The following is a 135,979-nucleotide window of genomic DNA, read 5'->3' as shown; positions in this document are numbered from 1 at the left end:
CTCTCTGTCAGTAAAAAATCAACCGCTGGAAATCATTCAAAACTTTCCTGAGTCTAAAAAGCAAACTAGGAAGGAATGCTGGGACACACTCCGGTCGTCACAGAATGCTGCCTCAGGCCCGGAAGGACCTCAAAAACATCGAACACACACACGAGGAGATCTTATAATTACAAACACAATGATGCCTCGGGTGCGGAACAACATCATCAACTTTGAAATACACACGCACATAAGATAACTTATTTAAAATAATGCTTTCAGATGACTAAAGAAGGAAGTTTAGAAATTGTAAAGTGTCAGCGATATTTTCGTAGTCAGTTCTTAAGCATCTTGTTTTCATGGATTTTGAACAAAGGTTGACATGTGTCATATTCGCAATCTGCGATGTGTCATTTATAAGTTAAGTTTTTACTACCAAGAAAAAATTGCACAAGTGTTACTAGGAATTGAATATTAATTACTCATCATGGACAATTAAATTGACACTTGATAATAAGTAGTACGATAAAGCCAAATCATTTTGGTATGAAAAAAACAATCGTTATACACTTTGCGTTTTGTTTATTGACATCTGTCTGCATACACTAGTGTTTGAAGGATTTCTTAGAAGAAAAAATGTTTTATACCGCTGGTATATGTGTGCTTACTTATAACACATCTGCTTTAGTAATTTCGTGTTTGTTTTCTGAAATAACATCGTAAACGTTAATAGTCAGTACCAACAAAGACTCGAATACAGAATTAGCGGAGCAAACAATATACCTAACCTTAAGAATCACAACGATTAAACGGGCAAATCGAAGATATTTTCCCGTAAATATATAGATGTATTAACGCACATATGAAATTAGTTAGAAGTATATGTTGATGTCAAAAACACATTCCTTCCGATGCACGCCTTTACTAAGATTAAAACTACAAACATAGCCATCTGCAACATTACAGTCCCGATACCGATATTGGAAATGCGTGTAGCGTCACTTGATATACATTTCATTTATAGCGATTTGATATTTCCGGCTAATTTTCCAGTGCCCAAACTTGTTTTGGGGACAATGTTTGAATTAAAAGAATACATATGTTAATAACCGTTTAATAAATGTTTGTAAAACAAGAGACGAATGTGTTAACAATCCTGATTACCGGTAAATAATGTTTGATTGAAATATGTGGTACCGTATTTTGAATCAGTATATTGATTCAAATTATGTCCCTTTAAATCTTAATCGGCTAAGACAACATCTAGTAGAAAAGATTGGTACTTGTAAATACGCCAATGACATTTGAACAAGTGATTTCCGTTTTATGAGCACAATTATTAAATAAAAAGCAAGACAAAGCGCGTAAGGGCAGCAGTCATTTTGGACCGAATGAATACGATTAGGCGTAATTGATTAAAGATAACATGTGTATCATGATTCATATATTGGTGTCGGTATTTCTGCTAGCCTTTGGTGGACAGCGTAAGTTAACATGGGGAAAGGTTTAGGTCCTCTTGTCTGCTAGATTAGACACACTAATATTTGAGCAGAATACAGTCGAAACTGACCTAACGGCCACTCGAGAATAACGGTGAACTGCAGACAACGGTCAGTCTGGATTCCCCCGACGAGAATCACTTTATATTACATTTGGAAATAACTGTCACTCGTCTATAACGTCAAACGGCCACTACATCCCACTCCGAAAGTCATTTTTGAACTGTAAACAACGGTCACGCGACAGTCGTTTTCGAGTCGCGAAAATTAAAAACACAGCACATTATTTTGTCATTCTATTTTGCGGGTAAAGCATTTGATACCGGTAATTGCCTTTGATAGTTATTAGACCGAGAGTTATTTCTGAACTGGAAACAACGGTCGCGTCAGTCGTTCGAGTCGCGAAAATTAATAACAAAAACAAAACAGGTGCACGCAATAATGTGTGTATACGTAGCAATTGTCGGCTGCATTCATAACAACAAAGAATGAGCGCGTGACGAGGTCAATAAATCTGTATAGCTGATAAGGTGTTAAAAACAACACTTCGCTGGCGAGTGTTGTTATAAGAAGGCGATAAAAGGTTTAGTGATGGTCTATTCTGGAAAATGTACACTGAAGTGCAACTTTTGTAGCATACTAAATAGTTAAAATACGAGTTTGGCGTCTTTTTCTTTGAATTAGAACGATACGGTTATACAGTACTGTCGGTATATGACAGCGAATCCGATTTGATAATTGTTCGGACGTGACGTTAATGACACATAACAATCTTTATTAAAAAATATGACAGCGAATCCGCATTTAAGACGTGTTCGGTCGTGACGTCAATGCACGTGGTAAGCTTTTTTTAGTGAATAAACAAGATGCATGAGTAAAAAATTATACTAGTGTTGATAAAGTCATTGATTTAGTTCAACATTATGAAATTAAATCAATTTATAAGATATTATTCTGTATTTTCTAATTATGTTATTATGTTTAGTTATCGGTTTCACACTGTATGGAAACGAGTGGGCGGGGGTAACGACGTAGCTATACTACCAACTGACCAAAAATTGTGATCCGAAAACAACGGTCACCTGTGGACAACGGCCACTTAGGTCATTTCTCTTTACTGACCGCTGTTCTCAGGTTATCCTGCCTAATGAAACAGGAGCAGGTTGTTTTGAGAAGATATATACAGGATCTCATGACATCGATGACCACAACAAATCGGCAGCACAGTGAGGTGGTTTCTTCTAATCAGAGGTTGACATTTGTCCAGGAGAGACTCGATAATATGGATAGTCAAGTAAAAGAAGTCGCAACGGCGGAAGTAGGGCGACGCACGCACCTGCTAAGAAGAAGGCAGCAACCCAGATACGATTGAATTCTGTCCACAAGATTCAGGATGGCACACTGACCGATATTAACATATTAGTTTATATATATATATATATATATATATATATATATATATATATATATATATATATATATATATATATATATGTTGGTTCAAAGTATAGTACATTACATTCATGTGAATATAAAAAAAGAAAAAACACCTTAATGGCTAAGAAGACAAGAATCTACGATGCTTATTTGAGTTCTGTTCAATGCTATAGTTACTAGAGAATAAAATATGGATCAGGTAGTTAAGGATACTATTGATCAACACTCACACTTTCCAGTCACGGGTTCAACGTTTGGAGGGGATCTTATTTAAAAAAAACAACAATGACTATCGAATCACAAGTCAGTTCGACGAGAGGAAATATATCCGGCTCCATCATATCTTAGGTAAGTGTGGGATTTAATAAATATCTTTAGAACACTCGTAACTGATTGTCGGATCTAAATGTATTTTCCACTGCTTATTCCTCATGTTTTCACACTTCAATGTTAGATGACTTGTAAGAGAAAGGAACGCTTTAAATTGTATTTATTAAGATACGTGTCTCAAATTCCAATGCATATCCTGATTGAGTAAAAGTTAATGTTATTGTGTTTAATACAACTTACATTGTGCAAAACATGCATGCAACCTTAAAAAGAATCCTACTCATATAGTAAAACGTCACGTCGGTGTCATGTAAGCTAAGTTTTAGTTATCGTTGTGTTAATGTCATATTATTAAAAAATATAATTAATATATTGACAGTTCAATTAAAACAAGTGATATGTTCACAAAAGCATTATATAAACGGTTCAATAAAAGTAAGTTGAAATTATACATAGAAGAACGCAATGTGTTTAATATCTTTACAATTAAAGTTATGTTCGACCAAACTGTTATCACTAAATACTGTTTCCAATACACACATGCTAATATTAAATCTATACTATTATATTATATATACGTGTTACTACAATTATTTCAATTAATGTAATGCTTATTGGGATCAATATACTGATTGAAAATCGGTTCAATACAAAGAAGTTTCTGTTTATATTTGCTGTTAAATTCGTGTATTATCACTCATCTAAAATAAACATCATACACATTTGCATTTGAAATCCATGATTAGGTATCAACGTATTTAACATAAGTTACAAGGTTTCTTAAGGTTGAATAAATTAATATTAACCAATAGCTTAAATTGAGTAGACGAGTCTCGAAAATAAAAAGTAGAGACCTCTTAATCACTATGTTATTTACAACAAGTGGCTGTAAGAACGATCAGCTGTGAAAATTTAAGCCCATAACAGCAATACTTGACAGTTGGATATATTATTTTGTAATTATGTTTCAGTTAAGGAAGTCACACACTTATGGTAATAATTATACATCCGTTTTATTTAAGCCCCATCATAGTGTTACATATATAAGACAATGTTTTGAAAAACTGAAAAACATACCGTTAAAGGAGAGCACAAGAGACATTTTTATTTTCAAAACACATAGGTAAACAATATGTTCGAACCGACATGATCTTGTCTTAAAAAGGCACACAACTGATAAACATGATTTTGCATTAGTTTTACTGTAGATCAATGTTCATTGTCATGGGAATCTATCATCATAAGAGTTTGCTAATGTGATGTTCATACAAACATTATTACGAAAACACAGTAGAAGGTACATTAGTCTAGTCGCAGGTATGAAACAAATCAGTACAGATGGATATCTGTGTAAAAATATCAAATTTAGCTTTATAATAGACATGTGTAGATAACTTGGTTCACCAAAAACAGTTTGTGTGTCGTGGTTTTTTGTTCAAATTCAAACTGAATTCTAGCGTGTACTGAAATATTATAACAATATACAATACTTTTTAATCCCGAGTCGGAGTTGTTATATCTACCACTGCTTCCTCTGGCCCTGGAACCATTCCCGAGTCCGAGTTGTTATATCTACCACTGCTTCCTCTTGCCCTAGAATCATTCCCGAGTCCGAGTTTGTATATCTACCACTGTTTCCTCTGGCCCTGGAATCATTGCCGAGTCCGAGTTGTTATATCTACCACTGCTTCCTCTGGTCCTGGAACCATTGCCGAGTCCGAGTTGTTATATCTACCACTGCTTCCTCTGGCCCTGGAACCATTCCCGAGTCCGAGCTGTTATATCTACCACTGCTTCCTCTGGACTGCAGACAAATATCCACGGCCGTCACTCGACTACAATTCAACAGCTGGAAGACGTTTAGATGGGAGTATTCATGCACAAGTTATAAAATTTATTGTTTGTACTGTACAATGAGGAACACGTGTATACAATAATTGTTAGACAGTTGGCTTTAAAATTCATATTTAGATTGGGAAATTCAAGAGGATCATTATCATTATAAGTTACGTGACTCATCAAGCCCCATATTACAAGCTATACAATACGGCCTCAATAATAGATCTGGCACAGTACGCACATGGTGGGATTTAACATTTGGTTTAAACTCATCATGTTATGCATTACCTGAACGTAAACATTATAGCCTCTTAAATCAACGGATCTTATACATCCATTGTCAATATCACAAAATAGATGAATGCAACAGAACCTTCACATTTTGGTGGTAGAGTGCATTGAACGTTGTATTGATTCAGTCTTAAAATAACGTAAATGGCAATCAATACGAGCACATAAATATTGTGCGCAAAATGTGAAATCTTTACAAAGCGATTTGGATTAAACATCGATCTTCAGTTTCTTAAATATTAAATCAATTTGACGGTATATTGTGTATTTAAAATTGAAAAGATATGTTTCGACGTCAGAAATGTTCATCGCTTAGAAAAATGTGTGTTAATTGATATGAACATTATCGTATGGATACTTTAAACAGAAACATCGACAACTTAACGTAAAAAAGATGTCCGTCTTTCTCTTCATGAGGCAGGTTTCCCGAAGGATGCCCTACCTCTGCGTACCTTGGAACCGGAAAATTCTTCATACTTACTTTTAAATGAAATTCAGCCAATTATAATCTCAAAAGATGCTTGTCCATCCCTTGTGTATCCAAATAAAGTTAGCTTAACCCATATTATAAAACATTAATATACAATAGCTTTTACTACATGTTCTTAATGTGCTGATCTGTTTTTATAATAAAATTTTGTAGTATTTATGCGGAGATAAAATGGACTGTTGAAATGTTAAAATTGACAACCAGTATTTACTTTATTTTATTTATTCATCTCTGGATTGTCACTCGTTTAGTCATATCGCATCAAATTGATGTTGTAATCATCTCCAGATTGTTACTCACTCGTTTGGTCATATCGCATCAAATTGATGTTTTATTAATCTTTGGAGTGTCTCTAACTGTGGGGTCATATCGCATCAAATTGTTCATCTCGTCAATACACTCACTTACTTGTATCATTCGTCCATCTCGTCTTACCTCGCACTCACTCGTCACACTCAATTGAGAATAACATGTTACTGCCTCATCTGTTTGTAATTTATCAGGCGAGTCTAAAAATAATTTAACGGCTCGGCTGCTGTTCGTACCGAGCCTTATATATTACATAAAGATCAGGTAGTTACATGTTTTTCTGTTTACCATATCTCTACGTCCCACATTTGAAAAACACAAATGAAAAAATCACTAGGACGCTACATGTTAGCGATAATGAATATGATTTTTGACAGTTTGCGTCTTAGTAATCACGTCTTAAGCACCTGTTCTTAATATATGTACAACATCTTAGTGTGTTTTGACTAAATATATATTACATATTGGTATAGTTTGTTTGTTTTGTTACATTTGATTCTATTTTACTACAAATGATGATGGTTTAGTTGATTCAGTGTAATTTGACCTACCTCCTACTATCGACTTATATAAGAACTTCCTGTTCCCCGTGTTTTTTCTCAGTAACGTCGGTTGTTGTTTATCACTTATCACGTCTTACTCACTCATCTGGGATTGTTTAGCGATATAAGAACTAGCATATCAATTCTCTTCAGTCCGAAGCCATTTACATCAGCTGTTGTGTCCTGTGATCAGGGCTTCGAATCTTCTGCGGATCCGCATATTTACATCCACGAGGTTATTTTTTAGACCGATGCAAACATTATACATATATGGGTGTTTGGATACGATCAAAAACACTTTTCTCAGTAGTGTATTCGCTCAGAAAAATTTGAGCAACGTTTACTTAGATATGCTAAGAAAGCTGTGTTTGAACATAGATAGTTAGATATATATATTTATTTATGCAAGGAATGCATACATGGGCATTTACAACATGTACAATATAAAAAAATATAACATACATGAAGATAAATATACCATGACATTCACACCAACACCAAGGATAACACAAAGATGAGTAAACCCATATTTCCAGTGTGGTCCTTTGTGCTGGTGGCATGACAAAGAGTGGCACTTACACTAAAACATTGAGAATGCATAGCATTTATGGAAGATAGGATCAATGTTGACTAGAAACAATTGCTGACTAGAAATGATGCCTTAATTCGAAAAAAAACAAACTATGCACATAAAAAGTTACAGATTTTCTAATAAACGAGTTTTTAAAGACGACTTTAAAACAGACAATCCATCAATCTGTGTTATACTGGAGGGTAAATTGTTCCATAATGAGCATCTCGTGTAACAAAAGGACGTTGACCCGAAACCTTTGACCTTGGAGACAGCAAATGCACCTTAAAAAAACAACATAAAAACATATAACATAAAAAAGCGAACTCGAACTCAAATATATGAACGAAGAAATTCATTGAGATTGTATTCTAATCGAAATGATGGCGAAGTTTTAATGGTGATAAGATTGTCAATAATTGTGAGTCTTAATACAGCTGGTTCTGTGCAGCGTGTGTATTAAGTTAATACAATTATAAATTGAGGATGGGTGGTGAGCACATTACTAGTGGCCTATTATATAATGAAACATTAATATATGACAATTGTTAAATTGGCACTGTGTTATTCGTGGAGTAATTTACTTAAACAGACAAACATGATATATTTTTTTTGCGGAACGAAAACTATGTCACTATGAGCATTTCATGCGCAGGTAAGCTAACAAAAACATCAAATTAAGCTTTAATAAATTGTACATTATTTCAATATCTTTTAAAATATGTTCATTATTTAAGTACATATTATATATCGTTACTATCATTAGTATTAATTTGACGTCGCGATCGAGCCGTTATTCTTATATGGCGGGCAAATACGATTATATATACCCATGGGCCGGTTTTCACTGAAGTGAATCGGATCGCTCCGCTTTAACTTAATGAAACGGCGTCCACATTCAGTTTAAGCTAACGGTGATAAATACGAATAAGCCAGTATTCAACGAAATAATATATACTAATTAATTGCATTAAAATAAAACGTAGCAATCACTAGGGATAGCTTAAACTGGAAGGTTTTGTCATACATCATTAATGGCGTAATCAATTCAAGAAGATTAACATAAGCACATGCCATACATTTATCAACATATGCATAAACATCACAAAACAGTGAGTATCCAAAACGACATCATACAAGGGACACTATGATTCCTGTTCTATGTTAGTTAATTCAAATTAATGAAGAGTAGAATAGCAATGATTATATTAAGGCTCATGCATATAAATTCCGTTTGTTTATATTTCATAACATACAACGCATGAAACATGGCGGAATAAATGCTCACATTTTAACCATTAAATGCGTGTATAGTTAAATGTGTTTTATATCGTGCACAAGAAAATTGGTTTGTAAAGTATGTTCAGCCATTTATAAGACGAAGAACACGCCGGATGTGCCAGTCAGCAGCATTACATCGATCAGGACAACGACAACACAACGATTGTCTGTAGATATATATCGCCCAATAATAGTTTCCTTCCATTTCATAGCAGTGACCCAGCAAGTTCATTGCAGTCTCGTGGTGCTTCAGGTCGCTTTGTTTTTCGTCATCACATATATAAGATGCTAAGACTGATAAATAATGTAGCTGTATATAACGTTCACCGAGTGCTCCATACGTGAGATACTATAGATAGTGTAAAAACGAACGAGCATCCACCTCAGCGTTGTACATCCATTGTCCATTATTGCTATTGCTCTGTGCGACGTCTTGTTCAGTGATGTTGTGATTCATTTTAAACAACAATATAGCAGGATTGCGGTAAGATTCGTGTCAAGGACAGTGCGTCGTCAAAGAAAGCGTGACGTCGTCACAATTTGACTCGTGGCTTTACATTTATATGGGTTATAATCCTGGTCGAAAATAATAAGCTAGTTTTATGTGGGGTTTTTTCCAAGCTAATTTTGCTCTATAAGTAGTGCTAAATTCGGTGCATGTCAGATCTATCAGAGTTAACATTTACGCGAGATAATCTTATTTTTGTCTGGTTATTTATTGATAAATATCAGAAAACTAACATATGAATTCCATAATTGCTTATTATTATTATTGCCTTTTAATGGATTATGCATCGAAAAAATCTCAGAGATTTAAAAATGATAATCTACTTTTTGATGAAAGGGAACACTTTCGCTCTTGTTCACTTTTGTTCTATGAAATGACTTCGTTTTGACGTCATAACGTGATAATTTCAGAAAAATCTCCAGTCAAACCTTTTTTATTAAAACAATCATAATATTTTCATGAGTGAGTGAATGTATTTATTTTCGATGGCATCACAAGTGGATGAAAAGAATTAATTGTTTTGTTATTTAATTCTTTTCAACTGTTTGTAAACATTTTAAAAGGTTTAACCATTAGACTTTCTTGGGAATAATACATCCGTCTTTTTAACTTAAAAAAGTGAAAGAATTTACCTTATTTTCTCATTATTTCTTTCTGTTTGAAATAAGTAATAATCAGTTTTAAATAACCTATGTTACTCTTTAAACCACAATAAAACAAAAAAACAAATATTTTTGATTAAATTGAAAGCCATAAATTCAAAATTTATTACAATTTGAAGATTTCCTATTATGCGTACAAGTAAACCCAATTTAACTAATTGGATGTTTGGCAAATGTTAACGATTCTTTACTTAAAAAACTTGACTACACTCATATAAACATATGTTTAAATAACTGCCCTTAAGATTTTTAAAAATCAGATATCTTCTACTTAGCATTTTGTAAGCTTCATAAGATTTCTAGTAATAAAGTAATTTTAAGATTATATAAAACGAGTTTCGTTTCTGGTGTAGTATACATGATACATACACTTACCGAGCGATTTTTTCTGAATTAATTGACCTCTCCACTCCACAGGTGGTTAGCGTGTGGCTATGCTATTAATTAGTGAAAACATCATTTTGAATGATAAATAATCATATTATAACAAAAAATTAACTTTTCTGAAAAAAAAAATTTCACTATCAAATATATATATAACAAGGTATGCAACTCAAAATCAGCCCAAAACGGGGTGCATCGCTTTGAACAGCCATATCTTCATCAATTTTGCAGCGATTTTCACGATCTCGGTCTTATTCAACGCAGAAATGAATTTCCTTTCTGGAAATGTATATGTCTTGCAATATTTTTACAAATGCTGGGTCAACTTTTAAGAAATAACACGATACACAACACGCATGACCCAGTTGACAGTGATCATGTATTCTTTATGAATGAAATCTCCAGTTGTAAAGACACACCTCCGCATTGGACCAATGAAATCACTCGTATGTTTAAAATGTCAGTTAGTTGAAATGTATGTAAACAAAGGTTTCAAACGGCGCTGGACAGTTAGTCTTGATGCAGAATGTTACGACAAGAACGGTAATAATGTTTTTTCATACGTTTTATTGAATTATGGTATCGAACTACATGAACTTTATAGGGAAGTTGCCCTTTACTCCGTGAAGATTTCAGTCTTAAAGACAGCATGATCACTGTCAACTGGGTCATGCGTGTTGTGTATCGTGTTATTTCTTAAAAGTTGACCCAGCATTTGTAAAAATATTGCAAGACATATACATTTCCAGAAAGGAAATTCATTTCTGCGTTGAATAAGACCGAAATCGTGAAAATCGCTGCACAATTGATAAAGATATGGCTGTTCAAAGCGATGCACCCCGTTTTGGACTGATTTTGAGTTGCATACCTTGTTATATATATATTTGATAGTGAAATATTTTTTTTCGAAAAGTTAATTTTTCGTTATAATATGATTATTTATCATTCAAAATGATGTTTTCACTAATTAATATCATAGCCACACGCTAACCACCTGTGCTCCACTCTAGGTCCCGGTGTTTGCTCCGGGTTCTCTTCAAACCATTCACCCAACCCCGATCAGTGACGTCACGACAACGGCAAGGTCTCTCTATACATTTGATGTCACGGACACGAACCCAATAACGTGCACAGTCGATAACACCAAGTTTTAAATCAAAACGGTTGGATCAGGTTCGTATAATTAACAAATAAAAATAACTTAAAATTACGCCTTCACTGAAGTTTCGTTTCGAAAATGCCTATACACGAAACTTTCCATAAAGGCGTCCCTAATTAGCCTGTGCGGACTTCAGAGGCTGATATGTGATTATTTTTAATGAACAACAATTCCGCTCTATTTTCTCAAAACGAGGCTAATACTTATTATAAACTCGTCCCCTGACCAACAATAAACAAAATCTTTGTATACTTCATATTGATACTTTAAGTGAGTTTTTATTTATTTTATAAATATTAAGCCTTACTATGTTTTCACCTTTTTCACTTTTTTGAACTTATTTGTTCAAAATGTACATTTGCACTTATTTGTATACTTTTAATGAGTTATTTATTTCTATTTTCCTTCTTTTTTTGTTTTAAATGTATTATATCTTTTAATATTTATATATATGTTTCATATAATTTTCGTTTTTATTACATAACTCTGATTTTATTCAATAATTTATATTTTTATTTCTTGTAGTATTATTGTGAACAAGTAAAAGTTTGCGATTTGTTTTTATTGCAGCCTACGAACTTTGGCTGAAGGCGGGATCAGCGAGTACGCTAAATCATGACGTCACCGCTGAAGAATCCATGACGATCACGTGCAGTGACGGGACGGACCAAATCACCAGCAGTTACAAGGTGGACATTTCGGACGCGGTATGAGTACATTTAAGCCGCGCTCTGGGAAAACGGGGCTTAATGCAAGTGCGTAAAGTGTCGTCTCAGACTAGCCTCTGCAGTCTGCTTTTAAGGCATTTTTCTTTTAAAGGAAGTCTCCTGTTATCAACAAAACCTGTTTTAGCGGAAAGGGTCGTCCCTGATTAGCCTCTGCAGACTGGACAGGTAAATCTGGGACGACACTTTACGCACATGCATTAAGCCCCGTTTTACCCCAGCGTGGATCTTTTTAATCGAATTTACGGTGTATTCTCTCCCACATGAGCACCGCACTCGGAAGACCGCGTGGACGGAGTGTTTCGGAGTAGCTCGGTCTGTCGGTCCGTTGAAGTGCCCACAAAGCAGTATCCAGTACATCCCTAAGCTATGGACGGTTGCATTTAGTCATGGCAATGACAGATATATCAAATAATTCAAATTTGGGGATTACCAAAGCGTTGCGGGCGGTGGGGGAGGGCGGGGGGGGGATTGCAAGATACAGGAGACGTTCGATTCCAGGCATAGAAGTTGTGTATTTTACTTCCCGTTGTGAAGAACCCAGTAGACTGAAGAAAATCGTTTGTTTTAAGATAATATGGCCTAATATTGTTTGATATTGTTTGGACAACATTGAAAAAACATGTTCATATATTTGACTATTTTCCAAAGTTGTGTCGGTGATTCCCAAAATAAAAGAATAATGGATATAACTGAGCGAAAACACTATGGACATAGATAAATGCTGCATATCCCGTTTCGTAAGGGCTTAGACTTAGAAATTATATATCTATATCATGGGATACATTACACAAGTTGTGTACACGTTCTGTAAATCAAAACATAATTCTTGAGATATGGCAATTGATTTGCGTTCAAAGTTAAATAAAAGTTAATGTTCATTAAAGGTCCCCGTTCTAACCAATTTTGCCGGTACTTCCGGTCCGCTAGTAGACCTATTGCCAGTGGGCACTTCCGTTCACCAGTTCACCGTCACCTACCAGGATGACGCCTTTTTCTGTTCCATCAACGCGCCGGAGAGCGCAAAGTTTGGCATTACTAAGGTGGACACCGCTACGGGAGCTCAAAGTAAGTTCGGTGACTTTATTACGTGAATGTGTAGACGTCGTTACGTGAGTTTGCTAACGGTAATACGTCAGTTTAGTGACGTAATTAACGTAATCATGATGAATGTAATAGTGGTGTTGTTGATGAAGAGGAGGGATAAAATGATCAGGATACTGCTGTTGCTGCTTATGATGGTGATGTTATGGTGATGATGACGACGATGAGGATGATGATGATGATGATGACGACGATGAGGATGATGATGATGATGATGATGATGATGATGATGATGATGATGATGATGATGATGATGATGATGATGATGATGATGATGATGATGATGATGATGATGATGATGATGATGATGATGATGATGATGATGATGATGATGATGATTGATATGATGATGATGATGATTGATGATATGATGATGATGATGATGATGATGATGATGATGATGATGATGATGATGATGATGATGATGATGATGATGATGATGATGATGATGATGATGATTTTTGATTGATGATGATGATGATGATGATGATGATTGATGATGATTGATGATGATGATGATGATGATGATGATGATGATGATGATGATGATGATGATGATGATGATGATGATTATGATGATGATGATGATGATGATGATGGTGATGATGATGACTGATGATGATGATGATGATGATGGATGATGATGATGATGATGATGATGATGATGATGATGATGATGATGATGATGATGATGATGATGATGATGATGATGATGATGATGATTGATGATGATGATGATGATTGATGATGATGATGATGATGATGATGTGATGATGATGATGATGATGATGATGATGATGATGATGATGATGATGATGATGATGATGATGATGATGATGATGATGATGATGATGATGATGATGATGATGATGGAGATGGTGATGATGATGATGATGATGATGATGATGATGATGATGATGATGATGATGATGATGATGATGATGATGATGATGATGATGATGATGATGATGATGATGATGATGATGATGATGATGATAATAGATGCTAAAATGGTATTTATCGGTGACACCTTTGATTAAGCCATCGTGTTTATGTGCTTTCTGTGTCAGGGTTCGACGTCAAGACGATTGCCACGCTTGATTACGACTCTGCTACGAGTTACACGATCATCGGCACGTGCACTGACGCTATCAACACTGCGACGCCATCAAGGACCATCAATATAGCCGATGACGTAAGCATAATAAAAATGAATAACTAAAAAACGATTTAAGCATTTGTTAAAACATGTTTTCGAATAAGTTAAACGTTTAACGTTTATTATTTAGTAAATACTGTTTACTGAAGTCGAGGTGAACGTTAAGCGTATAAACTATTTACAAAAAAACGTGTGTTTTGCACTGTCATAACTTTTCTCAATATACATTCTAACACTCATTCCGTTGTAATTGGGATTCCTCTTTACGAAAAAGTGGGAATATATTGCTTTGTACCTGTACGTCGGTCGGTCGGTCGTCATACATCGACTATTTCCGGAATCTTCCGTAAGATTGATTTATGCAAAAACTCGGCTCCTGAATCAGATTGTGTTGATCGGTCCTAAGGCAATTTTGTTTCTCTTCGATATCGAGAGACCGTTTTGACTTACGACCATCTGCTGGTTACTTGGGAGGAACAGACGACGCCTGTTACGTTTCTGGACAAATGATTGTATTCTTTTACTCAACGTTTATTATTGTTATTTATTAAACGTTTAAAGGGATCTTTACACGTTTTGGTAAATTGACAAAATTGAAAAAAGTTGTTTCAGATTCGCAAATTTTCGTTTTAGTTATGATATTTGTGAGGAAACAGAAATACTGAACATTTACCATGGTCTAATATAACCATTATATGCATCTTTGGACGATTTAAAAACCTGGAAATTATAAAGCGTTGCAACGCGAAACGATTGAATAATTTGGAGAGTTCTGTTGTTGTCGTTTAATTTTGTGAAACTACGAAGATTGCTTATATAAAGTATAAAATACGTCGCAAATATATAATTTGCAGGATGGCCGAGCGGTCTAATTGGTTTTTATTCCAGGATTCCGGGGGTCACTGGTTCGAGCCCTGCTGCGGGCTACATTTTTTGCTTTTTTAAATTTTATTCTTGTTTTTTACTGGAGCTTTTTAGATCCAATGTTTGCATTCATCAATATAAAGCATTTAATGACAAACTTCAAAACATGCCAAAATCTGTGAAAAGGCCCCTTTAATATAAAATGAATGTACTGTGATTTTGTCTGTTAACGCCGGTTTCTGTTAATATGTATAATTTATTATGAAATGATTATGGAAGGGAAATGAATGTTAGTTTTGTGACTGTTTCCACTGTTTTTTGTTTATGTATAGTTTAAATACTCCATTCAGTGTGTATATAAACACAAAACACACCCACGCATAATTTATTATTATCTTTAGTACTAATTTTTTACGCATTTATGAAAGTTTTATAATTATTGATCACGATGAGCACTAAAATGCTTAAGTTAATAGAATTTTTGTTCTGTTCTGTCAAAAGGTCACATCTCAATGCCATAGGGGCTTGTAAGATGAATTTCGTATCAGCAGCAGAGCTAAAGAATGCTTCGATCTCGAATCATATAAGTTCGAGGTCACGGCACAAGGGCAACGTCTGTAACATGTAAACTCTGTTAATTTCTGCAAGATATATAGAACACTCCTCGACCTACGATATCCCAAATAAGTGTGTTATTCTTAAAGAAATTAAGAGGCCAAAAATGTTGAGGTTAAATGGACAGGCGTGTATTTTTTTTACATACGATATGCTGAGAACGCTTGGCGTCATATCAATAAGTTCGCTGTCAGTATTGAGAGAAGGAATAAGCCTGTTGATTTTATTCTGAAGAAATAAAAGATCACAAGGGCGTTCAATATTGAATAAAATGTCAGAAATTTCACATACTGATGCCTTTGATGTACGTCGGGGTCATGCATTTTCCCGAACATAATTTTTCACATGTATGGTACTCTTCTGTGGTCGTTATGGCTTCAAACAGGTAATGACGTTTCCAGATTCATTAAAGGACCTCATATAACTTGCATGCTGCTTCAGAAACCCGTTTTCTCCGGACTTCCGGCTACGTTGTCGCCGGCACGTAACGACGGATTGCAGACGGCCACGTCACTTTGCACGTTCATCGTCACGGACGCCAACGACCAGAGTATCATCACTTGCTCGATACAGGTTAGTAACTTCGGGCTGTTTCGGGAAATTCCGGTACTTTTCTCAGTCTTTTACCGTTTTGTTTAAAGTTTTAATATGACACCAACGACAAAAATGTGATCATTTGCTAGATACAGGTAAGTAACTTCGGGCTGTTTCGGGAATTCCCGGTACTTCTCCGTCTACTTCCGTTTTGTTTAAAGTTTTATATGACGCTCAAGACCAAAGTGTGATCTTCTGCTCGATAGAGGATAGTTACTAGTAGAACTGCTCAATAAAAAATCTACATTGTTGTTTCGGGAATTCCAGGCACTAATCTTCTATGTCCGTATTGTTTATAATTTTGTTTTAAGGCTTTTTTCGTTTTGTTCAAAGTTTTGTTTTGGAAATTGCCGTTACTTTCCCGTCTATTTCCGTTTTGTTTAAGGTTTTGTTAAAATATTCAGTAATTCCAGGTACTTTCAAATCCATTTCCGCTTTGTTTAAAGTTTGGACTTCCCTGTCCTTCAGGCCGTTTGTTTAAAGTTCTGTTAGCTGTTTTCGATACACACTTAACTTGTATTACAAACAGCTATTTCTATTTATACTTAACATATGTAATACCTGTGCAACAAAATAGAGGGATTAAACTCTTTTAAATGTAAACAAACGTTTGAAAAGCATAACACAAATAATGAACTTGTTAGTTTTCGTATATAATCGATTTTTTATCACCTCATGTTCGCCAAAAATATAAACCAGTATTTCACGAGTGGCGCAGTCCGAAATTCAAATAACAATTGAGTCGCGCTCTGGAAAAACCGGGGTTAACTCATGTGCATAAAGCGTCGTACTACAAAGGCTTATCAGGTACGACACTTTGAACGGAGACCTTATTTTCGGTTAGAAGAGACTTCCCTTAAACGAGCAGATGCCATAAAAGATGAAATTGTTGTTCGACCTGCACATGCAAATCTGGGACGACAATTTACGCACATGCTTTACGCCCAGTTTTCCCAGAACGAGGCTCAATTCATCTTATTACTCGTAAAATAAAATGGAGCGTGCTCTGTGAAAAAGGAGTTTAATGCATGTGCATAAAATTTCGTCCCAGATAAGGATAATCAGGGACGACACTTTCCGCTGTTATGATATTTTTTCGTTTAAAGAAAGTCTCTTCTAAGCAAAAGTCAAGTTTAGGCGGAAAGTGTCGTCCCTGTTTTGCCTGCGCGGACTGCACATGCTAATCTGGAAGGACACTTTCCGCTGTTAGGATATTTTTTCGTTTACAGAAAGTCTCTTTTAAGCAAAAAATCAAGTTTAGGCGGAAAGTGTCTTCCCTGTTTTGCCTGCGCGGACTGCATTAAACGCACTTTTCACATAGCAAGGCTCAAATCTGCCGAAACTAACAAATAACCTCTACTTATCCTGCAGGCGCCGATGGACAGCTTCTTCAACCTGGTTCCCGGCACGGCGCCGACATTTGCGATCTGGGTCAAAGCCGGCGTGACGTTGGACGCAGCGTCATCATCTCTCCTCGTAAACTACCATTGCGTTGATGACAGATCGCCGGCGAATACCATTACCGAAACGTTCACCGTTCTCTTACTTGACAAGGTACTTTTAACTCGTGTATATTCGTTGGCATGAAATTTCGCAATCGTGATACATCGGCTTTCTCCGGACTCCTCCGTAAGATTTAAGCAATAAATCGTCTGCTGATCCTGAGTGGAAATTTCGGGTTTGTTTTTTACTACTAAATACTTACTTTCACAGTTGCTTCACTTGATAAGGTACTATAAAATCGTAATATTCGTAACAATGAAATTTCGTGATTTAAAAAATTGATTTTTTCGTTGACACTTAAATTCGTTGATTTCTGATTTTGGATAAGAGAAAGACAAAAATGCCTCGAGCATTTTCCTATTTTTGTGTTTCTATTTAATTCGCGGATGATCAACGAAAATAACAACAAATGATCTTACAGTATGTTACGCAAGATTATAATGCTCACACAAAATATAGCTTATCCCCATCTGTGACTTCTTCGTGATATTGTGATATTTTCAAAATGTGTGATTTTTCATAGTTTTCATAGCATTAATTATTTTGAGCAAACAAAATGTTGCGCATTTAAATGTGTTATCACATTAAAAACAAACACGAATAAGCCTCTCGGAAAACGTCGCTTAATGCATGTTCGTTCCAGTTAAGCCTTTGCAGTCTGAACGGGATAATCAGGACGATCTTATCCACTTTAAAGGAATTTTTTGTTTACAGTGCGTCTCTTCTAAAATCCATTTAAGCCGGTAATTTATTAATGTCTTATGATATTTTAATATAGATTGTCTTCTTTCTTAAGATAAATGTATAGTAACAATTGTTGGTCGCGACTCGTTTTGTCAAATTGACTGCAAAAAATGGTAAAAAAACCAAATGGATGATGATGATGATGATGATGATGATGATGATGATGATGATGATAAAGATAATGATAATGATAAAAATGATGGTGATGATGATGATGATGATGATGATGATGATGATGACGATGAATATCATGATGATTATGATGATGATGACTATGATGATAATGATGATGATGATAAAGATGATGATGATGATGATGATGATTATGATGATAATGATGATGACTATGATGATGATTATGATGATAATGATGATGATGATGATGATGATGATGATGATGATGATGATGATGATGATGATGATGATGATGATGATGATGATGATGATGATGATGATGATGATGATGATGATGATAATAATAATGATAATAATAATTATTATAATAATTATAATAATAAATGAGTGTATTTACTATTCAGCCTCCGACGTTCGTTTCGGGAATTCCCGGAACATCTCCGTCTATTTCCGACTCGACCGTCATCGCGACGTCACTTGGTGTATTCACCGTTACCGACCCCGACACGACGTGCAGTATTATGTCACCTGTGACGTCAGTGTATGAGATCAGACCCTTGATGTCACCGGCAGATCCTCAAAAGCCGGGTATGTTTCTTCAGAATACAGCTTGGCATAATACAACTTGTCCGGGCGGAAGATGTATATTTCATAATGAATTTTATTATTATAATAACTACACAAATAATCCGTCTTTCCAGGTTTTCGAATCCAATGACCTTAATGAGCCCATTCCTTGAAACTAAAAATACCATACAAGCGGAAAGGATCGTCCCAGATTAGCCTGTACCGACTGCACAGGCTAATCTGGGACGACACTCTACGCACATGCATTAAAAACCCTTTTTAGGAATAGTCACATTTTTTACTTCACGTCCGATTGATATGACGCTTATCAGGAACCAATCTGTTTTCTGATATTATAATTGTTGCAATAATTAAGTAGTGCATCCAAAAAAATCATTCGTAAAACGAGTTACATGTTCCTAGCTTAAAGATCTAGCATCTTATTTTTTTTGTTTTCTAACCACAGGAATTTAAAGCTGGTTCGGTGGCTGTGCGACGCCATTGGGGAAGTTCACAACTACGGACCCGGATACGACATGTTCTGTGACGTCACCTGTGACAACAGTCTATGAGATCAGAAAAATTGTGTCACCGACCGATCCCTAGAAACCGAGTAACAATTTAGTCAAAAATAAATGAGCCGCGCTCTGTGAAAAAGGGGTTAAATGCATGTGCGTAAAGTGTCATCCCATATTAGCCTGTGCAGTATGTATCAGGAACGACTCTTTTCGCTTTTATTATATTTTTCGTTTCAAGAAAGTCTCTTCTTGGCAAATTGTCCTGTTAAGGCGAAAAGTTTCGTCCCTGATGAGCCTGTACAGGACCGCGCAGGATGATCTGGGACGACACTCTACGCACATGCCTAAACCCCCATTTTCACAGAGTGCGGTTCATATAAATATTTGAACTGTTACTGTAAGTATTTAACTTATTTTTATATGTCAGTATTTAACACGTCTTAGTAAACGTAACTCATACGAGCCTCGTTCTCGGAAAACGGGGCTTAATGCATGTACGTACAGAGTCGTCTCAGAATAGCCTGTGCAGTCCGCGTACGCTCATCAGAGACGAGATTTTCCGCTTTGAAATATTAATTCGTGAGGGCTGAAATCTAGTTCCATTGTATTACAGAGTTCGAAGTGTGGATCAGTAACGCCGTTACCCAGGCGTCTATCGACTTCAATGACCAGGCTGTTCCGCTGCCGCTAACAATCAAGTGCACAGACGGAAACGTTGTCAATGACATCACGGGGACGTTTAACGTCAACATCGTCGACTCGGTAAGTTGCGTTCACGTTTTTAACCCATGTATGCCTAGTGGACTCTCCCATCCTTCTAGATGGGATCAAGTTCTTTCCAAAATTAGGGATGTACAGTATATTTATAATTATAGTTAGAATATTTCTTACAGAAATTAATTTAAGCAAACAGCGCAGACCCTGATGAGACGCCGCATCATTCGGCGTCTCATCTCGGTCTACGCTTTTTGCCAAGGTCTTTTTACTAGACGCTAGACATAAATGGGTTAAAGGATATGGAAATCCTAATGAATTGCTTGAGGAGCGTTATACTGTTTGTATATTGTGTATTCTCTTTCAAAAACGACCAATCCTGATTTTTAAAAATACATTCTCAAGAACTGATGCAATTCATATAAACAGTGACACTTCGTTTTGAGTGTTTGTCGCTAGAAACTAAAAACGCAAATTGCGCGTAGCTATGCCGGCAGCAACAACTTATTCCGAGTCTATAATGTTTGACATATATATTTGCTATCGAGAGAAACATTCATTTTTTGGCTTGAGCCAATGTTGTTGGCTTGAGGGTTTAACAACGTTTTGTTGAAAGATACGAGCCTATTTCTGAGAAGACCGGGTTTGATGCGTGGGACTTTTAAAGTGTCGTCCCATATTAGCCGGTGCAGACAGCACTGTTTTGGACGTGTGGTCTTCGATTATTGATAAAAAGTATTGACTTGACTTTGTTCTAGCTAGAAATTCAGTGAATATCCATGCCAAATGGTAACTAGTAACAGAAAATCTTCGATAGTGATGACGTAATATCCCGTGTAATGATTATTTTATTTGACTTCAGCCGCCGGTTTTCACTGCACTGCCTGCTACCGGATCTAACATTTTCGACGGTCTCAAACACGCCACCGAAACCCTTCACACATTCAGCGTCACCGATAGCGATGACACCGTTTCATGCTCTGCAAGAGCGCCGGAAAACGCCCTTTTTGAAGTGGTCGCCGGCGTGGCACCAAGTAATAAACTGGAAAAATCAATACCAATTTAATCCTTGTTCTGGGAAAACTGGGCTTAATGCATGTGCTTTAAAAGTGGTCTCTGAGCGGACACAGGCTAAAAGGTGACGACACTTTTCGCTTTTATATGTTGTTTTCGCTTTTATGAAGTCGATTCTACACGAAAATCCAGCTTAAGCGGATATTGTCGTCCCTGATTGGCCTGTGTAGACTGCACATGATAATCTGGGACAACACTTTACGACCATACATTTAGCCTAGTTTTCACAGAAAAGACTCGATGGAGTCACGGATAAATGCGTTTTAAGGTTACATCAGTTTAAGTTTTATATGACCTCGTATATAATACTCATTTTTAATTGGCTAAGTCAGATAACGCGGAGACGTTATTTTCTACTGTATGCAATCACAGATGTGCCTTTTATCATACCGTTATGGTGATATCAACGTTATACACGATGCAGGATCGACGCGGGGTTCACAGGGCTTTACACATGAGCTGGACAGAATGTAAACACAACGTTAAGAACTTTATTTTGCAAATATTTAAGTTATTGAGATACATTTGCACAAATCTTTTGTGCATACAAGAAAGTATTCTATCCAGCATTTTATTCGGATAGCTTAAGATTAAAAAACACATCATTGAATACGTCTCAAATCGGTGCCTAAATTTCACCTTGCGTGCAGCGTAAGCGTGTACATGAATGCGTTACAAATCAATTTTTGGAAAAGAACACAGGCTTATTAAATCAATTAATTCTGATGTATTTCACATTGCCATAAGCAGCATTAAAATTGTCTTTTATGCACAAGTTGAACATCTCAAGAAAAATTGTTCAAACAAATTATTTGAAGAAGCACCACAAAATTAATTGGATTCCTGCATCAGCGCTAATAACGAACATTTATCGAGCAAGTTGCCAAAAGAGGGCAAAGAATAAGAACATGGATGAAATAAGTGAGTTTAAAGCACGGACATCGGTTAAAAAAACCCACTATTTAGTATAAATACGTGCAAACGTCGAGAAGTCTTCTTGCTTATAATAACAATGTTATGTAATGTTTCATTTGAATGTTGTTAATCGTCGGTGAGGTAGGATCATATAACGCATGTTTTCAGATAAAAACATTTTTAACACTGGGTATGGACGCGCGATCGGAAAACGGGGTTAAATGCATGTTGGAAAAGTGTTGTCCCAGATTTGCCCATGTTAATTAGCACAGGGTAATCAGGAAAGGCACTTTTCCCCTAAACTTTGTTTACCAATAAGAGACTTTCCTCACAAGATAAAACGCAAAAAATAGCGGAACGTATCGTCCCTGATTAGCTTGTTCGGACTTCACAGGCTAATATAGGACGACACTTTATGTCCCGTTATCCCTATCGTACTTGATTAGCTTGTTTTTACTGCACAGGCTTACATAGGACGACACTTTACGCACATGCATTAAGCCGCTTTATCCCAGATTGAAGCTCATATAATTCATTGCTTGAACGTTTTCAGGATTTACAGTTAACGTACAGCGAACGGACCTTACGTCATCAACGTCGACTGCTCAGATGGCGACAATGACGTCACTGCGACGTTCACACAACCAGTGATCGATACGGTAAGTTGTCTCACGTGGGCAAATTTACCTAATTTACCGAAAACCTAACAAATAAACCGGTATGTAAGTTTTCAACAATAGATGTTCAAATAAATGTCGTTACACCGAAACCAAAGGAAACCAAACAGTCATCCCGACCAATGTGCCTTCAAAAATAGATGTTCAAATTAATGTTGTTATACTGGAACAAAATGATAACCAAAAAGATCATCCCTTCAAATGTTCCCTCAACAATAAATGTTCCCGCTCATGTGGTTACACCGAAACCAAATGTAAACCGAAAGTCATCACGGCACCTTAAAAGTGCCCAAATAATAGATGTTCAAATACATAAGGTTATGGTAACCAAAAAAATAAAAATGACGCCTGGCTTTTAAAGGGATTATTTTGATTGTCCTTCTGTTTTGGCAGCCGCCGACCTTTGTATCCAACGTATCTGATGCCACTGTCATGCAGACGTTACTCGGGAAGTTTACAACTACAGACCCAGATACGGCGCGCTCTGTGACGTCACCATCCACCACCGTGTATGAGATCAGAAATGTGACGTCACAGGTGAATGTTTCTCAGCCAGGTGAATAGTCATTAGAAACATTAGTACACAGTTAGTTTAGTTTAAACCTATTTATTTTAGCTCAGTTGCATTGCAAGCCTAAGACTTATCGTAACGCTATCGAGTCCTTTTCTTTTCTTGGGTAGAAATAGAACATAGTGTATTTTGGGGAGATCTCAAGATCGCTATTACAGTGGGGATCGGACCCATGACCTCCTGGTCATGCCGCATCATGCGGCATCTCATCTGGGTCTACGCTGTTTGCCAAGGCCTTTTTTCTAGACGCTAGGCATAAATGGGTTAATTTCCGTCAGAATTATCTTATTATATATATATATATATATATAAGGCGCAGTCAGTCACTATAACACGTTGTCAACCAGTATAAGGCGCTGTCAGTCGCTATAACACGTTTTCAACCAGTATAAGGCGCTGTCAGTCGCTATAACAAGTTGTCAACCAGTATAAGGCGCTGTCAGTCTTTAAAACACGTTGTCAACCAGTATAAGGCGCTGACAGTAGCTATAACACGTTGTCAAGCAGTATAAGGCGCTGTCAGTCGCTATTACACGTTGTCAACCAGTATAATGCGCTGTCAGTCGCTATAACACGTTGTCAACCAGTATAAGGCGCTGTCAGTCGCTATAACACGTTGTCAACCAGTATAATATGCTGTCAGTCACTGTAACACATTGTCAACCAGTATTAGGCGCTGTCAGTCGCTATAACACGTTGTCAACCAGTATAAGGCTTTGTCAGTCGCTATTACACGTTGTCAACCAGTATAAGACGCTGTCAGTCGCTGTAACACGTTGTCAACCAGTATAAGGCGTTGTCAGTCGCTATAACACGTTGTCAACCAGTATAAGGCGATGTCAGACGCTATAACACGTTGTCAACCGGTATAAGGCGCTGTCAGTCGCTATAACAGGTTGTCAACCAGTATAAGGTGATGTCAGTCGCTATAACACGTTGTCAACCAGTATAAGGCGCTGTCCAGTCGCTATAACACGTTGTCAACCAGTATAAGGCGCTTTCAGTCTTTATAACACGTTGTCAACCAGTATAAAGCGCTGTCAGTCTTTATAACACGTTGTCAACCAGTATAAGGCGCTGTCAGTCGCTGTAACACGTTGTCAACCAGTATAAGGCGCTGTCAGTCTTTATAACACGTTGTCAATATAAAAATATTCAGCAATTAAGATGTTATCAATATGGGCACATTGTGATCCAGCATACTGTACCAATAGAGGATGGAAAACAGCTGATGCTCAAGAAAGGGCAGGGCGGCCTTTGGAAAGGGCAGTGTGGCGCTAAATTGCTTTGAAAGGGGGTAGTGTGGCGCTACAAGAAATGGCTTGGCGCCGCGCCACGGTATAACGGCATTGATAAACACTGTACTGATGTCTGCTGCCAAGTGTCATGATTCATGGGCAGTCAGATGAGTTGTTGAGATATTTAGAATTAATCAATTGCAATCTAAAAAAATAAACACAATAAACGTTGTCGGGTAGTAGTGAATTTGGTTTTATTTAAAAAATAAAGAACCGTTATCTCCAAGTTTAAATTAGAATTTGTAGTAAAGTCAAATACATTTTCCTCCCAAACACGCGTTAATACTGGGGACCTTTGGATTGGAAAGGACAACGTTATTGCGTTTAAAACTGGGAAATTGATATTGTTTTTTTTTGTGCATACAAATACCTTAAAATGAAGAATAGTTTTGTTTTCAAATATTGCATTTACTATGTTAAACTGTTATAGCTAAACTAGGAAAATAACTAAATGTTGCAATTTATTATAAAAAAAGATATGAATATGTGTTTATCATTTTTGTTTAAACCTTTAATTTGTGAATTTAGGCAGTCATTTCAGAAAAATATGAACATTAAGGGTTAGAAATGATGACGAATTTCGGCCTCAAATTTCACCAAAAAAAGACCATAGTGTGTTGTGTAATTTCAGGAAATCCTCCAGTTAGGATAAGAAGTTTATTGCGGCTGATGTTGACACATATCTCTATGAGGTTGGGGGAAACATTGGTGAACGCTGCCTGCCGGACAACACGAACATGTTTGCTCTGTACAAGGTCAAGGAACACAGACAACGCATGAAAGCCGATTAACCGCGTCTTAAAATTGTTCGACAGAGACTGAAATTTTGCTGGCAGAGAGAATGGGCAAAACCTCGTAGTTAGCTGTTCTGACAAAAGCCCTCCATCCCATTTCTGCGTATAGCTCTCATTTCAATTTAGAGCTCCAATAACTATTTTGAGCTCCCATTTCTATTTAGAGCTCACTTGTGTTTTTAGAGCCCTAATGTCTGTTTAGAGCTTTAATTTATATGTATTGCTCCCATTACTATTTAAAGCTTTTTTGTTATTGTATGTTTTCTGCAAAGTATTATACATGTATTATAATTACTGATGCTGGCCCTTTTGACCCATATCCGACAGTGTTGTCTCATTACATTTAATGTTATGTGCATCACAAATGTTGCGCTAAGTTATTTCGTGTGTTTGTATACTAGATGACTATTAGAAATATGTACTATAATAGTAAATATGGCTATACACATGTTATTAAATACGTCTGAAGATGAAAGGGTGTGTTTGTATTTTTTGTTGTTGTCAGACTTAATCCTTGTATAAATTTGTATTTGGGACAACAGGGCTTAATGAATGTGCGTAGAGCATCTTTCCAGAATAGCCAGTGCAGTCCGTACGGGCTAATAAGGGTGGACACTTTCCGGCGGATTTTTTAAGCGTAAAGGAAGTAAACAAAAATCCCGTCTATACGGGAAGTGTCGTCCCTGATAAGCCTGTGCGGACAGCATTAAGCCCTGTTTTCTCAGAGTGCGGCTCATTATAATCCATGTTTGCGATTGAATAGGAATACTTAAGGGTATTTACCATGAACTCCCTGGTTTAATGAAAGAAATTTCTGATGTAAACACCATCACCAGCACATATTGGGCATTCCACACTTTATAGCCGCTTAATTTTCCGAGCAATTAAAACATACCAACATAAAATCATGTAAGTTACCTTTGTACCCATTGATCTCCATACTCAAATACTGTAAACTTAACTCAAAAACAAAAAATGACAGAAAAAGATCATGTCCCGAATAATAATGCGTTTTACAGTATAGACTTCAATGACTAGTTTTATTCCAAAATTATATTTTAGCCCCGCTCTGTGAACAGAGGGTTTAATGCATGTGCGTAAAGTGTCGTCCCAGATTAGCCTGTGAATTCCGCACAGGCTAATCAGGGACAACATTTACCACTTTTATGATGTTTTTCGTTTTAAGGAAGTCCGTTCTTAGCAAACATTAATTTAGGCGGAAAGTGTCATTCGGACCGCTTATCTGGGACGACACTTCGCACATGCATTAAACCCCCCTTTCCACAAAGCTAGGCTTATTTAATTAGCGTTAATCTTTCATCTTTACTTTATTTGTAGAAACCATACGATCATCCTACTGGTTCTACCCAGGGTTTTTTGTCTGAAAATATTAAAATTAATACACACATCAGTGTATTAATATTACAGACACTCGCTCGTTGAATCAATATTGCCTTGAGTTAAGCGAAAAGACTTCAAACACAAAAGTGCGAACAAACTTACACTATTATTTAAGGGCTAACTGAATCCGATAATTAAAACCAAAATCTTGATCCGCGAAACTAAATGACTGATTGACTGAGTGAGTGACTTTGTGATTGAGTGACTGACTGAGTGAAGGAGTGAGTGACTGACTAAATGAGTGATTGATATGCATCTATTTAAAATGTATTCTTCACCATTAAGGCATAATAATGCACGTATCGAAACTACTGGAAATGCGTCCCTGGGTTCTCGCTGTGATTTGTGTTGGAAGCTTAAAGTGATATTATGGGCATCTAACAGTATGAAGGCGTCTATCGCAACCGTTGTGTTTATTTCTGGTGTGTTCACTTCATATACACTTATATTTGTTAATGCAGCATCAACCTACTAAAACAATATGCTGGAAAGAGCAAAATAATCCATTTGAATGTCAACCGTACTTTCGTTTTGACAACTGACGACAGAAATGATTCGATGAACGATGTGAGTCTTAATGCATGAGTTTTCATGCAGATTCGTTCATACGACACAAAGACACAATTTTGATTTACGGATCCTTTCGGCTTAGAGGACTGGGTGAGTCATGTAAAATATAGAAAATAATACATATTTTTTGTAAGCAACTGGTAGCAAGATGAGTTGTAGATAATGGGTCAGTTACCACATTTTAACTAATTCTTTTGACCTGTTAATTCTTTTCAGCTCAATTCAACATTGAAAAAATGCCCATACTATCACTTTAACAATTGTTTATTTTCACACTGTCTTGTTTATCTATTCATCCATTCATTTTTTAACATGATCGTCCGTGTAAGTGAGATAAACAACTCTCAAATCTTGAATGCAGCGATTAGGTGTAATGAAATGTTTTATTTTCCGTAGTTCAAAATACAACAAATGCTTAAATATAATGGTTAGACTTAACCACCAATCACTCAAACATCAATAATTCTTTAAGGGGTCCATATATCGGAAAAGTAGCACCGGAATCGGATTCAGGAAGACAAAATCACATAGATTGGACTATCTTATTGTTTTATTTCACTGAAATGTAAGGTGTACTGGGTTTTGCGCTTCTATTAAAAGGGTGCTGCATTCTTATCGAAATGCACAATTTAAACTCAATAATTCTTTAACGAGTTGAGACATCGAAAAATTAACACCGGATTCAGATTCAGCGACACAAATTCATAGAGATTTCACTATCTTATTGTTTGATTTCGATGGAGCGAACGAGCTAGCGAGCGAGCGTATTTCATTTGTGAAGGTAAATAGGACTGCGTGAGAAAAGGGTGCTTAATGCAAAACATTTTTTGATTATAACTTTTTTATTTTTATGTTTTTTTCAATTTTTTTTTCAAACTTTTAAGCAACACTATAAACTGTTTATGTTTTATTGAAAACAAAAAAAAAATATTTTTTTTTTCATTATATGATACATATGTATTTTTTTATTTATTTTTTAAAAATTGATAACTTTTGAACGGCTGTAGATATCTTAAAAATTCCAACGAATTCGTGATCAGCGTGGTCATGGGCATATAGAGATAAACATCTGTTTATTTTATTTCAACGTTTTTTTTTAATAAATAAATTATTTATTTATGTTTTAAATGTTACGAACATAACATTCCGCATCTATCGCTTCAATATCATGTTCTTAATTCTATCCAACAATTCTGCATTATAAAACAAACGTTTACAATATAGTTAGGAAACTAAATCACTCGCATCATGCCAACAACTGAGTCTGGGATTGAAGCCGGATCGCCTTGGTGAAAAGCGTGTATACCGTAAAACAAAAGAGTGTCTTTGTGTCGTATGAACGAATCTGCACTAAAACTTAATTGAGATTCACAAAGTACGGATGATATTCAAATGCATTAGTTTTCTTTTTCCGGGATGTTGTTTTAGTATGTTGATACTGCATTAACAAATATACATGTGTATGAAGTGAAAACACCAAAAATAAACAACGGTTGCGATAGACACCTATACGCTGTTAGATGCCCATAATATCACGTTAAAAGAGCAACCGACATTGATTGCTATTAAAATCGTTGATTATACACTGATTGATACCCAGGACAAAATGTTCAGTACATAACCCAGAGGGGTAAATGAGAAAACCCAATAGTGACCAGCCTGGCAGCCTCAAACTGTATGCGGCTTCGGTCAGTATACGATTTGGGGTTGTCTGACTGGTCAAGAGTATATTTAAGCAGTTATTACTTAGTTGACACTGCATCGGATGAACGGCCGACGTTTATGATCCTGCCTCTTCTTTGCATCAGAGTGGGCAAGGCTAGTATCAGTTTTAAAGATCAATCGATCTTATTCCGAAAGATGCAATCAAAAACGTATATCACGCAGCTTCTAAGAAAATCCCATTCGCCCAAATGCAAGCGAGCGATAAACCTTCACTTCAATAAATGTACCACAAACTCTCGTCTGTCAACGTCGCTGCCAATGAAATACACGTTGCATGTTGCAGACACACTTAGGAAACAGTTGATAACCACTAAAGGAATGGGCGCGATCGCGAAATGGCTTTTCATCCAGAAGAGAAAGAGAACTCGCTACAAATAGGCACTACTTTCGACAATCACCACGTGAAGCAAATATCTTAGTGTGTTTTCACCATAAATCAGCCAATCGTGATGCAGCGACTATTTCCGGAATCCCCGGCAAAATGGGAAAATTACCATAACTATTTCCGGAATCCCTCCCAAAATGTGAAAATTACCATAATTAACCAGACAGTAGCGCATGCCCACAACATAGTCCGCATACACAGCAACTCTGAGTCTCTTCGCAAGTGCTTTTAATGCTACAGTACAGTGCACACAACATACATTCATTTATCTCTTGCGCTAATCATCACCGCTCAATAACAAATCACTCAAAACACAATACGAAATCCGCTTCGAACTACTTTTCACGTCCACTTCTACTTTCCTTTTGCTGCTTTCACGAGCCTGATGCTTTCACTTTCACTTTTCTGGCGCTATCCGCAATTACATGACTTTGCTCACATACGCACGCAAATTAACAAAGCAACATATCACATACATAGAATAAATACACAAATAACAACGTACTAAATCACTTGGCTTATATCTTTGCTCTTCTCAAAAATCACTGCCATCAAATGCCCCTCATACGCGCTATTCGCTATGTCGACAACAGCCCTTTCAACATAGTAGTACATAGCCCTACAGCAACAACAACAAGCGCGCGACAAATATGGCCGATTGAGGAAAGACACGATGAATTTCTCGCAAGTTAGCAGTCAGAATAGCTTTGTATCAATGTATAATGCACACCAACTTGTTAAATGACCATTTACCACGTGAATACAACTGCACGGAGTGTTTGGTACGTAGACACAAACGTGTGAAACTTTCATAAAGTCGAGCCCACGATGTTCCAACGACTTTTTTTCACAAATTCAGAACTTACGAAAGCCCAGTAAATTCTCTCGTCCGATCGAGTGTGATTTGATTTGATTTTATTCGAGTTTAAACTTCGTTTAATCATCTTAATTGCGTACAATACCTAAGGATTATTGAGAGTCCTTCCCTTGGCTTGAACCAGTACATGCCAGGTGTCCTGTCTACTTTGAACAGTTGAGTTGATCTCAGTGGATTAAGCTAGGCAAGCTTGCGTAGCTACTCAAACAGCGTAATCCAGTTCTGTGAACACTTCAATCCTTACCTTGATGGCTCTTTTACACCAGGACGTGATAAGACTGGAAGTACCTAGTTTTGGCTTCCTTAACTTTAAATGTCGCTTTTTATGATTTTTGACAGGCGCGACTTTATAGTTATGGACCAACCCCATTAGGAAAGTCAACCAGAAATTCCCGAAAAGTTGACAGTTAACAAAGACCGGTCCAAAACAGCTTTTAAATGCAGTTGTTGGCCCAAATCAACCACTTGATTGAAAAGATTGACATTTTTCGCATTTAACTGATATATTTTTTCACAAAATACTATCTTAAACATTTAAAATGTATCTATTCTGCTCTTACATATCGAGAAAAACATCGAGGTGACAGACTTTCTTGAAATGCGAATCTCCCGAGATTTCACAGTCATATGACGTTATTTCTATTTTTAGTAACAAACCATGTGCTCAAGTGTTTTCAAATTCAGAATGACATTTCCCGGTATTTTAATTATTCTGGCTTATTTTGTAAACAAATTGTAGTGTCAATACAAAGTCAAAGTAAATATTATTTAAAACTACCTGATTCACAATGAAATCAGTCTCATAATCCATGTTAATCACAAATAATAGATTTCAGAAAACGAAAGTAATGTTTACAATTTCAGCATAATATGTCAAGGTTTATCCGAAAGTATCCAAATGAAAACTCGTCACGTGACAAAGCGACAATGGCGTCAAAATTGTTAATTTCAGACTGATGAGAGTTATTTTCATCTATTGTAAGATGCATTTGAAACATTTGAACCTTAAAATATTCCTCGATGCAGTAATTTATATTCATTCACCAATATATGTAGAAATGTATCCAAGAAAGTGAGCTTTCTTTGATTTATAGCGTGACATAAATATGTTACGACTCTGGTTGACTTTCGATACGGGGTTAGCTTCAGCATACAGGTCTGTCAATACTATATAAACTGTACGCTGAAGTTTCTTTAGCTAGGAAGTACCTTGCTAGCGCCGCGTACGACGAAAGGGCTTCAGAACTCCTGCATGTCCATGGGAAGGTCACCATCCCGTCCTTGCTGTCTCATGAAGTCGGATTGCCAGTGAGCTTTGTTTGGAGTATAAAACTCAAATTAAAAAAATGCTTGTAAATAAAAGCTTAGGCCTTTGCAAACAGTTTGGATTCTGTGGCGTCCCATCAGGATCCAAATTGTTTGCTATTCTGATAGTATTCTTTGGAAAAAAATCGAACAAAATGCTAATTTTAGAAATTTAGCAGACGACATTTTAGCAGACGACTAATTTCCCAGCATGCAAATGCTTATATGAGCCTTGCTCTTGGTAAATGGGACTAAATTTATGTGCCTAAAGTGTTGTCTGAGACAGATCAGCCTGTGCAATCAGCACAGGCTAATCACGAACAACACTTCACTTTAATGGAGATTTTTTTATGTAAAGAAAGTCTCTTTTAACCCTTTAACACACAGATATGTTATTTGACGCATTTGTAGTCCCTTACAAAGTTAAATTTAATTAAAGACCTTTTTGACTAGATTCAACTGGATTTAAGTTTTTAAGGCTTCTTTTCCAACCCTTAGATACTGATGAGCAGCAAACAGCATAAAACCTGAACAGACTGCGAGTAACTCGCAGTCTGTTCAGGTTTTATGCTGTTTGCACGTAGCCATTTTCACTTTGCTTGTGAGTGGGAAAGGGTTAAACAAAAATACAGCTACAGGATGATGTTTTATGCACATGTATTAAGCCTCCTCATCCCAGAGTGCATCTCATATATTTGTTACCTCTTCTAACAGATAGTGCATGGAAAGCCGGTTGTAAAGGCTACAAAAGCTCCAATTTGCAAAGACCTGCCAATGCAAGATCAACCAATCAAAATTCAGCAGCCAACTAACAGTGAACCATTCAAAGTTCAGCATTCAGTGGAAGTGCAGACCAGTTTCATTGAGCTCAATCCACCAACTTTACAACAGACAAAGGAGAACTTACCTCATCCTGGTCCTGTCACACATGGTAATTTAACCCTTTGCATGCTGGGAAATTTGTCGTCTGCTAAAATGTCGTCTGCTGGATTTCTAAAATTAGCATTTCTTCGATTTTTTCAAAGAATACTATCAGAGTAGCAAACAGTTTGGATCCTGATGAGACGCCACGTTATGTGGTGTCTCATCTGGATCCAAACTGTTTACAAAGGCCTTCAAAATTCGGTTCCAGCTCTGAAAGAGTTAACCCATGAAAGGCGAGTGTTCTGTTAGAAGTTACATGCAATAAATTTTGAAATCATCTCAGCGGAAGCATACATGTATAGAGAGAAAATTATTATATATTTCATTTTTTTGCAATAGTGCTCATGTCCAGTGATTACAATTTATAAACTCTTTTTCTCACCAATAATAAGCAAGCTCGTAGGATACTTCAGTCTCCGCCAAACATGGTCGGACCGACGGACATGTCCTGTTAAAAATTTTAAGGTCCGGCCTGTCGGTGTAATTTACAGGACCGATTGTCCGGAAAAAAAAAAGAACGAAATTGTTGATTATTTATGTTTTTACGGCTCTGAAAGTTTTCCGCGGTATAAAAATAGCGATCGTGTCTTTCCGTTCCAACGCTCTACTCTACGGAATTTTGCGATGCACCCGATTGGTCCATTTTTTTGCGTCGTTACCATATGACGAATGCTCGTCAGGACGGTCTAAATCTATGACGGCCTAGTCGCTGATTAAGATAATTATAAATCTGATTATTAAATGATACAAATATCAATTTGTATTGACGAAATCGAGATAGTTATTTATAATTGTGATCATCTTCATTCGCAATGTCATGATCTTGACTGTCAATGTCCCTGCGTGAAAAAGGCTGGTGATCAATTATCTAGGCCGTCGTCGGTTTAGGCCGTATTGACCAGATTCCTCTCTGACATGCGCACTGAGACTTAGCAACAAGAATCAACAAACGCTATCGCCGAGTTTGAAAACTGTTTGAAAAATGTTTCTACGATATTACGAGGGAGCGACTCCGGCACCACCTGATTTATGTAGTCGGTAGGTCCTGTAAAAAAAGAGGAGGTCCTGTATTTTTTCCCAGTTTACAGGACCTACTGTCCTGTAAAAATTTGACTAGTTTGGCGGAGACTGATACTTATTATGAATTGTGTATTTTTTATTGATTTTTTAGTATTTAAGCTTTAAAACATTTTGTCTGGAGTCCCTTTATGAATGACGTCATGAAAACGCGGAGGGACTTAAATCAATGAAACAGACACAGCATTTTTTGTACGTTTGTATTTGTACATATTTATTCAAAATGAACATTGGTACTTCTTTGCATCTTTTTTATTACTTTTATTTTAATGCTCGATATACATGTTTTTTTATTAGTGTACTCTTAGTGTACTACAGTTTTAGTGGGCTATGTATATTTACTTTGGTTGAAGGCTGGGTCAGCGAGTACGCTGAGTCATGACGTCACCGCTGCGGTGGCTATGACAATCACGTGCAGTGACGGGACGGACCAAATCACCAGCAGTTACAATGTGGACATTTTTGACGCGGTACGTGTAGAATTGAGCTGCGTTCTGGAAAAAAGGGCTTAATGTATGTGCGTAACGTGTCGTTCCAGATTAGTGTTCGCAGTTCTCTCTCTAATGAGCTTTCCGCTTTTAAATGAAACCTCTTCTTAGTGAAAATCCTGTGAAGCGGAAAGTGCCGTCACTGATTAGCCTGTGTATTCCGCATTTCGCACAGTGAGACGACAATTTACGCACATGCATTACACCCGGTTTTCCCAGAGCGAGGCTTATTTTTTTATTTTCTCCCACATGAGCTTGCATCCGGGCCATGGACGAAGTTTAGGAGAAGCTCGGTCGGTCGGTCCGTTTATTTGTCCCCCAAAAAGCACCTAAGAATCTATAAATTTCTGAGTTATGTACCATTACAATCATGGGCATGGCTGTTATATTAAATATAACAGGATCGAACGTATCCTTAATTTCTCATTTGACTGAATTAAAAATTGAAATACATGTACGTGTGTGTTATCTCCATGGCGTGCAAGAAATCGCCCGTGGTCCACACATTCCTGAGTTATTTGAACTTGACAAAGCGGTGCAGGGTGTGGGGGCGGTGCGGGGTGTAGGGTCCACACATTCCTGAGTTATTTGAGCTTGACAAAGCGGTGCGGGGTGTGGGGTCCACACATTCCTGAGTTATTTGAGCTTGACAAAGCGGTTCGGGGTGTGGGGTCCACACATTCCTGAGTTATTTGACCTTGACAAAGCGGTGCGGGGTGTGGGGTCCACACATTCCTGAGTTATTTGAGCTTGACAAAGCGGTGCGGGTGTGGGGTTGGTGCGGGGTGCGGGGTCCACACATTCCTGAGTTATTTGAGCTTGACAAAGCAGTGCGGGGTGTGGGGTCCACACATTCCTGAGTTATTTGAGCTTGACAAAGCGGTGCGGGGTGTGGGGTCCACGCATTCCTGAGTTATTTGAGCTTGACAAAGCGGTGCGGGGTGTGGGGTCCACACATTCCTGAGTAATTTGAGCTTGACAAAGCGGTGCGGGTGTGTGGTCCACACATTCCTGAGTTATTTGAGCTTGACAAAGCGGTGCGGGTGTGTGGTCCACACATTCCTGAGTTATTTGAGCTTGACAAAGCGGTGCGGGTGTGGGGTCCACACATTCCTGAGTTATTTGACCTTGACAAAGCGGTGCGGGGTGTGGGGTCCACACATTCCTGAGTTATTTGAGCTTGACAAAGCAGTGCGGGTGTGGGGTTGGGAGTAGCGGGGTGTGGGTTTGGGAGTATGGCACGATTCAGGAGATGCCTGAATACAGGCATAAATGCTGTAACCGTTATGAAGCACCTAGTAACCTGCAGAAAAACGTCTACCTCATAAACACGTTTTTAAGATAACATGTCATGTTCACAGATTGGTTATTTTCCAAAGTTGTATCAGTCATTCCCAAGATAAAAGAAATATGAATATAAAGGAGCGAAACACTATGGACATACACTATGCATTCAGTTTTAATACTGGGTAGACTAAGAAATTATATTCTATTTAATTTGACATATTACCATACGTTATTAACTTCTCTTAATCAAAACAACATATTTAAAGGTTAATGCTCATTGAAGGTTCCCGTTCTGACCAATTTTGCCGGTACTTCCGGTCCGCTTGGAGACCTATCGCCAGTGGGCACTTCTGTTCAACAGTTCACCATAACCGACCAGGATGACGCCATTTCCTGTTCCATCAACGCTCAGGAGGTCGCAAAGTTTGGCATAACCAAGGTGGACACCGCTACCGGAGCTCAGCGTATGTTTGGTGACGTCAATACGTGAATGTGTAGACGTCGTTACGTGAGTTTGTTGATGGCAATATGTACGATTAGTGACAATGTAACAAGTTAGTTGTTACAAAACTTTATATAGCCATAACTCTGAACATCTAATAATTTCTAATATTTATCTCATATTGTATTTTCACTTAGTAGTTGTCAAATTAATGATGCTATGATATTTATTCTTATTGTATGTTACTTAGCATTTGCTTAGGTAAAAATCATCAATGAATATATTCAATATATTTATATAACTGTTATGTCACTAACCAATATTGTAACACTGTGATTCATTACTGTGGCAAATGTATTTATGAATATGTTGTTAATGAAATTTGGCATATATGAGCTATATAAGCAAACGTCGAAAAAGGCCACCCTTTTATTTATTTAATATGTCATTGTTTTAACCTGATGGCTAAATGGAGTTGTATTTGTTAAATGCATTTAATGCAGTTTTCTCATGTTATCAAAATCAACTTACTTGTCAATTGTATTTCTCATCCGCCATCTTGTTTGGAAGCTGTCAATGTCTATTTTGGAAACCGGCGTTTGATATCACATTTTTGTCTATTGAAACCATATGTGGTGCCATTTTATTCATAAAATTTTGTTCTTTCTAAATATCAAGTAAACGCCACATCATAAATTGTAAATAATTGTAGTTTTGCATCAGAAGCCAAATTTTCTCGGAATCATTCATTTTAGAACGCCAATGTCATTTTGTAACGATTGTTTTCATTGGTCTGGGATTTCATAACGTGCTGCCTGATTGGCTGATACTGTCTATAAAAGAAGGAGTTTCAGAAGGCAGATTCATTCAAATTTCCAACTCTGAATCGACAACATCTAGTAAAAATAAGAACCTCAAACTTAACATATGAAACAAAAAGTTACCATAACACAACTAAAAGAAAGAGCGAACCTTATATATATTTGTACGTTATAGATGTTTTGTCTGGTGATCGAACAAGAAGAAATATAGAAACATTATCGTGAACCGTCTTACGTTTATTATTATAATCCCTACACGGAACAAACACAACTCGCCGTCCTGAAAAGTTTTACAGTACGATTAGTGACGTTATTTAAATGATGATTATTGTGATAGTGATTAAGTCATTAAAATGATCATGATGATTGTAATAGTGGTGTTGTTGATGAAGAGTAGGAATATAATGATCAGGATACTGCTGCTGCTTATGGCGATGCTGTTATGGTGGTGGTGATTGTGATGATGATGATGATGCTAATGATGATGATGATGCTAAAGATGATGGTGATGATGATGAGGAGGAGGAGGAGGAGGAATATTTGTTAATGTGAGTGTTCAAAGATGGTAAAATAGTTTAAATATCGGTGACACCTTTGACTAAGCAATCATGTTAAGGTGCTTTTTTTGACAGGGTTCGACGTCATGACGATTGCCACGCTTGATTACGACTCTGCTACGAGTTACACGATCACCGTCACGTGTACTGACGCTATCAACCCTGTGACGTCATCAAGGACCATCAACTTAGCAGATGACGTAAGCATAGTAAAAATCAATATCTTAAAACGATTTAGGTATTTGTTAAAACGTGTTTTTCGAATAAGTCAAAACGTTTAATGTCAAGCAAATACTGTTAACTGAAGTCGAGGTAAGCGTTCAGCGTATAAAACTATTGACAACATACATATGTCTGCATTGGCGTAACTTTTTCCAATATACATTATAGCACTCATTCCTTTGTATTTGTTATTCCACCGCCCGAAAAGTGGGAATATATTTCTTCTAACATATAGGTCGGTCGGTCGCAATCGTGATGCATCAATTATCTTTGCAATTTGTAAGATAGATAACAACAATCATGATACATCGACTATTTCCGGAATTCTCCGTAAGATTGATTATGCAACAATTCGTCTCCTGAACCAGACTGTGTAGATCGGCAATTTCGTTTCCCTTTGTTATCAAGAGACCGTTTTGACTTACGACCATCTGAATTGGTATGCTGGCTACTTGGAAAGAGCAGACGACGCCTTTTACGTTTCTGGTCAAAAGGTCACATGTCAAAGTCATAGTGCTTGTAAGATGAATTTCGTAATAGCAGCAGGGCTAAAGAATGCTTCGATCTTGGATAATCAAGTTCAAGGTCCCGGCACACGGGCAACATCTGTAACATGTAAACTCAGTTAATTTCTGCAAGATATATAGATAACGCATCGACTAACGATATCCCAAACAAGTGTGTTGGTTATTCTTAAAGAAAGGAAGTGGCCAAAAATGTTGAGGTTAATTAACTGGACAGGCGTGTTTTTTTTACATACGATATGTCGTATATATTAGTTCGCTGTCAATATGGAGATCGGATACGCCTGTCGATTTGAACATGAAGAAATCAAAGATCACTAAGGCTTTTGCTATTGAAAAACACAATTTACATACTGATGCATTGGCTGTATGTCGGGGATATGAATATTTTTCGAAAATCATTTTTCACTTGTATAGTACTCTTCTGTGGTCGTTATGGCTTCAAGCAGGTAATGATGTTTCCAGATTGAAGAAAAAACATCATTTAATTTACACACTGCTTCAGAAACCCGTTTTCTCCGGACTTCCGGCTACGTTGTCGCCGGCACGTAACGACGGCTTTCAGACGGCGATGTTACTTTGCACGTTCAGCGTCACGGACGCCAACGACCAGATTATTATCACGTGCTTGATACAGGTTAGTAACTTCGAGCTGTTTCGGGAATTCCCGGTACTTCTTGGTCTATTACCGTTTTGTTTAAAGTTTTAATATGACACCAATGACCAAAGTGTGATCATTTGCTAGATACAGGTAAGTAACTTCGGGCTGTTTCGGGAATTCCCGGTACTTCTCAGTCTATTTCCGTTTTGTTTAAAGTTTTATATGACGCTAACGACCAAAGTGTTATTTTTCGCTCGATATAGGATAGTAACTAGTAGAACTGATCAATAAAAAATCTACATTGTTGTTTCGGGAATTCCAGGTACTAATCTTCTATGTCCATGTTGTTTACAATTTTGTTTTAAGGCTTGTTTTGTTTTGGAAATTGCTGTTACTTTTCCGTCTATTTCCGTTTTGTTTAACGTTTTGTTAAAATATTCAGTAATACCCGGTACTTCCAAACCTTTTCCGTTTTGTTAAAAGTTTGGACATCCCTGTCTTTCCATGTCCATAGCCGTTTGTTTAAATTTCAGTTACCCCGGGTAGCTGTTTTCGATACACACTTAACTTGTATTACAAACAGCTATTTCTATTTATACTTGACATATGTACTACCTGTGAAACAAAATAGAGGGATTAAACTCTTTTAAGTGTAAACAAGCGTTTGAAAAGCATAACACAAATAATAAACTTGTTAGTTTTCGAATATAATCGATTTTTTATCACCTCATGCTGGCAAAAATATAAACCAGTAATTCACGAGTGGCGCAGTCCTAAATGCAAATTACAATTGAGTGGCCCAGAAAACCGGGCTTAACTCATGTAAGTAAAGCGTGGTACTAGATTAGCGGATGCAGTTCGCACAGGCTTATCAGGTACGACACTTTGAACCGAGACCGTATTTTTGTTTAGAAGAGACTTCACTTAAACGAGCAAATTCCATAAAAGATGAAACTGTTGTTCGACCTGCACATGCAAATCTGGGACGACAATTTACGCAAATGCTTTACGTCTAGTTTTCCCAGAACAAGTCTCAATTCATCTTATCACTCGTAAAATAAAATAGACTAATCAGGGACGACACTTTCCGCTGTTATAATATTTTTTCGTTGAAAGAAAGTCTCTTCTAAGCAAAAGTCAAGTTTAGGCGGAAAGTGTCGTCCCTGTTTTGCCTGTGCGGACTGCACACAAATAACCTCTACTTATCCTGCAGGCGCCGATGGACAGCTTCTTCAACCTGGTTCCCGTCAAGGCGCCGACATTTGCGATCTGGGTCAAAGCCAGCGTGACGTTGGACTCAGCGTCATCACTCTCCTCGTTAACGTCCAGTGCGTTGACGACAGATCGCCCGCGAATACCATTACCGAAACGTTCACTGTTCCCTTACTTGACGAGGTATTGTGAAATTGTGTTAATTCGTCGGCAAGATATTTCGCAATCGAGATACATCGGCTTTCTCCGGGCTCCTCCGTAAGATAGGCAGATTTAAGCAATAAATCGTCTGCTGATCCAGAGTGGAAATTTCGTGTTTGTTTTTTACTACTTAATACTTACTTTCACAGTTGCTTCACTTGATAAGGTACTATAAAATCGTTATATTCGTAACAATGAAATATCGTGGTTTAAAAAAATGAATTGCTCGTTGACATTTAAATTCGTTGATTTCTGATTTTGGATAAGAGAAAGACAAAAATGCCTCGATCATTTTTCTATTGTTGTGTTTCTATTTGATTCGCGGATGATCAACGAAAATAACAACAAATGATCTTACAGTATGTTACGCAAGATTATAATGCTCACACAAAATATAGCTTATCCACATCTGTGACTTCTTCTTGATATTGTGATATTTTCAAAATGTGTGATTTTTCATAGTTTTCATAGCATTAATTATTTTGAGCAAACAAAATGTTGCGCATTTAAATGTGTTATCACATTAAAAACAAACACGAATTAGCCTCTTGGAAAACGTCGCTTAATGCATGTTCGTTCCAGTTAAGCCTTTGCAGTCTGAACGGGATAATCAGGATGATCTTATCCACTTAAAAGGAATTTTTTGTTTACAGTGCGTCTCTTCTAAAATCCATTTAAGCCGGTAATTAATTAATGTCTTATGATATTTTAATATAGATTTTCTTCTTTCTTAAGATAAATGTATAGTAACAATTGTTGGTCGTGACTCGTTTTGTCAAATTGACTGCAAAAAATGGTAAAAAAACCAAATGGATGATGATGATGATGATAAAGATAATGATAAAGATAATGATAATGATAAAAATAATGGCGATGATGATGATGATGATGACGATGAATATGATGATGATTATGATGATGATGACTATGATGATAATGATGATGATGATAAAGATGATAATGATGATGATGATTATGATGATGACTATGATGATGACTATGATGATGATGATGATGATGATGATGATGATGATGATAATAATAATTATTATAATAATAATAATAATAAATGAGTGTATTTACTATTCAGCCTCCGACGTTCGTTTCGGGAATTCCCGGAACATCTCCGTCTATTTCCGACTCGACCGTCATCGCGACGTCACTTGGTGTATTCACCGTTACCGACCCCGACACGACGTTCAGTATTATGTTACCGGTGACGTCAGTGTATGAGATCAGACCCTTGATGTCACCGGCAGATCCTCAAAAGCCGGGTATGTTTCTTCAGAATACAGCTTGGCATAATACAACTTGTCCGGGCGGAAGATGTATATTTCATAATGAATTTTATTATTATAATAACTACACAAATAATCCGTCTTTCCAGGTTTTCGAATTCAATGACCTTAATGATCCCATTCCTTGAAACTAAAAATACCATACAAGCGGAAAGGATCGTCCCAGATTAGCCTGTGCCGACTGCACAGGCTAATCTGGGACGACACTCTACGCACATGCTTTAAAAACCCTTTTTAGGAATAGTCCTTATGATATTATACAATGACGTCACATTTTTTACTTTACGTCCGATTGATATGACGCTTATCAGGAACCAATCTGTTTTCTGATATTATAATTGTTGCAATAATTAAGTAGTGCATCCAAAAAAATCAATCGTAAAACGAGTTACATGTTCCTAGCTTAAAGATCTAGCATCTTATTTTTTTTGTTTTCTAACCACAGGAATTTAAAGCTGGTTCGGTGGCTGTGCGACGCCATTGGGGAAGTTCACAACTACGGACCCGGATACGACATGTTCTGTGACGTCACCTGTGACAACAGTCTATGAGATCAGAAAAATTGCGTCACCGACCGATCCCTAGAAACCGGGTAACAATTTAGTAAAAAATAAATGAGCCGCGCTCTGTGAAAAAGGGGTTAAATGCATGTGCGTAAAGTGTCATCCCATATTAGCCTGTGCAGTATGTATCAGGAACGACTCTTATCGCTTTTATGATATTTTTCGTTTCAAGAAAGTCTCTTCTTGGCAAATTGTCCTCTTAAGGCCAAAAGTTTCGTCCCTGATGAGCCTGTACAGGACCGCGCAGGATGATCTGGGACGACACTCTACGCACATGCCTAAACCCCCATTTTCACAGAGTGCGGTTCATATAAATATTTGAACTGTTACTGTAAGTATTTAACTTATTTTTATATGTAAGTATTTAACACGTCTTAGTAAACGTAACTCATACGAGCCTCGTTCTTGGAAAACGGGGCTTAATGCATGTACATACAGAGTCGTCTCAGAATAGCCTGTGCAGTCCGCGTACGCTCATCAGAGACGAGATTTTCCACTTTGAAATATTAATTCGTGAGGGCTGAAATCTAGTTCCATTGTATTACAGAGTTCGAAGTGTGGATCAGTAACGCCGTTACCCAGGCGTCTATCGACTTCAATGACCAGGCTGTTCCGCTGCCGCTAACAATCAAGTGCACAGACGGAAACGTTGTCAATGACATCACGGGGACGTTCAACGTCAACATCGTCGTCTCGGTAAGTTGCGTTCACGTTTTTAACCCATGTATGCCTAGTGGACTCTCCCATCCTTCTAGATGGGATCAAGTTCTTTCCAAAATTAGGGATGTACAGTATATTTATAACTATAGTTAGAATATTTCTTACAGAAATTAATTTAAGCAAACAGCGCAGACCCTGATGAGACGCCGCATCATTCGGCGTCTCATCTCGGTCTACGCTTTTTACCAAGGTCTTTTTACTAGACGCTAGACATAAATGGGTTAAAGGATATGGAAATCCTAATGAATTGCTTGAGGAGCGTTATACTGTTTGTATATTGTGTATGCTCTTTCAAAAACGACCAATCCTGATTTTTAAAAATACATTCTCAAGAACTGATGCAATTCATATAAACAGTGACACTTCGTTTTGAGTGTTTGTCGCTTGAAACTAAAAACGCAAATTGCGCGTAGCTATGCCGGCAGCAACAACTTATTCCGAGTCTATAATGTTTGACATATATATTTGCTATCGAGAGAAACATTCGTCCCATATTAGCCAGTACAGACAGCACTGTTTTGGACGTGTGGTCTTTGATTATTGATAAAAAGTATTGACTTGACTACTAGCTAGAAATTCAGTGAATATCCATGCCAAATGGTAACTAGTAACAGAAAATCTTCGATAGTGATGACGTAATATCCCGTGTAATGATTATTTTATTTGACTTCAGCTGCCGGTTTTCACTGCACTGCCTGCTACCGGATCTAACATTTTCGACGGTCTCAAACACGCCACCGAAACCCATCACACATTCAGCGTCACCGATAGCGATGACACCGTTTCGTGCTCTGCAATAGCGCCGGAAAACGCCCTTTTTGAAGTGGTCGCCGGCGTGGCACCAAGTAATAAACTGGAAAAATCAATACCCATTAATCCTCGTTCTGGGAAAACTGGGCTTAATGCATGTGCTTTAAAAGTGGTCTCTGAGCGGACCCAGGCTAAAAGGTGACGACACTTTTCGCTTTTATATGTTGTTTTTGTCTTTATGAAGTCGATTCTACACGAAAATCCAGCTTAAGCGGAAATTGTCGTCCCTGATTAGCCTGTGTAGACTGCACATGATAATCTGGGACGACACTTTTCGACCATACATTTAGCCTAGTTTTAAATGAAAAGACTCAATGGAGTCACGGATAAATGCGTTTTAAGGTCACATCAGTTTCAGTTTTATATGACCTCTTATATAATACTCATTTTTAATTGGCTAAGCCAGATAACGCGGAGACATTATTTTCTACTGTATGCAATCACAGATGTGCCTTTTATCATACCGTTATGGTGATATCAACGTTATACACGATGCAGGATCGACGCGGGGTTCACAGGGCTTTACACACGAGCTGGACAGAATGTAAACACAACGTTAAGAACTTTATTTTGCAAATATCTTAAGTTTTGAGATACATTTGCACAAATCTTTTGTGCGTACAAGAAAGTTTTTTATCCAGCATTTTATTCCGATAGCTTAAGATTAAAAAACACATCATTGAATACGTCTGAAATTGGTGCCTAAATTTAACGTTGCGTGCAGCATAGGCGTGTACATGAATGCGTTACAAATCAATTTTTGGAAAAGAACACAGGCTTATTAAATCAATTAATTCTGATGTATTTCACATTGCCATAAGCAGCATTAAAACTGTCTTTTATGCACAAGTTGAACATCTCAAGAAAAATTGTTTAAACAAATTATTTGAAGAAGCACCACAAAATTAATTGGATTCCTGCATCAGCGCTAATAACAAACATTTATCGAGCAAGTTGCCAAAAGAGGGCATTGAATAAGAACATGGATGAAATAAGTGAGTTTAAAGCACGGACATCGGTTAAAAATCCCCACTATTTGGTATAAACACGTGCGAACGTCGAGAAGTCTTCTTGCTTATAATAACAATGTTATGTAATGTTTCATTTGAATGTTGTTAATCGTCGGTGAAGTAGGATTATATAACGCATTTTTTCAGATAAAAACATTTTTAACACTGGGTATGGACGCGCGATCGGAAAACGGGGTTAAATGCATGTTGGAAAAGTGTCGTCCCAGATTAGCCCATGTTAATTAGCACAGGCTAATTAGGAAAGGCACTTTTCGCCTAAACTTTGTTTACCAATAAGAGACTTTCCTCACAAGATAAATGCAAAAAAGAGCGGAACGTATCGTCCCTGATTAGCTTGTTCGGACTTCACAGGCTAAGATAGGACGACACTTTATGTCCCGTTATCCCTATCGTCCTTGATTAGCTTGTTTTTACTGCACAGGCTTACATAGGACGACACTTTACGCACATGCATTAAGCCCCTTTATCCCAGATTGAAGCTCATATAATTCATCGCTTGAACGTTTTCAGGATTTACAGTTAACGTATGGATGGGGGTAACGCTAAGAGCAGAGAACGGACCTTACGTCATCAACGTCGACTGCTCAGATGGCGACAATGACGTCACTGCGACGTTCACACAACCAGTGATGGATACGGTAAGTTGTCTTACGTGGGCAAATATACCGGATTTACCGAAAACCTAACAAATAAACCGGTATGTAAGTTTTCAACAATAGATGTTCAAGTAAATGTCGTTACACCGAAACCAAAGGAAACCAAACAGTCATCCCGACCAATGTGCCTTCAAAAATAGATGTTCAAATTAATGTTGTTATACTGGAACAAAATGATAACCAAAAAGATCATCCCTTCAAATGTTCCCTCAACAATAAATGTTCCCGCTCATGTGGTTACACCGAAACCAAATGTAAACCGAAAGTCATCACGGCACCTTAAAAAGTGCCCAAATAATAGATGTTCAGATACATAAGGTTATGGTAACCAAAAAAATAAAAATGACGCCTGGCTGTTAAAGGGATTATTTTGATTGTCCTTCTGTTTTGGCAGCCGCCGACCGTTGTATCCGGGATCCCCTGAAGTTCCCCAACGTATCTGACGCCACTGTCACGCAGACGTTACTCGGGAAGTTTACAACTACAGACCCAGATACGGCGCGCTCTGTGACGTCACCATCCACCACCGTGTATGAGATCAGAAATGTGACGTCACCGGTGAATGTTTCTCAGCCAGGTGAAAAGTCATTAGAAACATTAGTACACAGTCAGTTTAGTTTAAACCTATTTATTTTAGCTCAGTTGAATTGCAAGCCTAAGACTTATCGTAACGCTATCGAGTCCTTTTCTTTTCTTGGGTAGAAATAGATCATGGTGTATTTTGGGGAGATCTCAAGATCGCTATCACAGTGGGGATCGGACCCATGACCTCCTGGTCATGCGGCGTCTCATCTGGGTCTACGCTGTTTGCCAAGGCCTTTTTTCTAGACGCTAGGCATAAATGGGTTAATTTCCGTCAGAATTATTTTATTATATATATATATATATAAGGCGCAGTCAGTCACTATAACACATTGTCAACCAGTATAAGGCGCTGTCAGTTGCTATAACACGTTTTCAACCAGTATAAGGCGCTGTCAGTCGCTATAACACAATGTCAACCAGTATAAGGCGCTGTCAGTCTTTAAAACACGTTGTCAACCAGTATAAGGCGCTGTCAGTCGCTATAACACGTTGTCAACCAGTATAAGGCGCTGTCAGTCGCTATAACACGTTGTCAACCAGTATAAGGCGCTGTCAGTCGCTATTACACGTTGTCAACCAGTATAAGACGCTGTCAGTCGCTGTAACAGGTTGTCAACCAGTATAAGGCGTTGTCAGTCGCTATAACACGTTATCAACCAGTATAAGGCGATGTCAGTCGCTATAACACGTTGTCAACCAGTATAAGGCGCTGTCAGTCGCTATAACACGTTGTCAACCAGTATAAGGCGCTTTCAGTCTTTATAACACGTTGTCAACCAGTATAAGGCGCTGTCAGTCTTTATAACATGTTGTCAACCAGTATAAGGCGCTGTCAGTCGCTGTAACTCGTTGTCAACCAGTATACGGCGCTGTCAGTCTTTATATCAAGTTGTCAAAAAAAGACCATAGTTTGTTGTGTAATTTCAGGAAATCCTCCAGTAAGGATAAGAAGTTTATTGCGGCTGATGTTGACACATATCTCTATGAGGTTGGGGGAAACATTGGTGAACGCTGCCTGCCGGACAACACGAACATGTTTGCTCTGTACAAGGTCAAGGAACACAGACAACGCATGAAAGCCGATTAACCGCGTCTTAAAAGTGTTCGACAGAGACTGAAATTTTGCTGGCAGAGAGAATGGGCAAAACCTCGTAGTTAGCTGTTCTGACAAAAGCCCTCCATCCCATTTCTGCGTATAGCTCTCATTTCAATTTAGAGCTCCAATAACTATTTTGAGCTCCCATTTCTATTTAGAGCTCACTTGTGTTTTTAGAGCCCTAATGTCTGTTTAGAGCTCCAATTTATATGTATTGCTCCCATTACTATTTAAAGCTTCTTTGTTATTGTATGTTTTCTGCAAAGTATTATACATGTATTATAATTACTGATGCTGGACCTTTTTGACCCATATCCGACAGTGTTGTCTCATTACATTTAATGTTATGTGCATCACAAATGTTGCGCTAAGTTATTTCGTGTGTTTGTATACTAGATGACTATTAGGAATATGTACTATAATAGTAAATATGGCTATACACATGTTATTAAATACGTCTGAAGATGAAAGGGTGTGTTTGTATTTTTTGTTGTTGTCAGACTTAATCCTTGTATAAATTTGTATTTGGGACAACAGGGCTGAATGAATGTGCGTAGAGCATCTTTCCAGAATAGCCAGTGCAGTCCGTACGGGCTAATAAGGGTGGACACTTTCTGGCGGATTGTTTAAGCGTAAAGGAAGTAAACAAAAATCCCGTCTATACGGGAAGTGTCGTCCCTGATAAGCCTGTGCGGACAGCATTAAGCCCTGTTTTCTCAGAGTGCGGCTCATTATAATCCATGTTTGCGATTGAATAGGAATACTTAAGGGTATATACCATAAACTCCCTGGTTTAATGAAAGAAATTTCTGATGTAAACACCATCACCAGCACATATTGGGCATTCCACACTTTATAGCCGCTTAATTTTCCGAGCAATTAAAACATACCAACATAAAATCATGTAAGTTACCTTTGTACCCATTGATCTCCATACTCAAATACTGTAAACTTAACTCAAAAACAAAAAATGACAGAAAAAGATCATGTCCCGAATAATAATGCGTTTTACAGTATAGACTTCAATGACTAGTTTTATTACAAAATTATATTTTAGCCCCGCTCTGTGAACAGAGGGTTTAATGCATGTGCGTAAAGTGTCGTCCCAGATTAGCCTGTGAATTCCGCACAGGCTAATCAGGGACAATATTTACCACCTTTATGATATTTTTCGTTTTAAGGAAGTCCGTTCTTAGCAAATATTAATTTAGGCGGAAAGTGTCATTCGGACCGCTTATCTGGGACGACACTTTTCGCACATGCATTAAACCCCCTTTCCACAAAGCTAGGCTCATTTAATTAGCGTTAATCTTTCATCTTTACTTTATTTGTAGAAACCATACGATCATCCTACTGGTTCTACCCAGGGTTTTTTTTCTGAAAATATTAAAATTAATACACACATCAGTGTATTAATATTACAGACACTCGCTCGTTGAATCAATATTGCCTTGAGTTAAGCGAAAAGACTTCAAACACAAAAGTGCGAACAAACTTACGCTATTATTTAAGGGCTAACTGTATCCGATAATTAAAACCAAAATCTTGATCCGCGAAACTAAATGACTGATTGACTGAGTGAGTGACTTTGTGATTGAGTGACTGACTGAGTGAAGGAGTGAGTGACTGACTAAATGAGTGATTGATATGCATCTATTTAAAATGTATTCTTCACCATTAAGGCATAATAATGAACGTATCGAAACTACTGGAAATGCGTCCCTGGGTTCTCGCTGTGATTTGTGTTGGAAGCTTAAAGTGATATTATGGGCATCTAACAGTATGAAGGCGTCTATCGCAACCGTTGTGTTTATTTCTGGTGTGTTCACTTCATATACACTTATATTTGTTAATGCAGCATCAACCGACTAAAACAATATGCTGGAAAGAGCAAAATAATCCATTTGAATGTCAACCGTACTTTCGTTTTGACAACTGACGACAGAAATGATTCGATGAACGATGTGAGTCTAAATGCAGTTTTCATGCAGATTCGTTCATACGACACAAAGACACAATTTTGTTTTACGGATCGTTTCGGCTTAGAGGACTGGGTGAGTCATGTAAACTATAGAAAATAATACATATTTTTTGTAAACAACTGGTAGCAAGATGAGTTGTAGATAATGGGTCAGTTACCACATTTTAACTAATTCTTTTGACCTGTTAATTCTTTTCAGCTCAATTCAACAGTGAAAAAATGCCCATACTATCACTTTAACAATTGTTTATTTTCACACTGTCTTGTTTATCTATTCATCCATTCATTTTTTAACATGATCGTCCGTGTTAGTGAGATAAACAACTCTCAAATCTTGAATGCAGCGATTAGGTGTAATGAAATGTTTTATTTTCCGTAGTTCAAAATACAACAAATGCTTAAATATAATGGTTAGACTTAACCACCAATCACTCAAACATCAATAATTCTTTAAGGGGTCCATATATCGGAAAAGTAGCACCGGAATCGGATTCAGGAAGACAAAATCACATAGATTGGACTATCTTATTGTTTTATTTCACTGGAATGTAAGGTGTACTGGGTTTTGCGCTTCTATTAAAAGGGTGCTGCATTCTTATCGAAATGCACAATTTAAACTCAATAATTCTTTAACGAGTTGAGACATCGAAAAATTAACACCGGATTCAGATTCAGCGACACAAATTCATAGAGATTTCACTATCTTATTGTTTGATTTCGATGGAGCGAACGAGCTAGCGAGCGAGCGTATTTCATTTGTGAAGGTAAATAGGACTGCGTGAGAAAAGGGTGCTTAATGCAAAACATTTTTTGATTATAACTTTTTTATTTTTATGTTTTTTTCAATTTTTTTTTTCAAACTTTTAAACAACACTATAAACTGTTTATGTTTTATTGAAAAAAAAAAAATATTTTTTTTTTCATTATATGATACATATGTATTTTTTTTATTTATTTTTTAAAAATTGATAACTTTTGAACGGCTGTAGATATCTTAAAAATTCCAAGAATTCGTGATCAGCGTGGTCATAGGCATATAGAGATAAACATCTGTTTATTTTATTTCAACGTTTTTTTTTTAAATAAATAAATTATTTATTTATGTTTTAAATGTTACGGACATAACATTCCGCATCTATCGCTTCAATATCATGTTCTTAATTCTATCCAACAATTCTGCATTATAAAACAAACGTTTACAATATAGTTAGGAAACTAAATCACTCGCATCATGCCAACAACTGAGTCTGGGATTGAAGCCGGATCGCCTTGGTGAGAAGCGTGTATACCGTAAAACAAAAGAGTGTCTTTGTGTCGTATGAACGAATCTGCACTAAAACTTAATTGAGATTCACAAAGTACGGATGATATTCAAATGCATTAGTTTTCTTTTTCCGGGATGTTGTTTTAGTATGTTGATACTGCATTAACAAATATACATGTGTATGAAGTGAAAACACCAAAAATAAACAACGGTTGCGATAGACACCTATACGCTGTTAGATGCCCATAATATCACGTTAAAAGAGCAACCGACATTGATTGCTATTAAAATCGTTGATTATACACTGATTGATACCCAGGACAAAATGTTCAGTACATAACCCAGAGGGGTAAATGAGAAAACCCAATAGTGACCAGCCTCAAACTGTATGCGGCTTCGGTCAGTATACGCTTTGGGGTTGCCTGACTGGTCAAGAGTATATTTACGCAGTTATTACTTAGTTGACACTGCATCTGATGAACGGCCGACGTTTATGGTCCTGCCTTTTCTTTGCATCAGAGTGTGCAAGGTTAGTATCAGTTTTAAAGATCAATCGATCTTATTCCGAAAGATGCAATCAAACACGTATATCACGCAGCTTCTAAGAAAATCCCATTCGCCCAAATGCAAGCGAGTGATAAACCTTCACCTCAATAAATGCACCACAAACTCTCGTCTGTCAACGTCGCTGCCAATGAAATACATGTTGCAGTCACACTTAGGAAACAGTTGATAACCACTAAAGGAATGGGCGCGATCGCGAAATGGCTTTTCATCGAGAAGAGAAAGAGAACTCGCTACAAATAGGCACTACTTTCGACAATCACCACGTGAAGCAAATATCTTAGTGTGTTTTCACCATAAATCAGCCAATCGTGATGCAGCGACTATTTCCGGAATCCCCGGCAAAATGTGAAAAATACCATAACTATTTCCGGAATCCCTCCCAAAATGTGAAAATTACCATAATTAACCAGACATACGCGCATGCCCACAACATAGTCCGCATACACAGCAACTCTGAGTCTCTTCGCAAGTGCATTTACGCTACAGTACAGTGCACACAACATACATTCATTTATCTCTTGCGCTAATCATCACCGCTCAAAAACAAATCACTCAAAACACAATATGAAATCCGCTTCGAACTACTTTCCACATCCACTTCTACTTTCCTTTTGCTTTCACGAGGATGCCCCTTTCAGTTTCACTTTACTGGCGAAATCCGCAATTACATGACTTTGCTCACATACGCACGCAAATTAACAAAGCAACATATCACATACATAGAATAAATACACAAATAACGACGTACTAAATCACTTGGCTTATATCTTTGCTCTTCTCAAAAATCACTGCCATCAAATGCCCCTCATACGCGCTATTCGCTATGTCGACAACAGCCCTTTCAACATAGTAGTACATAGCCCTACAGCAACAACAACAAGCGCGCGCCAAATATGGCCGATTGAGGAAAGACACGATGGATTTCTCGCAAGTTAGCAGTCAGAATAGCTTTGTATCAATGTATAATGCACACCAACTCGTTAGATGACCATTTACCACGTGAATACAACTGCACGGAGTATTTGGTACGTAGACACAAACATGTGATGTGAAACTTTCAAAAAGTCGAGCCCACGATGTTCCAACGACTTTTTTTCAAAAATTCAAAACTTAACGAAAGCCCAGTAAATTCTCTCGTCCGATCGAGTGTGATTTGATTTGATTTTATTCGAGTTTTAACTCCGTTTAATCATCTTCATTGCGTACAATACCTAAGGATTATTGAGAGTCCTTCCCTTGGCTTGAACCAGTTCATGCCAGGTGTCTAGTCTCATTTATAAGACGCGCAAAGAATTTAGAGATACTTTTTATATGGGCTAAATTCTTTGGAACGTCTCATCGTTGAAGGACCTTTTTTGTGGTGGAAACCAGAAAGTTTAAATTTTCATCAGTTTGCGTAAAATTGCAAAATAACATTACCAACTCATTCAGTTTTAATTCAGAAGTTCATTTTTACATAAAAATATCGTCGATTCGAAGTTAGAAAGGCATAAATTCTTCAGTTAAACTTCTTCTTAAATCGCAAAACAATCACTGACCTGTAGCCATGTCATGAAACTGATTTAAATATAAACCAATCAGAAGAAGGCATTACGGTGTAACGTGTACGCGTAATTTTATTTAACATGAGCTTTTAACACCGACTTTAACGTACAGTACACTCCACGCGTTTTCCCCCAATTTCCCTCCATACTCTGCGGGTTTCGACCTGGAGGGAGATTAAGAAAATCCCGCTATACGCTGCGTTTGCATGATTTTGGACGCGGCGGATAACGATCGGCAAAACTGATAAGCCGACGCGGCGGCCCTCGGCGTTGGCAACGTGGGGGAAACTCCGCGTTTTACGAGATAACGATCAATTTAATTTTGTTTGACTTCCTGATTTTCAAATAAAATTACATTTATTACAAGTACATACATGTACATGTAGTATAATATTTACAATTAAAAAAAAAACCAAGATAGATCAATCCCGACGTGGTTGTAGAAGTAGTTGTTGTTGTATAGAAAACTCGTTGATTTACAACACACAAAACGTCGTATTTTAATTAATACTTACCAATTAATATAAACACAGTTTGCAACATTGTTTTTATTTTGATAATTTAATTTAAAGTTTTCATGTTAGCGGGTGATTTTCTATACTGAACATGTATACAAATGACCAAATCCCTAAAAATCTGTGTGAATTGACAGTTTGACGTAATCAAAGAAAAGCCGCTTCCTGTCTAAAGGCATAACTTACTCAAGTAAACACGTTCAACGAATGCATAAGGAATGGTTTTAATTGTCGGAACAAAGTCAATTCTCTGCTCGCTAATGCATTGATTTTCTCTTTGTTTGTAGGTTATTCCATTGATTGCTAAAAGGTGGTAACTATTGAGTTGATAATTGAATTTAATATTCACAGTTGTATTCTTGTTGTGTCGACATTCTAAACAATGTTTACCAGTAATTATGGACCAAATCGGCAGAGTGACATTCACACATGTTAATCCCTTTTGTCAAAACACCGCAGACAGCAGTCTACACAATAGGTCAGTAGACAAGCTTTACGTGTTATCATAACGTCAAACACTTAAAATCCAGTTCCGCCCAGATGTCTTTTTTAATCAGTTTACAATACAATTAGTGTTAAAATAATTACTCTACTAAAATACCGTAACGATAAAGATTCGGCGTGTTCGATTTGAAATTATTTTAGAGGAAATATCAACTTATTCGCAATATAATTTCGTTAATAAATACCAAAGGAACTTTTAACCGAAATCAACAAAATTCAATGTTCTCTGTGCTACAAAGTTTGTATCAAAAAAATCAATACACGCACACTTTGCAGGAGTATACATTGTCCATTGACCTTGTACATTGCAGCATAATTTTCGCGCGCTTTTGTCGGGAATGACTGTATATTGGAAGCATTTGTAAACGTCGTGTTAACAATTAAAAATCGTAGTGTGTTTCGGATTACTAATTATTATTCTCATTTTGAAATTTTACGGAACATTTATTCTTGTGTCATATGTGTTATGATTTAAATATTAATTTGTCAAATGTATTATATTAGACTTAATTCATATTGTAGACGTACCTGTGAATTAAAAAAAACATAATTTTTATACGTATTAATTTTCTATACAATTATCTTTTTTATACATGTACTACAGTATTTAAACAATTTATTATAACAATGTTTTTAATTTTTTGCATGCCCAGTAGCACACTGCTAACGCGGCGTTGCGTGGCGATCACTGATAAAGTAGCCTAAAGTAATACACGCCGCGGGAATTAGCGAACGCCACGTGAACACTCGCTAGCAGAAAAAACCCCGCGGAGGGAGCGCGTTTTTTGGGGAAAACGCGTGGAGTGTACTGTAACTAGATCTAGTATGCTAATCTTTGTCGATTTAATAAGCATATGTTCAAAACAGATATGGTGCAGTTTCTATTCACTGTTCTAAGTTTCAGGAAGTGTTTATGCATGTCTTTTTTGCACCTCTGTCTGTGTTGTTTTATGGGCTTACATTCTACGTTTCAAAGGACGGTATACTGTACGATCTGTATCAATATTATTTATGTACAGTATAAAAATAAAAGATGTACAGGGGTTTTTTTTACTAAGAAAGTGACGCCGATATTCGGCGTCTTCCCCTACCAGAATTTTTCCCCTTAAAATACAATTTCCCCACCAAAAATATCATTTTTCACCAAAATATAATATTTTCTCTCAAAGAAATGTTTATTTTTCCTTGGGGCATTCGACAATTATCCAATTTGCACCATGTACAACGAATTCGCGCTCTCTCTCTCCAGACGAACACACAACATCTGGGAATCCCAGTTATTCTAAATATAGCTCTTAAATAACGTCATGTAAACTGGGCAACTAATGGTAATAATCATGTGACTATTTTACTGGATACCGGTCTTGCGCGAGAAGGGTGTTTCGTCAATTAATTACCGGAAACCAGTCGAATTTTCATCCGGGCTATGTGCAAGCCGAGGTATAAACGTGAAAACAGAAAAAAATGTCGCACAATTAGCGTTCTTACACAAACAAAATAAAACATTCGAACTCGGAAGATACTGAACGCATCGAGGCATTTTTTAAGAAAGAATCATCGAAAAACGTTATAACCCAGCAGGATTCCGAGGTAATCAACATCGAACATTGTGAAAGTGAAAGTAGACAATCGGCAGCTGCCGCTCCTTTCCCTTCCAATACTGTAGCAAATCAAGATCGTCAACCCATTCATCATGAAATTGAAATCACAAAATTGACATCGTCCCCCGGCCCCAGTACAAAAATATAGTTGAAAACATTTCCCATTATTAGATCTACACCTGCAACTTTATTAAGGACTTTGACTTTAATACCTGTTAAATGTGTTTAAGAACAAAAAGGACAGAGACAAGTCTCTTTTGATGAGTTATAGACATTGAAATGAACAGTTTTTATTTTTTCCCCTAATATCTCTCATTCGCACTCTTTTTTTCCCCTTTCACCCAGCGTCCAGCGTCTTCCCCTTTCTCTAAAAAAAACCCCTGATGTAATTTATTTCAGAACTTTTTAATTGTCAATTTAGAAAAAAAAACAATGCTAAATTAATCCAGAAAAGTATAACGTCGGTTTACTATGTAACGCGCTGCACCACAACAGACGAACGCAAACTGTATTTTACGCTGTTTATTCTTCCACTTTAAACCAGATGCTTTACATCGAGGTCGTGTTATCGATTTATATCTACACAGCGAGCGAATCGAGAGATATTGAAAAATTGAATAGTGGTTGGATTTAAATTGCTCAGACGTGCAAAATTCGAAGTGTCATTACATAATTTTTACGGAACATTATCGAGAAATGAATTATCTACACAGGTATGTAAATATTATTGCAATCCGTTGTTATTAAGTGTCCAGTGCTCCAGCTAGGCCTAAATCGAAGGGCGCCGCGCCCTGCCCTCCCGAACCTCCGCCCTGCCCCCCCGAACCTCCGCCCTGCCCCCCCCCCTCAAAAAAAAAAAAAAAAAAAATTTTTTATTTTTTTTTTTTTTTTACATATGATAATTCATAAATCTCTTATTACATTGTAATTAGTTTAATCCTCATTGTAGACATTATATTTGAATGGTTTAATAATAATGGGAATAATACAATTATTTATAACATATAAATTAACATGCAATAGAAAGCATTCCAGAAACACCCGCGCGCTCGAACGTGCCCTTTTCACAAAATACTGCGCGTCGAAAGTGCCCTTTTCACAAAATACTGCACGTCGAAAGTGCCCTTTTGACAAAAAAGCCACCCTGCCCTTTTCAAATTCTAGCTGGAGCACTGAGTGTCTTATATCGGGGCTTGAATGTTGCGCACAAAATCCTTGCGCAACAATATAGACAAAGAACAAATAATTCCCACCACATAATTGGTCTTTCACCCTTTGTACGCTCCAAATATTACCCATATAAAAAGTAGCTTAATATTTAAGAGCGTCAAAAATTTGGACTAGCCAGGTGTCCTGTCTACTTTGAACAGTTGATCTCAGTGGATTAAGCTAGGCAAGCTTGCGTAGCTACTCAAACAGCGTAATCCAGTTCTGTGAACAAATCAATCCTTACCTTGATGGCTCTTTTACACCAAGACATGATAAGACTGGAAGTACCTTGCTAGCGCCGCGTGCGACGAAAGGGCTCCAGAACTCCTGTATGTCCATGGGAAGGTCACCATCCCGTCCTTGCTGTCTCATGAAGTTGGATTGCCAGTGAGCTTTGTTTGGAGTACAAAACTCAAATTAAAAAAATGCTTGTAAATAAAAGCTTAGGCCTTTGCAAACAGTTTGGATCCAGATGAGACGCCACAGAATGTGGCGTCTCATCAGGATCCGAATTGTTTTCTATTCTGATAGTATTCTTTGGAAAAAAATCGAACAAAATGCTAATTTTAGAAATTTAGCAGACGACATTTTAGCAGACAACAAATTTCCCAGCATGCAAATGCTTATATGAGCCTTGCTCTTGGTAAATGGGACTAAATTTATGTGCCTAAAGTGTTGTCTGAGACAGATCAGCCTGTGCAATCAGCACAGGCTAATCACGAACAACACTTCACTTTAATGGAGATTTTTTTATGTAAAGAAAGTCTCTTTTAACCCTTTAACACACAGGTACGTAATTTGACACATTTGTAGTCCCTTACAAAGTTACATTTAATTAAAGACCTTTTTGACTAGATTCAACTGGATTCAAGTTTTTAAGGCTTCTTTTCCAACACTTAGATACTGATGAGCAGCAAACAGCATAAAACCCGAACAGTAACTCGCAGTCTGTTCAGGTTTTATGCTGTTTGCACATAGCCATTTTCACTTTGCTTGTGAGTGGGAAAGGGTTAAACAAAAATACAGCTACAGGATGATGTTTTATGCACATGTATTAAGCCTCCTCATCCCAGAGTGCATCTCATATATTTGTTACCTCTTCTAACAGATAGTGCATGGAAAGCCGGTTGTAAAGGCTACAAAAGCTCCAACTTGCAAAGACCTGCCAATGCAAGATCAACCAATCAAAATTCAGCAGCCAACTAACAGTGAACCAATCAAAGTTCAGCATTCAGTGGAAGTGCAGACCAGTTTCATTGAGCTCAATCCACCAACTTTACAACAGACAAAGGAGAACTTACTTCATCCTGGTCCTGTCTCACATGGTAATTTAACCCTTTGCATGCTGGGAAATTTGTCGTCTGCTAAAATGTTGTCTGCTGAATTTCTAAAATTAGCATTTTCTTCGATTTTTTCAAAGAATACTATCAGAGTAGCAAACAGTTTGGATCCTGATGAGACGCCACGTTCTGTGGCGTCTCATCTGGATCCAAACTGTTTGCAAAGGCCTTCAAAATTCGGTTCCAGCTCTGAAAGAGTTAACCCATGAAAGGCGAGTGTTCTGTAAAAAGTTACATGCAATAAATTTTGAAATCATCTCAGCGGAAGCATACATGTATAGAGAGAAAATTATTATATATTTTATTTTTTTGCAATAGTGCTCATGTCCAGTGATTACAATTTATAAACTCTTTTTCTCACCAATAATAAGCAAACTCGTAGGATACTTATTATGAATTGTGTATTTTTTATTTATTTTTTAGTATTTAAGCTTTAAAACATTTTGTCTGGAGTTCCTTTATGAATGACGTCATGAAAACGCGGAGGGACTTAAATCAATGAAACAGACACAGCATTTTTTGTACGTTTGTATTTGTACCTATTTATTCAAAATGAACATTGGTACTTCTTTGCATCTTTTTTATTACTTTTATTTTAATGCTCGATATACATGTTTTTTTATTAGTGTACTCTTAGTGTACTACAGTTTTAGTGGGCTATGTATATTTAATGCAGCCTACGAACTTTGGCTGAAGGCTGGGTCAGCGAGTACGCTGAGTCATGACGTCACCGCTGCGGTGGCTATGACAATCACGTGCAGTGACGGGACGGACCAAATCACCAGCAGTTACAATGTGGACATTTTTGACGCGGTACGTGTAGAATTGAGCTGCGTTCTGGAAAAAAGGGCTTAATGCATGTGCGTAAAGTGTCGTTCCAGATTAGTGTTCGCAGTTCTCTCTTTAATGAGCTTTGCGCTTTTAAATGAAACCTCTTCTTAGTGAAAATCCTGAGAAGCGGAAAGTGCCGTCACCGATTAGCCTGTGTATTCCGCATTTCGCACAGTGAGACGACAATTTACGCACATGCATTACACCCGGTTTTCCCAGAGCGAGGCTTTTTTTTTATTTTCTCCCACATGAGCTTGCATCCGGGCCATGGACGAAGTTTAGGAGAAGCTCGGTCGGTCGGTCTGTTTATTTGTCCCCCAAAAAGCGCCTAAGAATCTATAAATTTCTGAGTTATGTACCATTACAGTCATGGGCATGGCTGTTATATTAAATATAACAGGATCGAACGTATCCTAAATTTCTCATTTGACTGAATTAAAAATTGAAATACATGTACGTGTGTGTTATCTCCATGGCGTGCAAGAAATCGCCCGTGGTCCACACATTCCTGAGTTATTTGAACTTGACAAAGCGGTGCAGGGTGTGGGGGCGGTGCGGGGTGTGGGGTCCACACATTCCTGAGTTATTTGAGCTTGACAAAGCGGTGCAGGGTGTGGGGTCCACACATTCCTGAGTTATTTGAGCTTGACAAAGCAGTGCGGGGTGTGGGGTCCACACATTCCTGAGTAATTTGAGCTTGACAAAGCGGTGCGGGGTGTGGGGTCCACGCATTCCTGAGTTATTTGAGCTTGACAAAGCGGTGCGGGGTGTGGGGTCCACACATTCCTGAGTTATTTGAGCTTGACAAAGCGGTGCGGGTGTGTGGTCCACACATTCCTGAGTTATTTGAGCTTGACAAAGTGGTGCGGGTGTGTGGTCCACACATTCCTGAGTTATTTGAGCTTGACAAAGCGGTGCGAGGTGTAGGGTCCACACATTCCTGAGTTATTTGACCTTGACAAAGCGGTGCGGGGTGTGGGGTCCACACATTCCTGAGTTATTTGAGCTTGACAAAGCGGTGCGGGTGTGGGGTTGGGAGTAGCGGGGTGTGGGGTTGGGAGTATGGCACGATTCAGGAGATGCCTGAATACAGGCATAAATGCTGTAACCGTTATGAAGCACCTAGTAACCTGCAGAAAAACGTCTACCTCATAAACACGTTTTTAAGATAACATTTCATGTTCACAGATTGGTTATTTTCCAAAGTTGTATCAGTCATTCCCAAGATAAAAGAAATATGAATATTAAGGAGCGAAACACTATGGACATACACTATGCATTCAGTTTCAATACTGGGTAGACTAAGAAATTATATTCTATTTAATTTGACATATTACCATACGTTATTAACTTCTCTTAATCAAAACAACATATTTAAAGGTTAATGCTCATTGAAGGTTCCCGTTCTGACCAATTTTGCCGGTACTTCCGGTCCGCTTGGAGACCTATCGCCAGTGGGCACTTCTGTTCAACAGTTCACCATAACCGACCAGGATGACGCCATTTCCTGTTCCATCAACGCTCAGGAGGTCGCAAAGTTTGGCATAACCAAGGAGGACACCGCTACCGGAGCTCAGCGTATGTTTGCAGGGCTTTTCATCCTTATATAACAGAGGCCGATATTCGGCTCCTTCCCAATTCTAAAAAGCCTTATTTTTTCCCAACTCTGGCTGAAAGACTTCCCAAAAAAAACGATTGAAATTCCCCTGAAAATCAAAAAAATAAACACAGCGGATAGTGTTTTGTAGCCAAGTTACTATTCGGTATAGTTTTACTGGTCTTGTAGATGATTGTAATTTCATTGAAAGCTTCCACGAGCGATAAAAAAGATGAAGGTTTATTTTGCGTAATTGTTGTCTGGTATCGATTTTTTCGCTACCAGTTCAGTTCAGGTATTTCCCCACTACCGCTAAGCCGAATTTTAATTGTATTTGTGTACCAGTCTAGAACAGAATATTGCGTAGTACGGGTTTAATTGTCGGTTTTTGCACGAGGGCCGCAAGGGAGGTCACCAGTGTCATCGCTGAATTTTCAGTTTGAAAATGTCACATAATGGTAAATATTACCTAAAATCAGTTAAGAAACGAAAGCTCCTGGACTCTAAAGAAGATCAAAAAACTTTATTCGACTGCGGATTAAAAAAAAACAAGCATGACGCCAGCAATAATTCTTCCGACAAGGCCGATCTTTCCGTCCTTGTCGTCGATGAATCGTGTCGATCTGAAACAGCTGCAAGTTCTAATGAAGCTGTAAGTTTATCTGTTTGAAAATATAGCTGGCCAATCTTTGAAAAGAACATTTCCAGGTCATTAATTCATAACAAAAATAAAGTTCAAACCATTATTGTGACTGTTTAAAATTGATTAAATGATTTACCTGTGATGAAATGCTTTAAAAGTTTTTTTCCCAAAATGGCCATTTATCGCGCTTAAATTTCCCAATTTGCAAGGCTAGGGCTTCTTCCCAATTTCCAGATGAAAAGCCCTGGTTTGGTGACGTCATTACGTGAATGTGTAGACGTCGTTACGTGAGTTTGTTGATGGCAATACCTACGTTTAGTGACGTTATTTAAATGATGATTATTGTGATAGTGATTAAGTCATTAAAATGATCATGATGATTGTAATAGTGGTGTTGTTGATGAAGAGTAGGAATATAATGATCAGGATACTGCTGCTGCTTATGGCGATGCTGTTATGGTGGTGGTGATGGTGATGATGATGATGATGATGCTAATGATGATGATGATGCTAATGATGATGGTGATGATGATGAGGAGGAGGAGGAATATTTGTTAATGTGAGTGTTCAAAGATGGTAAAATAGTTTAAATATCGGTGACACCTTTGACTAAGCAATCATGTTAAGGTGCTTTTTTTGACAGGGTTCGACGTCATGACGATTGCCACGCTTGATTAAGACTCTGCTACGAGTTACACGATCACCGTCACGTGTACTGATGCTATCAACCCTGTGACGTCATCAAGGACCATCAACTTAGCAGATGACGTAAGCATAGTAAAAATCAATATCTTAAAACGATTTAGGTATTTGTTAAAACGTGTTTTTCGAATAAGTCAAAACGTTTATTGTCAAGCAAATACTGTTAACTGAAGTCGAGGTAAGCGTTCAGCGTATAAAACAATTGACAACATACATATGTCTGCATTGGCGTAACTTTTTCCAATATACATTATAGCACTCATTCCTTTGTATTTGTTATTCCACCGCCCGAAAAGTGGGAATATATTTCTTCTAACATATAGGTCGGTCGGTCGCAATCGTGATGCATCAATTATCTTTGCAATTTGTAAGATAGATCACAACAATCATGATACATCGACTATTTCCGGAATTCTCCGTAAGATTGATTATGCAACAATTCGTCTCCTGAACCAGACTGTGTAGATCGGCAATTTCGTTTCCCTTTGTTATCAAGAGACCGTTTTGACTTACGACCATCTGAATTGGTATGCTGGCTACTTGGAAAGAGCAGACGACGCCTTTTACGTTTCTGGTCAAAAGGTCACATGTCAAAGTCATAGTGCTTGTAAGATGAATTTCGTAATAGCAGCAGGGCTAAAGAATGCTTCGATCTTGGATAATCAAGTTCAAGGTCCCGGCACACGGGCAACATCTGTAACATGTAAACTCAGTTAATTTCTGCAAGATATATAGATAACGCATCGACTAACGATATCCCAAACAAGTGTGTTGGTTATTCTTAAAGAAAGGAAGTGGCCAAAAATGTTGAGGTTAATTAACTGGACAGGCGTGTTTTTTTTACATACGATATGTCGTATATATTAGTTCGCTGTCAATATGGAGATGGGATACGCCTGTCGATTTGAACATGAAGAAATCAAAGATCACTAAGGCTTTTGCTATTGAAAAACACAATTTACATACTGATGCATTGGCTGTATGTCGGGGATATGAATATTTTTCGAAAATCATTTTTCACTTGTATAGTACTCTTCTGTGGTCGTTATGGCTTCAAGCAGGTAATGATGTTTCCAGATTTAAGAAAAAACATCATTTAATTTACACACTGCTTCAGAAACCCGTTTTCTCCGGACTTCCGGCTACGTTGTCGCCGGCACGTAACGACGGCTTTCAGACGGCGATGTTACTTTGCACGTTCAGCGTCACGGACGCCAACGACCAGATTATTATCACGTGCTTGATACAGGTTAGTAACTTCGAGCTGTTTCGGGAATTCCCGGTACTTCTTCGTCTATTACCGTTTTGTTTGAAGTTTTAATATGACACCAATGACCAAAGTGTGATCATTTGCTAGATACAGGTAAGTAACTTCGGGCTGTTTCGGGAATTCCCGGTACTTCTCAGTCTATTTCCGTTTTGTTTAAAGTTTTATATGACGCTAACGACCAAAGTGTTATCTTTCGCTCGATATAGGATAGTAACTAGTAGAACTGATCAATAAAAAATCTACATTGTTGTTTCGGGAATTCCAGGTACTAATCTTCTATGTCCATGTTGTTTACAATTTTGTTTTAAGGCTTGTTTTGTTTTGGAAATTGCCGTTACTTTTCCGTCTATTTCCGTTTTGTTTAACGTTTTGTTAAAATATTCAGTAATACCCGGTACTTCCAAACCTTTTCCGTTTTGTTAAAAGTTTGGACATCCCTGTCTTTCCATGTCCATAGCTGTTTGTTTAAATTTCAGTTACCCCGGGTAGCTGTTTTCGATACACACTTAACTTGTATTACAAACAGCTATTTCTATTTATACTTGACATATGTACTACCTGTGAAACAAAATAGAGGGATTAAACTCTTTTAAGTGTAAACAAGCGTTTGAAAAGCATAACACAAATAATAAACTTGTTAGTTTTCGAATATAATCGATTTTTTATCACCTCATGCTCGCAAAAATATAAACCAGTAATTCACGAGTGGCGCAGTCCTAAATGCAAATTACAATTGAGTGGCCCAGAAAACCGGGCTTAACTCATGTAAGTAAAGCGTGGTACTAGATTAGCGGATGCAGTTCGCACAGGCTTATCAGGTGCGACACTTTGAACCGAGACCGTATTTTTGTTTAGAAGAGACTTCACTTAAACGAGCAAATTCCATAAAAGATGAAACTGATGTTCGACCTGCACATGCAAATCTGGGACGACAATTTACGCAAATGCTTTACGTCTAGTTTTCCCAGAACGAGTCTCAATTCATCTTATCACTCGTAAAATAAAATGGACTAATCAGGGACGACACTTTCCGCTGTTATAATATTTTTTCGTTGAAAGAAAGTCTCTTCTAAGCAAAAGTCAAGTTTAGGCGGAAAGTGTCGTCCCTGTTTTGCCTGTGCGGACTGCACACAAATAACCTCTACTTATCCTGCAGGCGCCGATGGACAGCTTCTTCAACCTGGTTCCCGTCAAGGCGCCGACATTTGCGATCTGGGTCAAAGCCAGCGTGACGTTGGACTCAGCGTCATCACTCTCCTCGTTAACGTCCAGTGCGTTGACGACAGATGGCCCGCGAATACCATTACCGAAACGTTCACTGTTCCCTTATTTGACGAGGTATTGTGAAATTGTGTTAATTCGTCGGCAAGATATTTCGCAATCGAGATACATCGGCTTTCTCCGGGCTCCTCCGTAAGATAGGCAGATTTAAGCAATAAATCGTCTGCTGATCCAGAGTGGAAATTTCGTGTTTGTTTTTTACTACTTAATACTTACTTTCACTTTCAAGGTACTATAAAATCGTTATATTCGTAACAATGAAATTTCGTGGTTTAAAAAAATGAATTGCTCGTTGACATTTAAATTCGTTGATTTCTGATTTTGGATAAGAGAAAGACAAAAATGCCTCGATCATTTTTCTATTTTTGTGTTTCTATTTGATTCGCGGATGATCAACGAAAATAACAACAAATGATCTTACAGTATGTTACGCAAGATTATAATGCTCACACAAAATATAGCTCATCCACATCTGTGACTTCTTCTTGATATTGTGATATTTTCAAAATGTGTGATTTTTCATAGTTTTCATAGCATTAATTATTTTGAGCAAACAAAATGTTGCGCATTTAAATGTGTTATCACATTAAAAACAAACACGAATAAGCCTCTTGGAAAACGTCGCTTAATGCATGTTCGTTCCATTTAAGCCTTTGTAGTCTGAACGGGATAATCAGGATGATCTTATCCACTTTAAAGGAATTTTTTGTTTACAGTGCGTCTCTTCTAAAATCCATTTAAGCCGGTAATTAATTAATGTCTTATGATATTTTAATATAGATTTTCTTCTTTCTTAAGATAAATGTATAGTAACAATTGTTGGTCGCGACTCGTTTTGTCAAATTGACTGCAAAAAATGGTAAAAAAACCAAATGGATGATGATGATGATGATGATGATGATGATGATGATGATGATAAAGATAATGATAATGATAAAAATGATGGTGATGATGATGATGATGATGATGATGACGATGAATATGATGATGATTATGATGATGATGACTATGATGATAATGATGATGATGATAAAGATGATGATGATGATTATGATGATAATGACGATGACTATGATGATGATTATGATGATAATGATGATGATGATGATAATGATGATGATGATGATGATGATGATGATGATGATAATAATAATTATAATAATAATTATTATAATAATAATAATAATAATAAATGAGTGTTTTTACTATTCAGCATCCGACGTTCGTTTCGGGAATTCCCGGAACATCTCCGTCTATTTCCGACTCGACTGTCATCGCGACGTCACTTGGTGTATTCACCGACCCCGACACGACGTGCAGTATTATGTCACCGGTGACGTCAGTGTATGAGATCAGACCCTTGATGTCACCGGCAGATCCTCAAAAGCCGGGTATGTTTCTTCAGAATACAGCTTGGCATAATACAACTTGTCCGGGCGGAAGATGTTTATTTCATAATGAATTTTATTATTATAATGACTACACAAATAATCCGTCTTTCCAGGTTTTCGAATCCAATGACCTTAATGAGCCCATTCCTTGAAACTAAAAATACCATACAAGCGGAAAGGATCGTCCCAGATTAGCCTGTGCCGACTGCACAGGCTAATCTGGGACGACACTCTACGCACATGCATTAAAAACCCTTTTTAGGAATAGTCCTTATGATATTATACAATGACGTCACATTTTTTACTTCACGTCCGATTGATATGACGCTTATCAGGAACCAATCTGTTTTCTGATATTATAATTGTTGCAATAATTAAGTAGTGCATCCAAATAAATCAATCGTAAAACGAGTTACATGTTTCTAGCTTAAAGATCTAGCATCTTATTTTTTTTGTTTTCTAACCACAGGAATTTAAAGCTGGTTCGGTGGCTGTGCGACGCCATTGGGGAAGTTCACAACTACAGACCTGGATACGACATGTTCTGTGACGTCACCTGTGACAACAGTCTATGAGATCAGAAAAATTGCGTCACCGACCGATCCCTAAAAACCGGGTAACAATTTAGTCAAAAATAAATGAGCCGCGCTCTGTGAAAAAGGGGTTAAATGCATGTGCGTAAAGTGTCATCCCATATTAGCCTGTGCAGTATGTATCAGGAACGACACTTATCGCTTTTATGATATTTTTCGTTTCAAGAAAGTCTCTTCTTGGCAAATTGTCCTGTTAAGGCGAAAAGTTTTGTCCCTGATGAGCCTGTACAGGACCGCGCAGGATGATCTGGGACGACACTCTACCCACATGCCTAAACCCCCATTTTCACAGAGTGCGGTTCATATAAATATTTGAACTGTTGCTATAAGTATTTAACTTATTTTTATATGTCGGTATTTAACACGTCTTAGTAAACGTAACTCATACGAGCCTCGTTCTTGGAAAACGGGGCTTAATGCATGTACGTACAGAGTCGTCTCAGAATAGCCTGTGCAGTCCGCGTACGCTCATCAGAGACGAGATTTTCCGCTTTGAAATATTAATTGTGAGGGCTGAAATCTAGTTCCATTGTATTACAGAGTTCGAAGTGTGGATCAGAAACGCCGTTACCCAGGCGTCTATCGACTTCAATGACTAGGCTGTTCCGCTGCCGCTAACAATCAAGTGCACAGACGGAAACGTTGTCAATGACATCACGGGGACGTTTAACGTCATCATCGTGGACTCGGTAAGTTGCGTTCACGTTTTTAACCCATGTATGCCTAGTGGACTCTCCCATCCTTCTAGATGGGATCAAGTTCTTTCCAAAATTAGGGATGTACAGTATATTTATAACTATAGTTAGAATATTTCTTACAGAAATTCATTTAAGCAAACAGCGCAGACCCTGATGAGACGCCGCATCATTCGGCGTCTCATCTGGGTCTACGCTTTTTACCAAGGTCTTTTTACTAGACGCTAGACATAAATGGATTAAAGGATATGGAAATTCTAATGAATTGCTTAAGGAGCATTATACTGTTTGTATATTGTGTATGCTCTTTCAAAAACGACCAATCTTGATTTTTTAAAATACATTCTCAAGAACTGATGCAATTCATATAAACAGTGACACTTCGTTTCGAGTGTTTGTCGCTTGAACCCAAAAACGCAAATTGCGCGTAGCTATGCCGGCAGCAACAACTTATTCCGAGTCTATAATGTTTGACATATATATTTGCTATCGAGAGAAACATTCATTTTTTGGCTTGAGCCGATGTTGTTGGCTTGAGGATTTAACAACTTTTTGTTGAAAGATACGAGCCTATTTCTGAGAAGACCGGGTTTGATGCGTGGGACTTTTAAAGTGTCGTCCCATATTAGCCGGTGCAGACAGCACTGTTTTGGACGTGTGGTCTTCGATTATTGATAAAAGTATTGACTTGACTTTGTTCTAGCTAGAAATTCAGTGAATATCCATGCCAAATGGTAACTAGTAACAGAAAATCTTTGATAGTGATGACGTAATATCCTGTGTAATGATTTTATTATTTGACTTCAGCCACCGGTTTTCACTGCACTGCCTGCTACCGGATCTAACATTTTCGACGGTCTCAAACACGCCACCGAAACCCTTCACACATTCAGCGTCACCGATAGCGACAACACCGTTACGTGCTCTGCAAGAGCGCCGGAAAACGCCCTTTTTGAAGTGGTCGCCGGCGTGGCACCAAGTAATAAACTGGAAAAATCAATACCAATTTAATCCTCGTTCTGGGAAAACTGGGCTTAATGCATGTGCTTTAAAAGTGGTCTCTGAGCGGACCCAGGCTAAAAGGTGATGACACTTTTCGCTTTTATATGTTGTTTTCGTTTTTATGAAGTCGATTCTACACGAAAATCCAGCTTAAGCGGAAATTGTCGTCCCTGATTAGCCTGTGTAGACTGCACATGATAATCTGGGACGACACTTTACGACCATACATTTAGCCTAGTTTTAAATGAAAAGACTCAATGGAGTCACGGATAAATGCGTTTTAAGGTCACATCAGTTTAAGTTTTATATGACCTCGTATATAATACTCATTTTTAATTGGCTAAGTCAGATAACGCGGAGACATTATTTTCTACTGTATGCAATCACAGATGTGCCTTTTATCATACCGTTATGGTGATATCAACGTTATACACGATGCAGGATCAACGGGGGGTTCACAGGGCTTTACACACGAGCTGGACAGAATGTAAACACAACGTTAAGAACTTTATTTTGCAAATATCTTAAGTTTTTGAGATACATTTGCACAAATCTTTTGTGCGTACAAGAAAGTTTTTTATCCAGCATTTTATTCGGATAGCTTAAGATTAAAAAACACATCATTGAATACGTCTGAAATCGGTGCCTAAATTTCACGTTGCGTGCAGCATAGGCGTGTACATGAATGCGTTACAAATCAATTTTTGGAAAAGAACACAGGCTTATTAAATCAATTAATTCTGATGTATTTCACATTGCCATAAGCAGCATTAAAACTGTCTTTTATGCACAAGTTGAACATCTCAAGAAAAATTGTTTAAACAAATTATTTGAAGAAGCACCACAAAATTAATTGGATTCCTGCATCAGCGCTAATAACAAACATTTATCGAGCAAGTTGCCAAAAGAGGGCATTGAATAAGAACATGGATGAAATAAGTGAGTTTAAAGCACGGACATCGGTTAAAAATCCCCACTATTTGGTATAAACACGTGCGAATGTCGAGAAGTCTTCTTGCTTATAATAACAATGTTATGTAATGTTTCATTTGAATGTTGTTAATCGTCGGTGAAGTAGGATTATATAACGCATTTTTTCAGATAAAAACATTTTTAACACTGGGTATGGACGCGCGATCGGAAAACGGGGTTAAATGCATGTTGGAAAAGTGTCGTCCCAGATTAGCCCATGCTAATTAGCACAGGCTAATCAGGAAAGGCACTTTTTGCCTAAACTTTGTTTACCAATAAGAGACTTTCCTCACAAGATAAATGCAAAAAAGAGCGGAACGTATCGTCCCTGATTAGCTTGTTCGGACTTCACAGGCTTATATAGGACGACACTTTATGTCCCGTTATCCCTATCGTCCTTGATTAGCTTGTTTTTACTGCACAGGCTTACATAGGACGACACTTTACGCACATGCATTAAGCCCCTTTATCCCAGATTGAAGCTCATATAATTCATCGCTTGAACGTTTTCAGGATTTACAGTTAACATAAGGATGGGGGTTACGCTAAGAGCAGAGAACGGACCTTACGTCATCAACGTCGACTGCTCAGATGGCGACAATGACGTCACTGCGACGTTCACACAACCAGTGATGGATACGGTAAGTTGTCTGACGTGGGCAAATTTACCGGATTTACCGAAAACCTAACAAATAAACCGGTATGTAAGTTTTCAACAATAGATGTTCAAGTAAATGTCGTTACACCGAAACCAAAGGAAACCAAACAGTCATCCCTACCAATGTGCCTTGAAAAATAGATGTTCAAATTAATGTTGTTATACTGGAACAAAATGATAACCAAAAAGATCATCCCTTCAAATGTTCCCTCAACAATAAATGTTCCCGCTCATGTGGTTACACCGAAACCAAATGTAAACCGAAAGTCATCACGGCACCTTAAAAAGTGCCCAAATAATAGATGTTCAGATACATAAGGTTATGGTAACCAAAAAAAATAAAAATGACGCCTGGCTGTTAAAGGGATTATTTTGATTGTCCTTCTGTTTTGGCAGCCGCCGACCGTTGTATCCGGGATCCCCTGAAGTTCCCCAACGTATCTGACGCCACTGTCACGCAGACGTTACTCGGGAAGTTTACAACTACAGACCCAGATACGGCGCGCTCTGTGACGTCACCATCCACCACCGTGTATGAGATCAGAAATGTGACGTCACCGGTGAATGTTTCTCAGCCAGGTGAAAAGTCTTTAGAAACATTAGTACACAGTTAGTTTAGTTTAAACCTATTTATTTTAGCTCAGTTGCATTGCAAGCCTAAGACTTATCGTAACGCTATCGAGTCCTTTTCTTTTCTTGGGTAGAAATAGAACATAGTGTATTTTGGGGAGATCTCAAGATCGCTATCACAGTGGGGATCGGACCCACGACCTCCTGGTCATGCCGCATCATGCGGCGTCTCATCTGGGTCTACGCTGTTTGCCAAGGCCTTTTTTCTAGACGCTAGGCATAAATGGGTTAATTTCCGTCAGAATTATTTTATTATATATATATATAAGGCGCAGTCAGTCACTATAACACGTTGTCAACCAGTATAAGGCGCTGTCAGTCGCTATAACACGTTTTCAACTAGTATAAGGCGCTGTCAGTCGCTATAACACGTTGTCAACCAGTATAAGGCGCTGTCAGTCTTTAAAACACGTTGTCAACCAGTATAAGGCGCTGTCAGTCGCTATAACACGTTGTCAACCAGTATAAGGCGATGTCAGTCGCTATAACACGTTGTCAACCAGTATAAGGCGCTTTCAGTCTTTATAACACGTTGTCAACCAGTATAAGGCGCTGTCAGTCTTTATAACACGTTGTCAACCAGTATAAGGCGCTGTCAGTTGCTGTAACACGTTGTCAACCAGTATAAGGCGCTGTCAGTCTTTATAACAAGTTGTCAAAAAAAGACCATAGTTTGTTGTGTTATTTCAGGAAATCCTCCAGTAAGGATAAGAAGTTTATTGCGGCTGATGTTGACACATATCTCTATGAGGTTAGGGGAAACATTGGTGAACGCTGCCTGCCCGACAACACGAAAATGTTGGCTCTGTACAAGGTCAACCCCAACGCTGAGTGGGTCTTGAAACACAAACAACGCATGAAAGCCGATTAACCGCGTCTTAAAATTGTTCGACAGAGACTGAAATTTTGCTAGCAGAGAGAATGGGCAAAACCTCGTATTTAGCGGTTCTGACAAAAGCCCTCCATCCCATTTCTGTGTATAGCTCTCATTTCCATTTAGAGCTCCAATAACTATTTTGAGCTCCCATTTCTATTTAGAGCTCACTTGTGTTTTTAGAGCCCTAATGTCTGTTTAGAGCTCCAATTTATATGTATTGCTCCCATTACTATTTAAAGCTTCTTTGTTATTGTATGTTTTCTGCAAAGTATTATACATGTATTATAATTACTGATGCTGGCCCTTTTTGACCCATATCCGACAGTGTTGTCTCATTACATTTAATGTTATGTGCATCACAAATGTTGCGCTAAGTTATTTCTTGTGTTTGTATACTAGATGACTATTAGGAATATGTACTATAATAGTAAATATGGCTATACACATGTTATTAAATACGTCTGAAGATGAAAGGGTGTGTTTGTATTTTTTGTAGTTGTAAGACTTAATCCTTGTATAAATTTGTATTTGGGACAACAGGGCTTCATGAATGTGCGTAGAGCATCTTTCCAGAATAGCCAGTGCAGTCCGTACGGGCTAATAAGGGTGGACACTTTCCGGCGGATTTTTTAAGCGTAAAGGAAGTAAACAAAAATCCCGTCTATACGGGAAGTGTCGTCCCTGATAAGCCTGTGCGGACAGCATTAAGCCCTGTTTTCTCAGAGTGCGGCTCATTATAATCCATGTTTGCGATTGAATAGGAATACTTAAGGGTATTTACCATAAACTCCCTGGTTTAATGAAAGAAATTTCTGATGTAAACACCATCACCAGCACATATTGGGCATTCCACACTTTATAGCCGCTTAATTTTCCGAGCAATTAAAACATACCAACATAAAATCATGTAAGTTACCTTTGTACCCATTGATCTCCATACTCAAATACTGTAAACTTAACTCAAAAACAAAAAATGACAGAAAAAGATCATGTCCCGAATAATAATGCGTTTTACAGTATAGACTTCAATGACTAGTTTTATTCCAAAATTATATTTTAGCCCCGCTCTGTGAACAGAGGGTTTAATGCATGTGCGTAAAGTGTCGTCCCAGATTAGCCTGTGAATTCCGCACAGGCTAATCAGGGACAACATTTACCACTTTTATGATGTTTTTCGTTTTAAGGAAGTCCGTTCTTAGCAAACATTAATTTAGGCGGAAAGTGTCATTCGGACCGCTTATCTGGGACGACACTTCGCACATGCATTAAACCCCCCTTTCCACAAAGCTAGGCTTATTTAATTAGCGTTAATCTTTCATCTTTACTTTATTTGTAGAAACCATACGATCATCCTACTGGTTCTACCCAGGGTTTTTTGTCTGAAAATACTAAAATTAATACACACATCAGTGTATTAATATTACAGACACTCGCTCGCTGAATCAATATTGCCTTGAGTTAAGCGAAAAGACTTCAAACACAAAATTGCGAACAAACTTACACTATTATTTAAGGGCTAACTGTATCCGATAATTAAAACCAAAATCTTGATCCGCGAAACTAAATGACTGATTGACTGAGTGAGTGACTTTGTGATTGAGTGACTGACTGAGTGAAGGAGTGAGTGACTGACTAAATGAGTGATTGATATGCATCTATTTAAAATGTATTCTTCACCATTAAGGCATAATAATGAACGTATCGAAACTACTGGAAATGCGTCCCTGGGTTCTCGCTGTGATTTGTGTTGGAAGCTTAAAGTGATATTATGGGCATCTAACAGTATGAAGGCGTCTATCGCAACCGTTGTGTTTATTTCTGGTGTGTTCACTTCATATACACTTATATTTGTTAATGCAGCATCAACCTACTAAAACAATATGCTGGAAAGAGCAAAATAATCCATTTGAATGTCAACCGTACTTTCGTTTTGACAACTGACGACAGAAATGATTCGATGAACGATGTGAGTCTAAATGCAGTTTTCATGCAGATTCGTTCATACGACACAAAGACACAATTTTGTTTTACGGATCGTTTCGGCTTAGAGGACTGGGTGAGTCATGTAAAATATAGAAAATAATACATATTTTTTGTAAACAACTGGTAGCAAGATGAGTTGTAGATAATGGGTCAGTTACCACATTTTAACTAATTCTTTTGACCTGTTAATTCTTTTCAGCTCAATTCAACAGTGAAAAAATGCCCATACTATCACTTTAACAATTGTTTATTTTCACGCTGTCTTGTTTATCTATTCATCCATTCATTTTTTAACATGATCGTCCGTGTTAGTGAGATAAACAACTCTCAAATCTTGAATGCAGCGATTAGGTGTAATGAAATGTTTTATTTTCCGTAGTTCAAAATACAACAAATGCTTATATATAATGGTTAGACTTAACCACCAATCACTCAAACATCAATAATTCTTTAAGGGGTCCATATATCGGAAAAGTAGCACCGGAATCGGATTCAGGAAGACAAAATCACATAGATTGGTCTATCTTATTGTTTTATTTCACTGGAATGTAAGGTGTACTGGGTTTTGCGCTTCTATTAAAAGGGTGCTGCATTCTTATCGAAATGCACAATTTAAACTCAATAATTCTTTAACGAGTTGAGACATCGAAAAATTAACACCGGATTCAGATTCAGCGACACAAATTCATAGAGATTTCACTATCTTATTGTTTGATTTCGATGGAGCGAACGAGCTAGCGAGCGAGCGTATTTCATTTGTGAAGGTAAATAGGACTGCGTGAGAAAAGGGTGCTTAATGCAAAACATTTTTTGATTATAACTTTTTTATTTTTATGTTTTTTTTCATTTTTTTTTCAAACTTTTAAACAAGACTATAAACTGTTTATGTTTTATTGAAAACAAAAAAATATGTTTTTTTTTCATTATATGATACATATGTATTTTTTTATTTATTTTTTAAAAATTGATAACTTTTGAACGGCTGTAGATATCTTAAAAATTCCAACGAATTCGTGATCAGCGTGGTCATAGGCATATAGAGATAAACATCTTTTTATTTTATTTCAACGTTTTTTTTAATAAATAAATTATTTATTTATGTTTTAAATGTTACGGACATAACATTCCGCATCTATCGCTTCAATATCATGTTCTTAATTCTATCCTACAGTTCTGCATTATAAAACAAACGTTTACAATATAGTTAGGAAACTAAATCACTCGCATCATGCCAACAACTGAGTCTGGGATTGAAGCCGGATCGCCGTGGTGAGAAGCGTGTATACCGTAAAACAAAAGAGTGTCTTTGTGTCGTATGAACGAATCTGCACTAAAACTTAATTGAGATTCACAAAGTACGGATGATATTCAAATGCATTAGTTTTCTTTTTCCGGGATGTTGTTTTAGTATGTTGATACTGCATTAACAAATATACATGTGTATGAAGTGAAAACACCACAAATAAACAACGGTTGCGATAGACACCTATACGCTGTTAGATGCCCATAATATCACTTTAAAAGAGCAACCGACATTGATTGCTATTAAAATCGTTGATTATACACTGATTGATACCCAGGACAAAATGTTCAGTACATAACCCAGAGGGGTAAATGAGAAAACCCAATAGTGACCAGCCAGGCAGCCTCAAACTGTATGCGGCTTCGGTCAGTATACGATTTGGGGTTGCCAGACTGGTCAAGAGTATATTTACGCAGTTATTACTTAGTTGACACTGCATCTGATGAACGGCCGACGTTTATGGTCATGCCTTTTCTTTGCATCAGAGTGTGCAAGGCTAGTATCAGTTTTAAAGATCAATTAATCTTATTCCGAAAGATGCAATCAAAAACGTATATCACGCAGCTTCTAAGAAAATCCCATTCGCCCAAATGCAAGCGAGCAATAAACATTCACCTCAATAAATGCACCACAAACTCTCGTCTGTCACGTCGCTGCCAATGGCATACATGTTGCAGACACACTTAGGAAACAGTTGTTAACCACTAAAGGAATGGGCGCGATCGCGAAATGGCTTTTCATCCAGAAGAGAAAGAGAACTCATTACAAATAGGCACTACTTTCGACAATCACCACGTGAAACAAATATCTTAGTGTGTTTTCACCATAAATCAGCCAATCGTGATGCAGCGACTATTTCCGGAATCCCCGGCAAAATGTGAAAATTACCATGACTATTTCCGGAATCCCTCGCAAAATGTGAAAATTATCATAATTAACCAGGCAGTAGCGCATGCCCACAGCATAGTCCGCATACAAAGCAACTCTGAGTCTCTTCGCAAGTGCAGCAACGCTACATTACAGTGCACACAACATACATTCATTTATCTCTTGCGCTAATCATCACCGCTCAATAACAAATCACTCAAAACACAATACGAAATCCGCTTCCAACTAATTTCCACATCCACTTCTACTTTCCTTTTGCTGCTTTCACGAGCCTGATGCTTTCACTTTCACTTTACTGGCGCAATCCGCAATTACATGACTTTGCTCACATACGCACGCAAATTAACAAAGCAACATATCACATACATAGAGTAAATACACAAATAACAACGTACTAAATCACTTGGCTTATATCTTTGCTCTTCTCAAAAATCACTGCCATCAAATGCCCCTCATACGCGCTATTCGCTATGTCGACAACAGCCCTTTCAACATAGTAGTACATAGCCCTACAGCAACAACAACAAGCGATTGAGGAAAGACACAATGAATTTCTCGCAAGTTAGCAGTCAGAATAGCTTTGTATCAATGTATAACACCGACTTGTTAAATCACCATTTACCAGGTGAATACAACTGCACGATGTTCCAACGACTTTTTTTTTCAAAATTCAAAACTTAACGAAAGCCCAGTAAACTCTCTCATCTGATCGAGTGTGATTTGATTTGATTTTATTCGAGTTTAAACGTCGTGATGATAATGGCGATGATGATGACGATGATGATGATAATGATGATGATAAAAATGATGATAATGTTGATGATGATGATGATGATTATAGTGATGATGATGGTGATGATGATGATGCTGATGATTATGATGCTGCTGCTGCTGCTGCTGATGATGATGATAATAATAATAATAATGATCAAAATAATTATAATAATAATAATAATAATAATAAATGAGTATATTTACTATTCAGCCTCCGACGTTCGTTTCGGGAATTCCCGGAACATCTGCGTCTATTTCCGACTCAACCGTCATCGCGACGTCACTTGGTGTATTCACCGTTACTGACCTTGACATGACGTGCAGTATTACGTCAACGGTGACATCAGTGTATGAGATCAGACCCTTGACGTCACCGGCAGATCCTCAAAAGCCTGGTATGTTTCTTCCAAATACAGCTTGGCATAATACAACTTGTCCGGGCGGAAGATGTATATTTCATGATGAATTTTATTATTATAATAACTACACAAATAATCCGTCTTTCCAGAATTTCGAATCCAATGACCTTAATGAGCCCATTCTAACGCGTTTCCGCTGAAATCCACGGGCTTATAACAACAACAGCGTTGTGTCTAATCGCTGTATTAGTACTAGGCGCTTGTCCCAAGTTTGTGATGATGGGAGTTACAAACGCAATATTATTTTATTGATTTTGATAGATAATTATCCAAAAACAAATATATATTTTAAAGATTCTTCCAGATCACGAGTGCTCTTTTGCTCTTGTGAGTAAAATGCATTCATTCTGTCGTTGAATCAATGATATATTTTTTGAAAAAAGCTTTTTGCCAAACTGTGAACAAGACCATATAAGATCTCGAAATTATGGATAAATTATGAACAATCTTTATCAGAAACCCATATCAACTCTAAAGCAATCTTTGTTTGACATCAACAAATGTTTTATTCAAGAGTTCCAAGTGTGGATCATTGCCGCCTTTATTCAAGCGTCTATAGACTTCAATGACCAGGCGGTTCCGGTGCCGTTGACGACCACGTGTACGGACGGAAACACCGCCATCACGGGCACGTTCAGCGTCAACATTGTCGACAAGGTTTGTATTTTATCATATGAGTCGCGTTATCAGGCTTAATGCAACTGCGTAAAGTGTCGTTCCAGATTAGCCTGAGCAGTCCGCACAGGCTAATCAGGGACGACACTTTCCGCCTAAACTTGATTTACGGTAAGGAGGGACTTCCTTGAAAGTAAAAATACCATAAAAGCGGAAAGGGTCGTCCCTGATTAGCCTGTGCGGACTGCTCAGGCTTATCTGGGACGACACTTTACGCACATGAATTAAGCCCAGTTTTTTAAGAACACGACTCATTTATTATCAGATGAAAATCGATGGTATAACAACGATAGTATAAACTTGAGCTCTTTACTATCGCTATTTTTGGATCAAACACGGATTTTTCTAAAAATTGGAGAATCTGTTTTTGTCAACTACGGAAGAAAAAAAAATGTCCAAAAAAGTGCTCTATTTGATTATTGTTTATGTAGGAAAAATAGGATAATTAGAGCCTTGTACTACCACGGTTCTTAGCCCCGAATGAATCTCTATCCAAAACTCACATTATATTCTCTATTTAAGTCCGCGCTCTGAAAAAACAAGGCTAAATGCATCTGTGTAAACTGTCGTCCCATAATGATATTTGCCAGTGCAGTCTGCACATGCTACACAGCGACGACACTTTCCGTTTTTTTTTGTGTGGAGTTTTACGTTGAAAGGAAGTCTCTTCCTCGCGAAAATCTAAATATTGCGAAAACATTTGACCCTGAAAAGCCTGTGCGGAATGCACTTTAGGCACATTCATTAACAGGGTACACAGTCAACGGGGTTTGCCGCGTTAAACACACGTTTTTTTTTCTCTTCGCGATTTAAGCCGCCGGTGATATCAGCACTTCCGGCGAGCGGACGGCTATCAACGACGGTCTTCAGACGACCGCCGCAATTCTCCACACGTTCAGCGTGACAGACAGCGATTACGCCATAACGTGCTCCGTGAGGCCGCCGACTTTTGTCTCCGGCATGCCCGGAAGTTCCGCGAGCATCTATGACGCCACTGTCACACAGACGTTGCTCGGGAAATTCACAACTTCAGACCCTGATACAACGAGAAAAGTGACGTCACCGGCGAATCCTCAACAACCTGGTAAGGTAATCATTGATCATAGTGTGAATGCCTACAATTTTAAGGCTCATGAACCACCACAAGGGTACATTTAGTAATGTTCAATTTGTCATTGTCGGTTCATCGGTTCAGGTACTGTATGTATACTACAAAGTACCCGTGGTACGGAAAATACATACTAAGTAAGAAAGTACCTAGGGGTAACACCGGATACCTTTAAGCGTATTATTTGTACACGGGGTACAGTTAAGTGAACTTAAGAGTACTTAAGAGTACACGGGGTACTTCTAAATTGTAACTGAGCCGACAAAGCAATTGAACCAATAGAAGTCTCATCGTCGACCCGTCTGTTCATTCATCTTTAAATCGCAGTTATTTTGCATTAGTATGTGCGATTATAAAACATATCTCCTTCAATATTAATGTAACAGGGTTCGGTATAAGAAGAACTTATACTGCCTTGCTATATGAGCTAGCTTTTATAGCGACGCGGTACCGGGTTCGATCCCCGACCACCTTGGGGATCGAACCCGGGACCTCCCGGTTCCAAATCAGGCAGACACTCTACCGCGTCGCTATAAAAGCTAGCTCATAAAGCAAGGCAGTATAAGTTCTCCTTATACCGAACCCTGCTACATTAAGAGAGTTATTTCGCTTTGTCATGTTATGGGGCGGCCTATAACTGCGTTAATATTGAAGGAATGATAAGTTATATATAAATAGAGGCATTTTAGTAAAAGAGCAGAGCTTTGATTCTGGCAATTCTTTCAAATAAAACATCGACATTCGTGACATTTCACAGATAACGTTTTATATAATATGTAATTGTTTCCTCACGAATATCCCAAGCTTGGTTAAATCGCGGCCGCAACTGAGTCTTTTCAAATTTCCTTGTAAACGGCCATCTGATCTGACAGTTTCTTCTTTTTCTATGTCTAACAATACAGTATGACGTCATTAATGTGTACAATATGACATCATGTATGTGTTCAGTATGAGTCATGTTAACGTCATATATGTGAATAGTGTGGATCATCTTGACGTTATTTTTTGGTACATTATGAGTCATGTCATATATGTGTATAGTATGACGTCATATATTTGTTTAACAGAGATTGAAGTGTGGATCAAAAGCACCGTAACTCAAGCGTCTATCGACTTCAACGACCAGACCGTTCCGTTGCCGTTAACGATAAAATGTACTGTCGGATACGTCGCGAATGATATCACGGGAACGTTTTACGTCAATATTGTCGACGAGGTTTGTATGGAACTGTTTTAATAAGCATTTTATTCATATGTATAATACCAACTCTATAAAAACAACAACAACACTTTCATGGGCGCTACGTAATTTAACATAAATGGATTTCAAACTAACATAACAGACGTGACGTGTCATGGTCAAAGGTTAAGGACACAATTCATGTTTTTGAAAATATAATTAAGCTGGACCAATGTAGGTTTGTAAAAGGAGCAATTTCGGAATCGTTTTGGAGCACAGTATCAGCGACATGCATTAAGAAATTAAAAGTTAATGGCATGAATTAATAGGTATGACATTTCTGTTCAGATTTTTAATGGATTTCTTGACAGATTTTCGTATTAACGTAAAATATCATTAAATTGAATAAGTAACACAACTATAAGATCTGGAACTGTTTAAAAACGTAAACACAAGGAAAAGATAAAATAAGATCGTGCTGTGAGGATCGAACATAAAGGAAAAACTGACTCTGTACTTCTGAACCACGAATGCTTGTGAAACTATTACGTAGTTTAAACCAAATGTCGGTGACACATTGTTTTGCTTCGACTAACAGCGATTTAAACGCTTTGTAATTTTTGTACCAATTTTCAAGCATATACTTTAACTATTTTTTATCAAGATGGGAGATATATCTTGCCTGTTTGAATATTATGAAAACTAACTTTTTGAATCAATAATTTTTTTGATTTTTTGATTTTTTTCATTTTTTATTTAAATCTTCATTTCTTCAAAAATCATAAAATAAATCTATATTAACAATAACCATATTATCTTTCAAAATCATCAAACAAAAGTCATGACTATCAAGCAATCGTCATTTTGTCAGAAGATATATTTTAACTTAAAAAAAAGGAATTTCACAAGGATGTCCACTTTTCCTTCTATTTATTATATGCATCGTTCTGGAAAACTGGACTTGTGCGTGAAGTGTTCACCCAGATTAGACTATGCCTAAACATAATTCTCGTTATGAAGAGAATTAATGTAATCGTCTCTGATATGTCAGTGCGGACAGCACAGGCTAATATGTGACGACAATTGACGCGGATGCTTTAAACCCTGTTTTCCCAGAGCAAGGCTCATATACGTATTGCCCATTTAAATTACAGTTAATTGTTTAACCTAAGCCCCCAGTGATTACCTTACTACCCTCTACCGGAAGTTCCATCAACGATGGTATGCAGGCAGCCGCGGCGACTACCCATACGTTCAGCGGCGACCATCCATACGTTTAACGTCACCGACAGCGACGACGTTGTCACGTGCTCCATACGAGCGCCGGAATCCACCTTTTTTTGAAGTGGTAGCCGCAACTAGCCCAGGTACATGGTTTCGCAATTATCCTCCACCTTTTAATTGCTTTTTATTAACAATGATAACTAATTTTAATTTGTCGGCATTAAATTTCTTTTGGTATAAAAAACGACATGAAAATGAGCGGATATTTAATTTCCAAACAGAAACATAAGTCGGACTCTGGAATCATATATTCGTAACCAAACCACGAAATCAACGATAATTCATGAGTTTCCTTGGCATGCGCGTTGTGTAAAAATGACGTCTCTATCAAAAAAGTTGGCAAAAATACCCGAGCGGTTTACGAAAAACAAGATTTTCGTTTTTTTAGTAGCATAATAGTTTTTGCCATTGCTCTTGGTGATTCCAATCGGTTTAGAATATCGATATTTATTAAAGGTTTCGTTATAAAATCGGAATTTGACCTTTAATAATGATTTTACAGTAATTGCTTATTAACCGAAACGTCGATCAGAGCCGCCGTTGTGTTTTCTATAGTCATTTGTCTAGTGATGTAAAGTTGCTTGGATTGCCTTGTCAGTATGCAATAATATGCTCTCTTTTCCTACTGAAATATAAGCCAAACGTTTTCAACACAGATTCAAACAGGTCGTTAAATTCGTGATAACTATATATGATGCGTATAATATTCACAAACAATGTCTGTAATGAAAATGGAATAAAAACGACTTTTTTTTCAGCGTTCAATATCCGCGTGAAAGCAGGAGTGACGTTGGCTGCAGCTGTCAGTCCGTACGTCATGCACGTTGATTGCACAGATGCCGTTACCGCCGTCAGTTCAACGTTTACCCAGCCAGTCCTTGATAAGGTACGTAATGTTGTTGTGGTATCGAAAACAAAATTGAGTATCCATTGATGTTTGTATAAAATTTAAGAGAATTACATAAGAATTACAAAACTGAAAAATATTTGAAAATTGGTAAAACTTTAGTGAAGTTATGCCAATTTGAACATTTAAAAAAAATGTTTTTTTCTCCTTGAAATCTTCAAAAATACAATACACATATCTTACATTGCTGAGCATGTTTTTCCAGCTGAAAATATGATAGTCCTAAAACATGTTATGACGATTTACAAACATTTCATGCGCAACACTGTCAGGAGGGTAGCTATATTTTAAATTAACAGGACCTAGTTGTTCTCAGGCCTCAATAAAATGAAACTATGATTTATGTTTAGCCACCATATACAGAGCAGGTAATCACGTGATAGTCAAGATGACTACGTCCATGCCAAGACAGTTATTTTTCGGCGTCTTATACCCTTTACTACATTAATTATCTTTTAAATGACGCTCACTATCCAGCCATATTAGTAAAATGTTTTTCGTTTCATATTAAAATTCGCTTTAAATCTTGACTTTACTACCCGCCGATTTTCTTAGTGGAGCTGTAATTAGGTCATCCCGCTAAGTTTTATGTTTGAGCCGAGATCTAGGAAAATGTGATTAAATGCATGTGCGTAAAGTTTCGTCACATATAAGTCTTTGCCGTCCGCACAGGCTAATCGGGCACTACATTTTCGCCCATAACTTAAATTTTGCTCAGAAGAGACGGCATTTTTAAAGAAGATTACAATAAAGGCGGAAAGTGTCTTCCTTGATTAGCCTTGTACGACACTCTACGCACATTAAGTCCGATTTTCCCAGAGCGTGATTCATGTGTTGCATTCAAGGTTTTATGCTTTCCAGTGGTTTATAGAGAAATATCAGTCAATTAAAAATGACAATGCACTGTTTAATACAGTGAAAGTAACAGTGAAATAACGTTATTGTTTATATGTCGTGATGCCATTATTTTAAAGTAATTCTCCAAGTTAAATACCAAAAAAGTCATATGTAAGCATAAAATATAATTTAATTGCTTCGCTGGAAAATCGATTTAAATTCACTCGTGATCATAGATTTCTTTATGTGATCAAGCCTGAATTAAAATCCATATTCTTCCAAATCCACCAAATATCCTCTATTTCTTTTATTCCGAGTAGCCGCCGACATTTTTATCTGGGATTCCCGGGAATTCCACTGACGTCTCAGACGACACCGTGATTGCGACGTCACTGGGAAAGTTCACAACTACGGACCCTGATACCACGTGTTCTGTGACGTTACCTGTGACAACCGTCTATGAGATCAAAAAAGCAGCGTCACCGACCGATCCCCAGAAACCGGGAAACAATTTAGTAAAAATAAATGGGCCGCGCTCTGTGAGAAAGGGGTTTGATGCATGTGCGTTAAGTGTCATCCCAAATTATCCTGTGCAGTATGTATCAGGAACGACACTTATCGCTATTATGATATTTTTCGTTTCAAGAAAGTCTCTTCTTAGCAAAAATTCCAGTTTAGGCGGAAAGTGTTTACCTGATTAGCCTATGCGGACTGCACAGGCTAATCTGGGACGAAACTTTGCGCACATTAAACCCCATTTTCACAGAGCGGTTCGCTTAATGTTTTTTTAAGGGAGGCGCCGTAATAAACATAACACATACGTAAACATAACACATAAGTAAACATACCACATAAGTAGACATAACACATATGTAAACATAAAACATAAGAAAACATAACACATAACTAAACATAACACATAAGTAAACATGACACATAAGTAAACATAGCACAAACGAGTTTCGTTCTTGGAAAACGGGGCTTAATGCATGTACGTACAGAGTCGTCTCAGAATAGCCTGTGCAGTCCGCGTACGCTCATCAGAGACGAGATTTTCCGCTTTGAAATATTAATTCGTGAGGGCTGAAATCTAGTTCCATTGCATTACAGAGTTCGAAGTGTGGATCAGTAACGCCGTTACCCAGGCGTCTATCGACTTCAATGACCCGCCTGTTCCCCTTCCGTTAACAATCAAGTGCACTGATGGGAACGTTCTTAATGACATCACGGGGACGTTTAACGTCAACATTGTCGACTTGGTAAGTTGCGTTCACGTTATTATAGGGTATGGGAATCCTGATGAATTGCTTGGAAAGCACTAAACTATTTGTATAATTTTAAAAACTCTTTGAAAAACGACCAGCTCTGATGGTTTAAAATGCACTTTCAAAAACTGCTGTACATCGTTATATATGTTCATTAAACAGTGACACTTCAACTCGATTGTTTTTCGCTTGAACCCATGCACGCAATTCCGCGTAAGCCTGCCGGCACACCTTTTATGCTGTTTGCTTTGGAGTTTAATTACGTTTTGTTTGAAGAAATGAGCCTCGCTCTGAGAAGACCGGGTAAAATGCATGGAATTTTCAAAGTGTCATTCCATATTGGCGGAAAATGTCGTTCCCGATTGCTTGGATGACACTTCACACATTTGCATAAAGCTCCGGTTTTCCCAGATGTTTGTTTCATATATTGGGCATGTGGTCTTTGAATATTAATAAAAAAAATTGACTTGACGTGTAATTTTTTTTGTAAAATTAAGCGAATTCCCTGTGCCGAATGGCAACTAGTAACAGAAAATAGTCCAAAGTGATGACGTAATATCCTGTGAAATGATTATAATATTTGACTTCAGCCGCCGGTTTTCACCGCACTGTCTGCGACCGGAACTAACATTTTCGACGGTCTTAAGCACGCCATTGACACCCTTCACACGTTCAGCGTCACCGATAGCGACGACGCCGTTAACTGCTCTGCAAGAGTGCCGGAAAACGCCCTTTTGAAGTGATCGCCGGTGTCGCATCAAGTAATAAACTGGAAAAAATAATAAAAATTTAAGTCTTGTTCTGGGGAAACTGTGTTTAATGCATATGCGCTGAATGTCGTCCCTGAGCGGACCCAGGCCAACAAGGAACGACACGTTTTGCTTTTATAGGTTGTTTTTGTTTCTATGAAGTCGATTCTACACGACAATCCAGCTTAAGCGGAAAATGTCGTCCCCATATTAGCCTGTGTCGACTGCACATGATAATCTGGACGACACTACGCAGATGCATTAAGCCTAGTTTTCAACGAACAAGGCTCATGAAGTTTAAGTTTTATATGACCTCGTACATAATACTAATGTTTCATTGGCTAAGTCAGTTCACATCGAGGCGCTATTTTCTACTGTATGATATCACAGTAGCGTTTTTAATCATATCGTTATGTTGATATTAAAGGTGCCTGATATGATTTTTATATCAGGTTAGTTACTTGTAGGCGTTTTTTATGATCAATAATATAATACTAGGGATCAACTTTTTAGTCATCTGTTTCGATAAAAAGGTAAAAAACGATTCCAATTTAACAAAAAACAAAAACAATTTGACACTAAGATGTAATATATTTTAAGCACAAATGCCACGAAACGTACCATACAAATGTAAAGCGCAAGTGATCATGACGTTATGAATACATATATATTCTACCTAAATATCAACGTTGTGGCGATTATATTTAAATATCTGTTTAAAATGTGTTCACGGATGTATGATAAACAGAAAAACAGGTTATTGTCCTATTGTTTTATAAAATATTATACTTGGCTCGAATATCCAAAGATAATATTATTATTTAAGCCTGATCTGATATATATTGCAATGCAAAAGGGCAGTAATAAATTATTATCTATACTTCTAGTCAACATTAGGTATTTAGGTAAACATTAAATGACGTCATAAATGTTAACAAGATGATGTCATCAAATGCATTATACAGTACAGCTAATTGTCCGCTTAGTGCTTTAGGGGTCATTACTTGGATTTCTGCATCAGCGCTAATAACTAACATTCATAGAGATAATTGCCAAAAAAATGTGTGCCAAATAATCAGAACATTGATGGATTAAGTGAGTTTAAATCAAGAACATCGGTTAAAAAACCCACAAATATGTTTGTTGTTAAAAACGTGCAAACGTCCATAAGTCTTCTAAAAACCGAAGAACAAAATAAAATAAAAGCAATCATATGCTTTCTTATAATAAAACTGTTATTTAATGATTAATTTAAATAGAAGATATTTGTTGGATTCGGTGGATTATCGATTTTTATTCACGAGAGATAATAGAAAATAATATTTTCACGAGTGGCGCAGCAACGAGTGTGCGCCACTCGTGAAAAAATATATTTTCTATGATCACAAGTGAAGTAAAATCGATATTCTTCCGAATCCAACAAATTTTCTTTTTATTTTATGCTTTTTTAAAAAGTTTATATATATTTTAAAAGAGTTTAACTATGAATTTCGCTGGGATAATGACATCATTTTGTAAAACAAATGACTTCCTTCGCAGTAAACAGTGAAAATTATCGATAATTTTCACTGTTTATTTTCACTGTTTGAAACAGTGAAATTAAAGGTTTAATGCACTGATATTTCTCTATAAACCACCGAAAAGCATAAAATAAATGTTGTTTCTTGTCGGTGCAGTGGGATTATTTTACACAATTATCATAGATTAAAACATTTTTAACACTGCGTGTGGACGCCGCTTGGAAAACGGGGTTAAATGCCTATTGAAAAAGTGTCTTCCCAGATTAGCAGCCATTTTGCCTAAACTTTTGTAACTAAGGTGTCGACCCTGATTAGCTTGTTTGGACTGCACATGCTAATCTAGGACGACACTTTACGCACATGCATTAAGCCCCGTTATCCCAGAGCGAGGTTCATGTCGATATAACACATCGCTTGCACGTTTTCAGGGTTTACAATTAACGTAATGGCGGGGGTAACGCTAAGAGCAGCGAACGGACCTTACGTCATCAAAGTCGACTGCTCAGATAGCGACAATGACGTCACTGCGACGTTCACACAACCAGTGATTGATACGGTAGGTTGTCTAACATGCGCAAATTAACCGGATTAGCCGTAAACCGATCAAACATCCCGGCATATACGCCTTTAAAAATAGATGATTAAGTAAATGTGGTTACACCGAAACCAAACGAAACCAAACAGTCATCCCAGCTAATGTGCCATCAATAATAGATGTTCAAATTCATGTAGTTATACTAGACCCAAATGATAACAAAACAAAAAATCATATATATTAACTATAAATTTGTCACTGAAAACACATTTAAGGATTAGTAAATAGAAATGGTTTTGTTTCTTTGTCCAGGTTTTTGTCTGCGTGCAACTTCCTTTTTTTCTTGCATTTCTCTCCATTTTTTTCAAGAAATGAATATGAGGATTACACGAATATATTACTCCCAATTGTACTTTTGTTCATTACATGCTATATACTATTGTAGTATGCATTGGTACTGTTATGATATATTTATAAATAGTATGAATCCGTGTTTGTTTATATGAATTTCTCATGATAGGTTTTAAAAAATCATCCCGGCAAATGTTGCCTCAACAATAAATGTTCCCGCCCTTGTGGTTATTCCGAAACAAAATGTGAACCGGAAGTCATCGCGGTACAATAGCCCCAATAATAGATATTCACATCAATGCGGTTATATTAACCAAACGAAAACCCAAAAAGGACGCCTGGCCGTTAAACTGATTATTTTCATTGTCCTTCTATTTTCCCAGCCGCCGACGTTTGTATCCGGTATCCCCGGAAGTTCCCCTAACGTCTCTGACTCCACTGTCACAGAGACGTTACTCGGGAAGTTTACAACTACCGACCCGGATACGGCGTGTTCTGTGTGATCGCCATCCACCACCGTGTATGAGATCAGAAATGTGACGTCACCAGTGAATGTTTCTCAACCAGGTGAATAATCATGAGAAACATTAGTGCTCCGTGTTTTGCATGTGAGCTTTTTTCTCTTTTTTTGCACAACTAAAATGATAAGAATTAAGTTTCCTCTGTGCGGAGTATAAATAATGTCGCTCAGCTCAGGGGGTAATCACTTGATAGTAAAAGTGGCGACGATCATGTCGAGACACTTATTTTTTGCCGCTATGGACTTCGCCATCTTGACTATCACGTGATTGCCCCCGCTGATAAGAATACGCACATAGTTCTCTGCAAACTCAGGATTGAGTCAATTAATTTATTAAGAATAACACTATAAGTTGAATCAGATCATTGGATCAAGTATGTTCAAGTATATTCCTGATACTAAGCTATTATAAATTTACAAAACACTTGCTTATTGTGAGCCATTTACTATTTACGAAAGTATCGCTGTTGAAAGTTGATAAATTCCAGTAGTGTTGTAAAACGGTCACTTCAATGCGCGTTTTTGGGACGTGAGTACGTTACCAAATAAGGGCGCCAAAAAGTTTTTGATAAGGAGAATAAGTGAACTTTTTTCTGACGAAACAATTAGGCATGTGCTTAAAGTATCGTCCTATCTTGTAGATTTATTAATCGCCCCTGATTAGCCTCTCTAGACTATACAGGCTAATCAGGGACGACGATTTCCGCTTTAATGGAAGTCAGAATAGTTATATCACTTTTAGGTTGCTTACACGCTGTGCATGAATTGAACATAATACCAGTACTATTTGTTTTTAATATGATACTGAAATTGAAACAAATAAACGCTTCAAAGCTATTGAAAGTATGTGTGACATGTGTGATTATTTATTGTTTATTTTTACGTCTGTTTTTTCGATGAAATACTCCCGTTATGCGCACAAGCAAATGATTTTTTGTTTTGTTTAATTCCTAGAATTTGAAGTCAGGATCTCTAGCACCGTGACTGAAGCTGCCATCGACTTCAACGAACAGGCCGTGCCGTTGACGTTAACGATACGGTGTACTGACGGCAACCCCGTCAACGTAATCACCGGGACTTTCAACGTCAATATCGTTGATGAGGTACGTCTGTAGGATACCGGCGTCCCTGAACTATGACGTCACGCCCGTTCATAACGTCACGATTAATTGCGACGACGGTAACGTCTTTAGCGCGAGAAATTACTACGCAGTGGAGCTGGAAAACAGCGTAAGTAATCCAAGACGAAGAACAGTCTGGCATGTAGGTCTGTCATTGATTGTATAGAGGATATGTGTTGGATCGTTAGAATATCGATTTTAATTAACGAGTGATCATAGAAAAAGATTTTAATGAGTGGTGCAGCATTTTTGTTTATGCTTACAAATGATTATTAGTGTGTTATGCCATTCCGGAGAATATAATTCCCCATTGGGCGCCGCCATGTTTTTTTAAAATGAAGCTCATCCGTATGTTTTATAAACATCAATGCAGAATAGTCGCCCTTAGTAAAATTGCCTTTAAGTGGGGGAAACCAAAGATATCTAAAAATAGTTCCGGTTAAACAATGAAAATTATCAATATCTTTCACTGTTATTTTCACTGTTTGAAACAGTGTAATATCAGTTTTAATTCACTATTATTTTTCTATGGACCATCGGAAAGCAAAGAATAAACTTGGTATACTAATAAAGAGGAAATTACGCCCCGCCCCTTTTCCATCATTGGTCAAGGGTAATTTCACTGTAACTTAAAATGAGACAAAGCTTAATATTGTTATTATAACTAAAATAAGTACACCAAGAATTATCAAGAAATGTGGTTTGAACATTTGGCTTTATGTATGTATGTCGATCCATATTCATATAGTCATTCTGTCTGTCCACACATACTGAAATAACACGTCAAGTACCTAAGATGGTATTTCAAGGAAACACATTGTTTTTATTTTGAATTCTTGCAGGTTTAACATAGTTTAGAAAAAAGGTTACACAAACGGAAATAACTCTGAGATGGTACTACAAACCTATAACAAACATTGTTATACATATTAAACGGGTTTTATTTTGAGTCCTTATACGTTTATCATAGTTTAGAAAATTGAGCATTTATATGGTAATTTTTTGCAAGCGGTTCCTGTAGTTCTTCAAAAACGGTCTTTTTTTAGTGATGATCAAAAGGTTTCAAACCAAATGAGCCGTTCTCTGAGAAAACGGGTCTTAATTCATTGGCGTACAGTATCGCCCCGGGTAGGCCTGTGAAGTTCGCACAGGCCAGTCGGGAACGACACTTTTCATTGGAATGCTATTTTGTGTTTTAAGGTGGTCTCTCCATAGTGAAAAACAATGTTTTAGCGGACATTCTTCATGCAACTTCCTTTAAGGGGCCTTCCCACAGATTTGTGCATGAATTGAAGTTGGCATTAAATTCTCTTTATTGATAAATGTAAATATTGGATCTAAAAAGCTCCAGTAAACACACGAATACAATTAAAGAAAGAAAAAAGTAACCCTCAACTCGGCTCAAACCACTGACCCCTAGAGTAAAACTTACGCTAAGACCACTCGGCCATCCGTGCTCATACAATTAGTGATGTATTTTATACTTTATATAAGCAATCATCGTATAACAAAATATAACGACAACAACAGAACTCTCAAAATTATTCAATCATTTCGCGTTGCAACGCTTTATACTTTCCAGGTTTTTAAATCGTCAAAATATGCATATAGTAATGAAAATTTTAGTGCATGGTAAAATTTAAGTATTACAGTTTCCTGGCGAATATCATAACAACAACGAAAATTTGCGAATCTGAAACATTTTTGTTTAATGTTCTAAGTTTACCATAAAGTAAAAAGGTGCCTTTTAAACCCCGTTTTTTAATCAAACAGGCTCATTTCATTAAATAATTAGTGTTTGTTTCTCTTTCAGCCTTCGGTGTTTGTTAACCTTCCTGCGGTTATTTTACCGTCAATGGCCGAGTCAGTGACGTCTAAAACATTACTATATACTCTCACAGTATCGGACCTAGGCGGTATGTGTAACTTTGTAGGATTTTAACCCATTTATGCCTAGCGTCTAGATAAAAGGCCTTGGCAAACAGCGTAGATCAGATAAGACGCCGCATGATACGGCGTATCATCGGGGTCTGCGCTGTTTGCTTAAAGGAATTTATGTAAGAAATATTCTAAAAATAGAAATAAATATACTAGACATCCCTAATTATGGAAATAAATTGATCAAATTTAGAAGGATGGGAGAGTCTAATAGGCGTAAATGGGTTAATTATACAAACCATTTGCCTTGTGTGGAAATATAGATCCATTCATCGTCGAAATATGCCTTATGTTATTAACTCGGATTTAAGAATTTTAAAGTGACATTATGGGCATATTTCACTGTTGAATTGAGCTGAAACGAATTAACAGGTCAAAAGAGTAAGTTAAAAAATGTGGTTACTGACCAATTATCTGCAACTCATCTTGCTACCGGTTTTTTATAAAAATATATTTTATATTATATATTTTACGTGACCCACCCAGTCCTGTAAGCCGAAATGATCCGTGAACAAAATGGTGTCTTTGTGTCGTATAAACAAATCTGCACTAAAACTAAATTTAGGTTCACATAGTACATGAGTGATCAGTTGTCAAACGAAAGTACGGTTGATATTCAAATGCATTATTTTTCTCTTTCCGGGATATTGTTTTAGTATGTTGATGCTGCATTAACTAATATAAGTGTATATGAAGTGGAAACACCAACAAATAAAGAACGGTTGCGATAGACACCTATAAACTGTTAGATGCCCATAATATCACTTTAAGAATTGATTGGATAAAACTATTGATATTTATATAATAATGTCATTGTTTAAACGACGTCGAGCTTGTGGTTTAGGATTTCTAACTTTATTTGAGTCGCGCTCTGCAAAAATGGGCTTTAATGCATGTGCGTAAAGTGTCGTCCAAGATTAGCATTAGCAGTCCGAACAGGCTAATAATAGACGACGCTATCCCCCTAAACTTGATTTTTGCTAAATAGAGACTTTCTTGAAACGAAAAATATCATAAAAGCGAAAAGTTTCGTCCCATATTAGCCGTGTGTGAACTGCACAGGGTAATCAGGGACGACACTTTACGCACATGCATTTAACCCTATTTTCACAGAGCACGGCACATATACTTTTAATTTATTCAATTGTAAGGCCAAACAAATTTGATCAAATTGAACATCGTATTAAAAATAATAATTATTGCGCCTTCATGGTCCATTTAGCCCCGCATCCATTTTTTTAAAGCAGAGTTGATTTCTATTATTTTCAATTTGGTAAAGCCTACACATTTTACCACACATACTGTTTAGTTTTCTTAAAACGGATTATAATACAAAATGACAACATCTAATAAGATGAATGCGTTTATTAGATGATCAGCAAATACACAATGACTTTTATTATTTTGCACGTTGCGCTCACCTCTGATGATATATCAAATTAAAAACTATTTTATTCTGTATGTGTATGGCGCTCGATCGCTCACATGTTTCGGAAGATTATTCCGTCATACAGTTGCTCAATGCATTGTTACCAAACCAAATACGTTCTCTGTTACCAGCCAAAGTGTGCTATTTTAATTTGCTATAACATTTTCTTCGGATTGTTTTCTTCAAATTAAGTTTTAACAAAATGTTGTTTTTGTGTAAAAAGATAATTGCGTCAATAGAACATCACGCTTTGTCAACAAAACAAAACGCCTCAAGTGAGGATTTGTTTATTTTGGTATTCAAGGGTATAACTATGTTCAAGGAGCTTTTTTCTGTTTATTTTCAGTTCCACCATAAAACTTGAGCGATACTGCTCTTGCCGTGGGCATTCTACCTTTGGAGCAAAGTACTGTGACACCGCCGAATACCCTTACGTGACGTCATCATTTACGTCATTGTTTACATTAAGGGTATTTGTTCAATTTGGTGGATTATCGATTTTAATTCACGAGTGATCATTACAAATATTTTTTTATGATAACGAGTCAATTAAAATCAATTTCCACCGAATGCAACCAATTTTCTTTTCACTTTATGCTTTTTACAAATGATAATATTTGTATAAAACAAACACGCTTTTTTGTAAAAAGTAGTTCCGGTAAAACAATGTAAAAGATTTGATTGTCAGCGTGTGTTGATCTTATAATGTTAATCAAACGCGATTTAAACGATACATTAAATAATGGGGTGTGTATGTTTATTTAGTATAGTTGTGTGCATATTTTATAACTTACGAGAGTACTTTAGAGTACCTGAGATACTTTTAAATAAGACTTGAGCCAACAACGACCAATTTAGCAATATTTACATCTTCATGCAGAGTACCTGGTGTACGCCCACAATCCAGGCGGATTCGATTTCGAAAAAATTTCCATAGCCGTGAACGTCGAGATCACGTGCGGCGACTCCTTGTCCACCGTCAAAAAGACGCTGATTGTGAACATAATCAATACGGTACGTCAAGGGCCTCTTTTCCATCGCTGCAGACAAAAAGGAGTGTACATGTTAATGGGGCCTTTTCACGTTTTGGCAATTTGGCAAAGTTGTTTCAGATTCGCATATTTTCGTTTTAATTATGATATGTGTCAGGAAACAGTAAAACTGAACATTTACCATGCTCTAAAATATCCATTATATGCATCTTTTGACGATTTAAAAACCTGAAAATTATCAAACTTGAATAATTGGGGGAGTTTTGTTGTCGTTTAATTATGTTAAACTACTAAGTTTGCTTATATTAAGTATAAAATACATCCTTCATGCATACTTGGCAGGATGGCCGAGCGATGTAATTGTTTTTTACTCCAGGACTACAGGTGTCACTTGTTCAAGCCCTGCTTAGGGTCACTTTTTTCTTTTTATGCCCCCCTTCGAAGAAGAGGGGGTATATTGCTTTGCTCATGTCGGTATGTCGGTCTGTCTGTCGGTCGGTCCGTCCACAAGGTGGTTGTCATATGATTACTCAAGAACGCTTGGGCCTAGGATCATGAAACTTCATAGGTACATTGATCATGACTCGCAGATGACCCCTATTGATTTTTAGGTCACTAGGTCAAAGGTCAAGGTCACGGTGACCCGAAATAGTAAAATGTTTTTTGAATTATAACTCAAGAATGCATACGCGGCGAACAGGGCAAACTCTGAACAATATTACTGAAGCAACTGGTCTGTAATCCTAAATCTATAATTATCAGTCCAATGAAACATCATCCTTTTAGTAAAATACAGTGGATCAGTAAAAATATTATCAGAATATGAGATTTTTGTATATTGTGTATATTAAATATTGTGTTAATGTTTAATTTTGTTGATTAATATAAATATAAGCTGGACACGGGAGGTAATACACTATTATATCTTTCTTATATACAGGGGAAATTAATGTACTAAATTTAAATTTCATGTTTTATAAATAGAGGAAATTTGTTCATGTCAGTGTGAGATCATTTGTTATTTTTTTTAAACATCATGTTATAAATTACCACACCCCACATTAAACCCCCCTCTCATCCCCACCCTCCACCCCCACTCCCCCTACCTCCCCACCCCCCTACCCCCCCTATCACCCCCATGTTTGTTTTAAACATCTAATAAATAATCCCACCCCACATTATACCCGCCTGTCACTCCCCCTTACCCCCCCCCCCTACCCCCTATCCACCATTTTTTTTAAACATCCAATAAATTACCACACCCCACATTATACCCCCCTCTCACTCACCCCTACCAGCCCCCTACCTTCCCCCCACCCCCAATTTTTTTAAACATCTTATAAATTACCCCACCTTACATTATTGCCCCTCTCACACCCAACCCCCCACTCCCCCTACCCCCCAACCCCCCACCCCCCACCCCCACCCTCCCCTCAATTTTTTAAACATCTTATAAATTACCCCACCCCACATTATTACCCCCTCTCAACCCCCACCCCCCTACCCCCACCCCCAATTGTTTTTAAACATCTAATAAATTACCACACCCCACATTATACCCCCCTCTCACTCCCCCTATCCCCCTACCCCCCATCCCCCCACCCCCCAATTTGTGTAAACATCTAATAAATTACCACACCCCACATTATTACCCCTCTCAATCCCCACCCCCCCTACCATCCCCATCCGCCCAATTTTTTTTAAACATCTTATAAATTACCACACCCCACATTATACCCCCCCTTTCATCCCCCTACCCCCACCCCCCAACTACCCCCACCCTCCCAGATTTTTTTAAAACATCTAATAAATTGCCACACCCCATATTATACCTCCATCTTACTCCCCCTACCCCCAACCCCCCTCAATTTATTTTTTTATATCTAATAATTAACCCCACCTCACATTATTACCCCCTCTCATCCCCCCACCCCCACCCTCCCCCCACCCCCCCCACAATTTTTTTTAAACATCTTATTAATTACCACACACCACATTATACCCCCCTCTCACTCCCCCTTGATCATGACTGGCAGATGGCCCCTATTGATTTTCAGGTCACTAGGCAGGGTTTTTTTTGGCCCGATTTTATAGCCGAAATTCGGCTATGTTCCCAATGTCTTATGCGTATTTTATCTCAATTTTAATTCATTTACATTTAACAAAGTATTTTATGATTTTTGTTCTTTTAATTTATTTTTAATTATTATAAAGTGTTATATCAAATTTAGTATTTCCCTAATTAGTGGCATTTTCGTGTGGAAAAAAAGGCTAATGAATAAATTTTTCCAATTTCATGAAAATGCAGATAAAATTCCCAATTCCAAAGCCATGGGCTATCTTCCCAAAAAGTGGGAAAAAAACCTGCTAGGTCAAAGGTCAAGGTCACAGTGACTCGAAATAGAACCATGGTTCCCGGATAATAACTTACATTAGGTCAAAGGTCAAGGTCACAGTGACAAAAAACGTATTCACACAATGGCTGCCACTACAACTGATAGCCCATATGGGGGGCATGCATGTTTTACAAACAGCCCTTGTTTCTTTGTAAGTTTCATTCTTTATTTTTTTACTGGAGCTTTAGAGATCCAATGATTACATTTATCAATATAAATCATTTAATCACAAACTTTAAAATTTGCCAAAGTCTGTGAAAATGTCCCTTTAAAGCCTTTCAAAATGTGTCAAATGCTAGGCTGAAGTTGTAGGTCAGGTAAGATATTAAACGCATTTCCATTGGTGAATATTTTAACTGAGGTGTGACTATATTGCAAGGAAGTGTTAATGTTTGTCAATAAATGCTTTTTTTTTCAATGAGTTGAACGCGGTTGCACTATTCGTAAATAATTATTATTTAAATAAAAATAATCTACCTGAACCAACACATCTTCTTTGTGAACCTCGATCTAGGTAAACGGGTTTGATGCATGTGCACTAAGTGTCGTCCCAGATTAGCCTGTGCAATAAGTGTCGTCCCAGATTAGCCTGTGCACTCGCACAATAAGTGTCGTCCCAGATTAGCCTGTGCAATAAGTGTCGTCCCAGATTAGCCTGTGCAATAAGTGTCGTCCAAGATTAACCTGTGCACTCGCACATGTGCAATAAGTGTCGTCCCAGATTAGCCTGTGCAATAAGTGTCGTCCCAGATTAGCCTGTGCAATAAGTGTCGTCCCAGATTAGCCTGTGCAATAAGTGTCGTCCCAGATTAGCCTGTGCAATAAGTGTCGTCCCAGATTAGCCTGTGCAATAAGTGTCGTCCCAGATTAGCCTGTGCACTCGCACAGGCTTATTCAGGACAACACTTTCCGCTTTAACAGAGTTTTGTGTTTAAATGAGGTCTACTATGAAAAAAATCCAACTTATGAAACAAGTTGTCACCGATGAGCCTGTGCGGACTGCACAGGCTTATCGGGGACGAAGCTTTACAGGACTTTCATTTAGGAGAGAAACCTTCAAACGAAAGCTTCCATAAATGTTAAAGCGGAAAGTGTCGTACCTTATAAGCCTGTGCGCGTATGCATTTAGCCCCGTGTTGATATATTTTCGTAGGCACCGGTGATCACTTACCCAGGAGGCTCCAGTGACGTCGCTGAGGACGTTAGCGGAACGTTGACGTTAAAGACGTTGGATTTCGTAACTTTCGATAAGTCTGACGCCACCTGTTCAATGACGAGCGCTGACAGGGGACCATTCGCCGTCACTGGTTAGTACATAATCTCTCGTATTAGTGTAAAGTCATTTTTATTTGTGGGGTATTAATTTTCCTTGATTTCATGGGTCGACCCATTTACGAATTTAACACAAACAAATCGGAAAATGACCGACGCAATTTCCTCGTTTGTTTCCCCAAAAATCATTATTCCACGAATTGCGCTTTTATGGTATTTTTTTGTTTTGTTAAAAGGAAGCCTCTTTAGCAAAAATCCAGTTTAGGTGGACAGTCAGTGTCGTCCCTGATTAGCCTGTGGGAACTGCATAGGCTGATCTGAGATGACGCTTTAGCACGTGCATTAAGTCCAGTTTTCGCAGAATGAGACATATATAAGCTCACGCACAGACGTATTTTAGGCAACCAAATCGTGAAGATGGCTGGAGCTCTGGACTTTGAGACAAAGGCGACGTATAATCTTGACGTCACGTGCACTGACGGCCTTCTTCAAACCACGGATACTTACGTTGTCAAAGTCCAAAACGTCGTGAGTAACGTTGATATTAACGTCTTGAGTAACGTTGATATTTACGTCGTGAGTAACGTTGATATGTACGTCGTGAGTAACGTTGATATTTACGTCGCGATTAATGTTGAAAAAGCGTAAAGTTGATATTTAAGTCGTGAGTAACGGTTATATTTACGTCGTGAGAAGCGTTGATATGTACGTTGTCAGTTACGTTGATATTTACGTCGTGAGTTACGTTGATATTTACGTCGTGGGTAACGTTGATATTTACGTTGTGGGAAACGTTGATATTTACGTCGTGAGTAACGTTGATATTTACGTCGTGAGTAACGTTGATATTTACGTCGTGAGTAACATTGATATTTATGTCTTGAGTAGCGTTGATATTTACGTCGCGAGTAACGTTGATATTTGCGTCCTTACGAGTGCGCCTTTGTGAGAAAAGTAGTTTAAACGCATGCGCGTAAAATGTTGTCCCGGATTAGCATGAGCCTGTGCACGAACGACACTTCAAGCAAATACATTAAGTCCAGTTTCAAAACGAAACCCAATTTATACTGTATCATTTAAGGGTCCAGATATAACGAGTTTGCCGACGGCGTCAACTGTGGACGAGTGGCAGACTGCGGAAAAGCAACTCACGACGTTGACGTTAACGGAGGACGCGGCTGACTGCGTTCAGACGTCACCGACGTATTACGAGTTTAACGTCAAATACGAGCCCACCACATAAGCTATCTAAACAGTATATACCTATTGATTTTGGCTCTACTGCATTAAACACCTCAGGCTAATTTAAACGCTATAGAGTTTGTCTTCTGCGTAACTTGGTGTCTCTGGGACTGGGGATCAAAAGAAAGATTCCACAGTGGTATTCGAACCCATGACCTCCTAGTCGCTAGGCGGACACGATATACATTACGCCACGTCAATCTATACATACAGGATAGGCCTACATTTTTCTTCTATCTTTAGAAATATTGATGAACATCATTTAAGCATAAACAGTATATTTATGTCGTCAGTTTACGTTATAAGTACTACCTTTCAGTAATTATCATATTCTTGCATCTAGTGACGTCATTCAAGTTCTACTTATTTAAACACCTTCTTTATGAAGCCATATCCACTATTTTCAGTATTTATAATATTAAAATCGCCAAAAGACAAAGTTGAAGTATTTTTATAGAACAGAATAGGACAGTTTATTTGATGTAAGCATCAGTAACTTGCATGTACAAAAACAAACATGCGTTTGCAGATAATATAAAACATACATCAGTTTGAAGACATGCCAGTAAAAATATACAATAAATAAACATGTTTTCTTGAGAATGTCCCATATTTATGACGTCATTACGACTGCACGATTTCTTTCAGTATGGGTGATCTACTTCGTCAGCGAGGCGGTGGCGGGGCGGTCGCTTAGCTACGACACGAACCCCTCCTATAACCTGCACATTCAGTGCAGCGACGCCGCGGGGGTCAAAGGGGCGGAGAAGATTTTCACCGTCCATATTAACGATAACAAAGCGCCGACGATCGACAACCTTAGCAGTAAGCCGAACAACATATGCTTGATTAAGGACGCCTTGCGATAATTCTTTAGCGTTATTTTGATACTTTTAAAATAAATTATAGTATTGCTTACATAGTATTATATCAACTTTGATCCATCTTTGTATTGCGCAATATGTCTTTTTGTTTGCCAAACGACGTTACTTTACTGTATAACGTTGACGTCACTTTTTGTGTTTATGCTTCGAATCATACTACTGATGAAAGCTATGGCCGAAACATGATTTATGTGAAAGATATCCAAAAAAACGTGTTTGTTTAAATAAAAACGTATTTATGAAATTTATTGATTTAATAAAATTCCTTAAGTCTCCCGCATAACGTCTTACGCTTTGTTTTAATTAAAATCTTTTAAACAGCTTTGTGTGCCCTATAAGATATGGTAGTCACGTGACAAAAAAGATGGTGACGTCCATGCCGAGACAGGTATTTTTAACCGTTTTATACCCTTTAATACTTGTATTAATTGTTTAAATGCCGCTCACTTTCCTACCATATGAGCAAGAGAGCTGGAGCTGTAATTGTGTGACCCGCTAAGACATTTCGCAGCGTAAAGTCGATGTATAGCGCGAATATTAATACGTTATACACGCTTATCCATTTCTTGCCGATATGGCTGGAAAGTGAGGGACATTTAAACAATTAACAAAAGTAATTAATGGTATACTACGGAATCCGGATAGTGCCATCTATAATCTTTCATCAAAGGCGACACTAGACACACGAAGTGATACACGATATTTTGCGCGACAGTCTCGGTGACGCACGATATATTTAACACGATATATCGCGTTTGTGTAGGTAGTCCAGAAGTCAATATATCGTGTTAAATATATCGTGCGTCGCTGCGACTGTCGCGCGAACTATCGTACGTCGCCGCGACTGTCGCGAAAAATATATTGCGTCGCCGCGACTGTCGCGAAAAATATGTTACGTTGCCGAGGAAGTCGCGAAAAATATCGTGCGTCGCCGCGACTGTCGCGAAAAATATCGTGCATCGCTTCGTGTATCGTGTTCAAAGGGTGACACTAGACACACGAAGCGTTACACGATATTTTGCGCGTCAGTCGCGGCGACGCACAATATTTGTACTGTTCAACGGATTCCGTAGTATACGACATCGTAAACTACATGTCTCGGCATGAACGTCGCCATCATGTTTGTCACGTGATTATCCCATCTGCCTATATGATTAACATTTTATATTTGTGCAAGCAAACGATGTTAGAATTTCTTATAACACATTCTTTCTGAAATTTTCCATATCAAACATTTAAGATTTCCACAATGACCTTGTTTTATATTTCCCATGAGATTTCCTGTTTTACAGACATTTTATTTAATGATCCTCGCTCTAGGAGAACGTGTCTCAATGCATGTGCGTTAAGTGTTTTTCCGGAAAAGCCTGTGCAGTCCGCACAACTTTATAAGGGACGACACTTTGCGCTGGCACCGGATTTGACGTTCTTTAAACGAAAAACACAATAACAGCGGAAAGAGTCGTCCTTGAATAGCCTGTGTGGAGAACTAGTTTTATAGAATCAACCTTATTTTGGATCACGATGTCATTGAGTTGCTTTAAGAACCTTCAATTTTTTTTATTAAGTGCTGTCTTCAAACGATTTACCTGTCGGCATAGGGTCGCCTATTACAAAACTTAGCCTCGTCGCAAAAGACTTCAGCGCTACCGACACCGTGTTTACCGCTACCGGAAGTGACGTGGAAAACGATAACGTCATCTACAGTATGCTGTCCCTTACCCCGAATGCCACGTGTCCATTCATCATGTCTCCGAATAGGTTGTTCAGTAGACATTTCACGCGGAGTAAATACTTTACGCGGTCATGAAGTGTATAAGGTTTCCGCCCTGTTATGGAAACGTCCCATGTTTGATCTAAGAGAGTGCTTATGATTTAATAACCATAATAAGTGGTTCGATTTAAAAATAAGCTTTTGGAGAATACGAGTTAACATAACTGCACTGAATAATGTATCACAAAAAGCCATTCACTGTTAAAGTGTTTTAATTTTTTTATTATTTTTTTAATGAGTTCGTGGGTTGACCAATTTATTTTCGTCAGCACACGATTTCGTCATAAAAAATGAATTTTTCGTTAGCACAGAAATTCTGTAATTTTTGAATTTGAAAAATGCATTCAACACAGCGACGCAATTTAATCTCTTTTTTTCCCAAATCCAAAATCTACGGAAAGTGTTCATAAAAAGGTAATTTATTGAAGTATACACGAATTTTCAATTACAACGGCGGTACTCTATAGTCTCCGCCTCCTGAAGTTTGCTTAAATTGTTTTCTTTACTTTGTTGTGGCTTGGTAAAATTTGAAAATGCATTGTAGTAATATTCATTATATTTCGTACAACTATCTTCATTTGCATATCTTAAAAACAGATGATATTCGCCTTATCAATCTTCAATTAATTAATGATAGCTCGTGTACAGGCATAATCTATTGCGCAATTCTAGATGGAGGCATAGTAACGAATGCGGATCTTCATTCGTACCTTAACAACTCGTTCCAACTCTCGGTTGTGGCAACAGACAAGTTTAACAAGAATCCGACTCCGTACACCGTCATTGTGGAAATAACTGATCAGTACATTGAGACAACTGGGTAAGTGTTGGATAAATTAATTTAGCGAGGATAACAAAACCGAAATCACAAACATTGGCGATGTAAATATTAACGTATCCGTTTTAGACACAGTTAAGGGATATATTCTAGTTTTGTCAATGTTTCTCCGCCTTTGAAAAAAAGCAGATGGAAAAATTAAACCAAAACGCGAACACCCACAACTGACGAAAGCAAACAAATCAAATCGACGACAATATTCGTAATTGTTTTCGCTGTTTATGGCATGGTATTTAATTTTGTCAATGCATGTGAAATGTACCATTTAATGTCGAGATTCGTCTTATAGCTACGAATCGCTCCGACCAGTTTCGCAATAAAATATTCCTTTCTGTCATTGTTTGCCTTTCCACCTTGATTATTTGAGGGGAGGTAATTGTGATTAAGTAACATGATAACACGCAATTGTATTTGTCTCCCCTGCTTAAATGTTTCTGTTCACTCGGTCACTTGTTGATTTGATGTTAAAGAGAGTTAGATAGTCCCCATTGTGTAGTGGATATGGTGTCCTCCTAACGACTAGGTGGTCATGAGTTCGAGTTGTTGGAGCGTTCTTTCGATCTTCCCAAAGACACCAAGTACTGGTTTTGAGTCCTAGGATACGGACTCGGACTCTAGAGCCTTTCAATAAGCCTTAAGCTTTCGATGCAATCGAGCTAAAATAAATAGGTTTAAACTACAAAGAATTATAATGCTGACATGGCACTGTAAGATGCTTAATCTGTATCATTACATTTGTTTCAAAACAACCATTTTGGCACTGTTCTTAGAATCCACAAAGTATGAATCAATCAATTCTTTCTAGCAATACTTAAAAGTTATTTACCAAAGCGAAAACTTTTTTTGAAGGAAAAAAATATGAAAGCAGTACCGGCTTCGTTTATTTTCATTTTAAACTCTTTATGAATTTTCCCTGGGAATATTTCCGTAGATGTTAATCGGTTTTTCGTGAGTGCGTTTTCATATTTAAACAGTTTTAAATCCAAACATAAACACTGTGCCAAAGCTGACGAACGTTCCAAAAATCGACGTTTTAGCCGTCTACGAAAACAACGCCGCCGGTGACGTTATATATGACGTTAATCACGAGGACCCGGATGTTGGTGACGTCATAAAGTACTTTTGCAACTTCATCGACGGTGGCGCAGATTATTTGCATGCGATTCTGCAAGTACGGCGTTTACATGTTTTCCCGTGTGTTTTTTTTTGGGGTAAATTGGAAAAAAATCAAAATCATTTAATTAAAATAGGATATGCGCTTTGTTAAAACTGACACTGCACTTTATGACAACAATATGTACTTCTTTTAGCGCAGTTGATAAACACCTTTAACAACACGTTAACTTTTTGGATCAAGTTATGTATGTAAATGAGATGTTACGCAAGTAATCTATGTTTAAGAAAGCGTACTATTCATTGTAAAATAATAGATATATTCAAATAGTATTCAAATATTATAAATCGTTTGAGTTTTGACAAGGGCGGGTATTTTTCATTATTTCACAGTTCTCCCCGACTGGTTCCAGCGATAGCAACTTAAAGTTAAAGCATTGAATATCAAGAAATGTTGTTCCTCGAGATTTTAATATACGATCGTTAGATCGTAAGCAGTATAAGCTTATTTTTGTTCTGTAAAATAATATAATTCATTTGACATATTTTCACAAACTTATCGGAAAATGAGCGACGCTAATTCTTGTTTGTCTCCAAAATGAAAAATACACGAATTAACGTGCCCACGAAACAGGCATTTTTGAAAACCACTGAATGTCATGCCGGCAAATATAAACGATTGTGAAGTATTCTACACTGAATGTCATGACGGCAAATATAAACGATTGTGCTGTATTCTACACTAAATGTCAAGCCGGCAAATATTAACGATTGTAAAGTATTCTACAGTTTATGTGCGAACTATATTTTACCTCACAAAAAGACCCTAGTTTGGAGTCATATACAAATAAAACCGCTCATAAATCGCGTTGATATTAATAACGTTTATCGGCTCGCATACAGTCTTTAAGGCTCTTAGCGCTTTGATTTCTTGTCAGCGGGCGAAATTCGCGCCAAGTCCGTGATTAATTTCGAAAAGGTCAACAAACTCTCGTACGAGGTCGTGATTCACGCCTACGACGGCTACGACAATTCCACGACCGAGACTTTGACGCTGCTCATCAGTGACGTCAACGAGAAACCGGAATTCACAACAACGACTTGGACGATCACGAAAAACGACGAAGGCTGGGTAAGGAGCTACTCGCAGCGTGCGAATGCGTCGGGTGTAGAAATGTCACGATTGTTTTATGTATTGGGTTGTCACGTGATGTATGTGCGTCCGTTTGCGTTTTGATTGTGTCACAACTAAGAGTGTCAATTACACGTGCGTCCCTTGTGTGGGTTATTAATTGACCACTCAGAGGCGTCGGAGCTGGGGTGTCAGGGGCGGCGGCCGCCGCCCCGATATTTTCTGCAAAAATGAAATTTCGGCAAAGACCTTTTTACACGTACAAGATGTCGTGCCCCCGGGGCCTTGGCGTCTTCGTCATGGATCCCCTCACCGGATGCGTTACCATAACCAAGGAGTGGGACCTGGACGCGGCCAACAAGCGTCTGGGGGAGGAGACTATTGTGTGCACCGTGACGGCCACCGACCGCCGTGGACTGACGACCACCGCCACGGTAGGTCTGTGCACCGTCACGGCCACCGACCGCCGGGGTCTGGAGACCACCTCAACGGTAAGTCTCTGCACCGTGACGGCCACCGACCGCCGGGGTCTGGTGACAACCGCCACGATAAGTCTGTGCACCGTCACGGCCACCGACCGCCGGGGACTGGAGACCACCGCCACGGTAAGTCTGTGCACCGTCACGGCCACCGACCGCCGGAGACTGGAGACCACCGCCACGGTAAGTCTGTGCACCGTCACGGCCACCGACCGCCGGGGCCTGGAGACCACCGCAACGATGAGTCTGACGTAGACGATGACGGTCATCGTAATATTGGTTCCTTTCTCTGAATTACAATACACATGGATGTGAGCGAAATATAATAATCTTAGTGTCTTTCTTATTTCTTTAATGGATTTAGATAAATTTAATGTTAATAATTACGTATATGTTGCCGTAAGCGATTACCTTTTAAATGACGTTTTCGATGACTCACATGATGACGTAGGCAATGACGTATATTATGAACTTATATGATAATATAGGCGATGAAAGGCTTATGAAAAAGGCAAAACGAAGGGGATGCCCTTGTCTATAATTCGAAATGGCAAATAATAATGAAGAAGGCCCCGGTGTTTATACTCGATGTCATGTACTGATTCGTAAGACCACCGACGCGATGAGTTCGAGTAACACCAATGTGTAGACTATAAATATGACTGAAATACGTCACACATTATTTCAAAAACAAAATGTGATGGCGTCAATTCAGCAGGCTGGGGACGAACGATTAGGCAAGTGTGCATAAGTTATGACGTCATAAAGGAAACTATTTGTAAAATGCGTCAACATTGCATATAAGTGACTATGGGACTGACGTACGTTACGTCGTCATCCACAAATAAAAAAGTGGAATGTTGACGTGGTTGATAAAGTAAAATTTTAGAATTAAGTGAAATGGAAAGCGATTTTTGTGACAAACATCTAGTTTATCAAACTCCGCGCAGAGATTTGACTGGAACCAGCATAGCCGGATCAAATCACTGACTTCATAACCAACACGTGACGATAGCCTAACCACGTGGTACAATAATTTTACCATTGTAATTGTTTTCATTTCGGTATTTTTTTTAAATTATTAACCTTAACTTATATACTATTTAAAAACATATTTAAATTATTTTACTTTTCATAATATAATACTTAAACAAACAAATATAATCCTACACATTTTGGTAGGATTTTCATGTGATGGACGATATTGTATGTAAGGAACGACAACTCTGCGTGGAGATTGCTAGTTTATTTCATGAGGCCATAATTAGATTACTTTCAAACAATTATACTTTATGGTTAAGCTTTTTTCTAAATTTTAGTTCAACATAAAGATCAAGGAAGAGGACGACAACAAACCCTTCCTGTCGCAGACCTCCTACGTGTACTGCGCGACCGTGGGTTCCAATTCCGGTACGCTGGGTCAGGTGACCTCAACCGACAATGACGTACTCGACGCGCATAAGACCTAGTTAGTTATTTAGATTGCTATTATTTGTGTTCTGAGAAAACTAGGCATAATGCATGTGCGTAAAGTGTCGTCCCAGATTAGCCTGTGCAGTCCGCACAGGCTAATCAAGGACGACACTTTCCGCTTTTATGACATTTTTCGTTTAAATGAAGTCTCTTCTTAACAAAAATCCAATTTAGGCGGAAAGTGCCGTCCCTGATTAGCCTTTGCGGACTGCACAGGCTAATCTGGGACGACACTTTACGCACATACATTAAGCCCAGTTTTCTCAGAACAAGACACATTTAGTTATTTAGATTGCTATTATTAAAAAGTCATATTTTTCACATCTGAGATTTATGAGCTTTTTAATTTTTATTAAATTCTGTAGATTGACAATATAAAAAATATTTTTCACACATATTTGAATTGTGAGCTACTAAACTTTTAAGATTAATATTTTTCATAAATAATATTTTTCGCATATTGTTTAAGAAACCAAGAAATACTAGTTTGTAGTTTGTATTGACGAGCCATTAAGCGTCGTAAAATCAAAATATTCACAAATGAAACATTATATTGTTCACACGTATTTGGTATACATTGTAATTCTTATTAGTATACATGTATTCTGACCCGTATTAGTAGTTTATAGATTTCTGTTTGTAGCCTTGTTTGTTCACAGGAAGTGGACCTTTCTACGCATCCGGGACCGGAAGTCTGACGTACGGAGATTGGAGCTCTTACGCAAAAGGCACTAAATTTGAAACCACCCTCACGGTAACAGGTGTGTGTGCCGTAATTAGGCACGTTTTTCAGAAACAATCATAACGCCACATGTTTATGTGAGCCGTGCTCTGTGAAAAAGGGGTTTAATGCATTTGCGTAAAGTGTCGTCCCAGATTTGCCTGTGCAGTCCGCACAGGCTAATCAGGGACGGCATTTTCCCTCTAAACTAGATTTTTGCTAAGAAGAGACTTTCTTTAAACATAAAGTATCATAAAAGCGGAAAGTGTCGTCCCTGATAAGCCTGCGCGGACTGCACAGGCTAATCTGGGATGACAATTTACGCTAATGCATTAAATCATCTTTTCATAGAGCACGGCCCATGTATTACATAAACCTCGCTCTGGGGAAACGGGACTTATTTCATGTCAATCCTGTGTAGACTGCAGGGGGTTTTCTTCTATGTAAAAAAGGCCGTAAAACGGACCCGATCGCAAATCAAACGGACCCGATCCCAAACCGAAATAATACAACAAATCCAATTCCCCCAATGTTTCTAAGAAAGAAGTCTCTAATGACTTATGATTATAAGACGCTATATCTCAACTTTATTTTAAAACATCCTACAAAATAAAATATATAACTTCAATTAATTACTTTTTGTCGATATAGAATTCCCAAATTTGCCACTTCAATCGATTACAAAAATCCCAATTTGACAAGACTCATTTTCCCCAAACGGCTAGATAAACTCCTGCAGACTGAAATTGTCGTTCCTGACAAGCCCGGCGAACTGCACAGGTTAATTTTGGACCACATTTTAAGAACATGCATTAAGCTCCCTTTTCCCACAGTGCCGGACATTCATTATATTCATGTATGCACATAAATTATCATTGTGTGAGTGTTTTCTGAACATGTAACGACCCGCTAAATATACAAATAATTAAATTACTCTATGAGGAGTAATATCCAAACAAATCATCGAAGTTAAGAGTTTTTTGCCTACAACGTAGGCGTCAAAAGTCGTTGTTTCCACTGACCCGAACGCTCCTATTTGTTCGCGCCGATATCTATTTGTTTTATTATGCGAATGACCTTGTATACAGCCTCGTTCTGGAAAAAAATGGGTTGAACGCATCTACGTTAAGTGTGGTCCCAGATTAGTCTGTGGAAAATCTAATTAGGGACGACACTTTTTGGACTGCACAGGCGAATCTAGGACGACACTACGCACGTGTATTAAGCCCTGTTTTCCAAGAACGAGGCTCAGTTTCTTTACTACCTCTGTGCCAGATTCCGCCGGTCACTACGACGAATCCCCTGTCACCATTTTCATCTGCGACCCACCGCCACCAGCGACATCAAATCCCAACATCGCTAGTGGCGCATCGTCGGCGTCGGCAACTTCCGGCGGCATAGATAACTTCCTGTATTGGCTGATTCCGGCGCTGCTCCTCCTGGCGCTTATGGCGGGACTGGCGCATCGTCGGCGTCGGCAACTTCCGGCGGCATAGATAACTTCATGTATTGGCTGATTCCGGCGCTGCTCCTCCTGGCGCTCATGGCGGGACTGGCCGTGTATCTCATACTGCGATGCATCCAAGGCGGCCGATGGTGACATCATTTGAGTCGCATTCTGAGAAAACTGGGCAAAATGCATGTGCGTAAAGTGTCGTCCCAGATTAGCCTGTGCAGCCTGTACAGGCTAATCAAGGACGACACTTTCCGCTTTTATGAATATTTTCAGATTAAAAAAATTCTCTTCTTAGCAAAAATCCTGTTAAGGAAAGTGTCGTCCCTGATTATCCTGTGCGGACTGCACAGACTAATCTGGGACGACACTTAACGCACATGCATTATGCCCCGTTTTCTCAGAATGCGACTCATTTTAAAAGCCTTGATATTGCTATCCCTGTTAAATCCCAACTCGGAGACAGACAGATCGACATGTCTACATTTTATTCAGACTAATAGAACAGTACATCTTCTTCATACTTAAATATATTTATTTTTTTCTGGTGCGTAACTAGGTATAACAACATATAATTATGTAACCTGCAATAGTCATTTTAGAATATAAATCCAAATAAACAGATTCGATGACATGAACACTTAATTTGTAACAAGACAGAATATACAGTTATTCAACAATACTATTAAGGATCGTATTGCTTATAACAAAAGGTTCTTTGGCATATTTGCATACAAGTATGCGTTCTCCACATCTCTAGTAATGGCTCTACCCAGGAACGGGACTCTATAGTGTCTTAGTAAGCGTTCAATGCAATAGAGCTTATCTAAAGGTTTAAATTAAATTGTCTCGAGTCGGCAACGTAGGCATGCTTTCACTAAACGTATTAAATAACATTATCATTTACCATTACCATTACATGTACCCAGTAAAATTGTATTACCGAATATACTGAAAATATGAAAACTTAACAACTTTTTTCAAGTAATGTAATATACCAGTCGTGATATTTTAATCATTATGAACTAATAATTGTAAAAAATACGGTATTTTATAATTTTTCTGTTTTCGTCATTCGTGGTTGACGGTCCCTTTAAAGCGTAGACTGGGTTTTCATTTAGAAGTGACTTTCTCCTAACACAAACATAAATAAAAGCGGAAAACGTCGTCCCTGATTCGGCTATGCGGACTGTACAGGCTAATCTGGGGCGACACTTCACCGAAATGAATGAAGTCCCTTTAAAATAAAATAACTTATTTAAATTCTTATTATTTTGAAAAGTATAACTCGGCGTTTGTTTTTTTCCGCTCATCGGTTCCTGTTACCAGTCGCGCACCGTGAAGACGATCCGACCGCTTTAAAACCCAGCAAGGCGCCAGACCCGCGTGATCACCGCCAGGAAGGTCGACGAGCGTCAGGCGGTCTACCGCAAGCCCCCCAACCCTTCAACATCGGCGCCTCCGCCACCTCCACCACTGCCACCGACAGAAAAAGGGACAATCGCTCCGTGCGAGCTTCCAATCGTCCAGTATGTTTTGTTCTTACTTAATAATAATTAAGCATCGGGCATACATTTTCCTTTATGTTCATGGCTGGACCGATTTACGATTTTAACACAAACACATCGGAAAATGGAAGGCGCAAAGTCCTCTATTTTTTCATAATGAGAAATTAACGAATGTATGTGTCCACAAAAATATACTTATTTTGAAGAAGAACAACAACAACATTTTATGCAGCGATCTCCGTGACTATTCGTGAAACTTCGGAATGTTATCTCCAAACTATTTAAGAGACAATTCCATGACTTTTCGAAAATCTTCGGAATATTTAAAAAAAAAATTCAAGCCAATCAAACCGGATCGTTATGCGTTTAATTTCCAATGTTTAAAAATATATTTTGGGTTTATTGAACGCTTATGTCGAATAAAAGTATACACAATACTTGCTTAATATTTGTAAATGACATCGTTACAAAATATAATTTACTTGATGAGTTTCTTCTTGCTTTAGATCCGTACTCTTAAGAATGATGTATATTGATTTGATGTCGTTTTACATGAGTGAGTTGTTAAAGTATGTGCATCATAATGCTGTTTAAACATTAAAAAACTGTAATTTTGCAATTTGTTTTACGCGCAAAAAAGCGCAAAGAGCTCATCGTAGTCTTGGTGAATTATTACATATCGCTAAAACATCACCTTTAATACAGCAAACCGCTGTGAAATACTTATTTTTACTCTTTTATTTGTAGATTATCGAATTTTTGAAGAAAAGTCATCAAATTTGCCAACAAATAATGTTTTGAATTGTCTTAACTAACCATACGTGCAAGAACAAACTGGACAACAAAATACTGCATTACATGGTTTTCGAGCCCGGGACCTCTGGCAGCAAAATATAATGCGCTAAAATCGTGCCACGCAGGCGTTCGTTTTTATGACCGAACATTAACGCAGTAATGCCTAGCGTCTAGAAAAAAAGGCCTTTGCAAACAGCGTAAACCCAAATGAGACACCGCATGATGCGGCGTCTCATCATTTCTGCGCTGTTTGCTTAAAGGAATTTATGTAAGAAATAGTATAAATATAGAAATAAATATACTAGACATCCCTAATTTTGGAAATAAATTGATCCAATTCAGAAGGATGGGAGAGTCCACTAGGCATAAATGGCTTAACGAACATTAAAGCTATACTAGTACGCAATGCATTTATAAAAGAACAATTAGAAAAGCGTTACAGACGCTTTATTATTTTACCGTTTTCGATTGAGGAATAACCGTTAATGAACCAAAATTATAAACGTTTTCCCAGTCAGGATTGTTATTTCGCTTCAAAATAAACATTATGCATTCAATACTTTAAAAAAATATGATATTGATTTTGAAAATCGTCATTTTACTAAACTGTGCTCAAGTTCTTATAAGAGTTTGCCAATCAAGATAGAACCCGCTACCGGAGTTAATGAAGGAATGGCTTTTAATCCTTGCGGTTACTTAATCTTCAATGGTACTGCTAGGTTATGGTACGGAAGTAAGCACAGATTATGGACGTGGACGATTTGAAAGATTGATTACGCAGTTGAATTAAAAGGACAAACAAGAAAACAATAATGAGTACTGCCAACATTTGACGTATTACCTCGCGATGTTCTTCTTTTGAACTTAAAAGAATGGCTGCGACAATCTGTGGATATAATGCATTTTAGATTTATTAAAATTATGAAATTAATCTTGTCGGACTGAACATTTCATGTTTGACTTAAGTAGAATCAATGGCGTTATGAACGACAGTCGAAGTTAAAGTTGCTCACTTGATTTTAAGAGCAGCTTCGCCTAATATACTACCTGTAAATTTCATATCTTAGTAATGAGTACTGCTTTCCTCTCGTCAACAGATTTATTAAACTTGTATATTGGGGCTTTAAATGGATATTTTCACGTTTTGGTAAATAGACAACATTTATAACAAACAATTGTTTCAGATTCGCAAATTTTCGTTGTAGTTATGATATTTTTAGGAAACAGTAATACTGAACATTTACCATACTATAAAATATCCATTATATGCATCTTTTGACGAGTTAAAACCTGCAAATTATAAAGCGTTGCAACGCGAAACGATTGAATTCTTTGGAGTGTTGTGTTGTTGTCGTTATATTATAAAATAATATATAATTATGCCTTTAGGGTGTCAAAATTATAAATATTTTGTTCATGAAATATTTGTTGAGTTTGATGTATAATATTTGTGATTATTGTAAAGAAAAGGTAGTTGTTCGATATTATGTTTTCATTTCATATAGTAAAACTTCGTAATTCATTAATTGTTTACATACCGGATTTCTTTTAGTTATAAATTGTATTAGCTTTTGTGAATAAAGGGCGTAATGCATGCATGTGCACACAGGCTATTAGGGACGACATTTGCCGCTTTTATAGTATTTTTATTTAAATTATATTTATTTGTATATTATCTTTATATACTAAACGTCCTAAGATTTACATGTGCGGATTAACGCACATGCATTAAGGGGTGTTGCGGCAGTTTATTTAACCGAGGATCTATTTATGGCAACACCGATGCAATTATCACAAGTCAACCCAATAGTTTTGTTATCAGGATCATCACACATTTATGACCGAGTAGGTTCATAATAGGTACTCAGTGGTTCGATCCCAGGTGCGGTTAACTTTTTTTAATTCTTTTTTTCTTTCTTTTATTTCAGTATTGTTTTTTTTCTGGAGCTCTTGTTGTTCACATTAATCAATTTAATCACAAACTCCAAAAACATGCCGAAATCTGTCAACAAGTCCCTGTTATGGATGATTAATGTCGAGTTTGATGGTCTTATGTTTGTGATTAAATATTGTATTAGTGTTGTGTTTTAGTAAGCCGTTGTGATACCAATTAAGATTGTAAACAATCTATAATGTTTATGCATAACAGTCTATGTACCGGTACTTGGGTTTCGCCTAATTGCTGTATTTTAGGAAATTTGACATAGACAGTAGGGATAGTTAAACAAAAAAATCTCTGTTAAAAGTGCGGTGACCCCCCTTTTTATTTTTGTTTTATGATAACAATACGTAGATGAACATATTTTAGCAGTTTCGCAAAAAGTTATAAGATAGAACTTTTCCAACTTCCATTTTTGTGTTAAAAAAGTTCAACTTCCATTTTTGTGCTAAAATAGTATAAAAATGACGTTATTTTGGGTGACAAAAAAAATATAAAAATTAAAATTTCTTAAAATTTAACTTGTGTTCTCCATTTTTTGGTAGTTTGTGGTTTAAATAAATGGTATATGATATATATTAGCTTATATAATATCAATATGTTGCCAATTTCATAGGTTATTCATCATTTTATGCAATAAGAGATTTTTCAGTTTTAATGAAAAAGTACATGTTATAAAATGGTGAATAAAATCAAAACAAGGCCGGTGACCCAATGTTTTTATTTCATTTTTCATATAGTATGTGTATGTAGTACTTGAATATAAATTTTGAGCAAAAGTTATCAGATGGAAAAAAATCAGCAAAACTGCAGCAACACCCCTTAAATCCCGTTTTCCAAGATCGTGACTATTTTATTTACGAGTTATAACTAAAATAATAATATAATTTGTATACAATCGTTTTCTTTCCAGCTGGGAGCTACGAATATCACTTTGAAAATCACATGCGACCAAAGCAGCCACGTAAGTTAGTATCGGTTAGTTAAACGAGCATCGTTTTATAACGTGAAACTTCTTATGTTTATTATTTTAACGGAAGGCAACGTGCATGTTTGTTTGTTGTTTGTATATGCTCACGACCGATGCAATCAATGATAAAAAACAAAATGCGAGCCAAATTATTAACGCTGGCAAACAAGGGAGCGTAATGTTGTATGTTTATAACAATTTGCAGGCGCGATTGTCTCACTTAGAAAATCAAGGGAGTGTATGATTATGTGCAAGCGCAGCTGTTTCACTTTGTCGCTTAACATTAGTTAACACTTAATTGTAATTTATAACAACAGGTGTTTGAACCTTAAAACGTGTTTCAGGGTGCATTTTTAATATTTAAACTGCTCTTAATACGTACTTGTAATTAAAAAAACTTAACTTATTTCTGAAATACGCCCGTGAATTCAGTCATTTTATAAACACAACGCCTTATCAGGTTATGTAACCACGACGAGCATACATATTTTACTTTACATGCTTAATTTCGCAAACGTTTGTAACGCGTACATTTAGAAATATTATGACTCATATTATCACCACGTTTTTCAAGACTTGAATACAACTGAGCCTGTGCAGTCCGCACATGCTGAGCACGGTATACACGTTCCGCTGGTATTTTTCGTTTAAATAAAGTCTCTTCTTAGCGAAATTCTATTTCGGCCGAAAGTTTTATCCATGATTAGTCTGTGCGGACTGCACAGGCTTATATTGGACAACAAATCACTCGCAAATATTTAGCCTAGCGTTCCCAAAACCTTGCTTTAATTATCTAATTCAACGTATATATAAATATTGCCTTGTCTTCGTTTTCAGATGCTACATTTATCAGTTGTACCTATCAACGAGTTTCCGCCGTACTTCTTCGCTCGTCCATATAACACAACCATCCCTGAGGTAAAATGTCGCATTTAGCTTAAACCTATTTATTTAAGTTCGATTTTATCGAGATTGCAAGATCACGTGACTGTGGGATTCCCAATTAAACGTTAAAGGATGTGTAAACACCGGTCAGTGGTGCTCGATTTGTCATTGTCGTCTCGGGTACTACTTACATGTACCCCGGGTACTCTTAAGTATACTAACATGTACCCCGTTACGGTAAATATACTATAACGTACCCGGGAATTTTAACGCTAAATCGGTCGTTGTCGGTTTTTTTTTAAATTAATTATGGTCACATTTTATGTCAATTTTCTGTTAAATTGCCTCTATAATATCAAAACTCCTACTGAAAAAGCATGTTAATGCAGTTGTGTTTTTTTTAAAGAGAAGTTTGTTTAAGATAAACAATATCGTTTTAAGGTAATCAGTAGCGCGATTTACGACATCGGATTTTGGCGGGAATACAACTCGGGTACAGTCTTTTATCGACCGGGTCCGTTTAAGTGTATTTAACGTACCCGGGGTACATGTAAGTAGTACCCGAGCCGACAATGACCATTCGAGCGTCAGTGGTGGTTTTTCTTCAAAAAATATTTGAAAACAATTTTCTTTAGAAATTCATCTAGTGCATAAAAGACCAGATTTTTATACTTCTTATGGCAATGTAAAATGCATCAGAATTACTTTATTTAATAAGCATGTGTTCTTGTTAAAACATTATGTGTATTGCATTCACGTATGCGGTTATGCTTCACGCAACGTGCAATTTTATCCCCGATTTCAGAGGTATTCAAGGATTTATTCTGATACCTCAAGATATTGGCACTAACTGCAAGAAAAACTGCCTTTTATGCACTAAAAGTTTTTGCAAATGTATTTCAATAACTTGAGATATTTGCAAAAATAAAGTTCTTAACGGTGTGATTACATTCTGTCCAGCCCGTGTGAAAACCCCTGACAACCCCGTTGATTCTGCACCCTGGTATCGAAAACTTGTTTATTGAATCGCTCACTAGTCCGTTTCTTGTGCGACGACAAGTACTTGGTGTCTTTTGGGGAGGCCTAAAGATGAGGACGCTATTCCCACTTAGCCACGGCGACATCTATAAACTAATTAAAACAGACCCTTCTCGGGTAATTATATCAGAGATACAAGCGCTTGATTGAACTGGATAATATTCGGTTATAGGGATAACTGAATAAACTGAGAGACATTAACTTATTATGTATTTATCATCGTGGACATTAGTTTAATTTTACATAAGTTTCTTGTATGATCATATTGCAAATTTTAAGTAAATGTATAATTTGTCTGTAAAATCATTTGAACCTCGCTCTGTGAAAGGGGATTTAATGCATGTGCGTAAACTGTCGTCCCAGATAAAGGGGATTTAATGCATGTGCGCAAACTGTCGTCCCAGATAAAGGGGATTTTATGCATGTGCGTAAACTGTCGTCCCAGATAAAGGGGATTTAATGAATGTGCGTAAACTATCGTCCCAGATAAAGGGGATTTAATGCATGTGCGTAAACTGCCGTCCCAGATAAGCACAAGGGGATTTAATGCATGTGCGTAAACTGTCGTCCCAGATAAGCACAAGGGGATTTAATGCATGTGCGTAAAGTGTCGTCCCAGATAAGCACAAGGGGATTTAATGCATGTGCGTAAGGTGTCGTCCCAGATAAGCACAAGGGGATTTAATGCATGTGCATAAAATGTCGTCCCAGATAAGCACAAGGGAATTTAATGCATGTGCGTAAACTTCGTCGCAGATAAGCACAGGCTAATCATCTTCCGCTTTCATGATATTTTGATATTATGAAAGTCTCTTCTTAGCAAAAGTCTACTTTAAGCGAAAAGAGTCGTCCCTGATTAGCCTGTGCGGACTGCACATGCTAATCTGGAACGACACTTTACGCACATGCATTAAACCCCTTCTTCACAGAGCGCGGAAAAATAATGCCCTACGAACAAAAATGCCTTACGAAAAATAATGCCTTACAAAAAAAATGTAATACGATTATTAATGTAATACGAATAATACGGATTTGACAGTAATTAATGTGATCTTTATCCCACATTTTCTACGCTAGAATAACCAAATCGGCGCCGCTGTGTTTGAAGTGAAGTCCAAGATGAGAGATTTGGATATTCCCGCGGATGCCATAAAAGAATTCCGACTGGACCAGTATCTTATTTCGCAGGTGTGGTACAAATGTACGCGATTGTGTCTTGTGCGTGAGTGATTGCGTATATGCGTTTGGATGTTAGATTTTGGGATATGGGTGTGTACTTTTTAATCATCACTTACTGATCAAAAACAATTAATGGCATCGTTTTATTTGCACATGTAAAAGCGTCTCTGAATTTGGTTGCGCTTCCGTGTTTACGTTCTCGTGTTAGTGTTTATGGTTTAGTGTTTAGTGCATTTATAAATGGTCGCGAGTTTGTTTGTATGTGATTGGGTGTATGTGAAAATGATTGCATATCCGTGTATATGAACGTGTGTCCGTGTATATGAACGTGTGTCATGGTTTATGTTTGCTTATTTAGCGTTAAAGACGGTTTTGTGTGATAGCGTGTATGTTTATATGATTGCGCGTTAGTGTCTTTGATTGCTTGTTAATTGCGAAGGTTGACGACGGAATTTATATCAAAACAATATGCTGAATTTGCAGTACGATGGGCGGCGATATTTTGAGATCAACAGCTCGACGGGCGTGATTGAGAGCCGTAATACGATTGACTACGACACAATGGGTAGAACCAAGTTCTTGATACTGAAGATCGTCGCCGTGGTATGTATGTCATCGTAAGTAAACGTATACACAGTCACACTTGCATGCATTGTTCTTTATTTTTATGAAGTTGTTCATGCTGAATTTAGTTCTAAGTGTATTCTGATTATGAGAGATAAAGCAAGATATAGGATACATATAGATCTAGAAGATAATGGAAACATCTCGTCCTGATAAATCTCAATACCTCTAGAATATATATCTTCACTAGTGTATTCAGTCCTGCCAGTTTTTTAAAATCCGTTTGATGTTGTTAAATAAGCCTTTGTTGGACGCAGCGAACATTTTTCGGTCATAAAAGCGACATCAGAAAAGTGGCACACAATGTGGACATTTTTAAGCTGAATGGGTCAAGTTCCCCCACCCCCGGGTTCTACTTCCCCGTACCCTGGGTACTTTGAAGTATACTTCACCGTACAACAATTTTCAAATGATACTTTGGGTACCCCGGTATACTTACAGGTACCCAATCTTTCATAACCTAATAAAACAATGATAAGATACAACATTTACTGTAGATTTATATTAGGTGAGGAGATTTCATTCGGGTAGATTTTGACACTAATATATTTAGAGCTATATATAAAATGATTAATCTACTTACGTTATTTATAGTGTGTATATCGTTATGCCACCTATTTTCGGGATGTACTTTTGATTTCACATCGTAAAATTGTATTACTGAATATTCTAAAAATATGAAAACTTTTTTTCAAGTAATTAAGTATACCAGTTGTGATATTTTAATCAATTTAAACTAATAATTGTAAACAAAATCTATATTTTAGAACGATTTTCGTCAATCTCTGGCGCGCGGCCGACTCGGGTAGGTTGAAGTATATCGGGGTACTCGAAAGCACTATTTGAGTATTGGGTAACGCTGAAGTATACTTCAAAGTACCCAGGGTACGGGAAAGCAGTACCCGTGGGGAACTTGACCCATTCCGCCATTTTTAATATTGAGTAAATGAAAACAACAATTCGTTTTAAAAACTAAAAGTAAATGAAGCTCAGGATATGCAAATATATTATTTCAGTCGAACGATTGTCTGTATTTTGAAGGACATTTAAAGATTGTCTGTATTTTACAGGACGTTGATGGTCAAGAAGAATCCACAACGTTGAATATCACCATTATGGATGTGGACGACCTCCCACCGCGTTTCTTGCGAAAACCGTGTGATGACGTCACCACAACATGTGACGTCACCATTTACACAGCAGAGATTGATCGTAATTTTCAGGTACCCGGTTGAGTAGACTGAAAAAAACATGTATACTATTTAAATACTTAACAGTGTTTTTTCACGTGCGTTAGACGAAATGACTTGAGCAAGAACGATTTACTTATAATATTAACTACAAGTTTAATGTATAAACAATAGGTTTGTGTGATGGTTGTCAGTGTAACTTGTTGGAAGTAAATGTTATGTGCCCATGATGTTGTCCATATATTCGGATATTTCTGTTAAATGCTTATCTATTTGCAGTTATCTATATAAAACCAAATCTTTATAAATAAACTTAACTATTGCATAGATCTTTGATTGCAATATTCTCCATCCAGGATTTAGACCTCGTCATTGGTCGTTAATTAACATCGATTATCTATTAAAAAAATAGCAAGATTATCAGTTATAATTATGTTAAATGTTCGGAAAGTGTATTTCTGCTGAATATTGTAGGGCTCGTTGGATGTCCGACCCGTTCACGTGTCTGCACGAGACGGTGACGTAGGTCTTCATAATGACATCACATATACAATAGAACCAGGTCACGCGACATTTCCTTGTTTTATTTCTTTACTTAAAACAACGCGCGTCTTCTTCTTAACAATATTTTTTTTTATTATTTGATACAACAGACGCGAGTATAATTGGTGGAAAGTCACAATAATGTCAAAAATATTAGGTTTGAAAAATGAAATAAAAAAACCCTATTCGTTGATTCTCAATAAATATAATCTTACTATGCAAATTTTACTTAAATGTCCTGACTAGATTTACGTACTGTAAAATCATAATTAGTCGTGTGACAATAATTTTCATTGGTTTCGTTGAATGACCGATCCACGAATTCAACACAAACACATCGGGAAAATGACCGCAGAAAATTTATCATCTTTTTCAAAAATGAGAAATCAAAAAATATAATTGTCCGAAAAAAAATTGGGTGAAAAACCACGAAATGTCATTCGGACGCATAAATGATATTACAGTATTTGTTACTAATACATCTTCTGTTTCCCATGTGTTTTTATGCTTTACAAATAACTTTTGTTTAGTTTTTAAATCATCAGTGTTTTTATTTATATCTAACTTTTTTTTTCTTCAAATGATGGAGTTGTCGATATCAACAACTTCACAGGAGAGTTGACAGTCACGTCAGCGTTTCAGAACGTCAAGAATATGACGTCAGGCGAGATCCTTACGTTGACGTTCAATATTATGGTAACTGTTACTTAACGTCAGCTATCTTCACATTTAAACGTTTATTGTGTGTATTCAGTCTGCGATTTTTCTTACAGGGACTTGTTGAGAGTTTGATAAAATGACGATTTTCAAAATAATTTTGAAAGATTTAAAAAGAATGTTTACGTTATGTTTAAACAAGCAAATTTACACTCCCGACTAAAAAATATCTTTATATTAGATATTTATCTAGATATATCCATATCTTATTTAAAAAAGAATAATCATCATTCAAAAATGGTAAAACAATTATAGGTTATTAGACCTGTCCAACTTATTATATATATTCATATGGAAGGGTATTTAGGTAAAAATTACATCCTTCTTTGTGACTGTGTCATGATTCTTGATGGTACTTTCAATTTGTATGTAGACACCTTTTCATGCTTGATGACACTTACATCTTGCCTGATGTCCAATGTCTATTTACATTCTGCTTAATGGTATCATCCATGTGTACAGATGCAACATTCTTGTTCGTTAATTACAGGCTGCATATGTGTATGTTGGTTTGTGCAGAGAGACTTGTGCAATAGGCGCAGTGCATAATGAAATCAAATATTGATGCGTTGAATAAATTAAAGCGATGGCAAGATGTGAGTTTCACTCAAGCACAAAGCAACATACAATCATGCATGATACAATGATGTCAATTGATAGTCGTTCCGAAATGCTACGGACGACAACGGAAATTTACGGCGTATAACGGAAATTTTATGTTATAGGAGAAGTTGCACCCCTTTGTAAGTTATTTGCTACTGAACGGAAATTAACCGCGTGTTTGTAGACGTAACTTTTTTTTGGTTAATGACTAACCATAATATTTGTTCAGTAATTTACCTTCAATAACCAAAGAAATTCTATGGATATATTTCAATATATGCTAGTAATGCATGTATGCAGAGCTCCAGATAAGACGCTTTAAGTCGAAAAAAAATTAATTAAAATTAGTAAAAAAGTAGACTTCAATTCTGTGCGTACGGTTACACATTGGAAAATAAAATAAGAATTCAAAATTTGTGATCATGCGTAAAACTCAATATCAATGCATATAATGTAAACATTTTATCAATGAGTTCCCACTCGTCTTGTGGCAAACTGATCATTTGGATAGACGCAACCGTTTAATTAGACTGAATTATTTACCTTATTGCCACATCGAATATTTTAATTTTAAATCCCAAGAGAAACACAACACTTTCTATGTTGACGATTTCCTTTTATTAATACACAAAAAGTAATTATTTCCATTTAATTTGGTGATGTTATATTGCCTAAATACATAAATATAAATTCTTACAATTCCAAAAAACTATCAAATCCTATCTAAACTTGAACAACATATATCCTCGTATTTATACATCGAAAACTCAAGAAAAACATGCTAATCACATGAATATCATTCTAGGCGGGAAAAATCTCCGGTAATATAACAAATATACTCCGGAAACAGAACCTTAACTCCGGAAAGATTATAAAACAATAACAACGGAGTAGTCTTAAAACAACAAACTCGTGATCTTCACGACACGTCTAGGCCCTCATTGCAAGTATGAAATCAACAGCACTTTAACGTTATTGTGAATAACAGACCATCTTTAAAACAGCCGAAAAGCCGAACGTTTTCCATTATCTGGTCCTTTTATCGCAAAAAGTCTGCTGTAACCCGGCACTTGTCATGAGCTCTTCTTAGACTATAAACCTAAATGCGGAGATGCCAAAATTTATACTTACCTGAAAAAAGGAATTAATAAAATACTTTAAGGCTGGATTTTTTTATAGAGTGTAGACCAAGATTTTGCTGAAAAAGTTATCTGGAACTCTGCATGTGTGTTGAGAGGAAATCAATGACATAATTTCAAATTTACTCGAGTACTTTTATATTTCACCACATAAAATGCTATGAAACTATAATATTGCTTTAAGTACATATAGATGCATGACACAATTTAGATTAAGCAAAATAAAACAATAGGCATTTGCCAAGATTCATAAGAGTCAAATATATACGAACAGTAAGAGCGTAATCGTGCGCTTCGAGACTTACTAATGTAGAATTAAAACTTATTGCTTTCTTTCGAAATAATTTCATGTGTCCGATCTAATATGCAATATGCCCGGTGTTTTTTTTAATTCGGATTAATACTCCGTTGTAGATCCATAATTAATGAATGACTCAATATTTTTAAAAATTAACACCGGATTAATGTTCACCGACAAGTTTTCATACAGATTGGATATAAATATTATAGAGCTTAACAAAAAAATACATTAAGCCCTGTTCTCCCGGCACACGCGCTAGACACACAGATGGTTAGCGTGTGGCTATGATCATAATTAGTGAAAACATATTTTTGAATGAGAAATAATCATATTATAACGAAAAATCAACTTTTCTATAAACAAATCACTATCGTTTTATATATAACAAGGTATCCAACTCGAAATCATCCGAAAACGGGATGCATCGTTTTGAACAGCCATCAATTACTCAATCAATTTTGCAGCGATTTTCATGAACCCGGTCTTATTCAACGCAAAAGTGAATTTCCTTTCAGGAGATTTATATATCTTGTTATATTTCGTCACATGCTGGGTCAAATTCTAAGAATTAACGCTATACACAATTCGCTTGACCCACTTGTGATCGATCAGACCGTATTTATGAATGAAATCTCCAGTTGTAAAGAGACACACCTCCGCATTGGACCAATGAAATCACTCGTGTGTTTAAAATGTAAGTTAGTTGAAATGTATGTAACAAAGGTTTCAAAATGCGCTGGACAGTTAGTTTTGATGCATAATGCAACGGCAAGCACGGTAAGAATGTTTTTTTCATACGTTTTATTGAATTATGGTATCGAGGTTCGTGAACTTTGTAGGAAAAATGCCCTTTACTCCGTGAAGATTTCAGTCATGAATACGGTCTGATCAATCACAACTGGGTCACGCGAGTTGTGTTTCGTGTTATTTCTTAAAAGTTGACCCAGTATTTGTAAAAATATTGCAAGACATGTAGAAAGGAAATTTATTTCTGCGTTAAATAAGACCAAGATCGTGAAAATCGCTGCAAAATTGATGAAGTAATGGCTGTTTAAAACGATGCACCCCGTTTTCGGATGATTTCGATTTGGATACATTGTTACATATATATATTTGATAGTGAAATTATTGTTTTTAGAAAAGTTGATTTTTCGTTATAATATTATTATTTATCATTCCAAAATTGTTTTCACTAATTATTATCATAGCCACATGCTAACCACCTATGGCTGGACATGCACCTTTAAAAAACGCTATACAAATTCAAGTACTTATGCACTTAATTGATTGTAAACAATGACGGTTGAAATTCTTGCGTGGGAATTTTTCTGGTAACCAAGAGCGACGTCAACGTTCATGACAGATCTGTTTATATGACATTTTTTATTTATTTTTTCCAACTTGATTCAAAATTATGTGTTATGATATTTTAATACATGTAGGTAGAAGTAGTTGTTTTCTCAACGAGGAGTACAATAGTTGTACTCAATGCCCCAGATAATTATTTGGGAAATAGGGTTTTCACCCATCACTTTTGAAAAATAGGGTGATTTCATTCTTGAAATAGGGTGAAATGATTTATAAAAATGCATACCTTAAAATCATTGCTGCTTTACTTTTGTTGAAGCTTCACACTTGTATTGATTTAATTAAACTGTAAACTATTATAATTAACTGAAGTTTCATAACATCTTTAATCCTTGAAACTGCCCTTAATATAAACTTTAAACTTGAAAAAAATCGATAACACGAATTATTCTGCACTTATTGGCTCTTGCTTTCTTGGTTCGAAAAAGTTTGCTCTCCTAAACATTTTGATTTCGCATCCTTATAGAAACTGAAAGTACAGACGCTATACAAATACATGCACAATGAGTGACGAATTATGTCAGATTGAAAACGCATGTATGTGTTCGTCAATTATTTGGTCAGACTCTTTATTTAACTGTGAAATCTAGTCCGCATAGCGTTTTAATAATTTTGACTGCTCCGTTATCCGTGCGCTTGCTGAATGAAAGCGTCGCCGTGTTACGATAATAATTCCAAAGTTAAGTGAAAATTCCGACTAGGGATGGGCCACACGTCCAACACGTCAGCCCCATTATGTCCTGAATAAATTACATGTTTAATTTCTTGAGTGTCAATTGCATCTTACACATATCAAAAACATACACGGCAGTCAATTCATTGTGTAGGCCTACTTGTCTTCATGGCAATAATAAACGTATTTAGTTTAATGGAGATTATATAACAAAGGGAACTAATTCAGCTTATTCAGTTTACTAGTCAAAATGATTCGGATGTTATCGCTTTTTCCGAAAAGTAATTTATTCAACATACGGAAAATAAACGCGCGCCACCTGTTGTCATAATTTAATAACTTGCATTCTGCTTAGTTGCATTCTGCTTACTGCCTGTTGCTAACTGCCGTTGTTAATGACGCTTAGTGGCAAAACCGATTATGACTGGTTTCAGGAACAATGAACACACACACATTGGATAGTCACCAGGCATGTTGCAACAATCATCAAGTATAACCGATAGAGAACAAGCATGTTGGAACTGTCATGAAGCATGTTAGAATAAACATCACGCATAATGTAAATGTTCATCATTAATGATGTAATGTTGCAGCAATCATCAAGTATAAACGAAGAGACAATAAGCATGTTGGAATTGTCATAACAATTATTAGAATAAGGATCAGTCATAATGTAAATATTCACCACGAATGATGTAATTCTTACCTAAATACCCTTCCATATATTCATGAAAATATATAAACAAAACGCTCCCCAGTAAACAGACGCTTTTATTGCATCTAGTATGCTATTTCATATAAAAGCGCTTGTTTGAATCGATTATTGTACAGTCTGATACTTTTTCTGGGTAACGGCTTTTATCGTTATAAAACAATTGCATAGTGCAGTACTTCTCAACTGTCCAAAATGGAACAAATACAGACTTATCGGATCCAATACCGGAATATATTGGACGGTCACGTGGTACATATGAAGAATGCCCATTGGATGAATTTATTTGATATAGAATAATATAAAACTTATCAATTAATGGTACAAAACATTTATTGTGATCATCTGACTTGCGATATTGGTGTTTCATGTGAGCAATATGCGCTAAGTGTCGCAGTTAGCACGGGCTAATCAGGGATGACACTTGTCACCTAGACTGGATTTTAGTTCAGAAGAGAATTTCTTTAAACGATAATCCCATAAGAGCCGAGTCGCCCTTGAATAGCCTGTGCGGACTGCGCTGTCATTAAACCCCGTTTTCCCAGAGCGCGGCTTAATTATGTACTTTGTCTTATAACGTCATCAATGCAAACTTTATTGCAATATGAAATTAAGATAATCTTGGTAATTCAGATGTTAAAACTTCAGAGGAATTAGTGGTGTCTAAATTGAGTAGAAGCTTTTTTTATTTATTCTGCGCCCATATATATTCCGCCACTATAGTCTCCATTATCCTGTATATCCTCCTCCACCGACTCCGACTCCGCCTCCCCCTCCTCCTCCTCCTCCTCCTCCTCCTCTGTCTAATAATGAAGCAGTATTGCGATTTTGCTTACCTTTTTATTATTTGTTTTCTTTTTGTTAATTCTTATACTTTGTGAATGTTCATTACGGTATACTTATTTAAGAACGCGACCGAAATAAATTTATTGCATTCGATCTTTTGTCAACCTTTTAATTGAAGCTCTATTCGTTGTAACTTAGGAATTGTCACTTTATGTTTATAAAATTATATCTTCATAAAGAATTAATAATCTAGGTGACAATTTCAAAAGCCTTATTATGTTCCGTTGACTCAACGTCTATGCGTATTTTTACAGCCGGATAAGTGTCATAAAACCGGGTATACCGTGAAGGCAGTTGACCGTAAGCAAGCGATAATAGCACAAGTCTTTAACAATGGTTTCCCTATGACCTTATTGCGATGAAGCAGATGATAAGCCCATAAGTGTCATTTAACAAAAAAACATTTACGATTCACAAACCATTTATTAACCCAAACCGGTCAGTGTGACAAAGAGCTGGCGATCTCTATACAACTCTGAACAAGTTGAAAAATCTCGGTTTGTTACGGAGAAAATGATTGGTTGAAAACTGACCCAAACAAATAAATGTTCAGCGGGCATAAAAATATACCAACAGTACAACTTGTCACCGCTGTTACAAACTTTTAACGCAGTGAAAAAATAGATATCACCGTGTGAATTTTTTTTCCCGCAGTGACAAAATCACCGCGGTAACAATTTTGTCACCGCGGTGATATCTATATTTAGCTGTTGGCGTATTTGTGCTTTTGTCCCAAGCGGTACGGCATTCGAACATGCTCCATTTGAATATTTATTTCGCATGTAAGTGGGAATCTTAGTCCCATGCATAACGTGGATTTTTTCATTAGGTTTTTATTTTTAAGTACACATCGTTTGGTGATTCGTCTTATAAAACACAGTAGCCTACATAATACAATTAACATTTTAACTTGCTAAAACGTTTAAAAGTTACAAATACACGCTGTTTACCAGTCTTTTAGATTGCCTGTCCAATGTAGTATGTAATAACTTACTCATTCATGTAAATGCATGTGTTTCGTTATTGTGTCATGTAGCCTACAGGCACATATCATGGTTGTAAAATTAATTATTTAAGTCAATTTTTCCTTCAGCGTTATTTTTTTTAACTTTATTTAATTAAGCACATGTCATCTGTCAAAACAATTATTGTGAGTCAACTTACCCAAATAGTTAACGCGGTTAAATAAAGTACAGTCGAAACCCGATGGCTCGAAATCGTCGGGACCGGAAACAAATGTTAGAACGTCGGCATTATAGCAATCCGATTTTTAATAAACTTGTTTACGAACAAGTCTTCATAACATTTTCAACTCCGGTTGAAGAGTACACATATCCACTATATTGCTTAAACTCCGTACTACTTCGTACTACTTTTGTGCTTTTAAATAGATAAGAACTAAATGTATACTTGTATTTACCAATATTTTAAAACAGTAACAAATACAATACAACAAATATCATATTGTAAATTATATCAGCACGTTTAAACGTAGCAATTTTTCTGGTAAAACAGAGCGCTAAGGAACAAAACATGCATCAGCACTATATACTCATCATTTACATATACGACAGTGCTACATGTATTTATTTATATTTTTTGAAGAATACCATAATGTCAGTCTGTATTGCGTTCCTTATCTGTCATGAAATAAAGCTTTCTATTGTATCCTGTTGAGATTGAACATGCAGTGAGTTTTTGCACTCCTCGAGATAATTTCTGATTACATTAATACAAGATGCCATCTTTTACTTAAATCAATTAACAATAAAATCGATGACATGTTTTCAACTGGTGTTATTTTAATTTCATGTATTGAGTGCCTTTAATCAAGCGGCCCTCATCATTTTACAGTTTATGCGACCCGGAGCGAGTTCGAGCCATCCGGAAAAAAACGTGTTACCGGGACTGTGAAAACAGTTCGAGCCATCCGATAATTCGAGCCATCCGACACAATTTTATTTGAATATATAGCAACGTTTGTGTTCATTAGTATAATAAAACATATCTTTGGCAATCATTATAAAGCATTCTGAACTAGATTGTACTGTATTTGTAAATCTGTTGTTTCAAATCCGTTGTAAAAGCGGCATTCAGTTCTCTTGTTTTTCAATACTTTAGTATGAACCTAAGTCTGTCAGAATTAAATTAAATAGCAGACGTTGTGGCCTATATGTATATTATTTAAACCTAGAAAAACAAACAAACAATTGCTTTAAACTAAATATTTGATAATAACTGTTGTTGTGTTTACTGTTTGGAGTTATATGATACAATTTCAACAAGTGACGGCATTCAGACATTTCCAGCACGAATACAAAAAGCATGTATTACGATTTAAGAAGTTCCCCTAGTGAATGGCGTGTTAGTGTGATACAATCAACATTAGTATTACGATTCATGAAGTATCCATAGTGTATTGCGTATAACTATGATACAATCAAAATTGGAAATTAAGATAGTAGTAAACATTCAATAAAAGGCCAATTAATGCTAATAAAATTAAAAAGTACCATACTGAAATGATTGAATTTATGATGGCAAATACTGTCACACAATTAAAAGTTTATATATCCATTGCTGAATCTGAATGTGGTACTTAAACATGGTTCATTCTAAAAATTATATATTGAGCATGAGGAATGAGTACTATCATGCTCCTTATTTCCATCAGTCGTTATCTCAAATACCTGATGTACAATTATACTCACTGGCGAGCATTCACACTTTCCGTCAATATCAGTTTACTTCACCTTAAATATCATACCATAATTAACACAACATTTATTTTTGAAAACTACTTGACATGTAAAAATCATGAAAAACAGTGACTAGAATTAAGTAGATTCCGATTTGCTTCGTGTCTTTCTAAACAAAAAGAGGAAGATTTAAACACACTTTTTAAAATGTTTAAAAGGTTATTGTCATCCCATTAAACGCTTACGATATGGATAACACACGTTAGTTAATCCTGTTTTGCCTACGTTATATCATCAATTGCATATGATCAATTAAAAGCAAAACATTGATATAAATGGTACAAATCTTCAACATTTCTATACTAGTACTTAACATGCTCCTTCGTAAAAAAGTACTGCGTCTGCTTTCTGGCAAGAGGATTTCTCATCTCATCGTTATAGTCATGTAATAAAGTGATTTTTGAAAAGATCCTTTTTCAATGTTTACAGTTGTGAAAAAGTATGTTTTAAATGAAACTACAAACGGCTACATAGTACAATTAAAATTCATCTGAATCTTAAAATATAAATGTTCGTCTTTGCTGAGAAACTGCGCGGTATTTGGTCTGTAAGATACGTTTTCCTGCTTAGATTCATTCAGCCTCTCGCATGTGCTTAGACAGTTTTTACCAGAGCTTCAAACACATGCATTGTAATTAAAATAAAAACTATGTTTGAATTATTTCGCTTTTATATTAAGGCCATTGTTTTAAATCGAATTAGTTGTACTTAAAACATAGGTTATTTTTAATTCAAAGCGTCGATACAAAACCACAGTTGCAAGGCATATTTATTTCGCGCGCGTAGCTTTTTTGTTTACTTAATTTTAAGTATTTTCTTTTGTATAAGTATAAAAATAAGATGGTAACTACAGATCATGATCTGAGGTTCTCAATAAATCTTCGTCAACTAATTGGTAAAAATGGTAAATATTGCTTGAATCAAATCAACTATATTCAGCAGCTGGTGCAAATTACAGTCAATAGTCGAAATAACATCAACGATAGGGCTCAAACGACTAGTAAATATAACGTTTTACCATTTTGTTTTAATTTTGACTATGAACAATCTTTCAAATAACAATGAGCATAAGTATGTTTTTCAGATTATTTTACTCGCGATCACAGGTTTCGCCAAAAAAATGAAAGCGTTGAACAATCCGTGAATATTGTTTGCTTTTTTCAGCTCAATCGATGAGTGTTTTCTTAAAATAGCATCATATAATTTGAAGGAAAAATCAGGGTTGGAAAAAATTATCCAGATGTTTTCATTATTTTAGAAGCACCTAACGGATAAGGTAAATCTGTATTTTTCCTCCAGTCTATTATCAATATATCATTTCGATCTGGAAACATAAAAAAACCCATTATTTGAACATATGAACTTTTGACATTTACATGTTGTTTTATCTTGAATTATTTAATTCAATTTTATAAATTTATAATAGCGCCGCGATGAAGCGTAATTTATTTGTTGACGCTTGTTATGATAAAGATCACCCTATTGAATTGCCTGTGTGATTTGAGAAATGGTTAAGAGATAGACAAAATATGTATAACTTTCGGTTCGTTATATACTTCATGCATCATCTAAGGATTTCAGAAGTTTATAACAATTCTTTGGATATCGATTATTAAACATTGAAAATTTACCCCAGTATTAGATTCACTCACAGTTATCGTTCACTTTCCCCAAAACATTCCAATTGTTAAAATAATTATTGACCGTAGTGTGCTTGCGACAATAAATTATTTGTAACCGTACAGTATGATTAAAAAAAATATTTATTAAGCTTAAGCATTTCAAATATAAAATATACATTTGACAAATGTAAAATACAACGATTCATGGCATGATATATGTTGGACTTTAACAAGTATACATTTCTGCTGTGAATATATTGATATAGATACAAAATAAGTTTAAATGAGAGCATTTACTGTTTTAAAAATCACGCCTTTAAAAAACATTTTTGCAGTCATGTTAATAAAATTTACTTAACGTAAGATACTATTTTCTTCATTATGATCAAATTATGATTTGGTAATTACAAATCAAATTCTCGAAAATTATATAGCTTTACATAAAATTATATAAGTTGTTTTGTTCCTTACCACAAAAAAAGAAAATAAAACACCAATGAATCAAAGAACGAACATCATACATGACAATTGACGTTATGTTTATAAACAACAATACGTCGTTATTGTGTGCATGACAATTATATCCAAGAATTTCTGAAATCATGAGGTTTATTTATATGCCGTTTATTTCGACAAAGCTCGTTAATGGGGGTAAATATTTATATTTGCAACAGAAACATATACATTTGCTTTGAGGAATTTAACAATTGACTGCATAGGTTAAAACCATATGAAAACATTCCTATTTGGAAAATGTTTTTGTGTACTCTTTTTATACGAAAACGTACTCCTTGGTTCCGGATTCTTTGTTTGTCACCCCTTGAATGTCATTCTCCAAAAATTCAAAGTCTTTGCAATTTGTTTCCCCACGTTCATCATTTTTATCCTATTTGGTGCCGGTGTTATTTGTCTCCGCTTCAAATTTGCCCTAACTTTTACCGTAATCAAACAGCTTTGTTCGGCGCTTGCGTTAGTTGTTATTTCCTTAGTAACATTTATCAGTTCTTCGGACTTCTTGTACTTTATCTCCAATGTGGCGGCATTGTCTAGTTATTCGGCCACTGCAGAATGTGTCTGAACTGAAGTTTCGCTCTCACATATTCGGCCCAATACATACGATGATGCTGGGATCATGTAGCTGGATTCTCCCAAACCAGTGTGCAGATAATCATCTGTTATCTGTGACTTTATTTAAAGAAAACAGAGGAATAATGAAACCCTTAAGACATCACAAGAAAAGAAAGCCTTTCGATCATACGCCAGTCTACGGCAAGCTAGCAATTTCCATTTCAACACAAAGCAGTAAGAAAACAAAACAAAAAGCCAAAAAGGATAACAATTTATTGCATTGCTTCGGACTGCCTTCGACCGGAAAATGGAAACCATTTGGGTAGAGATGTTTTCAAGGCATGCCGATCGCACAATTAGCAGTGAAAAGTAAATTACCTTTACAGTTGTATGTTTGCATGGTCATAAGCGTTTTCTGTTGAACTGTTGTCAATTTAGCGACTGTTGTGATTATGTATTTATATACCTAATTAGGCTTGCAATTAATTGCCATGAAATTGTTATAGTTAACATATACGTTTGGCAATCCAAACAAGATCAGGAATACATTTGCTTGTATCTTAAGTTATTGTTGACAATAAGTAGATCAAAACATGTATGATACAATAATACAATTAAATGTAAGAGGAACATTAAATATATCTGCGTCAACTATAAGCATCCATTTAAATCTTACAACAAACCTGAGAGATCTGAACATTGGTGTCGCCTCACGCTCTGTATTGTCCAAATGGACGACTGCATACGGAACGACACAGTCGTCATGGACGTCGTCGGGCAATACATCATAATGATCGGTGTTGTCGTCATTGTTGTCATCGGGCAATACATCATAATGATCGGTGTTGTCGTCATTATTGTCGTTGGGAAAGACTTCAAAATTACCACTGTTGCTGTTGATCAATTCTGCAAATAAAATATGTCACAGTTGTCAATTAATGATTGTTAAGGGTAAAACATATCATTGGAGTGTGTTTCAATAATAGTGTGAAAACAATTATGTGAACGGTTTATTAAGAGAACCAATGGCGTAAACGTCCATTTGCACAAAATAAATTGAAGCATATATACTGTTATAAATGACGTATGGCTTAATGTGTAACTAATATGACTTGGTATTGAAATGATATGAATAACTCACCTGGTGGAATATCCGATGGTTTTAGTTCATTCCTAAACATTAAATAACACTGTTATCAATATATATTGCAACTACAAGATAATATCAATAACGGAAATCTCAATACAAAGTTTACCATTTTATATTCACACTTCTGTTATATTATATTTTTAGATCTCGAAATTGGTTCATCAAGTAATGTGTTTGAAACGTATGTACTTACAGTTGAACGGCTATTTGGGCCCTCTTCTCTGTATTTGAAATAAAAATATGTTTACGAAGTTAGAGTAATTTATTTATATGAATTCTGAGTGTCCTTTTTTAATAAAAATTCTGGTATCAAAATATTATAGAATCGCGATTCGAATTGGAAACAATAAAATGGCGTATTAAGTTCATGTAATGTCAAGTTATTACCGCAATGGCTACAATACACAAGAGCAACATAATTAAGAATTGTCCATGCATGATTCAATTAAATAAAACAAGTTCAACCCCTTATCGTTGACATATATCAGAACATAGCATACAGTACATTTATTTATATTCTTACCTTTCTTCCTTCGGATACACAAACAAGCAGTGGTGGTGACGCCAACTATTAGCAGACATAATGCCAACGTCGTTGCAATCCATATATTTGTCGACGGTTGCTCTTTATCTTCACTGGCTGTTGAATTCATTATAAAACGTAATTGATGTGTCAATATTGGATTTAACATATTTATTCCATTATGTGTTTTACAACATCTACAGTTTGAAGGATGTGTCAATATTCAACGACAGTCTAAAGCATGTCATTTTGAATAATAGAATCGAATTATGAATTGGTACGAGTAGTAGTATTAGCACTAGGAAAAGTAGTAGTTCAAATAATAATTTTAGTTCTTTAACAGGAGGCCTTTGCGTATTGGATACGGTGTCCGCTTTGCGACCGTGAGGTCACGGACTCGATATCCACTGCGCAGCGTTCTTTAGATCTATCCCAGGAAATTGAGTCGATAAGTTTTGAAATATAAGGCTTTATATGCAATCGAGCTTAAATAAATAGGTGTAAACTAACAAACAAATGTTGTAGTTTTTGTTGCTGTTTTTATTGTTGTTCGAGTTGTTATAATAGTAGAAAGTATTGTCGCTGCTGTTTCTTTTGTTGCGTCTGTTGCTGTTCTTGTCTTATATAAGACTTTATGTAAGCATAAGTAGAAATTAGAAACATTTTCAGTAGAAAATATAAACGTAGAAATATTAGTATTTGCCATTTCCGATACAAAAAATATACAATTGAACATAAACGTGATTAAAGAAGGGATCATCGCATTGGAACGGTCATTTTAAAGTATTGTGGATTTAAACCGGTTTGATATCCAAACTGACCTTACATTAAGCGTAGAATAAATCAGCAACTAGGTAGTGAGATACTCATGTCACAATCTGCATATTTAAGCGTCAAAAAACGTTAAGGTGTACAAGTCGAACCTTCGCAACATTTCGAATACGTTAATTTGGGTCATAGACATAAAGCATAGCGAAGCTTTTTATTAGTTTTATTGGCTATGTTCAATATTTTATATTTTTTATTTCTACAACAGTTCTTAAAATTCTTATCTAACCCTTATCTCTGGCCAAGACAATGTGATAGCTTAATACTAGATATTCTTTGTGAAGCTTATTCTATTTGCATGAGTTAACAGTTACGATGAGATATGATTAAATACACAGCGGTTTCAACACGTAACCATTAAGGAGAGACCGCATCGGAAGCAGCGGTCCATGTGCCTCTAATATAATAAAGTTGCATAATAGCTTTAATGGCGTGTCTTCTTCATTGATTATGTAAGTGCGAGTGTGCATTTTCTTGTTCATGCAGGCCGACGGTAAATACGGCGACCTTCAACGCAGGCACACAGGTACCTTGATGATTTACAAAACGGCAATGAGCTCGATGGTGAAGCGTCCTAAACCGATTTAAGTGTACCTATTTTGCTCCGTTTTCGTTCCGAATGCCTACATTTCGGACAGTGTTAACGTCATCGCGACGTCGCTGAGGAAATCATACATTCGAGACTGCGCCTGCAGCAGCGGCAAAGATGTATCTAGTGTACTAGGAAGTTCCTTTGATAAGCTCGAATATTTTAGATAAAAGATTATGATCATACTCGCTGTAAAGCGTGTTTTCGTCATAGAATTTTTAGGTGCGGCGTTTTTTTTCGAGAGAACCAACAGTAAATTCGGCGATCTACATTCTTGGTACATGATAAAGGGGCATGAGGACCTAAACAACAGCCGTAGTATTCTCGATGGTGAGTTTTCTTACTCGTGCCGACCAAAGATATATCCGTGGACTTGTAATCAAACACGATTTGGGACCGAGGGGACCTATACAACAACTCTTGTCTCTATACTGGCAAATATAACGCCAAAAGTGACGCAACTGGTATCTTTTTGCAGCCGTTGAAGAGAAACTTTGTTTTACTAAATAAAATACACACATGTATTGCAATATTTGTTTTAAATGTTTAATGTTCCTTTTTAATTTAAGTTTTAATGAAGAAAATGTCAGGTCCTTTCACGGTTTAAATAACCAGTAACAAGTAACACGGCGACGTTTACGTAACACTTGCGCTGTATATGCGTACAGAATGCACATATTTTTCTCGCGCGTGCAGACCAACGGTATAATGTCGGACCTTGAAATATAGTTCGGACAACGTTGGGACCCGAATAAAGGGCCATGGTCTGGGTGATGACCAGTCCTACGCCAAAGTAAGCACACCTGATTCTTTTTCCTTATTTAGCATCGAAGAAAGTGTGTTATCTTTTAAATGTATTACAATAATTTTGTTTGATGTATACTATATTTTTGTTCTTTTAATTTATGTTTCAGTAATACAAGGCTTTCGATTTTCATGTAAATGTAGTACTTGTTTGTTAAATATAATGTATAATTAGTCAGAAAATGCCAGTTCGTTATCATCGTCTATAAAATACTTGTTTTTTAGTGTTGTTCGTCAAATCAATTATACTGAATGCAGAAATTTGACGGACCACATAATTTAATCAAGCTGAAATATCACACACACCATATACAATAGTAAAATATCCGAAAAGGTTTCTGAATAGGGATCAAACTTAATATCAATTCCAGATTCGGAGGCCATAATTTCGTATACTTAACTTCGGATCATAGACTTCTAGCATTGCGAAGTATTATATTCGTTATTATTGGCTATGTTCAACGTAACATTTTTTTTGTTCGTCTCTGGCACAGTTTTTGAAGTTTTTTCGGACCCTAACCTTCGGCCATAACAAAGAAATAGCTGAATACAAGTAATTTTTAGATATCTCTCTATGTTCACAGCACGTTACCATTAAGGCTAGACTGCATCGGACCCAGCGGTCTAGGTGCCTCTGATAGAATGGAAAGCTTATGTATATATAACTACATGAATGACCTGACACGTTATATCGTAATCGCGATACTTTGATACTGCGAACCGCAATGTAACGGTTGTGTTACAGTTTACGATGTAACTTCTAATTGGGAAGTCTGACAACAACAACAACGTGTTATGTATAAATGATCTGAAAGTGCATTCATGTAGATCTTTCATGCTTGTGTAGTGCGACAAACAATTACCATGCTTTCCCGATATCAAACATTAACATTGTTCCATATTTGCGCTGGCCTCACTTGATAAAATCCTATCTTTGTGAATAACATGATGCAAGCTGTAAACCTAGTCCGCTCCATAATCTTATCAGCTAAACAGCGCTCATGCAGCCAAATACACGCCTTTTGCATAGACGTGAATACAATCCTTGAACTTTTCGAAGATCAATACTGACCAATATCAAACATTGTATCAATATAGATTGCATACAAGGTTTGTTTAAATTAAGAGAAAATGCTCAGTTGAATTATCCGAAGGGATATTAAAAAATTATAACTCTCTGATTATACTCCTTTAATTGACGTTTCGGCATAATGCCTTTATCAAAACATTGGAAATTATATGTTAACTACATTTTTACGTCTTTTGACTGCACAATTTAAATAACAAAGAAAAATGTTTTTAAACGTCAAATGACGTTGTACATGATGACGTCATAAATGGCGTTATATAAAATGGCGCCAAAAAAATGTAAAAATTCGCCAAAAATGAAATGACGTTAAACACTTAAAATGTTGAAAAGAGGTTTTCATAACAACCCCAAAAGTGAAATTCCAAACGAAGCAATAAAACAGAACTGTAACATTTACAACTTGGTGTACGGTATATTTTGTATTAAATGCCAAAAGATGGTATACGTCGGAGAGACAAGCAGATCATTAAAGGAACGTGCCAAAGAACACGAGGCTGACGTGCGACTACGAAGAGAGAAACCAATCTCAGAACATTTCAATGGTGCTGGCCACAGAGTGCAGGATATGGGTGTATCAGTGTTAACACAAATAAGAGACAGTTCCCATTATTACAGACTTATTAAAGAATTGGAATTTATAAAGAAGTTTCAAACGCAATCACCAAATGGACTAAATACAAAAAATCAACTTGATGTCCTGCTACGGGAAACTATCTTGTAAAAAATATATGTGAAAAACATTTTATATTAATCATCAACATAAATGAATGTAAAAATAATAGTACTTTATGCAATTTATCTTGTCCATAATGTGTATATGATATATATAGAATAGCAAGTATATATGATTATTAAATCAAATATCATTAGAATATTATACATAGATATGGATTGAAATAATAAGAGTCATTAAATAAGTTTACCCTATTTAATTTATGATAATAAGTTAAGGTAGAATATAATTACATATGATGATGATTATTTATTGTAAAATATCAATTTATTAAATATATGAAGCACACATTTAACATAGGATTAAGATACAATATGTAAGTGTTTAACGT

At 37.0% G+C, this 135,979-nt stretch overlaps 1 protein-coding gene and 3 long non-coding RNA genes across 27 annotated transcripts; 3 read left to right on the top strand and 1 right to left on the bottom strand.

Annotated features, from left to right (window-relative positions):
• Positions 1-19,031: 19,031 nt before the first annotated feature.
• Positions 19,032-26,327, top strand: LOC127863595 (uncharacterized). Of its 2 annotated transcripts, XR_008041110.1 has the most exons (7): positions 19,032-19,312; positions 19,758-19,904; positions 20,423-20,571; positions 21,386-21,557; positions 23,066-23,171; positions 23,583-23,745; positions 25,690-26,327. It is a non-coding gene; the product is annotated as an uncharacterized LOC127863595 (long non-coding RNA). The 2 variants fall into 2 exon arrangements; XR_008041111.1 differs by lacking the exon at positions 21,386-21,557.
• Positions 26,328-30,473: 4,146 nt separating this feature from the next.
• On the top strand, positions 30,474-71,370 carry LOC127863594 (uncharacterized). Of its 23 annotated transcripts, XM_052403166.1 has the most exons (14): positions 30,474-30,621; positions 32,009-32,118; positions 34,470-34,586; positions 36,175-36,355; positions 37,787-37,911; positions 38,963-39,127; positions 40,272-40,453; positions 42,215-42,361; positions 42,880-42,897; positions 66,623-66,752; positions 67,566-67,841; positions 69,246-69,373; positions 69,787-69,969; positions 70,711-71,370. In XM_052403166.1, the coding sequence occupies exons 1-8, from the start codon at positions 30,489-30,491 to the stop codon at positions 42,318-42,320; spliced, it is 1,119 nt and encodes a 372-aa protein (XP_052259126.1). In that variant the 5' UTR covers positions 30,474-30,488; the 3' UTR covers positions 42,321-42,361; positions 42,880-42,897; positions 66,623-66,752; positions 67,566-67,841; positions 69,246-69,373; positions 69,787-69,969; positions 70,711-71,370. The 23 variants fall into 23 exon arrangements, with proteins under 23 accessions (XP_052259126.1, XP_052259127.1, XP_052259128.1 ...); XM_052403167.1 differs by lacking the exons at positions 42,215-42,361; positions 42,880-42,897 and adding an exon at positions 65,940-66,086 and having other exon boundaries at positions 66,604-66,752; XM_052403168.1 differs by lacking the exon at positions 42,880-42,897 and having other exon boundaries at positions 66,604-66,752; positions 67,566-67,737.
• Positions 51,882-57,664, top strand: LOC127863596 (uncharacterized). The gene is made up of 3 exons (XR_008041112.1): positions 51,882-52,302; positions 56,555-56,802; positions 57,524-57,664. It is a non-coding gene; the product is annotated as an uncharacterized LOC127863596 (long non-coding RNA).
• Positions 71,371-130,622: 59,252 nt separating the features above from the next.
• LOC127863591 (uncharacterized) lies at positions 130,623-131,714 on the bottom strand. Its single transcript, XR_008041109.1, has 4 exons — positions 131,605-131,714; positions 131,275-131,302; positions 131,073-131,104; positions 130,623-130,837 (listed from the first exon to the last, which is right to left on the bottom strand). It is a non-coding gene; the product is annotated as an uncharacterized LOC127863591 (long non-coding RNA).
• Between the last annotated feature and the right edge of the window lie 4,265 nt (positions 131,715-135,979).

The sequence above is a fragment of the Dreissena polymorpha genome, unplaced genomic scaffold (genome assembly GCF_020536995.1).
Source record: "Dreissena polymorpha isolate Duluth1 unplaced genomic scaffold, UMN_Dpol_1.0 chrUn018, whole genome shotgun sequence".
NCBI classification, from domain to species: Eukaryota; Metazoa; Mollusca; class Bivalvia; order Myida; family Dreissenidae; genus Dreissena; species Dreissena polymorpha.
This window is presented reverse-complemented; position numbering and strand designations above follow the sequence as displayed.

Bases quoted from the DNA above. Each gene is read 5' to 3' on its own strand.
- LOC127863594 (XM_052403158.1), top strand. From the start codon at position 30,489: ATGCCCCTCATACGCGCTATTCGCTATGTCGACAACAGCCCTTTCAAC. The intron at 30,622-32,008 runs GTTAGCAGTCAG...AAGTTTCTTTAG, and splicing joins ACACGATGAATTTCTCGCAA to CTAGGAAGTACCTTGCTAGC. The intron at 40,454-41,561 runs GTATTGTGAAAT...TTTACTATTCAG, and splicing joins CTGTTCCCTTACTTGACGAG to CCTCCGACGTTCGTTTCGGG.